Genomic DNA, 144,179 nt, shown 5'->3' on the forward strand with positions numbered 1-144,179 from the left:
GTTCTTGATACAGGAATCTTTTTCGCCTACAGCCCATCCTGTTACATACAGAGTACTTGTTCTTCGTTGCGATGGTTGTGCGTGTGAACAGCAACAAACGCGTTGTTATTAGAGCCAAAAGATGACGTCAGGGCCAGTAGCTAGCATGTGCATTTCCACATATGTACAGGCAGTGAAGATAGACTTTCAAGACTACTGAAAGGAGGAGGAATCTTCATTTGACAATAAATGGCTTACTAGGAAAAAAAAATTGAATATCAGATGTATTCATTGATACTTTTAGAAGGGTTAGAGAATTTTTACGTGAAAGTACACGGAAGATGTTGGACATCTGATTTAGTTGAACCATAATATCGAATGACATTTTAGAATTTACCCAAATTTTATCATTTTTTTTCCTTCACCATCCTGCAGGAAGCTAGAGATGTTGAAAAGATAAAGCAGAATGGGGACCTGATCCATTGACTTTTGTCTGGAAGAGTCTTGTCACTTAAGCAGAAGCAAATTTGTGGAAACAAAAGGGGAAAAAGGAAAGAAACATTTTCTCTAAGCTTACATAGTATCCCGATTAATTTCTTGCCATAGTTTGTTCCAATAAGGTGAGAGGTTTTTGTGTTTGTTTTTTTTTAACTCTCACATCTGAGAATAACTTGTCATACTATTTTAGCTGAATGAGAGGAAGGAAGGGCAGTTTAGTAATCATTTATTCACTGAAAATACTGAACTTATCTAAGTGCCTTACAGTCCTGAAAGTAATTCACGGGACTCCTTGCTATTTGGATTTTGAGAAGTGGTTAAAATTCTAGAAGGATGATGAAAGAGAGATGCTACAATGACAAAAGTAAATGGTTCCTGAAAGGAATGTAATTTTAATATTAGGCAGAAGGACATAGGAGTAGTAGAGATGATAAAACCTTCATTTAATTGTATTAATTACGAATATGTATTTTAATAAGTTGTGGCCCTTTATCACGAGTTTTATGTGCAAAGATATTTAGTAGAAAATTTCACAACCCTAGAGATACACTTCAGCTAAAGAAACAAAAGCTTTCCTTCATATGTTTCTGTGAGTTTACCGGTCAAAGGTCATTTTGATCTCTGGTTGTAATGTGGGTGTGTGTACTTTTTAAATTTGTAACCATTATGAATGGGAGAAGGGGATATCTTTATCTGGTAATAAATATCCTTTAAGCAAATGTGAATGGCTGTAATGATACCAATTTTATGAGATATCCAGAGCTTGTAATATGAATATGTAAGTTCATACACCTCATATTGAAATTGATCTATAACAAGGAAATTTCAGTGTGACAATTAAAAGGTCTTTGGGTCCTGAGGACTTAGGTTCAAATCTTGGTTCCACACTTTACAGTTTGTGTGACCTTGAGTACATTATTTAATTTGTCTTCTTATTTTCTTCATCTTTAACATGGAATAAAAATATGTACTTAGTTCACACAATTGTTGGAAATAGTAAATGTGCTCAGAAAAGGGGAACTATAATAACTAGACCCTAACTATGATGAAAAAATGATTCATTGAAATTCTGTAGAACTTTCCATTGTGGCTTTACACTTGGAGAGAAGTTAACTGTTTTTTGTTGTTGTTTAAACCACCATTAAAGTTTCTACAACATTTGAAATAGAAGAATAATGAGTTAAACTCTATTAGTGTGAGAGTATTTAGACATCACAGGTTCTTTCCAGCAAAGGACTAGAAATTCATTTCTTTTTTGCAGAAATGGAACCTAACTCATCAATCTACTGTAAGAAAGACAATGAAGAAGAAAGTTTGCTTGCAAATGTTGCTTCCTTAAGACATGAACTGAAGATAACAGAATGGAGTTTGCAGAGTTTAGGAGAAGAGTTATCCAGGTATTTAAGGAAAATCACAGAATTCAGAGTATGACTTTAATTTTTGAATGTAAAATTTATGAATTGTGTCTAATATGTCTCTAGAATAGGAAATAATGCTTATAATTTTGAATATAACTCAGTTTAGGAAAAAATAGAAATATTAGAGGATCATTTACATATTAAGAAAACACCTTATAGATATAAAAACTCAATATGAAATATATATTTTGGGCTTTATTTATCTGTTCGTGTGACTGCTTTTTTGAAACTTAAGTAGTTCTAGCATAGAAGCTCTAGAAATATGTAGATTGTTAGCTTAAAATTAATTATGGTTTATTTAAAGTTTAGTTGCAGCATTGCCCTAAATTCATAAGTGTTAATCTGATTTCCAGCAGCATTTCAGATGCTTTTTTTATTTCATGTATAGAAATTTGGATTGAATTCATAAACTAAGAACTAAAATGAATTTTTTCTTTTTTCTCTAGTGTTAGTCCAAGTGAAAATTCCGATTATGCCTCTAATCCCTCAAGGTCTGAAAGGCTGATTCTGGAAGATCTTTCTCAGCCTAGCCATCTTGGACTTTTGAATTACTCACCTTATAAAAAAGTTTGTAAAATACCCAGTAGCAGCACTGATTTTCAGAAACAACCAAGAGATAAGGTTATTGTTTTTAGACCTTTATACTTAAAAGTGATTTAGTTTTTGACCTACTTAAAATACTTTTTCTTTGAGTTTTTTTCTTTAAACGCCTTATACATGTTTTACATAGTCTTTTACTACAATGCTCAAGACTTGTGAATTTAAATTTAAATATAATGATTCTTGTTTCATCTTAAAAAGAAAGTAATTAATTTGGTGTATTATATTTTTGAACTTCTATATTTATTGCTTTTTGAAATTAAATGTCTTATTTTCTCAAATAAATTATAACCCCCTTGATTTTAGCACTATACCATGCACATAATAGGCAATCAGTTATTAAGTGGTTAAAATATACTTACTGTTTAACCTGGGTCAGGGTGTTATGTGATAGCATTGCATTTATTCTTCTTTTATTATACCTAAATTTTGTGGATGATCTTAGCTATATCTTCTCTGCTCTGGAACTTATGCTCTTTCTTCCTCTTTCTTACTTAATCATGTTACCTACCTCCCAGTGTTTACCCTTCTTTCTTACTCAACCCTTTTATCTCCCTTTCCACACTTTATACTGTTCTTTATTACCCCACTGTCAGCACAAATATATATGAATGACTGCATATGCACATCATGATCTTTTTTGATAAATATTTGCTCTTACCATTTCAGAAAGCCAATAAGTGAGAGGTTTTCTTTATGTAAGGAAGCTGCTTAATAAAATTATATGACTGAGCCTACATTTTGGAAAATAATTTCAAATTTCATGTCTACAAAGCTTATGTTATTCTGGGAAATTTGATCTCTATCCTAATTCAGATAGCTGATTATTTTTCCATCATATTTATGCCTTAGTTGAAATCATTTTGTTTTACCTAAGTAAAATCAAAAGACCAATGACAAATTGGAGGGGGAAAAAATTGGTAATGTCTATTAAAGACTAAGGGCCAACCTCTTTAATATGTAAAGAGCTCCTAAAAAGAAGAAAAGATCAACAACGCAATAGAAAAATAGGCAAAAGACATATATGGAAAAGGAAATTAGAACAATCTTCAAACAAATAAAAAGATGTTCAGTCTCCCTCATAATAAGAGAAATTCACAATGAAACACTACTTAGGTATCATTTCTTACCTAACAGATTGTTAAACATCCAGATGTTTGATATTGTTTTGTTGGTAGAATTTGAGAGAAATAGGTACTCTTATATAATACATTGCTGGTAGGAATGCAAAACCATACAATGAATATGGAGAGACATTTGTTAACATTTGCCAAAGTCACCAGTGTTTTATCCTTGGCTGGTAGATCCCATTCCTAGAAAATTACCCTACAGGTACATGTGCATAAGTACAAAATGAGGCATTGTTTCTCTGAACAGATTGGAAATAGCTCTCAAGTATTCAATAATGGGGAATCGGTTGAGTAAACATGCAATGGACACTGCAGCTAATGAAAAAAATAAAGAATCCCTGAGTTGATTTTGGAGAGATTGTTAGGATATATTGTTTAATCAAAAAGTGCTAAAGATAGAACGATATACAGTCATCCCTTGGAATCCTTGGGGGATTAGTTTCAGGATACTCTGCAGATACCAAAATCTGCAGGTGCTCATATAAAATGGTATAGCCTTTGCATATAACCTATGCACATCCATATAATTGAAATCATTTCTAGATTATTTATAATACCTAATACAATGTAAGTGCTGGGCAAACAATTGTATAGGAAAGGACAAAAAAATGTCTACATGTTCAATATAAACACAAACATTGTAGGCCTAACATAACTAACATAGTACATGTTAGCAAACAGGTAACGTTTTTTCCAAATATATGTATATATATTTAGTTTATATTTTTTTGATTATTGACTTATGCTATTACAGTTGTCCCAATATTTACCCCTTTGCCTCCCTCCACCCAGCTCCCCTGCCTTCCCTTAGGCAATCCCCATACCATTGTTCATGTCCATGGGTCATACGTATAAGTTCTTTGGCTATTCCATTTCCTATAATGTACTTTACATCCCCTTGGCTATTCTGTAACTACCTATTTGTACCTCTTAATCCCCTCACCTCTGCCCATTCTCCTTCACCAACTCCTGTCTGGCAACCATCAAAACGTTTTCCATGTCCATGATTCTATCTCTATTATTGTTTGCTTAGCTTGCTCTTTTGATTCAATTGCTGATAGATATGTACTTATTGCTATTTTATTGTTCATAGTTTTGATCTTTTTCTTAAATAAGTCTCTTTAACCTTTCATATAATAATGGTTTGGTGATGATGAACTCCTTCAGTTTTTTCTTGTCTGGGAAGCTCTTTATCTGCCCTTTGATTCTAAATGATATCTCTGCTGGGTAGAGCAACCTTGGCTGTAGGTCTCTGCTTTTCATGACTCTGAATATTTCTTGCCACCCTTTCTAGCCAACAGTTTCTTTCGAAAAATCAGCTGACAGTCTCATGGGAATCTCCTTTCTCAGTAACTAACTTCTTTTTTTCTTGCTGCTTTTAAGATTCTCTCTTTAACTTCTGGCATTTTAATCATGATGTGTCTTGGAGTAGGCCTCTTTGTATCCATCTTGTTTGGGCCTCTCTGAGCTTCCTGGACTTGCACGTCCATTTCCATCACCAAATTAGGCAAGTTTTCTTTCATTACTTTTTTTCAAATAGATTTCCAATTCCTTGCTCTTTTTCTTCTCCTTCTGGAACCCCTATGACATGAAGGTTGGATATCTTGAAGTTGTCCCAGAGGCTGCTTACACTATCCTCTTTTTTTTTTTTTGGATTCTCTTTTTTTCTTGTCCTTATTGATTGGTTTTTGTATGTTCCAAATTATTGATTTGATTCTTTGCTTCATCCACTCTACTATTGTTTCCCTTTACATTGTTCTTTATTTCAATTAATGAATCCTTCATTTATGACTGGATCTTTTTTATGCTGTTGAAGTCCTCCCGAGTTCCTTGAACATCCTTATAACCAGTATTTTGAGCTCTGTATCAGATAGATTGCTCATTTTTGTTTAGTTCTTTTTCTGGAGTTTTTATCTGTTCTTTCATTTGGGCCATGTTTCTTTTTCTCCTCATTTTGGCAGCCTCCCTGTGTTTGTTTCTATGTATTGGGTGGAGATGCTTTGACTCTGTATCTTGGTAGTGTGGCTTAATTTAGTAGGTGTCCTATAGGGTCCAGTGGCTCACACACTTCCCTACCACCCAAGCTGCATACTTGAAATGCATCATCTTTGTGGGCTGAGTACACACCCTCCTTTTATAGTTGAGCCTTGATTTCTGTTGGCAGGTCAATGTGAGGGCTTTTTCAAGCTAGTCAGCTACAAAGACTGGCTGTGACCACTGACCACCAATCTTTGCCATCTGTGGAGGATCAGCTGTGCAGGGGTAGGGTGGTAGTGCTCTGACATGGTCTGTAAGTGTCCACTGTCTGTATTTGCCCTGGGGTTTCCTGGGTGGTTGAGGCCAAGTTCTGCCCAGGGCTACCCTACATGACCTATTAAGCAATCTGAGATGGCCGCTACTTGTGCTGAGCTTGGAGATTCCCAGGAGAAGCTAAGCTGTGAACCTAGGCTGGCTGCTGCTACGGCTGGTCCTGGGGCCACTTAGAGGTAAGGGGTTCGGGGCTAGGAGGCTCACTGAGCCTGGATGTTGCTTGTTTGATAGGATTTGGGAAGTTGTGAAGTGTGAGCCAAGACCAGCCATTCATATGGAAAAGTCACGGTTAACACTTTGGGTGCGCTGGTTAATTAGGTGGGACAGAGTCTCAGGGGATCTCCAGGGCAGGGCAAACAGTGTTAGCCAGATGGTTGGAGTCTCAGATATGGCACTCGCCTACCAGGTCTGTGGCTCTGCTGGGGGTGGTGGTGGGGGTTGGTGGTAGTACAGAAAGGGGACAGTGGCCTCTTGTCTTTTTGTCTGAGAGAAAGCTGTCCTCCTGTTCTCCCCTTGCTGCCAGACACTTCAGCTCCTCCCTGTATGCCACTGGTGCCTTTCAAGCTGCTACCTCAGTGCAGGAACTCAGAGGGAGTGAGTCTGTTTAAGTCCGTGTGTGGGTTCTTTAAGAGGAGCTGCTTGTGACTAAAGAAGTTTATTCCCTCTACTCACTCTCTGCTTGATTTTGTAGGTAGGAGTTATGGGGACTTCTCTTCCTGGCATTGGAACCCTGGGTTGGGGTCCTGGCTAGGGGCTGAGACTTCTTACTCCTGAGATCTCTCTCCTGAGATCTCTCTCATGAATTTTTATCCACCACGCATGGGTGTGGCACCAGCCCATTCTTCATCTCTACCACTCCTACCAGTCTGGATGGATGTGGTTTCTTTAATCCGTAATTGTTAGACTTCCATTCAATTGGATTTTTGATGGTTCTGGGTGATGGTGGTTCTATATTTTAGTTGAAATTTTTATGTGTTTGTTTGAGGAGGTGAGCCATGTTTACCAAAGCTGCCATCTAGACCAAAAACCCTTTTCCAGTATTTTTGATTCATGGTTCATTGACTCCTGGGTATGGAAATGGTATATATGGAGGGCTGACTGTATATAGTGTGCTAGTTTTTGCATTAGGCAGTGAGGGCATGGTTAATTTGTATTGCTTGTTTGTGCATGTGGAAACACTAGAAGGCTAGATTTAATTAAGACTCTAATAATTCCTATATAAGGTGTTTCCTCCTTTTTGCTGTATGAGTGGTGGTAAAAATTTATAAATGAGAAACTTATAAGACTGGTTATGTAACTATTAAAGATGGGAATGAGACTTCTTTGTGTACTTTTTATTTTATATAGTTTTGACTTTGAACTGCATAAAAATACTGTTCAAAATAATTTAATCAAGTTTTGAAAACTTCAACCCTTATGAAAATTTAAAAAAATAATTGTAAAATATTTATATATTCAAGAGTGTAATATAAATATGTATACTGTTCAAAGAATATTTTATCTAATATTCATTTTATTGTTGGTGGACATTGGGGTCATTTCCATTCACTGTCTCTTATGGACAATGTAGCTATGAATATTTGTGTATCTTCAGGTGCAAAAATACAAGTTTCTGTCAGATTTTTACCAAGAAGTAAAATTGTTGAGTCTCAGCATGTTCAGCTTACTGGGTAACACTAAAAACTTTTCCAGAATTCCAAGTCATGCTTATTTATGTACATATCCACTAGCAGTGGCAGATAGAGTACTAAATTTTCCACATCTCCTCACCAACCCTCACTAAATATCTTAACTCATTTTTTGAGCTACTTAGATGATTGTTCATCATTTTCCATTAATTACATGTAATGCTTAATGAACCAATCAAAATTGATTGTTGTTTTGCATTTTTCAGATACCTTTTCCATCATCTACCCCCTTGGATCAGGAGATCAAAAGTCTTCGAGAGAAACTTAATAAGCTTAGGCAACAGAATGCCTGTTTGGTGTCACAGAATCATTCTCTAATGACTAAAATAGAATCTGTCCACTTTGAATTAACACAGTCAAAAGCAAAAGTATGTTTCTTGAAGTGGTGACTTTGCCAAGAGAAAATCATTATAATCGCATAAAGACTTATAATTGGAAAAATATTCCTTGCATTGCTTTGAAGTGTTATGTTTAATTTTTGTTATGATAATATAGTATCAATATGTTATGGGATCAATTTTGTATAAATTTAGTATCTGATAATGAGTCAGGGAAACATATCTGTGTATTTAGATAAGTCAGAACTTCTTAAAATCTTAAGATTATCAATTTATGTGTTTTTTTTATACAAAGGAAATAAAAATTTTTTATCTCTTTAAAATAATATTTGTTGAAAATTTCTTTTAAAAAAGAAAACTTTAAAAATAGAAAAAAGAACAGGCAGAAATATCAATTCCACCATATAGTCTCTCTTGTTTGTTTTAGTTATCTATGCTTGAATCTGCACAACAACAGGCAGCCAACGTGCCAATCTTAGAAGAACAGATTATAAATTTGGAAGCAGAAGTTTCAGCCCAAGATAAAGTTTTGAGGTAAATACAATTTTTATAGGTTTAAAATTTTTATTTTCTGCTTCTGCTTTTTGATGTATCTTGTTACATCTTGTTCTCTGCCCCAATAAATCTGTAGTGGGCTATTAGAATGTTTTCAATCTGTGTTTAGTCCGTCATAGCTCTTCTTGGCTACAGGAGGCATGCAGTGTATGGGGACTGAAAAAAGACTAAATCTAAACTTAGATGCTTATTTACATGTTTTTATTAAATATGAACTAGTTCATTTCCTGCCCTACATAGTACTATGTATCCAGCACTTCAGTGGGAGTTCAAGAAATAAAATGCAAGGAATCAGACAATTTATAGTTTATCCTCTTTTGCTTTGAAATGAGAAATATATATATATTAAATAGCATGTTACTCCATTTTAGCGACTCACAAAATGTGATTCTGAGACCAGCAGTGTTAGCATCATTTAAGAACTTGTTAGATATGCAAATTTCAGGTCCTGTCACATACTTACTGAATCACAAACTGTGAGAGGTGGGACCCAGAAATATTTTTTTAAAAAAGATTTTGTTTATTTATTTTTAGAGAGAGGGGAAGGGAGGGAGAAAGAGAGGGAAAGAAACATTGATGTGAGAAACATTGATTGGCTACCTTTCACACGGGCCCTCAAATGGGGAGGCGGGATGGGGACCGAATCTGCAACCTAAGTATGTGCCCTGCCCCGGAATAGAACTGGCAACCCTTTGCTCTATACCCAACCAGCTGAGCCACACTGGTCAGGGAAAAATCTTACGCTTTAAAAAGTCCTGCAGATGATTCAGATGTATACTAAAGTTGTCTTTCATGACCATCAGAATTTTGTGATTTTCTTTGTAATACATATTTTATGTTTAGTCCTAAGTATTGTATATTTTGGGTTGTGAGTTCTTGTTTTGTTCATTGGTAGTATATGGGAAGGCTACTGCTTTTCTGTAATATAATTGTTTTGTAGTTAAGACTATTTGTCATACTTTTTTACTGTCTAACAATTTTTAATTTGATTTTCTTGGATTTTCCAGGTAAAGAATTTTGTCTTTTTCATTTATTTATACTTATTATATTTTCATTCTTGCTTTTCTGCAACTGTCAGGAAAAAAATTGTTGGATGTAGTGGTGATAACAGTCATTCTTATCTAGTCCCTAAACTATATTGTAATGCTTTTTGTTTCTGACTATGAAATAGGATGTAAGCTATATATTTATAATTTGATGGAAGTATTCTTTTATTCCTTATTAAAACTCTTAAGCTGGTAAATGATAAGTATGCCTTTTTCTCTGTTTAAATATTCATTTCTCTTAACTCAGTGGTTTAACAGAATTCCTAATGTTGAACTATTTGTGCTTACTGGCATAATCTCTTTAATAATCTATAGAAAATATCCTTTATTTTATAGAGAGGCAGAAGATAAATTAGAGCAGAGTCAGAAAATGGTGATTGAAAAGGAACAAAGTTTGCAGAAGTCCCAAGAGGAATGTATAAAGTTGAAGGTGGACTTACTTGAACAAAGTAAACAAGGAAAGAGGTATGTGTTTTTAAAGGCATTTATTTTTTTTGTAAGGGAAAAAAGAATATATTACCTATTTAAAATTCTAGCTAAGTTTTGAAGTGAGAACTTTGAAGAAATTTAACAGTAAAATGACTTTATTTTCTTTTTCATCTATTTTAATTTTTTTTCTATTAAAATGTTAATGTGTGCATTTTATGTTATTGGCATTCTTGATTGAGATTAATTCCTATTAGCCTGATATAACAATGTAATGATATTTATTTCTGAAATTAAGTTGCATGACTTACATAAAATTCATGAGACAGTGTTTTTGGGGCTTCCAGCCTTCCTTAGGGAATATATATGTAATGTAAAAATATATATTTTATTTAAACCATATCTTTTTTATAGATACTTTCTGCTAGATATTTTAAAATTTTTTAAATTTATTATTTTAGTGTTCACATACAGTTGTCTCCATTTTCCCACCACCAGTTTCCCCTGCCCCACCCACCCCCTAAACCATATCTTAAGATAAAGTTTTTTAGGTGGGCAGACCCAGAAACTACTAACTATGATTGTCAATTAACTTTTAAACTAATATTTTAAATGTTTTAGTTTAAATTAATGAGACTTTACAGTATGATAATGTGATTATAAAAGCCTTTACATGGAGTAAAATCATAATCTGTATTATATTTTACAATAAAAATATTTTAAAAATTTATACTGTGATATATATATAAGGTTACAAAGAAAATAAATTTTGAAAAGTTGTCATAAATAGGTTAAATATTTGCATTTGCACTTAAACTTCTAAAAACTTCTTGCAACTCATCTGTAAGTCATTTTTCATTAAAATTGTTTTGGAAGAATATGCCATCAGTATTTGGTTAGTGTATTTTCAGTTACAATATTTATTTGTTAGGCAATATCACTTACTGGTAATGATTGGGATTTAGAGTCAAATAGCTAGATTTTACTTCTCAGTGGCTTTGTTACCATGGGCAAATGATCTCACCTTCCTGAATCTCATTTTGATTATCTATTGAATCAAGATGACTAGTAAACAACTTCTGGTCAAGATGGAGGTGTAGGTAGACATGATTTGCCTCCTTGCGCAACCACGAAACGAATTACAACTAAATCTCAGAACAAATAGCACCAAGAACTGTCAGAAGATTGAACTGTATGGAAGTTTGACAGCCAAGGATTTAAAGAAGCCACATTCATCCAGATGAGTAGGAGAGGCAGAGACGCGGAGACTGGGCAGAGAGGCAAGGAGATGCAGTGTGGCTCAGAGAGATGGTGGCGGCAGTGGAATGGGCACAGGTGGTCCCACGTTAATGTGTGGTGGATAAAAATCAGGAGGGATACCTTGGGAGTGAGTGATCCCAGCCCCAGGCCAGATCGCACAGCCCAGGGTTCCAACACCAGTAAGATAAATCCCCATAACTTCTGGCTGTAAATACCAGTGGGGTTGGGGAGGTGGGAGAAACTGCTGGATTTTCAGAAACCTTGCATAAAGGGCCTGCACAGCCTTAAAATGTACGCAAACCCACCCATTCTGGGACTGAACACCAGGGCAACAGCTGGAAGGGCGCCAGTGGAATCCAGGGAGTGGGTGAAATGACTGGAAACAGGGTGAGTGCCAGGCATACCTACAGAAGCCAGGCAGCGGCACAGGGCTCTCTCCAAGCCCTCCCCATGTACAGAACCATTAAGTGGTGAAGCAGGTTGATGCACCCTGGCAATTACCTTAGGCTCTGCCCCACACAATTTACTGGTGCCTTTTTGACAATAGGCCATGCTACTAAGGGAGTCAAAGCAGTTCTGCCTAATACACAGAAACAAGCACAGGGAGGTTGCCAAATTGAGACAAAGAAATATGGCCCAAATGAAAGAACAGAACAAAACCCCAGAAAAAGAACTAAATGAAATGGAGAGAGCCAGCCTATCAGATACAGAGTTCAAAACACTGGTGATCAAGAGGCTTACAGAACTCATTGAGTACGGAAAAATAAAGGAAGAAATGAATGTTACACTGAGTGAAGTAAAGAGAAATCTACAGAGAACTAACAGTGAAGGGAAGGAAGCTGGGATCGAAATCAACATTTCAGAACCTAAGGAAGAAATACACATTCAACCAGAACAGAAAAAAGAACCAAGAATTCAAAAAACAAGGGAAGCATCCTGGATTGCCTGGAAGTCTGTTTCCTTTACCAGATTGGGATAGTTCTCCTTCATTAAAATAAGTTTTCAATTTCTTGCTCTTCCTCCTCTTCTGGCACCCCTATGATTTGGATGCTGGAATGTTTAAAGTTGTCCTAGAGGTTCCTAAGCCCCTCCTCATTTTTTTGAATTCTTGTTTCTTCATTCTGTTCTGGTTAAATGTTGATCTCTTCCTTCTGCACCAAATCGTTAATTGGGTCCCAGTTTCCTTCCCTTCATTGTTGGTTCCCTGTATATTTTTCTTTTACTTTGCATAACCTTCACTTTTTCCTCCATTTTGTGACCATACTCAACTATTTTTATGAGCATCCTGATTACCAGTGTTTTGAACTGTGCATCTCATAGGTTGGCTAGCTCCACAGTGCTTAGTTCAACTTTTGGAGCTTTGATCTGATCTTTCATTTGGGCCATATTTGTCTCAGCGCTCCTGTTACATTGTAAGGGGCAGAGCCTTAGGTGTTCACCAGAGCGGGCAACCCAGGTAACTGCATTATGATGCTGTATGTGCAAGAGGAGTTCAAGAGGGAACAGTGATGCTTGTTTGGCTCTCAGCCTGCTTTCGGTCACTCCCACTGCTACCCGAAGCAAATTGGACCCTCCTGGTGTTGATTCGCAGGTGGGTGGGTTTGTGTATGTTCTAGGACCCTGTGGGTCTCTCCAATGAACTCTCCTGTGAGATTGGGTGTTTTACCCGCTGCCACACCCGCCACAGGTTTTTGCAGCCAAAGGTTTTTAGGCTTTCTTTTCCTGCACTGGAACCCCGGATTGTGTGGTCTGTCTCATTCTCCAGCTGTTCCTTCTGGTTTATCCACACAGAGGTGTGGGACCGTCCAGTCTGCCAGGTGCTTCCTTGCTGCGTGTCCTCTCTGCCCTGGCTGCCCATCTCCTACCCTCCTACCAATCTGGATGAATGTTTTTTCTTTAACCCCTTGGTTGTCGGACTTCCATACAGTTTGATTTTCTGGCAGTTCTGGTTATTTTTTTGTTTTTAAATTTGTTGTTTTCCTTCTTTTGGTTGTGCGAGGAGGCAGAATGTACCTACCTAAGCCTCCATCTTGGCCAGACGTCTGTTTAAGTAAAACTTAAGGAGGAAGCTATAAAATTCTAAACTTACATGTATCTAATAATCTAGTCCCAGTATACATAAAGAAAATAACAAAATTTAAGTAGAAATGAACAAATCTTATACAGGGAATTACACATTTTCTAGGGATTGTTAGAGTAAACAACAACAAAAAGTAAGAAGTTGAAGAATTGAATGACAATAATCTTGATTTAATGGATGTTTATATGTTTCAGATTAAGAAGGCTAAAGAAACATGATAGCTAAAAGCAGTGTGTAGTTCTGGATCAGAAGAAAAAAATTCTGTAAAAAACATTAATGGAATAATTGATGAAACTTACATGAAGTATAATTAGATAATAGTATATTAATTTTATTTTTAATTTATTTTAAAAAATCTTCACCCAAGGATATGTTTATTGATTTTAGAGAGACAGGAAGGAAGAGGGGGAGGGAGAGGAACATCAATGTGAGAGAGAAACATCGATTGGCTGCTTCTTGTATGTGCCCCAATTGGGGATTGACCTCACAACCTAGGTATTTGCCCCGACCGGGAATCAAACTCGCAGCCTTTAGGTGTATGGGACAATGCTCCAACCAACTGAGCCACCTGGCCAAGGCAGTATTATATCAATTTTAGATTTCTTGAATTTGAGAGTTGTGTTACGGTTGTATGAGGCAGTGTCCATGTTCTGAGGAGATAGGTGCTAAAGTTCTGTAGGGATTGAAGGTTAGTAATTATTTTAGAATGTAGTTCAGTGCAAAAAACAAACAAACAAAAAAACAAGGCTTAAGTGAGAGACAAAGCAGTTGTGGCAAAATGTTAAAAATTGGTGACTTTGTTCAGAGTATACTGCTTTGAACGTTTTAAAACAAAAAATTCAAAAAAATGATGCTGGAAGAATTGATTTTAAAAATTAAATTAGATCCCTGCCTTATACTATACCTGCACATTTAAAAATATTCCAGATGGATTAAAGACCCAGTTGTGAAAAGGAAAACTTGTAGAGAAAATATAGGGGGATAGTTTCCAGTATGTCTCATGGTAGAGAAGAATGTATTTAATGAAACTCAGACAGCATAAATATTATAGGAAAAGATTGGTAAATTTTAAGTCCATTAAATTAAAAACTTTCTGTCCTGCAAAACACATTATTTAAGAAGTGAAAAGGACAAGACAGGTACTTAGGGAAATACTGATAGATAATCTAATTCACAAAGATGAGTATCCAGGATTGATAAAGAACCTCTGACAAATCAATAAGAGAAAAGGGGGGAAATCCAGTAATAAAAGACAAAGGTAAAACAGGTAAAGGACAGGATACCCAATAAAACTTATAAAATTGCTCAACCTCACCATGATCAAAAATGCCCATCAAAACTTCATTGAGGTTGTAAAACTGTAATTATCTCACACTATTAGATTGGCAAAAGTTAGCATTTGCTATGTTTTACTAAGTGCTTTAAGAGTATAATTAATTTATTCCTCAAACAATCATATAACATCAATAATATCCTCATTTTACAGATGAGGAAACTGAATTAGAAGTAGAGATTACACAGGAGGTGGTAGAGATAGAATTTGAATTCAGAAACTGTGGCTGTAGGACCCCATTGGATTGAATGCCATGCCAGAGGTAGAAGTGCAAAGTATTAAGTAAAGAGATTGTGGAAAGAGGTTACACTCACTGTAATGTGTGAAATTTTGGGCAGGTTATTTAACTTCTTAGGGCCTTATTTTTGACACTTTATTATGAATTGTTGGGAGGCTTAAACGAGTTATTATTTTAGTTCTCTAAGCATAGGTGAGGGTATGGTACAAGAGCAATTCTCATATGTTTCTGGTTGGGAGTGTAATTGGTACAGCTGTTCTACTAATTTTTTAAAAGAGATTTAGTAAAATTGAAGGTGTACCTACATAGTACCTTCAGTTTTGAAATACCTTTTGGAAAATATCTAGCAATTGAGCCCCTAGTTATTTATCTTAAAGGTAACTCTCAGACATATTGCCAGGAAGCTATGCACTGTGATGTTCACTGCAGTATTGTTTGTATTACTGGAAAAAACATCAATGTCTATCAATTGACAAATGGATAAATAAATTACAGTATTTTATTTTATTTTTTATTTTTATTTTTTAATTAATTTATTTTTCCAAATACATTTGTCTCTGCCTTCCCCCCACCACTTTCTCCTGCCCCCTCCCCCTCTTCCTCCCTCAATCCTTCCCCACTTTGGTTTTGTCCATGAGTCCTTGCTATATGTTCCTTGACTTGCCCCTTCCCTTCCTTTTCCCCCCGCCTACCCCTCCCTCCTTCCCTCTTGTCTCTGTTGGTTTCTTTTCCTTTTAGTGTTGCTGGTCTTATTTTCCTTGCATCTTTGTTTTATTGGTTAGGTTCTGCTTAAAGGTGAAATCATATGGTATTTGTCTTTCGCCTCCTGGCTTATTTCGCTTAGCATAATGCTCTCTAGTTCCATCCATGCTGTTACAAAGTTTAGTAGTTCTTTTTTTCTTTTTGCTGCATAGTATTCCATTGTGTAAATGTACCATAATTTTTTAATCCAGTCATCTACTGATGGGTATTTAGGTTGCTTCCAACACTTGGGTATTGTAAATTGTGCTGCTACAAACATTGGGGTGCATAAATTACAGTATTTTAATACCATGGAATATTATATAATAGATTTTTAAAAAAGAATTATAGTCACATAAGTAAACATAGATAGGTCTTAAATGATACTGAACAAAGAAAATTGGCAGTAGGATACAGTGTACTACCGTTTATAGAAAGTACAAAAACATGAAAAAAGACTATGATATTTTATTAAATGCAAAATGACACAGATTTTAAGGTACAGTATTATTTTAGTAATCACTAAGAAAAAAAAATCACCATGAAACTGAGATACCATGAATTGTAAAAATACATATCAATTTTAGAGATGTTAAAAATGTAGAAACCATCTGCCTCTTAGAATAAATGAATTATGAGGTACTATTTATGGGTTTGGATTAACATATGCATATACAAAATATTTGGTAATTTTAAAAAAAGTGATACTGTTAGGGTTACCTTTGGGGAAGAAGTCAAGGGAATGGGATTTAAAAAAGATTCACAGGAACCTTAACTCTGTAATATCTATAATGTTTTATTTGCTTAAAATAAAAGTCTACATGAAGCAAAAATAGCAGGGTTAAGATTCATTAAAGTTGGGTTAAAAGTAACCAACTTTATATCCATTCTGTCCTGTGTGGTTGAAATATGCCATGATTTTTTTTTTTTAATTGGTGCTGAAGAGGAAAAGGTAAGTATAAAGTGAATAAGTCTGGCTTGAAAGGAAGGATTACAGAGGAAAGCACAATATCTGTGTGGGTTTTGTTTCTTTAAGTGAGAAATACAGGTATCCTTTGCTCTCTGAATTCTAGCTTTGCAAATTAAGAAATAGAATATGTTCTCTTAGATTTTCAGGTAAACCCCTTATCATTTAACTCTTTCTATTTTTTATCTGAAACTTTGGAACCAAATAGATATCTCCAATATCCACAGTTCCTAGCCAAATTTAAGAACCACATATTCAGGAAATAAGGGTTACTTTCACTTGAGTTTGTAAGCCAGTAGAGAAGATACACAGAAGATACAAATAGAGTAATTTCCTGAAAGGAAAGAGCTAAGATCCAGAGTATAGATAAAGGAATTTACCTTGGATGAGAGAAGAGTCACTAAACTTCCCTTACACTGGAAAGGATTTGATAATAATGAGTTTAAATATAGAAAACTTTTAGATGTGGATATGAAATTGATCGAGTTGTAGCCGATAACCTCAATTCAGTATGAGAAGTATAGGATGAAAGGTCAGGGTCAACTAAAAGGTGAGGCACCATGGTTGGGCTTAACACAGTACTTGGTAGTGGTTGGATTTTGTTCAGATTTTTATATCTTATGTTAATAGAAGTTACTGTTTTTTTGGAATACCTTTTTGAATATTTATGTGACCTTTGTAAAGGTCACAGGATTTACTGAGTATTTTTAATATAAAGGCTCCTTCCCTTATATGTCTTTTCAGGACTGAAGAAAAATATTGCCAACACGTAAGAATGTATGTGTGTTTTAAAATTTATGTTTATAAATATTTTGTTATGTTTTAGTTTTCGTATTGCTCTCTTACAGTGAGGAAATTATTGTAGTCTAATCTTCATTCTTTATTTTGCAATTTAAGGCTAAATTACTCTTTTTTTAGTACAGAGAAATCTGTTTCTTTTTAATATAGGCCCTAAAATTAAATATAGATTACTTTGGAACCTAACTATTCAAACACAGATCACTCTTTGCTTTTTAAATTTATCTGTTTTTAAATTTTAGAGCTGAACGACAGAGGAATGAAGCACTATATAATGCTGAAGAACTAAGTAAAGCTTTCCAACATTATAAAGAAAAAGTGGCTGAAAAGCTGGAAAAGGTAAGGGGCAATTGTACAAATTCAGTGTCTTGTATTACTGTCCATATTCTAAAAATGAAGATAGACATAAATAGAATATATTTATTTGTGATTAAAGCAGGGAGTAATTTTTATGATCTCATAATAAAATCATTGAAATAAAGAATTTATAAGTATTAGGATGTTCACAATCTTTTTATAATAAGCAGAAACTTTTTTATTCAAAGAGAGAAAAGAGTGGAGGCAAGAGAAGAAACAAATATGGAGGAAGATGGGGTGAGTGAGCAGAAGTTACAGCTATAGAAATAGAAGCAGGAAATTTGTTCCCATCACCTTAGTGAAAGTGAAGGCAGGGTAGATTATGTAGCCTTCAATTAATCTTCCTGGACCTACCACCCTGAGAGGGGCTCACTTTTGCCTCTCAAAGGGAAGATTCCCGAACAGATTCTTCATAATAATATAGTGGTTCTATTACATTCATTTACCATCTTCAGGTAATACCACATGAGAATAAAATCTGTTTGGAGGAAAGCCACATGTTGTATATTCAATTGAGCTCAGAAGAGTGGTTTGGTCAGCAGATATGGATATGAGAGACTTCCATCTTGAGATAATAATTGAAACAGAGGGAGTTAATGAGTCTGATTAAAGAAAGGTAGAAGTGTACAAGAAAGAAATGTTGTTATTAAAATTTAAGAAATCAAGATCCTATTTAATACCAAAATCTTAAGTGTTAATTAATCAGATTACTGTTTTGAAAGCCTAGGAGAAGTTCCCTGTAGGAATGAAATATAGAAGGGATTTTTAATAAGATAATCTGTAGGGGGAAGTAGAATAACTTGGGGGTATCCTTGAGGACAGGGAGGACTTGATAGAGGAATGAGAGGGAAATGTAAGAGATGATTTTATTTTTCATACCTCTCTTTAGGATTATCAATTTCAAACTGTTCAGCAGAGCCCTGTAGTTAGGTAGATGTAACAAAGGAAGTGAGGCAGATTTGCCTACTCTTCCACTCCCACCGTTCCATGCTAGGTGCTTGGCTTTTGTTTTATATTTTGGACTGTGATTTCAGTGGGAGCATTTTGTGGCTAAATTTTCAAAAACTACTTCTTTGGAACATTTGCACTAAAGTTAGTCTTTACTAACTCCATACAGAGCTCCTGAGTGAGTTGCTTGCTTTGTTCATGTGAGGCCAGACTTACTTGCTATTGCTGCTCTGTCACAGGCTCTTAACCATTTCTGAATAGGCAGTAGAATCCCACTCTGTTCAGGAAATTCACTTTGTTCCCTTTACTTTATGGTTGGGGACTTAAATGGGTGGAATACCTATTCCGCTCTCCTGCTAATTTCTAAAAGCATTTCTTTTTAGTTTGAAAAATCTAAAACCTATGACAATATTAGTATGCCCACTTAAATTATTGTTTTAGGTTCAAGCTGAAGAAGAAATATTAGAGAAAAATCTAATTAACTGTGAAAAAGAAAATAAAAGGCTACAGGAAAAGTGTGGTCTACATAAAAGTGACCTTGAAATTCTGAAAGAGAAATTAAGGTACAGTATCCTGTTGTAGAAAAAGGATTTTTGTGTGGAAATGAAGAAAAAACTGAAACATTTCCTAATAGAGCATTTTGTATATTATAATTGTGGCCTTAAATTATGTAGAAAGTTGGGGTTCATGACAATTTGTTTTCTAGGTATAATAAAGGATTTTAAATGAATAAAGTGTATGTTGATGTTAATATACTGGTAAATATAATCAACATTTGTCCTTCGCATATGTTTAGAGAAAATTAACACCAACATAATGTCCTTAGTGTGACAGCATTAGCTAGCTGGTAAAATATGTATGCTTCAAATCATGAAGAATCACTTAGTTCAACCTTCTTACTTAAGAGACCTTAAAAATGTGAAAAAGGGAACTGATGAAATACAAATAGCAGTTCTAAAGATTGGATTGTTCTAATGTTTGTCATGTTTTTATAGGTATATATATTTGAAAATATTAATGTCTAGTAATCTGTTAATGGCCTATTGAGTTGTGGCTGGTACTTCATGATTTTTCCTTATATGATCTAAAACTTTCTTAATGCTGCCAAATGTGTCAGGATTTTGGAGTTAGATCTCCTGTTTTACGCTTTTAAAAAAGGAACAGAAATGCTTCAAAGATAGTTAGATTATCCTTCCCTACTACTTACTGTGGGACACTGGGCAAGTTTCATAAGCTTTCTGTGCCTCAGCTTTCTTATCTGTAAATAGGGAGTTGCTAACTATCTAAAATTGTGAGTGCCTGGCATGCAGAAGGCAGGCACATGGCAAATATGAGCAGGTGTTATTATTTCAGAAATAAACTTTAAAATACTTTAGAAGTGAGATTAACTAAATGATTATTGCAAATGAATACATATTTTCACTTTTGTGCTTTTTTTCTTTATAGGCAGTTAAAAGAAGAAAATAACAATGGAAAAGAAAAATTAAGAATCATGGCAGTGAAAAATTCAGAAGTCATGGCACAACTTACTGAATCTAGACAAATTATTTTGAAGCTAGAGAGTGAGTTAGAGGACAAAGATAAAATACTTAGAGAAAAATTTTCTCTAATGAATGAAAATCGAGAATTAAAGGTCCGTATTGCAACACAGAATGAGCGAATGGATGTATGTCAGCAAGAAATAGAAAGTTCAAGGGTGGAACTGAGACGTTTGGATAAAATTATGTCCCAGTTACCAGTAAGTATGTGTAAAAAGAAAAATGTTCCTGAAGTACTTTATAAGAAACCATCATTTTGTAGTTGCTTTATTAGCTTCACTTTTTTTCTTACATGTCTGTCCTTTCAGACATCAATTTCTTTTCTATCTAAACCCTATTTTTTTTTGTACTTAACTTTCTGGTGTTTCAGCCTTTCTCAATTTCTCACATGCTGTGTATAAGAATGGCACGTAATTTTTTTTAAAAAACAGCTTTTTTGAAGTAACATTTATATACTGCAAAATTTACCCATTTTAAGTGTGCTGTTCAATGACTTTTTAGTAAATTTACAAGTTTTAGAACAGCGAACACCATCCAGTTTTCAAACATTTGTTTCATCCCCAGAAGATCCCTTGTGTCCATTTATAATTAGTTTCTGTACCCACCTTCACTATGAGGGAACCACTAATCTACTTTCTGCATCTAGAGATTTGTCTGTTTTTGGACATTTCACATAAATTAAATTTTACAATATATGGTCTTTTCCATCTTGTCTTTTGCATTCTTAGTGCTTTTGAAGGTTGTTCTTTGTGACGTATATCAGTATTTCATTTCTTTTTTTGTTGGCTATTATTCCATTGTGTGGATATACCACATTTTATTCACCAATAGATGGACATTTGAATTGTTTCTACTTTTGGACTACTATGAATAATGCTGCAGTTAACATTAGCATATAGCTCTTTGTGTGGATGTTTTCATTTCTCTTGAGTTGGAATAGAATTGCTGGGTCATATAGCAATTTTATGCGAAACTGCTTTTCAGTGTGTCTGCACCATTTTACATCCTTACCAGCAACACATGAGAGGTCCTATTTCTCCACATCCTTGCCAACATTTGTTATTTTTTGTCTTTTTTTGAATATTTTATTTATTTATTTTTAGAGAGAGAGGAAAGGAGGGAGAAAGAGAGGGAAAGAAACACTGATGTGTGAGAGAAACATTGAGCGGCTGCCTCTCACATGCCCCCACTTGGGGACCTGGCCCGCAACCCAGGCATGCACCTTGACTGGGAATCAAACTGGCAAATCCCTTGACAGGCTGGTGCTCGATCCACTGAGCCACAAAAGCCAGGGCTATTGTTTGTCTTTTTGATTCTATCCGTCTTGGTGTGTATGAAATGGTATCACATTGTGGTTTAAATTTGCATTTCCCAAATGACTAATAATGTCGAGCAACTTTTCATGTACTTACTGATGGTACAGAACATTAAAATCTTTTTAGATGTAGCCAGCCACTTTTTCTCTCTGGGTTATATATGTATATGATCATATTTATAAGTGAGATCAGGAAGAAGGTATACGTGTGTGAGAAATTTGTTTCTGCTAGGTGTAAAATAAAGGTGAGATCAGGAGAAAGCTACAGATAAATGTGTTGTGGTTGATAAATATGTATGGATTACCAATTTTAAATTTCATGGAATTATAAATCTGAGAGGGACCTTAGAAATCATTTGATTCAATACTGTCATTTTATTGGTGAAGAAATGTAGACCCAAGAAGTGAATAATTTGTAGCAGAATTTTAAATTGGTGATTCTTGGTTCCCAGCCCTTTGCTATTTCCACTTTCCAACGATGCTGATTACTGATTTTTAGTGCACAAGCTTGCTTTTGAAATCTGATAGTAATTACATGCAGATAGCATTCATTTTAAATTGATGTTTTCATTTTACTCAATGTCAAGTACTACTTGATATGTGATTCTGAAGGTGTGTGGTAATATATGATTGATCCTGTGTTTCATGCAGTGCTAAGAATAACATGGTTTGGAAATGTGAGGCTTTTTTCATTTCTAGAGAGTGTGATTTGGTTATAGTTTGAAGGCAGTGGTCATTAGTGCTTACCTTGCCCCTTTTTACAACTAATTTAAAAATTCTGTGTTATTCAAGCATTCAGAAAAGCACAAGAGATCAATGTAGCATAACACTTGCCTAAGTCCAGATAACATTTTCCAATATCAACTTCAGAATTTTTTCGCATAAAACCTTACAGGTAATGAGGCCTCTTTATATACCTATCAGATCCGGTTTTCTCTGTGTCTCCTCAGAGGTAGTCACTGTTTTGAAATTATGTGTACTCTTCTTATCCATATTTTAAATATTGCCACATACATATAGATCTAGAAAAAAATATAGTTTAGTGCATATATAAAAATAATACTTGTGCCACTGTTGTTTTTCACTCAGTTTTATGTTATGTGATGTCTCCATAATGATTTATGTAAATGCAGGTTTATTTAACTATTGTGTTTTACTCATTATCTTTCTGTTTCATAATATATACAGTTTCTTATTGATGTACATTAGGTTGTTTGTATTAAGGTCACACAATATTTCAGACTTGGAGTTCGGAATAAAAAATTACATCATAGGTAATATAAATTTATATGTTTGTTTTTAAACTTACAGTTAAAAAGAGAAATGTTTGGTTTTAAATCATCTCTTTTTAAGCACCAGATGAGTAATTTGCCAAACAAGGAAGACAATTACATTGGCTGTTGTGAGGCAAATAAAATGATGATTTCGGAATTAAGGTATGGTTTTCAGGTTCTGAAGTTGTAGCAAAAACGTCTTAAAAATATAGTAATTAAATTAAGGTCTTTATTTAAAATGTTGAAAAATATACAGAAAGTCCAGAGAGTATTATAACAAATAGCTGTGTTTTCACAACTAAGAATTGATTCTTAACATTTTGTAATATTTTTTTCAAGTCTTTTTCCTTAAATAGAAAATAAAACATTACAGAATGAATGATACATGTTGATTCTTACCACTAGTCCCGTTCTTCTCCTTAGTATCTACCACCATGAACTGGATACATATTCTTCAATCCATTTTGTATATGTTCATACTCACAAAAAGTACACTATATGTTTGTATTGTTTGTAAGTTTTCTTTTTTACTCAGCATCATTTTAAAATTCATGTTGAAGTAAGTAGAGTGATTGATTAATGCATAGATTAGTGTGGTTAGTTTAGTTTTTATAGCTGTGTAGGAGTCTATCCTATAACTGTGTCACAATTTATTTGTTTATTCCTTTATTGACATTTACCGGGTTTCTTGTTTCCATCTATTACAAACAGTGCTGTAAAGTACATACTTATACAAGCTAAATACAATATGGGTGAGTTTCTCTATAGTGTATATTCCTAAAAGTAAAAACCTGAGTTATAGAGTGGGTACATTTTCAATTTTACTAGGTATTACCAAGTTTGTAAAGTAGCTGAACCAGTGTACAGTCCAATCAGTTACATAAAAGAGTTTGCATATCCTGCCCAATAGTTGACCAATAATAGAGTTTTAAAATTTTTACTACTTTCTAATATTTTCTGACTTCTTTTCTCTGTGCTAGAATTAAGCTTGCAATAAAAGAGGCAGAAATTCAAAAGCTTCAGGCAAATCTGACTGCGAATCAGTTATCACAGAGTCTTATTTCTCGTAACGACGACAAAGAAAGTGGCAAAGTAAATAGTTTAGAAACAGAACCTGTAAAACTAAGAGGTAGTCAAGTAGGTGAGTATATTTTATTGAATTTTTTAAATAAATTATGGTCAAGAATTCTTTATGATAGTTTAAAAAAAATAACTGGATTACCAACTGGTTTCTGTTATTGAACATGTTAATTAGTAGTTATGGGTTGATGAGACAGCGAAAATTATTTCAAAATTCTTAAACTTTTCATCATTCCTTAAAAATGTACTTTATCGAAGTAAAATTTCCTTTCAATAAAATGCACCCAATAAAGAAACATTTGATACGTTTTGTCACATGTTTGTTTTTCATGTTTATGCCCTTTTACCATCACCACAATTAATGCTTTACACTTCCCAGTTTACTTTGCATTTAATTTTCTCTTTTTTTTTCAACTTATCTTAAAGTGAAAGCTTAGATTATTGATTTTAAACTACTAATATAAGCATTTAAGGATATACACTTCCTTTTAGGTAATATGTTAGCCGCATCCCACTAATTTTTATATATTATGATTGTTTTTATTTTTATTTTAGGTTCTGTTGATAATTATGAGTTTGTTGTCCTTTTACTGTTCATAGTTGTGATCTTCTTTTTCTTAGATAAGTTCCTTTATCATTTCATGTAATAAGGACTTGGTGATGATGAACACCTTTAACTTGACCTTAACTGGGAAGCACTTTATCTGCCTTTCCATTCTAAATGATAGCTTTGCTGTAGAGAGTAATCTTGGATGTAGGTCCTTGCTTTTCATGACTTTGAATACTTCTTTTCCTCCTCTTTTTGAATACAAAGGTTCTTTTGAGAAATCAGCTCATAGTCTTAGGGGAACTCCTTTGTAGGTAACTGTCTCTTATTTTCTTGCTGCTTTTAAAATTCTCTCCTTGTTTTCAATCTTTGGCAGTTTAATTATGATGTGTCTTGGTGTGTCCCTCCTTGGGTCCAACTTGTTTGGGACTTTCTGAGCTTCCTTGAGTTGTATGTTTGTTTCCTTCACCAGATTGGGGAAGTTTTCTTTCATTATTTTTTCAAGTAATTTTTCAATTTCTTTCTCTCCTCTTCTCCTTCTGGCACTCCTATGATTTGGATGTTGGAATGCTTAAAGTTGTCTTAGAGGATCCTAACCCTCTCCTCATGTTTTTGTATTCTTGTCTCTTCATTCTGTAACGGTTGAATATTTACTCCTTCCTTGTGTTCCAAATCATTGATTTGAGTCCTGGTTTCCTTCCCTTCCCTCTTGTTTCCCTGTATATTTTTCTTTATTTCACCTTACATGGCCTTCACTTCTTCCTTTATTTTGTGTCTGTACTGAGTCATTTCCGTGAGTGTCCTGATTACCAGTGTTTTGAACTCTGCATCTGATAGGTTGACTATCTCCTTGTCGCTTAGTTTTTTTCCTGGAGTTTTGATATGTTCTTTCATTTGGGCCATATTTCTTTGTCTTGCTGCACCTGTTATGTTGTAAGGGGCAGAGCTTTAGGTATTCGCCAGGGCAGGGCAACCCACTTGGCTGCATTGTGGTGCAATATGTCGGCGAGGGGTCAGAGAAGGAGCAATGCGGCTTACTTGACTCTCGCTAGCTTTCAGTCACTTCCCTTGCTTCCTACAAGTGAGTTGTGCCCTTCTGGTGCTGATTCCCCAGGTGGGTGGTCTTGTGTGCATTCTAGGACCCGTGAGCCCCTCCAATGGATTCTCCTGTGAGACTGGCAATTTCTCCCACCACCGCAACCTCCATAGGTTTTTACAGCCAGAAGTTTTGAAGCTTTCTTTCCCAGTGTTGGAACCCTGAGTTGCGCAGTCTGTCTTGTTCCCCAGTTGTTCCTCCCATTTTATCCACACATGAATGTGGGACCACCTGCTTCTCCAACTGCCGCCTCACCATGTGTCCTCTCCACCCTGGCTGTCTGTCTCCGCCACTCCTATGAGACTGGATGAATGTTTCATCTTTTACTCCTGGGTTGTCAGACTTCCATACAGCTCTATTTTCTGGCAGTTCTGGTTGTTTTCTGTTTTTAAATTGGTTGTTATCCTTTTGGTTATAGGAAGAACCAAAGTGTATCTACCTATGCTTCCATCTTGGTCGTAAGCTCCACTATATTTAAATATTCTTAATGATCTCAAGTTATACAAAACAAATTTTTTTGCCCTTACTGGAGGACATTATTTTTTTCATTGCTTCTATAGAGAAAGGAAGGGAGAGAGGGAGAGAGAGACAGACATGGATGTGATAAGGAAGCATCAGTTGCTTCCTGAACATGCCCAGGGATTGTACTCACCCGGACCAGGGATCAGGGATCAAGGATTGAACCCATAACCTAGGTATGTGCCCTGACTGGGAATCGAACCCGCAACTTTTTGGCTACGGGACAACGCTCCAACCAACTGAGCCATACCAGCCAGGGCTCCAAAATGAATTTTATAATTAATTTCATTTTAAGGAGACTGGACACGGTTTTTTGTTTTAACAATTTTTTAAAAATATTTTATTTATTTATTTTCAGAGAAAGGGAAAGGGCAGGAGAAAGAGAGGGAGAGAAACCTTGATGAGTGAGAGAAACATCAGTTAGTTGCCTCTCACATGCCCCCAGATGGGGACCTGGGCTATAACCGAGGCATGTGCCCAGACTGAGAATCACACCAGTGACCTTTTGTTTGCCAGCTGGTGCTGAATCCACTGAGCCACACCAGCCAGGCTGCATTTTTTATTTTTAACAATGATTTCTATCCAAGATATGGGATTTTTAAAGTTAGAGAAGGACTATTTCTGGTACAAAGGAATAGTTTTTCTAGTTTGAAGGAAGAGTCTAGAAAAGTGATTCAGAAGAACTTATTCCCACTTTGTACATTTAGTATAGAAAGTAACTTACTTTCCATGTTCCTTCATTATACTTAATGTATGTCTCATTCTCCATTCCCTTAACTATTCTTTAGATCAGAAACTAAACTTAATGATGAAACTTAACATTGTAATAGGATTTTTTCTTGAAGTTTATTCAGAACAATTTTCCTTTATTTTTACTAGCAGAAAGTATAAAAGAGCAAAGTCAACATACTGTTAACAAGCAATATGAAAGAGAAAGGCAAAAACTTGCTTCTGGAATAGAAGACCTACGTACTAAGTTGATGCAAATAGAAGCTGAGAATTCTGATTTGAAAGTTAACATGGCACACAGAACTAGTCAGTTTCAGCTGATTCAAGAAGAACTGCTAGAGAAAGCTGCAAACTCTAGCAAACTTGAAAGTGAAGTAAGCTTGAATTAATTTTATATTTACTACATTTTCATACAACAAAATAGATGTGTAGGGTTTTATTTAAAATGGTATGTTTAAGCCTGGTTTTACACATTAAAAATTTTTTTTAAACATTTTTTTTTTAGGTGGCGGGAAGGGAGGGAGAGAAGGAGAGAAACATTGATCAGTTGCCTCTAGTAGGTTCAGACCGGGAACCAAACCCACAGTACAGACATGTCCCCTGAACTGGAATTGAACCTGTGACATTTGGTCTGCAGAACAAAGCCGAACCAACGGAGCCACACTGGCTATGGCAATTATAAATTCTTTTAAATTTATATTTGGAAACCTTTGCATTTTAACCTCAGTTATATGTAGGAAAATACACTCTAGGCTGCTAAAAGATCTATTTTGTGGAACTTACACTGTGCTGTACTTTATTATTTCTTCAAATTTAATACAGGTTATACACATGTACAAGTAAAATTATTTGGATTATGCAATTGGAAGAATAGCAGTGGTAATAGAGGATTTCAAATTTTAGCAAACAGCAGAACCACCTGAGAAGCCTGTTAAACATGCACTATTCTCGATCTTACCCTAGTGATTTCGATTCAGCAGATACTGAGTATGCTATGTATTACATTATGAAAAGGGGATAATGTGTTTTGTGAATATCTGATCTTCATTGCCTCTGAAGACAGATCAAGGATGCCTCATTAGATAATTGTGGACCCAGATCACATGTGTATGTTATACTCAACCTTCAAACCAGAGGCTGCAGCTATCTAGAGGGATACTTTTTAAATGTCTGAATTCTCATCTTTTATGTATATTTCTTCATTGATTTTAGAGAGAGGGAAACGAAGAGAGAGATAGAAACACTGATCTTGCTGTTCCACTTATTTATGCCTTCATTGGTTGATTCTTGTATGTCCCCTGACCTGGACTGAACCCACAATGTTGGCTTATTGAGATGGTGCTCTAACCAGCTGAATTACCTGGCCAGGGCCTGAATTCACATCTTAAAGTTTATAGCCGAGCAAAAGACCTGTGGCATGGGAGCTTACTTAAATAATGGAAAAGGAGACATACCATATTTTGCTGTGTATAATGTGCTCTCCATGTTTAACGCACACTGATGTTTTTGTGTGCCTTATACACGGGATTATTATACCCATGGTATATAATCATTATACCCATGTAAAATGCACACCCTTATTTTTCCTTTAGAAATTTTGGCAAAAAAGTACACTATATATATGGCAAAATACTGTGGTCAGTCTGTAATTACAGCTTACATAGAAAATCGTCAAGTGCTGAAAATACCTTTTAAAAAAGTTACCAAGTTAGCCCTGACCAGAATGGCTCAGTTGTTGGGATGTTGTCCTGCATTTGATCTCTGTTCAGGGCACATGGGTAAGTTGCAAGTTTGGTCCTTGGTAAGGGGACCTATGAAAGTCAACCAATGAGTTTCTCTCCTCTTACAAAAAGGGGGGAATAAATAAGTAAATAAAAATTTTAAAATTACAAGGTGAGTACATACACTTTGTTGTAAATAGAGAAAGGGAAAATGAAGAAATAAATCACTGATAATTTTACTACTAGAAATAACTGTTGTTAACATTTTATTATACTAATTTCAGTTTTTAATCGCTACTTTTAAGAAATGTGTTAGGGTGTAATCTTTTTTTGGACATAGGAGTCAGAATTAAATTACTTATGTATTACATAGATGGAACAAGCTGTGTCATATCTCTGGCCTGTCCACCACTATTTGGTTGTCACTTTTTTAAAGTAATTTTTTAAAATAATTTTTCACTTATTTTGATTTGTTTTCAGATGACAAAGAAATGTTCTCAACTTTTAACTCTAGAGAAACAACTGGAGGAAAAAATAGTTGCTTATTCCTGTATTGCTGCAAAAAATGCAGAACTTGAACAGGAGCTTATGGTAAAAGCTACCCCCATCCCTCCCTTTTTTTGCTACAAATTCACCATGACTTTAAGGCTCTTAATTTGTGACAGCCTGTTTGTTTTAGTATCATTATTATAAAATGTACTGTATAGGAAAGTATAAATTCTATTAAACTCTTATTTCTTTTTTGTTGATGTGTATTTTTTAGGTTAATAGGCTTATATGTAACTGTTACCTACATTTTTCTCATTTTTATCCTAGTAGAGTTGAAGGAAATAGCAGTAGTTCTTTGATATTCTAAGTATTTTAAAGTAGTTTAATTTTCTTATTTTGATACAATTTTAAAAATAACCATTTTCTCTTTTTTATAAATAGTTAAATATTTTTGAAGTTTGACATATTAAGTACTATGAATTTTTTAAGGAATAGATTATCTCAAATTTAAGGCTTTACTAATGTACTTTTATGTAAAGCTAGCTCAGTTATATTCTTAAGTGTTTTTGTATTTCTAGGAAAAGAATGAAAAGATAAGAAGTCTAGAAACCAATATCAATACAGAGCATGAAAAAATTTGTTTGGCTTTTGAAAAGGCAAAGAAAATTCATCTTGAACAGCATAAAGAAATGGAAAAACAGATTGAAAGAGTAAGATAATATATTTACAAGTGGACATAATGTATATTTAGAATATGGATGGTCAAAATTATCTGAAATATTACCTAGCCCAGCTTTTTTTTTAAATATATGAGGAAATAAAGACATAGAAAAATTATTGCAAGTATTATAATTAGAATCCTATTACTTTGTATCATTTTATCATGCTTTCTTATATAGTGCTCCCACCATTTCAGTTTTAATCATTTTTTGACATTATCAAACCAAGAGTGGTTCTATACACTCTTTTCCAGTAGAGATACAAGTTGCTCCAAGATTCGTTGAGAGTAGAAGTGCTCTTAATCCTGAGTAAAAAGTAAATCGTCAAAACAAAAGTAAAGAAAAGGTGTGAGACCAAGAATTCAAGACTTAATAAAAAATACATCATGTGTATATGCTTAATAGCATAACGGAGCTAATGGAGAAAAAAAATATGAGCTTGAAATACAGAGCAATAGACATTATTCAGTCTGAGCAACAGAGAGAATAAAAGATTTGAAAGAAGGTGAACAGAGCCTCAGAGACATGTGGGACAATATCATAAGGTCTAACATTCATGTTCACAGAGACCCAGAGAAGAGAATAAAGTTGGTACAAAAAAATATTTGAAGGAATAAACACTGTAAACTTCATAATTTTATTGAAGGAAATAAATATACAAATTCAACATGCTCAATGGGTTGAAGTCAAAGAAAACAACATTCTAATATATGAAAGTTATTGCTGAAAACCAAAACAAAAATATCTTAAAAACAGCCAGAGATAAATAACACATTACATATAGAGGAACAAAGATTAAAAGTACTGTAGATTTCTCATCAAAAACTGTGAAGGTTAGTAGACAGAAAACTTTTATTTTTCTATTGCTGAAAGAGAAAATCCATCAACCTACAGCTCTATGTCCAGTAAAAATATTCTTTAGGAAATATAAAAGCATTCTTAGATGGAGGACATTTTAGAGAATTTGTCACCAGATGACTTGTTCTAAAATAAGATTCTTCAGGCAAAAAGAAATAATATCAGAAGGAAACTTGGAATCTCAGGAGTGAAGAGCAACAAAAACAGTAACTTTTTGGTTAGATACAGTGAACTATTTTCCTTCACTTAAGGTTGTATGACAGTTGAAAGAAAAAATTATAACATTATCTAGTGAGGTTTTTAATATATGTTGGTGTAGTACAGTGGACAATTATAGTATAAAAGAGGAAGGGTAAAGGGACCCGTGTTTTTATGAAGTTTCTATATTTCATTTCAAGTGGCAAATCTTAATTTTCAGTAAACTATGAAAAATTAAATAGGTATATGATAATCCCAAGAAAAACCACTAAGAATGATAGACATAATAAAGAGCCAGTAGATAAAATAGTATTCTGAAGATATTCATATATTTAAAAGAAGGCTAGAAAGGAGGAAGAGGAATGAAAATTCTAGGAGGAAGAGGAATGAAAAACGGGATAAAGAAAAAACTAATAATTAAATGGTATGTTTAAATCCAGTCATATCAAATACTACTTTAGATTTAAGTATTTTAAATATACCAGATAAAAGACTTCTGATTGTGAGGTTGGATTCAAAAAATTAAGACTTAAATATATGTGCTCTTCAAGAAATCCATTAAACATCAAGATGTAGATAGGTTAACTATAAATGGTTGGAAAAAGATATACCAGGCAAAGAAATGAAAGCTGGAGCGGCTATATAAAAATCAAAGTATACATCAGAAGAAATAAAATGACAATGAATAAAGAGGAATATTACACAATGATAAAGGCTCAATTTACCAAAAAGTTGTAACAGTCTTAAATGGGTAGGTATCTAACAATAGAAATTGGAAATACATGAAGCAAATGTGAAGAAGTCTGAAAGGAGAAAGAAATTAATCTATAATTATAGTTGGAGACATCAACACTACTTTTATGTAATCAATAGAATAAATAGACCAAAAAAATCAAGGATATAGAACTCATCTGAACAACAGTGTCAATCAACTAGGCAAATTAACATTAATAGAATATTCTGCTCAAAAACAATATGTTCAGAAGGTGTCCAACTTTGTAATACGAAACATAGAGACATTTATTGAAGAAGATAGAAGATATCAGAAACATTGTACATAGGACAATGACTCCTCAGTCCCCTTCGAAGTAGGCACCTTGGGACCTCATGTAGTTCTCCCAGTCACCACAGCTGCCCTGTCATATTTTCTTGGATATCATTCGCAGTCTGAAATCTCTTCCCTTTGAAAGGTGATTTTAGTTTTGGGAAAAGCCAGAAGTCACAGGGTGCCAAATCTGGGCTGTAGGGAGGCTAAGTCACCTGGGTGATCTGATGTTTCCCCAAAAATCTCTACACAAGATGTGATGCATGAGCAGGCGTTTTGTTGGGATTAAGCTGCCAGTCACCAGTTTCCCATAGCTGCAGCATTTTGAATCATCTGAATAGTTTCTGCAGAGGAATGGTCAAGGTTAACGCAAAATGTGATGCAGATTCATTGCTTTACTCTTTCAGTCATTTGAATGCGACAGCCACACAGTCCACATGCTCATTCAGTGGCGTCTGCCTCTCCCACTGGCTAATACAGTGAAGTCATCATTGTTCACGTATGTGCATTCTAGTCCACTCTCCTTGGCTGCCAGGTTACATTGATGTGACACAAACCATTCTTGTTAACTGTGGTTGGACTTTTTTCATAACAAACATACATTCTTCTTCAGTGCACCTGAAACATTCATCAAGGTATACTGTACACTAGGTCAAAATAAACTGTATAAAATGTAAAAATTAAAACCACACAGAGAATGTTCTCTGACCACAGTGGAATTAAACTAGAAACCGTGAAGATATCTGAAAAATCTCAAAATATTTGAAGCTAAATAACACACTTATAAATAATCCATGGATCAAAGAGTAAGTCTCAAGGGAAATTAAAACATTTTGAACTGAATGAAAATGAAAACACGACATAAAAATTTGTGGATACAGCTAGAGGAGTTCTGGGAAGCTTATAGCATTAAATGCACATATTACAAGCAAATGAAGAAGGTCAGTAATCTAAACTTTCACCTTCAGAAACTAGAAAAGGAAGAGCAAAATCAACTCAAAAGAAGCCGGAAGATGGAAATAATAAAAGGTGTATTTGAAGGAACAAATTAAAAAGAGAATGCCTGTAGAGAAAATCAATGAAAACCAAAGGTGGTTCTTTAATGAGATCAGCAAATTTGTAAACCTCTAGCCAGTCTGACCAAGAAAAAAGGAGAGAAAACACAAATTCCATATATCAGGAATGATAAGGGTATGTAATACTACAGACCCCAAAGATATTAAAGGTTAATAAAGGAATACTACAAACAGTTCTGTGCACACTAATTTGACAACTTATATTAAATAAACCAATTCTTCAAAAGTCTCTAGTCATACTCAGTAAGACATAGATTATCTGAATAGTTCTGCATATATTTAAAAAATTGGATTTGTAGTTTAAAAACTTTCAAAAAAAAAAAGTTGCAGACCTGTATGGTTTCACTGATAATAAATTCTTAATGAACATTTAAGGAACTAACAATTCTACACAGTCTCTTCCAGAATAAAGAGGAAGGATCACCTCCCAACTCATTTGATGAGGCTAGCATTACCATGATATCAAATTAAGGCATAGACAGTATCAGAAAAGAAAAGTAGACTAACATACCTTATGAACATTGAAGCAAAAATACTCAACAAAATTATATTACATATCATTCATGGGCCTACAAATGTAGTATTTAAAAGCACAGAACATGTAAGAATGAAACACACCACAGAATAATAAAGGTCAGTTTCAATATAGTATTGGTGAAGGAGTAAAGGGATAAAACATGTACATGATTTCATTTCTTCTCTAAAAGAAGGAAAACAAAAGTAAACTTGGCAAAATGCAATAACCTATGTAATTTCAGTAGTAATTCAACATGAGAGTATTATATTTCTTTTTGTATATTTAAATTTTAAAATTTAAAAAATTTGAGATAAAAATTAATAAATCTCATTTTTATATTTAGCTTGAATCTCAACTAGAGAAAAAGGAGGAACAATTTAAAGAGCAAGAAAAGACTATGTCCATTTTGCAGCAAGACATAATATGCAAACAACATCATCTTGAATCACTAGACAGACTCTTGACAGAAAGCAAAGGGGTAAACCATTTTTATAAAAATGCTGTTTAAAAGCTGACTGATATCCCTGGCTGGGTGGCTTGGTTGGTTGGAGCATTGTCCGTTACACCAAAAGGTTGTGGGTTTGATTCCTGATGGGGCCACATACCTAGGTTTCGGGTTTGATCCCCAGTCAGGGCAGGTGTGGGAGGCAGCTGAGTGTGTTTCCCTCTCGCATCACTGTTTCTCTCCCCACCTTCTCTCTCTAAAACCAGTAAAAGTATATCCTCAAGTGAGTATTTAAAAAAAAGAAAAAGCTGAGTAATACTTTATGTTTCTGTAACATACCTTTAATTCTATCAATTGTTTAACAGCACATTAGTAATACTGAAATATTATATGCATACTTATACTTTTGCTTACTGATATGTATGTTTTCAGGAAATGGAAAAGGAAAATATGAAAAAAGATGAAGCTTTGAAAGCATTACAGAACCAAGTATCTGAAGAAACAATCAAGGTTAGGATGCTAATACTTTAAAATTTTTTTCTTAATGGAGACATTCCTGTAGCTTTTTTGCTTTTCTCTATAAATTGTAAAAATTGTTTATATAAAAATAAATTAAGAGGTAAAGATATTACTTAGGTCAGTGGACTTAGTTTCTATATTTTCTTTAATGTGACCTTAATTATTTGAAAGTTAGTAATTTAGTTTGTATAATATCTAACCTCTCTTTTTTTCCCTTTGTATATTATCTAACTTCTGTTTTTTTAACATTTGCTACTTACTAACATTACTAGTAATGAATTAACAGAGAAAGTGAAGGAAGATGAAACTACAGCAGTTCACTTTTGTTTCTTTCAGGCTGTTCTAAGATTAACTAGGGGATAAATTCAGAATTTCCAAATAAAATACAGTTTTGTGGCTAATATATCTTTATGCTTAAAAGCATGGGATTTGGAGCTAACTTGACTTGGGTTTCAGTTTTTGCTTCAGAGTGTTTATTAACTGATTGTAAACTTGCCTGGGTTATTTATGCCCGCTGATCTTTAAGTTCTTTATCTGTAAAATAAGGATAATAATGGGAGAATTAAATTAATGAGGTGCATAAAATGTCTAGCATATACAAAGTTACTCAAAATTTAATAAGTATTTATATGTATTTAATATTTTCTCATTTGCATTTTTAGTGTTAAAATAGGTCCAAATATACTGCTACCTTTACTCTGTCATGTATAGTGTGAATATAAAGGATTTTTAAAAATCAGTGTTGTTCAGTACATTTTTTCTAGTACTCTGTTTTTTAATTTATTTTGTGACCTTGTACATATCCTTGTAAACACAGTTAAATGTTTATCCATAACTTTCCTATAGTATTTTCCAAAACTTTGAATATTTCATGCCATGAAATTTATTTCCTCATGTAAAATTAACCTCTAAGATCATTTATATTAAAAAAAATACTGTACAGAGGTTGTAGGCATGAAATAACTTTATTAAATATAATTTATATTGCCACTTAACCCCTGTTTTTCTTTAAACTACCCAACACATCTAGCCAGCCACTTAGTAAGTTATTTCTTCATGTTAATAACTAGGTATGAAACAGGAAGGAAATCAGTGAAAGGATAAATTATGATGTTGGATTTTATTCCCTTGGTACCTTTAACAGTTTTGCTGTTATTAGGGGTAAAGTCAAAATTAGAAACAAAATCCTTGTGACTGAAGCTATGCTAAATGATTCTTAATGTATAGGATATTTGTAGCAAATATCCTAGAAGTTTGAAATCTAGTTCTCTTTTCTTGATTATGTCATTACCACCCTTCCTGACTTCTGGCTATTTCCTTCTGCATGTTTAAATTTATTCTTTGCATAAAAAGTTTGAATTTTCTACCTGTAGGAGAATTATAAAGATCATTTTAAAGCTATATCACTTAGAAAAGTATGATGTAGCTTTCATCTTAATGAACGCTAGAAGATTTATGTAAATTTCAAACAGGTAGCAAGAAACCAGTAAACTAAAGCCATTATATTGCCTTCTATCAAACAGAAAATTGAGAAAGTGCTTATTAGATTTAGAGATTTTATTTATTTATTTTGTTTTGTTTTGTTTTGGTCTTATTTACTACTCTAGACTCTTTTTCTCCCCCAAAGAAAATTATAAGGGGAAAAACACAAACAAAAAAGAAGAGCTTAGGTGCTTTTGTTGAAGAAAGGGAAGCCTAGAACTCCCATCTGGTTGCCCCCACACTGAATCCCTAAGGAGTTTTTTGGTTCATCAGAGCAGTACAGATGCGTGTACACACACACACACACACACACACACACACGTATGTGTGTATATACACACACACATTTGTAAGTGGTTTGTATACAGTAATAGCATTTATATGAGATTCAGAGTAGTAGTTTGCTTTTTATTAATATTTATAAATTTTAATGGTTTATTAATTTTTAATTAAATTCCATCCTACCAAAATAGAAAGAATAGTATAGAGACTATCTTTGTACCCCTCTCCTAGATTCACTGTTTTTTAAACTCTAGCTGTATTCGTTTCATCTCTCCACACACATGCACATGCCCACTTGTGTTTGCACCCACCTAATCCCACCCTGCTCTCACACTTCCTTTTTGCCGGACCACCTGAGAGAAGGTTGCAGAAGTCATAACACTTCACACCTTTACTTAAACTTGTATCTCCTATAAACGGAAACTTTCTCCTACATGACCACACCACCTCTACCTACCAGAGAAAAGTAAACAATAATTCAATAACATCATTCAATACACAATCCATACTGAAATTTTTACAATTAAAAATGTTTTTTATAGCCTGTCGGTCAAAACATGCTCTACTGACTAGTAACATTAGTATCCCCTGGGAACTTGTCTGACTTGCAGAATATCTGCTCTGCCCCAGACTTAGTGAACAAAGGTGGGACTAAGGTGAAGCAAGTGAGAGACCTCTAGAGCAAAATTTGAGGAGATGCTTACTCTCAGAGTCGTACAAGTGGAAAGATCAGAACTTGGGTGACCCTGAGTGCCCTCTGAAATTTTGAGCCCTAGGTACCTTCCTTGCATCACACTAGTCCTGGCCTTGTTACTGAATCAGAATCTTTATTTCAGTGGGGTGTCCAGATAATATGTATGCCCAGTAAAACCTTGATTTACACTACTTTAGCTTTGTTCCTTTTCTTTTCCCACTCTAGGATTTAAATGTAATTCATGTGTTGTGTTTGGTTCTTTAGAGACCCCTAAACTCACTGTCTTCTATTCTTCATAACATCGAATCTTGAAAAGTCTAAGTAGAATACCACATGGGTTATACTGTGTTCCTCCCACTGCTTCACATCAGAAGACACATAATGTTGCATAACCCCATTATTGGCATTGCCAATTTTGACACTTTATTTAAGGTGGTTACTGCCAGATCTCAGCATTCCAAGGGCATGTTTTTTTCTTCATAATTAATAAAATGTGGGGCGATTTTTGAAGACCATGTGAATGCCTTGCTTCTCAACAACATTATATCCATCGATTTTAACATTAGTGATGAATTTTGCCTGTGAATGAGTTTTTATAGGCTTAATTATCAGGCAGTGGTATTCTAACAGTCATACATTTTATTTTTCTGTGTGTGGAAGGTGATACAAGCTTCTCATTCTCACGTGAAGGGGAGCTCCATCCCGTGGTGTCGCCCAGCATTGCAGATGAAATGAAAATGCCCAGCTCAAGATCTGCTTGAGGAGGAAAGGCTGGCTAATCTCTCAGAGGAGAAGAGCCCTGAGCACCTTTCTCCTTGGGCATTTATTGAGTTTAGCTTGTATAAGGATACATAGCATGTGCATAAAACTCATCAGTCAGTGTTAAACAGTAATGATTAAAGGAAGGAGATATGGTTTAAGGATAACAGTAAAGGGATTACTAGTCTTTGTGAGTCAGGGTCTTGGTAGACAGAGTGACACCCATTCAGCCCTAAAACCTGGGAAAATAAACTCATCCTATGTTCAGACCCCAAACACCAGTACTCATTAACTCAAGGGCATTCTTAGCAAAGCAGGTTTCATAGGATTTAATGCATTCCTTTTCCAGGCCTAATTTCCCCCTGGGACTGCCTGATCCAGTTTAGGGCTATACCTGTCTTTAGTTTGTCTCAAACCTGGGTCAGGCAGGTGGAACAGAGCACCCAAGAGATCAGGAGACTTCTTTCAGATAGAATGAGGACTCTGGCCATGACAAAGCCGAGGGGTGAGGGTCTTTTGCCCCTTCTCCATGTACCCCGAGTCCTTCCCTGATAGCCCTGATGCGACTGTTCCTATCTGAAGTTGCCCCAGCCATCGAGGTATCTTACCTGTTGTTGACTAACCAGCCATCCTCCGGGGCCAAGCAGGGTGATGAGATGGAGGCAGGGGCTGTGCCTCTGCCAGGGGATAGGTTTTGTCTCCTCAGTGGCCTGTTTCCCCAAGGCCTCCTTGCTCAGCTCCAGCCTTGGGGCCCTCTTGCCTGTTGGTGAGGCCACAGTCCCTGAAACCATGTGGGACAGTTCCCAACATTCATGCTTAACAAAGAAAACTTGCAAGTATTTACACCTTTCATAAGGCAAGTATTAATTAAAAATTATTACTAGGGCAATAGTTTATTAACAAAGATAATCATTCAAGCTTACAAACTTTTCCATGGCTGGTGTGGCTCAGTTGGTTGGAGCAGCATCCTGTAACCAAAAGGTTTAATATTTGATTGCTGGTCAGGGCACATACCTGAGTTGCGGGTTTAATCCTCGGTCTGAGTGCATGAAGGAGGTAGCCGATCATTGTTTTTCTCTCACATCAACGTGTGTCTCTTTCTCTCCCCTCCTCTCTAAAAGCAATGAAAAAACATCCTCAGGTGAGGATAAAAATATTAAAGAAAAACAAAATTACAAACTTTTTAGCTGTTAATGATTATATTCACAGGCTATAGGGACAATCTTTGATATCTATGTCAAGGTTTTCTTTTTAGAAATAAGAATTGTAAAGACAATTTCATGATTTAGAATAGTGTCTGGTAGAGGGAATATTTTTCTCTTTTTCTGCTTGTTGAGATTTCTTTTGCACTAGAATGCTATTAACATTAAGAGAGGGGAAAAAAACTCCCCAAGAAGCTCAAAATTATCAATACAATAAGGAAAAGAAAGGAGCAAGATATGATTCTTATTAGCAGAAGAGATGTGGAGCATGTATGCAAATTGGCCCTTCAACTAATTTTTTGAAAAATAAATTTGTTGATTTGGGTTGCTTGTTGCTCATTTGCTCTTTAATAGGTAGTGTAAAGCATATGCAGCTATTGGAACCCTTGAACCAAGTTACATTGCTGCCCTTCTGAAAATATTTTCACTGATTCAAAGCAGAAACAGCCTTCTAAATTTTTATTTTCCCTAGCTGACAAAAACATTTTTAACCCTGACTGGTGTGGCTAACTTGGTTGGCATCATCCTGCAAAGTGAAAGGTTGCCAGTTTGATTCCTGGTCAGAGCACTTGCCTAGGTTGCAGTTCCATCCCCAGTTGGGACGAGTATGAAAGGCAGGGGATCAGTGTTTCTCACATTGATATTTCTCTGCCTCTCTTTCTCTCTCCCTTCCCCTCTCTCTAAAAAGTAAGTAAATTAATTTTAAAAGCACATTTTCTTTTTTGAAGTATATTTTATTGATTATGCTATTACAGTTGTCCCATTTTTTCTCCCCTTTATCTTCCTCCACCCTGCACCCCCACTCCAGCATTCTCTCCTCTTAGATCATGTTCATGGGTTACACATACAAGTTCTTTGGCTTCTCCATTTCCTGTACTTTCCTTACCTCCCCCTGTCTATTTTGTACCTACCACTTATGTTTCTTGTTCCCTGTACCTTTTCCCACATTCTCCTCCTTCCTCTTCCCCACTGATAACCCTCCATGTGATCTCCATTCCTGTGATTCTGTTCCTGTTCTAGTTGTTTGCTTAGTGTGTTTTTGTTTTTATTTTGTTTTTTTTAGGTTCAGTTGTTGATAGTTGTGAATTTCTTGTCATTTTACTGTTTGTAGTTTTGATCTTCTTTTTCTTAGGTAAGTCCCTTTAACATTTCATGTAATAAGGACTTGGTGATGATAAACTCCTTTACCTTATCTGGGAAGCACTTTATCTGCCCTTCCATTCTAAATGATAGCTTTGCTGGATAGAGTAATCTAGTATCTATGAATTTACAGGTCCTTGCTGTTCATGACTTTGAATACTTCTTCCCAGTCCCTCCTTGCCTGTAAAGTTTCTTTTGAGAAATCAACTGATAGTCTTATGGGAACTCCTTTTTGGGTAACTCTTGTTTTCTTTTGCTGCTTTTAAGATTCTCTCCTTATCTTTAATCTTGACACATCATAATTACAATTATGATGTGATGTGTCATGGTGTTTTTCTTCTTGGATACAACTTCTTTGGGACTCTCTGAGCTTCTTGGACTTGCATGTCTATCTCCGTCACCATATTGGGAAAGTTTTCCCTCATTATTCTTTCAAATAAGTTTTCAGTTTCCTGCTCTTCCTCTTCGACTTCTGGCACCCCTACGGTTCGGATGTTGGAATGTTTAAAGTTGTCCCAGAAGTTCCTAAGCCTCTCCTCATTTTTTTGAATTCTTGTTTCTTCATTCTGTTCCAGTTGAATATTTATTTCTTCCTTGTGTTCTAGAACTTTGATTTGAACCTGATTTCCTTCCCTTCAGTTAAAAAAACACATTTTCATTTTTTTACTGACCAGCATATTGAGAATATTTTCACCATAGCATTGTTAACATGATATATCAGTTTGTACTCACTTTTTCATTTTTCTTGATCAAGGGGACTTAAAGAGTAGGCTTAAGTACTGCTTACCTGTGGCTTAAATACTGCTTACCTTTTTAGGTTAAAAAAAAGGGATTGCCTTACAGGTTCATGGTAGTTGGCCCACCTGTCTTCTCAAACTTATTGCCCAAATACCCATCTCCAACTAATTAATACTCTTGATATCCAGAGCTCTGCAAGCTTCTCACAATTCCCTTTTATAGTGACTTAAGTCTGAACACATTTCCTCTTCCTGGAATGCCCTTTTTCACTTGTTCAAATACTGTTTGTTTTTTCAGGACTGCAGTCTCTGGCTTCCTGGTTTTCAATAAAAAATGTTTTTAAATAAATCTCTTTTGTAATATAAGTTTGACTGTATAGTCACTGTTTGAAGCAGTGAGTTAACATTAGGACACAAATCTGTAAAATATTGAGCATATAATAAACATTATTAGTTGATTTTTCTTTTTTTCATGTTTCCTGCTTAGGTCAGACAGTTAGATTCAGCGTTGGAAATTTGTAAGGAAGAACTTGCCTTGCATTTGAATCAATTGGAAGGAAATAAGGAGAAGTTTGAAAAACAGCTAAAGAAGAAATCTGAAGAGGTAAATGAATATTTCTTTTTAAATTTTATTTATTTTTAGAGAGGGGGAGGGAGAGAGAAAGAGAAGGAGAGAAACATCAATGTGTGGTTGCCTTTTGCATGCCCCCTACCAGGGACCTGGCCTGCAACCCAGGCATGTGCCCTAGACTGGGAATCCAACTGGTGACCCTTTGGTTCTCAGTCTAACACTCAGTCCACTGACCCACACCAGCCAGGGCAATATTTTCTTTATATATAGAATATTTTTCAAGTGATTTCTTTTTGAGGTATTGTTTACTTTCAAGATGCTTTACAAGTACGTCTTTATTAGCTGATATAAAAAATCTTTTCAGTAAAGTGGAAATTTTAATTTTATATTCTTTTAAAAATAAACATTATTTCAGTGCAGCACAAAATATGACATCTTAAGATTCTGATACTTTTACATATTTTTAGGGAACCAGAAAATTAAATTATTACTAATAATCACAAAGTGATTCTAATATAGATGATTAATACTTAGAACATTGTTTTAGACTTTGAGGTATAAAATTCTTAAAATATCTTCCATGTTGCTTTTATTTCTTCTAGTTGACTGAAGGATTGAAAATTAGAAATTAACTTTATTGAGATGAGTTTCTCAGATACTAGAAGAAGATTTTTCTTAAGTTATCTTATTTGTATCCTCATTGTCTACTACTTTGCTTTCAACATAATAGGTACTTAGTAAACATTTGTTCAGAATAATCTTTGAGGAATTTCTATATTTCTTTGTTAGAATTTATAATACAAGATGGGCAAAAATAGGTTTACAGTTGTGAGTTTGTGAAACAGTGTAATGTTGTATTATATATTATTGTGTTATTTTCCATACAAAACAACTGTAAACCTACTTTGCCCACCCCTGTATATGTATTTAAACCTTAAAATTATGTTTAGAAATAGCCCCCAATAAGTCTTTGTTAAGTTGGCTTGAATGTAGCAAAAAAGTCCAACTAGAAAAACAGAAGCCCTTCCATATCTTTAAAATGTAGGGAATTTTTTTTATAGAGAAGTAGGTACATGCATAGGTGATGGAAGATGAGAAAAGCCAAACGGAGCATGCCAAGGTGACTCAGTATCATAAGCAGGAATCTACTTAACATCCTTACGGATAGAGGAACATCAGTAAGAGTCGATGTGACAGTAGTTTGGTAGCAGATCTGCTTGGTGGAGCTAGGGTCACGGAGAAAAAGTCTGTCTAGTAGAAACTGGGCTGTAGAGAACTGCTACTACTGGACCTTCTCGGTGGCCAAATCTTTGTTATCCAGAGGGCAGTTTCCTGCAACACACAGAGCAGAGCACGGAAGATCTAAGACCAAATATGTAGTTGACCAGCACTCTAGACTTAGATGCACCATATAATTATGTAACTTCAGAGGTTAAAAAAAAAAAAAAGGAACCGATATATATATATTTTTTATATGGTCCTATCTTCTTATAGCATCTTTGACAAATGGGCGTATATATGTTTCTTCACTCCAATATATGGAAATTAAATCATCTAAACTATGGATATCTTGAATTTTTAAAATAGGATGTCTTCCCTTCCCCCAACAATCTCCTTTAAAATATTATTTAGGCATTTATCTTGGAATCCTCAGCTACACTATAGCATAAAAGGACCGAGGAGAGATGGAATCTGGAGACAGTGTTTGTAATAAGATCATTCTTAGAAACAGCATCAAGAGACTAAGTAGATAATCAGCACTTACCCAAAATTAACTTACAGCTTTTTTTTCAAAATAGCTGAAACTGTAACCCTAGGTTCAAACTGAATTAGAAGCCCTGGCTGGTTACGTCAGTTGGTTAGAACGTCATCCCAGTACGCCAAGGTTGGGGGTTCCATCTCCAGTCAGGGGACATATAAGAAGCAACCAATGAATGCATAAATAAGTGGAACTACAAATCAGCATTTCTCTCTCCCCCCCTCTCTCTTCCTCCACTCCTCCCTCCCTCCTTCCCTCTCCTTCGCCCACTTCCTTTCTCTCTAAAATCATTAATAATTTTAAAAGAAAATTTACCCCTGATCAGTGTGGCTCAGTTGGTTGGTTTTTGTCCCACAAAGTGAGAGTTTTCCAGTTTGATTTCTGGTCAGGGCACATGTCTGGTTTGTGGGTTCAGTCCCTGGTCGGGGAGCATAAGATAGGCAACTGATCAATATTGTCTCTTTTACATTGGTGTTTCTCTCTCTTTCTCCTTTTCTTCCCCTTTTTCTAAGAAATAAATAAATAAAATCTTTAAAAATTTACTAACCAAATTAGAAATCACAGGTGGTAGTCAGGTATGTACAACCATACTAGAGAATAAGTAAGTAAGATAGATTTGCAAGCTCTTTTATTTGTATTGAATTATTAGCTTAAGTGCACTTGAATTGGCTTATTTAAAAGGCCATCTTTCTTCCTTTATGTATATTGATATGAAACATGGAGACAAATCCAATTACTATTTACTTTTTTTTAGACACCAACTCATACATTTACATACTTTTAACTTATTTGTCTTCAGAACCAATTATGTCTTACAGAGAAAACTAATGATGGTTAATATAATTTATATAACAGCAAAATTGTGAGGTTTTTCATCATATATAGCTAGGTTTTAGAAAATTTGAGTTGATTCTTAGTACATCTATTCTATTAATAATAGAGGATATTATAAGATGTTTTACTCTTTTAAATAAGTCGATATTTCCAAATCACCTACTAGCTGAATAATTAAGTGGCCCCAGAACATATTGGTAAAAAGCCAGTTATAAAAACCATATATTGATTATCCATGACGAAAAGCTCATAAATATTCCTCTGAGAGCATTACTCAAGCAAATATTCTTTTCCATATGTTGAAAATAAATAAATTTATGATTAAAGCAGTAGTGACTTTGGAGTACTGAATTATTTTGAAAATATTTTAATTCCATATTAAAATGCCTTAAAAGTGATAAAAATATGTGTTCATGCAAAATTACATTATCCCCATGATAGAAGAAAATAAACACTAAATAGATGTGGATAAGCCTAAACATTTTCTGTGTAAAGCATTTATTTATTAAAATTAATCATTTTAATGATAAGGATCTTTATTGAAATTCATGGACTTAAATTTTGAGAAGTTGGCATCATATAACTTTTTTGGGTTATATTTATGCTTTCTAGTTTATATTTATATTTATACAAATAAAAAATGTTATTTTTATTGTATTTTTTAAAAGATTTTATTTACTTATTTTTAGAGAGAGGGGAAGGGAGGAAGAAAGAGAGGGAGAGAAACATCAATGTGCAAGAGAAACATCAGTCAGTTGTCTCTCACATGCCCCTAGCTGGGGACCCGGCCTGCAATCCAGGCATGTGCCCTGACTGGGAATCGAAGTGGTGACCTTTTGGTTTACAGGCTGGTGCTTGATCCACTGAGCCACACTGGCCAGAGCTTCTTGTATTTTATTTAAGTATATAATTATGAAAGTGTCTTTTCTTTGGATTATACTTTAATACTAGATACATTTAATTGTAAAGTAGATTTTATAATGTAAATTTTTATTTTAATTATCAAATAATGACTCCTTTAGGCAGATCTTATTCTCTGAATATACTTACTTAGAAAATATAACATAAAAACTATTTGTCATATAGTATTTACTTTTAGAGTAATGTTGAATGGTAGTGCAATCCAGTGTTAATGTAAGTTTGACTGGTTAATTTTTTTGAATTATATTTGTGATACAACCAACATATTAGATACTTCAAAATTTTTAATTGAAATTATTTTGCCAGTGGTTTGATTACTGAAATAAATTTTTTATTGTTATTAAGGTTTTCTTAGTGTTTTGATTAGGCCTTATCTTTTTTTCCTGCTGTTTTGTGTATTTTCATATTTTATCTATTTAGTATAAAACAGTGTTCTGGTACAGAAAAGATAGTATTTAAACTTATCTTGAAGGCAAGTCAATTTTATGTAAACTAAACTGTCAACATGTGATTTGCAGTTTTCTCAGTAGATAGCAGAGGGAAAACAAAGAAAACAGGTGATACTGATACATATTTATGGTAAATTATTTTCCTACAGACAAAATTAAGTAAAAAGGGTTAGTGTAAGAAAGCACTATAATAATAGGATTAGAAAATGGTTATTTGCCTGTGATATCTAAAGTTCTTCAAGTTTACAATGTCATCATATAATGAAGTTTGAAATATAAGAGCTTCTCATTATGAGCAAAGAATATTTGGCCTCTAAGCCCTTCATGACACTGGTGAATGTTCAGCTGTTGGACAATTAGAAAAAAGAATCAAGTCAGTATTTTCTTCCACTATTTCTTACAAATTTAAAATTCCTTTTTTTTTTCTGAATGATAATTATTGGAAAGATTCTTTGTTTTAAAGGAATGGCTTTATTTTCTTTAATTTAAAATAGCTATTACATAAGCAACAGTAAGATTTTTTTTTAACTTTTATTAGCATTTATTTTTTGCTCCCAGTCTGTAAATTTTTTCTTTCTTTAGTTTATAATGGGATATTTTTTTTTTCTTTGCAACCTCCTCTTCTGGCTTAGGAATCATCTGCTCTTTTTCGTAAGGATCATGGCAGTGTGGCAGGGAGAGCTCATGCATGGATTAACCTGCCTATGAGTTCTGTACGTTCTTCATCTTGGGAGTTTTGTTTACCTGTATGTGCTTAATGACCAGAGAATGTACATCTAAACCCTTAACCTGAGCATTACTCTTTGCATTTTTAAGCACATGTAGCAAAAATTCAGCACTCATTTTGGGCCACTGATCCTGGGTCCAGCCCCATTTTTTGGCCTGAGCACAGCCACCAACTCCACCAACAGAACAACAGAATAGCACACATTGCTTCTGCAAAGTGACATCCTTCTGATGCTCCGTGACTTTTTGGATATGCATACCCTTGATGACTGGGCAGTTTCATGAGTGTTCTTAAAGTGAACATGAAAATTTGATTCTCTTAATTTGCAGGATTTTGTGGGGGGTTTTTGGATCAAGTGAATAGGGAACAATTTTCAGAGGTCACCTCCCTCAGGCTGCTTGTGGAGGAAGAGCAGTAAGAAATCTTTTAAAGAAGATTTACCTGCAGTCCACTCTCTAATACTTAAGTTTTCACTTTTCTATTTGTTAGCATATTTTCACAATTACATTAGTGAAATGTAATTGTTTCTTTCACTTAATTTCATTTTGTAAAATTTTATATCTGCTACTGTCTTTTAAATTGTGATTTTAAATTGGTTGCATCACTTTAAATCAGATTGATATGTCCTCATTTATTTAACCTCTTTTTGGGAGCAGGTGAACAATATTATAAAATATACATTAAATTACACCATATTATTTATACAATTTTAACAATAATTTCTTTTGGCAGATTTTTAGAATTTGGATTTCTAGGACAAAGGGCATTTTTCCCTCTCTTAATAGGTGCTTTCAGACAACTTCAAAGGTATCTTTTAAAGCAGTATTGAGGGAACACAGTTTTGAAGTTTTAAATATTTAGAATTAAAGTAATTTCTTAGTTTGTATTGTCATTCCTTTAGGTGTTTTTTTTTTTATCATGAATGTTGAAAAGTGCATTGCTAGTATATCATTTTACAAACAATGACAATAATAGCAACAATAATGTAATAAATAGCACATAACATGCAGTGCTTTCATGGCTATAATTTGTTATCAAGAAGGGGAAAAGACATTGATGGAAATATAGAGAAATTCATGGCTTCCTATGTTCTCTTGCTTGTTCTGGGAGGGGTCACATAGAACATGCATCATGCTGTAGCAGTGAAATATGGTAACATCTGCAGTATTTATGCCCAGGAAAGCCTGCTTATGACTCAGATCAAGATATTTTAAGGGGGCTGGTTACACAGGAGCAGCCATGAGTATTAAAATTCCAAACTCACGGAAGGAAACTATGGTGTAATGCCCTAGCCAGGCAAAATAATCTCATTTCTTAGGGAATGTCAAAAGTCCACATTCCCAGATACCAACCAAGAACCAACTCTATCAGCAGTCCCTTCTAACACATCTCCTCATCAGAAAAATGGGCCCTGCCCTGCCACATAATAACCTATAACCATAAATAAAATTGTCCCACATGAAAAGTGGGATCATTATCTAATGAGGCAGACAGCTTTGACATTATGTTGCTTTGTATGTGAAGCATGTCATTATAATGAGAAATGTATATGTTTGTTAGGTATATTGTTTACAGAAAGAGCTAAAGATAAAAAATCACAGTCTTCAAGAGACCTCTGAGCAAAATGTTATTCTACAGCATACTCTTCAGCAACAGCAGCAAATGTTACAACAAGAGACCATAAGAAATGGCGAGCTAGAAGACATTCAAACTAAACTTGAAAAACAGGTATATATTTTTGGTCACAATTATTTTACTTGTATGAAATAGAAATTTTTACAATTGATATTACATTTTTGTTATATAAATTGCTGTTTAACCTCAGAATTCATATTATAAGAAATATTCTATATTAACATTGTAAAGTGGATAAAGTTCTATTCCTGTATAATGTGACCATGTAATACCAAAGGCCCATTTTGTCATTCCATACAACTTAGTTATAATTTAGACTTCTTTTTCTATCTCTCCTTTCTTCTTGGACCTGAATATAATGCTGATATGAATCATCATACCTTCCAATTTCTTCTTTTTGGATCAGGACATGTATGATAATCCCTAAAGAAATTCCAAAGAAATGTACTAAGAGAAAAATCTTAAGGATACTACTTATTTCTAAAAATTAGTTATTATTCTAAAGAAAGAGTCCTAGGAAAATTTATACTAGTATCTAATCTTTGCTCTTTCATTTATTACCAAATTCACCTGAATTCTTCAGACAGATATTTCATATCTTTTATTCTTTTTCTCTTTTCAAACTTTACAGAAATGTATAAATTAGAAAATGATGTTCTGTGTAGTCTCACTATTACGTATTCTGAATTCACCCTCAACCTGTGCAGTGGAACTAAAGAATCTCCTCTCAATACATTCAAACATATCAGGCAGGTATTATGTATTTTCTTTTTTAGAGACATCTCCCCTATAACTCTCTGTCTCTTTCATTAAAGTCTAGATCTATTGCTTGATATGCCTCATGTACAACCTTATCCTGAAGCATTTCTTCATCTCATCTATGTGAGATTCCCGCTTCCTAGATTCTTTGTCATTGACTCTGGATTTTGCGGGATTGATTGTAATTCTTGTTCCTTCTAGAGTTGTTTTCATTTCTCTAATGTTCTTACGGTTTTCTTCTTGTTTTGTTTTTTTCCTCCTGAGTCTGCTAGTTTATTCGTATTTTTCATTTGGTGGTTTAATTTCTTCATGATCTTTATTTTAAAAGACTTTTGTGTTTTAATTTCTTTGAGGGTCTAAAGGAGTTTATATGTAAAAGTTTCTTCAGTATTTGGAGTAAGTTTTTTAGCAACTATTTTTCTAGCTTTCATTTCTGTTCCACTATACATAAGTTCTAAGGTATATTCTTTCAGATTATTAATCATCTTTAGATTTTTTCTGCTTATGAATGTGCTGTTTAATTAAGCAGAGTATAGGTAGATTTTTCATGGGTCTCTTCCCTTTTTACCCAAGTACTGTTTTAATTTCTTGTAACTTGAGTGGGGGGTGGGTATCAATGATTAGTAATCTGTATTTAGTTCCTCAGTGACAAGTTTTAGAAGACAGGGAGGATATTAAAGTCATTAGCCAGAGATTAACTTTGAGATCTCAGTCATGTAAATGTTTACTGAAAACACGGAGTGGCTGAAATTAACTAGGGGGAGAATAGAGAATGAGGGGTGAGAAGATTGACTTGGATACATATCTGAGGGATGTGATACATGGAAGCCAAAATAAGTATTTCATGAAGTAAGGGAATAGTTGGTGTCATGGGCTGCTGCAGTCAATGTCAAATAAATTGAGTGTTGAGAAATATCCATTGGAATTAGCAACATGGAAGTCATTGATGACATCATGCAGTTTCTGTAGATTGCTACAGGTTGAGGAATAAATGAGAAATGCAACAAGCATAGAAAACTCTGAGAAGTTGGGCTTTAGAGAGGAGGAAAGAAAGGGTGGTAGGTGGAGGGAGGGAGAGGTATGAGGGCATGAAGGAAAAGTTTTTATGATGGGAAGGTCTTGAACATGCCTTACATGCTGATATAAAGAAACCAGAAGAAAGAGAGATTGAAGGTACAACAGAGAGTAGAGCTAGTCAATAGTATGAGGTTCCTGAGGAACTGGATAAGAATTGAATCTAGAATACCTAGGACGTAATTTGACTTGTATAGGAGGAAGAATACGTCCTTCACTCTAACAGAACAGAAGGAAGAATGAATAGGAGTAGATGCAAGTTATGCTGGGAGAAAATGCAAGTTATAATGTTTGAGGGTAGATAGGACTCTAGGAATTCTTCTCTGAATTGAGCCAGTTTGTGAAGGAGAGGAACATGGTTTGACAGGAAAAGAAAAAACATTTCCAGTGGGAATTATGAATAGGAGAATATTTACCATTATTTTGTTCAATTCTTATAAATCTTTAAAAAAAATTTTTTTATTGTTGTTCAATTACAGTTGTCCCCATTTTGCCCCATTGCTCTCCCCTGCCCCGCCCACCCCCCACCTTCCACTTTCAATCCTCCCCACTCACTGTCTTTGTCCATGGGTCCTTTATCCATGTTCCTTGACTTGACCCTTCCCCTTTTTTCCCCCTTATCCCCCTACCCCCGCCCCTCTGGTCACTGTCAGTTTGTTGCTTATTTCATGTCTCTGGTTCTGTTTTGCCCATTTGTTTTGTTGATTAGGTTCCACTTATAGTTGAGATCATATGGTACTTGTCTTTACCACCTGGCTTATTCCACTTAGCATAATGCTCTCCATTTCCATCCATGCTGTCATGAAGGGTAGGAGTTCCTTCTTTCTTTCTGCTCCATAGTATTCCATTGTATAAATATACCACAGTTTTTGATCCACTCATTATAGGTTCTTTTGAATTGGTGATTCAGGATCCTTAGGATATAGTCCCAGCAGTGGGATCACTGGAATGAAAAGCAGTTCCATCTTTAGGTTTTTGAGGAGATTCCATACTCTTTCCACAGGGGCTGCACCAGTCAGCCTTCCCAACCAAAGTACAATAGGGTTCCCTTTTCTCCACAACCTCACCAGTACTTGTCATTTGTTGATTTGTTTATGATGGCCATTCTGACCAGTGTGAAGTGGCATCTCATTGTGGTTTTAATCTGCATCTCTCTGATGGCTAGTGATGCTGAGCATCCCTTCATATGTCTCTGGGCCCTCTGTATGTCCTCCTTGGAGAAGTGTCTGCTCAGATCATTTGCCCATTTTTTAATTGGATTGTTTATCTTCCTGGTGTGGAGTCATGTGAGTTCTTTACATATTTTGGAAATCAAACCCTTCAGGTTTCATTGGCAAATACATTTTCCCATATGGTTTGTTCCCTTTTCATTTTGCTGATATTTTCTTTGGTAATGCAGAAGCTTTTTAATTTGATGTAATCCCATTTGTTTATTCTTTCTTTTATATCCCTGGCTCTAGGGGACATATTTTAATGTTATGATATGGCCATTTCTATAAATATGTATATGAATGAAATATCTTTATTACTAAAAACTCTTTTGCTTTTATAAATTTCAAAACATTACAGTAAGTTCTCATTTAATGTTGTCAGTGAGTTTTGTGACTTTAAATAAAATGACAAATAACAAAATCAATTTTACCACAGACTAACTGTTATAAACAAGAGTTAGGTTCCTGTGTACCTCATTAATGTTATGATGAAACAATGTTGGATGAAATGACATTCAAAGACCTGCTGTAATTCCTTGTCTGTACTTTGATTTTTGTAATACATCTTGAAAAATGATAAGCTAAACAACAAATATATGTACTAGTAAATATTCCTGAAGAATGTTGAGCTGGGACTGAATTTTAAATACTTACTGAAAACTACTTTACAAGGTATCAAAATTGGAACAAGAGCTTCAAAAACAAAGGGAAAATTCAGCTGAAAAGTTGAGAAAAATGGAGGAAAAATGTGATGCAGCTACACGTGAAGCAGATTTGAAAAAGCAGAAAGTTATTGAGCTTACTGGTACTGCCAGGTAAAATGAATATGATAGTTTTTATTTATCTTCCTTTTTCAACATTGATTGTGTCTGAGTTTCAATATGAGATAATGTTCAGTGAAGCTTTTGCTTGAGGAATTAATTTCTCTATAGTCTGTGTTCCTGTAGCATTTTGTTTGTACCTCCCTCATAACCCTCCTACTATAAGTTCCTTAAGACCAAGATAATATCTGGTTTATTTTAAGGGTCCTCTCACAACAATTAGCATAATTCCTTATAACTCATAGGCACTCAGCAACTGCTCTAGTAAATTAAATGGTGGAAAACATTAAAAGTTGCAGGCAAAGATATCCTCTTGTGGAAATGTGGTCAAATTGTTTATGGGAGGGAGTAACTTAATAGAGTAAAGCAGTGGTTCTCCCCCTTGACTGAACATTAAATTCACCTGAGGAGCTATAAAAATACTGATGCCTAGGTCCCACCTCTAAAGATCCTGATTTAATTTGGCTGGGCTGGGCCTAGGCATCAGTCAAGAGAGGGCCGCATAAGCTGAAAGCTATACCCAGCCTCCCCAGACTTCTACTTTGTCAACAAGAGTTGACATAATTAGTAATACACTCATAATGTTCACTCCACTATTTGGCCGATAGAAGGCAAGAGCTAACTTATGCATTTGAACTAAAACCACATCTTGCCAGGCTTTCTCTCCCCTACTGACAGGAGTAAATGTAAAGTCTTTGTGCCTTGAGTAGCAACTTGCTTCCCCAGATGTCTTCAGCTCTCTCAGCAGGGTCAAAAGGGTGTCCTGTGTTTAAAACTAAGACCACAGTTCTTCAGATGGTCTTTCTTGTATTGACAGTTGTCTATCCACTAGTACAGTCTCACCACCAGTGTGCACCTTAATTCCTCAAAGATGAATCACATTATAACTTTATCCTCGCTTATGTAGAACACCACTAGAAGCTATAGATTTTCAGGTCACCCCTCATTTCCCATACTAACCTTTCCATGCATTCTCTTCCCTTCTCCCACCTCATTCCACCTTCTGAAAGACTTCCACTGTGTCCACTGGAATTCACAGTCTGTCCTGAGAGACATCCCCTATATTCTCTACTTCTTTTTTCTTGCTGTAATAGAAACGTGACTCTCCCTGAGGACATTACTTCTTTCCCTGCAGCTCTCTAAAGTAAAAACTTTTCCTTGAAGTTCTTGTACCACAGGGTTAAGATGTGGAATAGTATACTATAGTCCATGAACCTTGTGTCATCAAATCATATTATCCCTCACTGTTGCTGACACCTACAGGCCACCTGACTTGCTGTTGCTCTGTTGAAAACCACTACTGTCATTCTTGGAGATTTCAATGTATTGTATATCTATTTAGCTGATCCTTTGACACCCTAGCCTCCTTAAAATTCTTCTCCTCTAATGATCTTGATCTTTATCATACCTCAGACACTCACTCACATGATTTTGCCTCAATCTTGTCATTTATATGTCAACATAATCTGAATACTATGCATCTACCCCCATAATATTCTCATTCTCTTTTAATACTCCAGTTTCAACAATTCTTTGATCTTACCAGGACCTCTAATCTATCAGTTCTACCACTGCCTCATTCTCTAATGTCCTCTTTCCTTCCTTTACACAGCTTAAATTCTTAATAGTCATTAAAATCACTGATTTGCATATACCCACACTTCCTTTACTTTGCATATACCCGTAACTCCCTCTTTGTGGTAGCCTAAAAACCAACTCAAACTGCTCCATATTTGCATCTTTACAGAGGCTGGAGAAAAATTTAACCATGCTGACCAATCTTACTTGAAAATCATAACTTCAAACTTTAAGTGTTCCCTTAATGCTATCTAGCAATATTCCTATACACCTTTGCCTTTTCTTTCAAAGTTCCAACAATCCCTCCCCAGTCTTGCTTTCTGTCTCACTGATAGAATTAAAGTAGTGGTTTCTTTCTTTTCTCACCCCTGCAGTTTGACTCGAGACAAAAATTCTTTATGATTATAGCTATAGTTACATTTAGTAGCAAAAGCAAGTCCTAAATACTAGCAGGAAGATAGTTAAACTTTATAAGATGCACCCTAGTTCCAAGACATCTCTTCATGAAGCAGTGTTTTCTCTGTTTCTCTGTTCTCACTGTCACTTCAGGAACTACAGTTTATAAAACTGTTTTCCTCTGCCAGAAGGTATTAGAGTTAAAATATATCTGTTATGTATCTCCTCTGATCTGTTTTTAGCATTAACATATCTTCAGATAGAAAGAAAGGAAACTAATTTATTGAACACTTTCTGTGTTCTAGGCAGTGTATGAAGTAAACACATTAACTCAATCAAAACAACCTTATCATCCAGCCCCCTTCCCCCCAACAGCCGGAAGGTGAAGGGATTAACCAAAGAACATGTATTCATGACCCATGGACACAGACAACTGTGTGGGGACTGCCTGAGGGAGGGGGGCAGAGCTGAGTGGAGGGGGACAAAGGAGAAAAAGTGGGGACAACTGTAATAGCATAAACAATAAAATACAATTTAAAAAAAATGCAACCCTTTTCTCATGTACTGAATATTTATGGCTTCACATGTAATGAAACCTGTTATTTTAAAAGATTTTTAAAAACCCAGCTGTATCAGTTTTTGTTATCTCAATTTTTAGAATAAGGAAGCTGAAACTTAGTTAGGATATGAGATGCACAATTTAGATATGCTCTAAAACCACAAGTGTTTTTTTTTCTATTACACCACTACTAAAATGTTCTCCTGGTATTATATGTAAATGTCACTGCATATGAATGATCCTAACCCTGTTTTCCTAGTGCAGAGGCTCATATAGCACTCGTTAGATTTCTCAGACTGCTTCTGTAACCATTTGAAAACTTTTTTTTTTTTACATTTGTAGATGCCATATGTTCAGTTACTATGTTCTAAAAGTTTAGTATTATTTTTGCAAAATCCTTCCTTTGGCTCTGTTTCCAATCTCAGACTTGATTGCCCACAGTAACTCTGCAACTGTAAGATGATTTCTGGAAAAATGGCGGCTTTAAAGTCCTGTAAAATTTTGAAAGTTATGGGGAAATTTTTTGTATTGGATTATCTATATAATAGTTAAAATCTTAAACTGTTAAATATTTGTTATATTATAGTAATGCCTCATTTATGTACCATCAGGAAATGATTCATGGATGCTCATAAATAAAGAAATAAGAGTGGAGTTTATCTTTACCAAGTAGGGAAACTAAAACAAAACAAAAATCTTTTTGATAGAAATTTTCCAAAATATATTTTCTTGTTATTTTTACCTTCTTTGAGTGTATCAGGGTTATCATTACAGACATGAGTTATTATACCCTGGTAACCTAATGAAATCTTGAGGAGTATAGAGCTCTGTTTATTTTTTACTAAATAGCTAAAGACAGCTGTGCTTTTTGAGTATCTTTTAAAAATAATTTTCTCCCTACTTCTTTGCTGATGAGCTATCACCTCTCGGTACAGTAGCCAACCTCTTTGAATTATTCTTTTTAAATTATGTTTTATATTCAGTATAACATAAGAAAAGAATTAGTCAAGTTAAAAATCATTTGCATAGGATTTTAAACCTGAAAAAGAGTCATTCACACTTATCTAACCTAACAGTTCTTAACTGTGTTGGACCAAGGACATATTGGAGGATATGGATCATTTCCTATACATAGATATAACATATTCATACATAATTTTGCAAATTGTTTCAGGATGTTTGAAGTTTTCTTGAAGTTCACTTATGGACATTGAAAAAAAGTCTTGAAAAATGCAATTTCATCTAAGTTGCATTTATTAGAAAATAAATGCTTCCACTTTCAAACTCAGTTTATAAATGTCAAAGATCAAAACAACTACAACAACAAAAATGCTGATCCTAAGGAACATCAGCTCTGCCCACTATGGTGAATGACATTAACAATTGTTTGTTACTGAATATCATTTGGAATTACCAAGAAATGGACTTAAAACTTGGCAATAGGTAGTGGAACTTCCATAGTGGAATAAGCCCAGGGCAGCCTGAAAGTTAGTAAGCTTTCTCTATTAATAATTATTTGTATTATCCTAGACCATTGATTTTCAACCAGTGTGCCATGGCAAGACTTTTAAAACATGTAGTACCTGACTAGTCAGGGGGACTGACCTTTTTTCCCTTAGACTGTCAAATAGAAAAATGACAGCAGCCAACACAACAATGTGAATGAATAAAAATTATACCTATATATTTTTTGTCAGAGCAGGCAAAAATATATTTTGTGGGGTGCTGCAGAATTTTAGTAATTAGTAAATTACTAATTTTACCTAATTACTAACTTAGCAATTAGATTAAAAATGGTTGAAAATTGCTATCCTAGACAATTTACTTCATCTTCCAGTTTCATCATCTGTAAAGCAAGGAAGTTGCACTAGTCTAAGAATCTCTACTTCCTTTTAAAGCTAAAAAGATAACATTATTAAGAAATGTCTGAGGAGGGACTTCTGGCCTCGGTGGAGGCATAGGCAGATAAGCTTTGCTTCTTTGCACAACCAAAAGGAGAGCAACAACCAATTTAAAAACAAAAAAAACAACCAGAACTGCCAGAAAATCGAATGGTATGGAAGTCTGACAACCAAGGAGTTAAAGAATAAACATTCATGTAGACTGGTAAGATTAGCAGAGACGGGTAGCTAGGGCAGAGAGGATGCAGGGCAAGGTGGTGGCTGGTGGACTGGGCAGTTCCACATTAAAGTATGGATAAACCAAGTTGAACAACTGGTGAAGAGATAGTGTAAACCAGAGTTCCAGCACGGAGATATAAAACCTTAAAAGCTCATGTAAAAACCTGTGGGGGTTGCAATGGCAGGAGAAACTCCCAGTCTCACAGGAAAGTATGTTGGAGAGGTCCTAAAATGTACACAAGACACCCACCTGAGGAATCAGCACCGGAGGAACCCACTTCACTTGTGGGTAACAGGGGAAGTGACTGAAGGCAGGGGGAGAGCTGAGCAAGCAGCATTGTTCCCTCTAACCCCTCCCCTACATAGAGCACCACAACGCAGCAAAGTGGCTTGCCCTGCCCTGGCAAATACTAAGGCTCTGCCCCTTACAACATAACTTGTGTGCCAAATAAAGAAATAAGGCCCAAATGAAAAAACAGATCAAAACCTCCAGAAAAAGAACTAAGTGACGAGGAGATGGCCAACCTAACAGATGTAGAGTTAAAAACACTGGTAATCATGATGCTAACAGAAATGGTTGAGTATGGCTACAAAATAAAGGAAGAAATGAAGGCTGTACAAGGTGAATATACAAACAAAATAAAAGTATACAGGGAAACAACAGTTGAAGGAAGGAAATCAGGACTCAAAGATCTTGAACATAAGGAAGAAATAAACATTCAACTGGAACAGAATGAAGAGACAAGAATTAAAAAACATGAGGAGAGATTTAGGAACTTGTAGGACAACTTTAAACGTTTCACCATCCGAATCATAGGGGTACCAGAAGGAGAAGGAGAAGAGCAAGAAACTGAGAACTTACTTGAAAAGATAATGAGGGAAAACTTCCCCAATCTGGCAAAGGATATAAACATGCAAGTCCAGGAAGCTCAGAGAATCCCAAAGAAGTTGGACCCAAGGATGAACACACCAAAACACATCATAATTAAATTGCCAAAGATTAAAAACAAGATCTTAAAAGCAAGAGAAGAGGAGACAATTACCTACAAAGGAGTTCCCATAAGACTATCAATTGATTTCTCAAACCTTACAGTCAAGAGGAAGCTGGAAAGAAGTATTCAAAGTCATGAAAGGCTAGGACCTACAACCTAGATTGCTCTATTCAGCAAAGCTATCATTTAGAATGAAAGGGCAGATAAAATGCTTCCCAGATAAGGTAAGGTTAAAAGAGTTCATCATCACCCTTCACCATCACCCATATATCAAGCCCTTAATATATGAAATGTTAAAGGGACTGATCTAAGATAAAGAAGAAGATCAAAACTACGAACAGTAAAATGACAACAAATTCACAACTATCAACAACTGAACCTAAAAAAAAAAAACAAAAACACACTAAGCAAACAACTAGAACAGGAGCAGAATCTCAGAAATGGAGATCACATGGAGGGTCATCAGTGGGGAGAGAGAGATGGGGGAGAATGTGGGAAAAGGTACAGGGGATAAGTAACATAATTGGTAGGTAACAAAATGGACAGGAGGAGGTTAAGAATAATATAGGAAATGGAGAAGCCAGAGAACTTATGTTTGATCCATGGAGATGAACTAAGGGTAGAGGGGAATGCTGGATGGTGTGTTTGGGGCAGAGGGGGAGAACTGGGAGGAAAAAAATGGGACAACTGCAATAGCATAATCAATAAAATGTACTAAAAAAAAAAATGAAATGTAAAATGACTGATTTTGCTCTCCCATGAGTAGTATGGTCTTAGTGACGAATATTTTGATTGTTGGCCTCTTTATTTTCTGTGTTGCAGATAGTAGAAATTACAGATGAATGAGGCACCTTTCTGTAGATGCTCTCAATCCATGTAAAGCTTTATAAAAGTTAACTATAGTTAGATTGAAGAGAATGCTAGCCATGGCTGGTGTGGCTCAGTTGGTTGGAGTATCAATAAACCAAAGGATTGTGGGTTTGATTCCCAGTCAGTGCACATGCCTTGGTTACAAGTTTTGGTCTGCCTTTAGGGTGTGGTCAGGGTGCTTGAGAGAGGCTACCGATTCATGTTTCTTGCCCTATCTCCTTCCCTCCCTTTTCTCTGAAATCAAGGGGCATGTCCTCTGAGGATTTAAAAAAAAAAAAAAGAATGCTAACCTTGCTAAATATTACTCGGTAGTACAGTTATATTTAGTGGTATGTAATTGGTGCAGAATTACAACTTTTGAGTGTTTTTAACAATATAATAGGTGATTTAAGATTCTGACATTTTGCTGATATTTGTCCTTATGTAACTTGTAGTATTTGTTTAGTCAGAGACAAGTCAGTTGGTTTTTAAGTTTCCAAATTATCATTTGTTTTATTTTTTTGTTTTTAATTAGGCAAGTAAAACTTGAGCTGGATCAGTACAAAGAAGAGCTGTCTAAAATGGAAAAAGAAATAATGCACCTAAAACGAGATGGAGAAAATAAAGCAATGCATATCTCTCAGTTAGACATGATCTTAGAACAGACAAGGACAGAACTAGATAAGAAAACAAATGCTGGTAAGCAGCAGGTTAGCTGAGCTTAGCTGCCTGCATATTTATATTTAAAAAATTGGACTAAAGTAAGAATTTGGGATGGTGTAGTTGAAAGGGACAATGAGTAGTTAATATCTTGCCTCTGGTAGATGAGTAAAATTCAATATTCTTAATTATAATTATTTACAAATTTCTTCTTAATAAATGGTTTATATATAGTTCTAAAATTATTCTGTTAACAGTGAAAGAGTTAGAAAAGTTACAGCACCACACAGATACTGAACTTTCAGAAGCCTTGCAGAAACGAGAAGTACTAGAGACTGAGCTACAAAATGCTCATGGAGAATTAAAAAGTACTCTAAGACAACTCCAGGAATTGAGAGATGTACTACAGAAGGCTCAGGTATCATTAGAGGAAAAATACAGCACTATAAAGGATCTCACAGCTGAACTTAGGTGAGTTAAACACAAAGAAATGGTATCACAATTACAAGTATTTCACTTTATTATTCTGAATCCTTGGGTCATACAATAAAGTTTTTTGTTGAATTCTAGATGTCTAAACTTCTCAGTTGGTTCCCTGTGGCTCTTTCCAGTCAGCCTATCCTATGTTCCATCTAATAAATTCAGCAAGCTGTTAGTTGACATTTTATCTTTAGTCTTTGGAACATTTTACACTGGCCCCCTCCTGTATTCTATAGTGGTAAAAAATGATTGGGCCAGCATACAGCAGTGAGTAATAGTAAAATAATAATAATAATAATAATAATAATAATAATAATAATAATATTGTTCTTTGTATTAAACCCTTAGTTTGTGCCAGCACTACACCAGGGACTTCATATATGATCTTACTCATTTCTTTACAACAAACCTATCAGGTCCATATGTCACCTTTTTACACCTGAGAAAACTGAGGCTTTAGAAAATTAAGTAAAATACCCAAAGACACATAGACCATTCAGAGGACAGAATTAAACATAGATCTGTCCAACTCTAAAATCTAAGTTCTTAGATTGGCAGCTAAGTCCACCACATCTATGGTGAGTAGGGATGGAGAGCAAGACCAGAGCCAAAGGGTGGGAAATAGATTCTGAAAAGGAAAACAATTCCAATCCAGGATGTGAAATGTGGAATGAAAGAACAGGATAGAAAGCAGCAAGATGACCCCAAAACTTAAATGTGTCTCATGATTGATTGTAGGGCCCCTTTCTCTTTTCTACCCACAAACTCATTTTTAGTAAATTTCATGTAGCTTTAAATAATATGTGTCAGACTCTCAAACCCCTATCTCCATTAATAACCTATTACCCAAACTCCAGACTCAAATATCTAATGACTGGTTATCTCCATTTTGATATTTTTAAGAGGCTTCTTAAGCTTGGTCAAAACAGAACTCATTCTGCCGCCCCCCGCCCCCCGCCCTTCCTCTCTCAGTATCATACGATAGCTTTAACCAGAAATCTATGATGATTTTATTGCTTGTGCTCCCTTTTAAAAATTTTAATCTATTAGTCAGTCATGTCAACTCCATTTCCAAAATATATTCTGAAATCCATTGATTTCTTGGCCTCTTTTCTGTTACCACCTTAGGAGAAGACATCATCATCTCTCACCTGGTTTGTTGCTGCGACTTCCCAACTGGTTTCCCAATTTAAATTCTTGACCCTCCCCACAATCCATTCTCCTCAGAATAGATTTAAGTTTATGATTTGAAACATCAATCAGATCATATTACTCCCCTACTTAAACTTTCTGATGGTTTTCCAAAAGATTTGGAATAGAACCCTAGCTACTTGGGAAATATAAATCAAAACCACAATGAGGTACAACTTACACCATAAGGTGTGAATGACCATAATAAAAACAAACAATCACAAAGCAGAACAGAAAATAACAAGTATTAGCAAGTGGGTGTAGAAATTGGAATCCTCATACATTGCTGGTGGGACACTAAAATGGTATAGCTGCTGCACAAAACAGTTTGGCAGTTCCTCAATAAGTTAAACAGAATTATTATATAACTTAGTGATTTCACTTTAAATATGTACCTAAAAATAATTTAAAACAGGTGTTCAAACAAAAATTTTGCACAGATGTTCATAGCAGCTCTTCACAATAGACACTAAGTGGAAACAACCCAAATGTTCATCAGTAGTTGAGTGGATAAGCACAATGTGTTGTATCATACAAGGAATATTATTCAGATGTGACAACCAAGTACTGATACATGCTACAACATGGATGAACCTTGAAAACATTTTGCTGAATAAAATAAACCAGATACATATTGCACAATCCCATTTATGTGAAATATTAAGAATTAACAAAACTGTAGTGATAGAAGGCAGATGAGTGGTTGCCAGGAACAAGGGGGAGGGAGAATAGAAAATAACTACAAATGGGTATGGAATTTTCATTTGAAGTGGTAAAAAAGTATTAGAAATAGATAGTGTGATGGTAACACAATATTGTGAATGTACTTAATGTAACTGAATTGTTTAAAGTGGTTAAAATGGTAAATCTTGTATGTATTCTAACAAAATTTTTAAAAAATTCAAGCTCCTTATTCTGGAATACAAAACCCTACATGACAAGATTCCTGTCTACTTCTCTGGCCTCATTTCATACCTTTCTCCTTCCTGGCCTATTTGTTTATTTGTTTATTTACTTATATTATTATTATTATTATTATTTTTAATCCTTGCCTGAGGATATATTTGTTGATTCCGGGAGAGGTGGGTGGGAGGTGACAAAAAGAGAATGAGAGAAAGAGAGACAGACAGACAGACAGATAGATATTGATGTGAGAGAAACATTGGTGGGTTGCTTCCCACATGCACCCCGACCAGGGACTGAATCTGCAACCTAGGTATGTGCCTTGACCTGATATTGAACCTGTGACCTTTTGGTTTACGGGGCAGTGCTCCAACCAGCTGAGCCATGCTGGCCAGGGCAGTTACTTAAAACTCCCCAAGACTTTTCACCACCTTCCAACTTTACTGTAAATGCTTGTTTGGCCTGAAAGAATGGTTTTATGGCTAACTTCTTGCCTTTCACATTACTTCAGAGGGCCTTTCCCTGACCACCTACTCTAAAGTAGCCACCTGTCACTATTTTGTTACTATTTAATGTCCTAACATAGAGCTGTGTATTGTAATACTTTTCTTGTTGAGTTGTTAATTATTTGTTATTCTCAATGTGATGAAGGACATCTATCTTGTTGACTGTGAAGTCCACAGTACATAGAACCCTGACATATGGGAAGCGTCCAATAAGTATTTGCTATATAATTAAGTGAATGATTGAATGAAAGAATTAAAAATGAAATCTAAAATTCTAGCTAATAGCTAAATTTTAGAAACTCAATTACTTACATAGGCAGCTGTTAGAGTTATCTTTAGAATTCATTTGTATTACTTTTAGAATATTAGTTTAGCCTTATATTTATAACTTTTGACTTCTAGGAGAATAATAAACAGCTCATTAAAAAGTTCAGAATCTTTTTTAAAAAATCAGTAACTTTATTCAATATTGTTTCATATTTAAGATTGTAAAATCATTTGAAGATTTTCAAGATCAACACACCATTTTCAGGCTTTGTCATATCAGAACTTAGAGTTCAAATTAAAATTCTCTGATCATAGTCTTCAGAGTGGTAGAAGTCTTAAAATTGTGTTAGTACTAATAAGCATTTTTATAATGCAAAATTATATATAAGGGCTTTAGGAGGATGGGAATTTATAAAATGTATGTAAAATAAATTTATTATAAAATATATTTATTTCTATTTATAAAGATATTTCTATAGTAGACTTCATTACATCAATATATGTAAGGCATCATTTTAAGTAAAATTTCCATGAGAAACACAGCAGTAATTTACTGAGCTGTGGGCCTCAGGGATACCAACCATGAGATAAATGCCTCATTCAGTTGTAATAAACTCATAGCTATTATATAGAAAAGATTTTCAAACATTCCCTTGATCTGTAGATGCAAAAATATGGGAATATTTTAAATTATTATAATTCAGTCTTATTTTCTGGGAGTACTTTAACATTTAGCTTAAATAGTCTATAATAGTAGAGTTTAAGTTACCTTTTGCCTTTTTAGGACACTCTTTTGAACTAACTATATTGATAACCATTTTTCTTTTACATTATTACTTTAACTTGAGCCCTTTCAATCTGAAATAATTACACATATCCTATCACTTTTAACTTACAGGAAAGTTAACCCAATTGACTTACTTTTTAAAAACTATAATATTTCTACTATTTGCTTTGATCTTTTTTCTTTGATAAATTTCAGAGAATGCAAGATGGAGATTGAAGACAAAAAGCAAGAACTCCTTGAAATGGATCAGGCACTTAAGGAGAGAAATTGGGAGCTAAAGCAAAGAGCAGCTCAAGTTGGTTTTCTTAATTATATTCTAATGAAATTTTCTGTTAAAATAAAAGCATACTGTATTTCACAGGTCACGCTTTTTGGTAGGTGGACTTTTTATAACATTTGTAGGGGGGTTGCACATAAATACTTTTGAAAAATTAGAAATATGTCATCTTTATCTTGCTATTTTTACAGCAAGTAAAATTTTGAGAATGAAGTTTAGCTTAGTAGCTGAAACTTTTAATCTCTTATATTATGTATATAAGAAAATCTGGGATTAAAGGAATTACTTGCTCAGCTATTGTTTGTTAGAGGAGCAAAAATGTTCAGAAGTTATTATTTATCAGCATCTTTTTTGAAGACTTTATTTTTAAGAACAGTTTTAGAAAGACTCAGCAGAAGGTACAGACATTTGCCATGTACTGCTTACCCTCACAAATGCGCAACCATTCCCATTATATCAACATTCTCCACCAGAGGTGGTGCATTTGTTACAGTTGTGAACCTACATTGACGCATCATAATCTCCCAAAGACCAGAATTTACATTACCCTCGGTGTTGCACATTCTGTAGGAGGAATGCATGATAGGTGTCCGCTGTTACAGCATTTTCACTACACTACAAACCTCTGTGAACCACCTATTCATTCCTCCCTCTCTTCCCCTAACTCTGGCAATCACTGATCTTTTTATTTTTTCAATAGTTTTCCTATTCCAGAATATCATGATATATACATATCAAAGTATGTATATTGTTTGAATCATAGCATATAGCCTTTTCAGATTGGTTTCCTTCAGGTTAGTAATATGCATTTCAGGTTCCTCCATGTCATTTCTTACCTTGACGGTCCATTTCTTTTTAGCACTGAATAATGTTCCATATTCTCGATATACTGCAGCTAATTTATTTTATTTTTTCTCCTATTGAAGGCTGTCTTGGTTGCTTCTAAGTTTTGGCAGTTATAAATGAAGCTGCTATAAACATTCATATATAGCTTTTTGTGTGGACATAAGTTTTCATCTCCTTTGGGTAAATACCAAGGAGAGTGATTGCTGGATCATATAGTAGTGTATGTTTAATTTTGTAAGACACTCTCAAACTGCCTTCCAAAGTGGCTATACCATTTTGCATTCCCACCAGCAATGAATGAGAGTTGCTGTTGCTTCACATGCCGGCTAGGATTCTGTTACCAGTATACTAATATCTCGTTGTTTTAATTTGTATTTCCCTAATGACATGATATGGAGCACCATTTTCTATGCTTATTTGCCACCTGTTTATCTTCTTTGGTAAAGTGTCTTATTTTTTAATTGGGTTTTTTTTAGTTGTTGAGTTTTATGAGTTTTTTTAATATTTTGGATAGCAGTCCTTTATCAGATTTGTCTTTTGCAAATATTTTCTCCCAGTGTGCGGTTTTTCATCTCATTCTTTAGAAATTAACTTTCACAGAGTAGAAGTTTTTCATTTTAATAAAGTCCAGCTTATCAGTTATTTCTTTCATGGATTGTGCTTTGATGTTTTATCTGAAAAGATATAGCTGTATCCAAGGTCATCTAGGTTTTCTTCTATGTTATCTTTTAGAGTTTTATAGTTTTGCATTTTACATTTTGGTATATGATCCATTTTGTATTAATTTTTGTGACAGGTGTATTGTGTGTAATGTCTGTGTCTAGATTCTTTTCTTTTTTTTTTTTGCACATGGATGTCCACGTAATCCAGCCCCATTTGCTGAAAAGAGTATCTTTTTTCCATTGTATCGCCTTTGCTCCTTTGTCGAAGATCAATTGATTATATTTATGTAGGTTTGTTTCTGGGCTCTCTCTTCTGTTCTGTTGACCCATTCACCTGTCTTTTTCACCAGTACCACATTGTCCTGATTAGTGTAGCTTTATAGTGGTTAAGTCTTGAAGCCAGGTAATATCAGTCCTCCAACTTTGTTATTCTCTCAATATTATGTTAGCTATCCTTATTATTTTGTTTCTCCATATAAATATTAGAATTAGTTTCTTGGTAGACACAAAATAACTTGCTGGGATTTTTATTAAGATTTCCTTGAATTTAAGAATCAAATTGGGAAGAACTGACATCCTGGCAATACTGAGTCTTCCTACCCATAAACATTGACTCTTTCTCCATTTAATTCTTTGATTTCTTATATTGAATTTTTGTAGTTTTCCTTATATAGATTTTGTATATTTTGTTAGATTTATACCTAAGCATTTCTTTTGTGGGGTTGCTAATGTAATTTCAAATTCCTCGTGTTCATTGCTGGTATATAGGACAACAATTGGCTTTAGGGTAGTAACCTTGTACTTAAAACGCTGTTAAAATTGCTTATTCCAGAAACTTGATGTTAAATCTTTTGGATTTTTCTACCTAGATGGTTATGTTCTCTGCAAATAAAGACAGTTTGATGTCTTCCTTCCCAATACATATGCCTTTTATTTTATTTTCTTGCCTTACTGCATTAGCTAAAATTTCTAGTACAATGTTGAAAAGACTGGTCAGTGGGAATAATTTGCCTTGTATTTGATCTTAGTGGGAAAGCTTAAAGTTTTTCTGACCATTAAGTATAATGTTAGCTTTGGGTTTTTTGTATATTTTTTTTTATCAAGTTGAAGTTACCCTCTATTCTTAGTTTACAAAATTTTTTTTATCATGATTGGGTATTAGGTTTTGTCAAATACTTATTTAGCTTGTTGATGTCATAGATTACATTAAATGATTTTCAAATTTTGAACCAGCTTTTCATACATAGAATAAATCCCACTTGTTGTGGTATATAATTTTTCTTATACTTTCTTGGTTGTGATTTGGCAATATGTTGAGAATTTTACAATTATGTTCATGAAAGATGCTGTTCTGCTGTTTTCTTTTCTAATAATATCTTTGTCTTATTTGGTATTAGGGTAATGCCATCTTCACAGAATGAGTTAGGAAGTATTTCCGTTGCTTCTGTCTTCTGAACAAGATTGTAGAGAGTTATAAGCATTTCTTCCTCAAATGTATGATAGAATTCACCAGTGAACCCATCTGAGCCTGGTCCTTTGTTTTGGAAAATTATTAATCATTGATTCAATATCTTTAATAGATTGTTTCTTCCTTTGTGAATTTTGGCAGGTTGTGTCTTTCAAGTAATTGGTCTTTTTCACCTAGTTCTTAAACAAATTACATTTTATTAATTATACTTTTACAGTTGTCCTGATTTTTCTCCCTTTGCCTCTCTCCCCCAACTAACTCCTACCCTTCAGGCAATGTACCCACCATTGTTCATGCCCACAGTTCATACGTATAAGTTCTTTGGCTACTCTATTTCCTATACTGTACTTTATATCCCCATGGATATTCTGTAACTATACCTATTTGTACTTCTTAATCCCCTCACCTCTTTACCCATAATCACCCTCCCCCCTTCCATCTGTCAATCTTCCAGAAAGTAACCAACTTCTTTTCTCTTGCTGCTTTGAAGAATCTCTCTTTATCTTTAACCTTTGGCCTTTTAATAATGATGTATTGGAGTGGGCCTCTTTGCATCCATCATAATTGGGACTTTCTGCACATCCTGGATTTGCATGTCTATTTCCTTTACCAAATTAGAGAAGTTTTCTTTCACTATTTTTTCAGGTAGATTTCCCATTTCTTGCTTTTTCTCCTTTTGGCAATTCTATGATGCAAATGTTGGCACCCTCTTAAAGTTGTCCCAGAGGGTGTTTATACTATCCTTAATTTTTTGGATTCTGTTTTCTTCTTGTTCTGCGTGGTTGTTTTTTGCTTCCTTATGTTCCCAATCATTGATTTGGCTCTCAGCTTCACGCATTCTCCTGCTGTTTCTCTGTAAATTGTTCTTTATTTCAGTGAGTGTATCCTTTGTTTCTGACAGGGTCTTTTTTATGCTGCTGAGGTCCTCACTAAGTTCCTTGAGCATCCTTATAAACTGTTTTGAACTCAACATCTGGTAGATTGCTTATCTCCATTTTGTTTAGTTCTTTTTCTGGAGTCTTGATCTGTTCTTTCATTTGGGCTATGTTTCTTTCTCTCCTCTTTTTGGCAGACTCCCTGTTTGTTTCTATGTATTAGGTAGAGCTGCTTTGACTCTATGTCCTGGTAGTGTGGCCTAATGTAGTAGGAGTCCTGTAGGGCATAGTGACACAGCTTCCCCTATCACCCAAGGTGGGTACTCGAGGTGCGCCCCTTGTGTGGGGTGAGTACACCCTTCTGTCGTAGTTGAGCTTTGGTTGCTGTTGGCAAGTCAATGGGAGGGATTTACCCAGGCCAGTCAGCTGCAAGGACTGCCTGTGACCACTGAGCACCAACTTCCACCCTCCGTGGAGGATCAGCTGTGCAGGGGCAGAGTGGTGATGCTCTGAAGTGGTCTGTAGCTGTTAGTGGGTGCATTGGCCCTGGGGTTTCCCAGGTGGTGCAGGCCAAGGTCAGCCCCCACCTGTGTTTTGCCAGGAGCCACTCTTCCTGAGCTATAAAGCAATCTGAGGTGGCTGCTACTTGTGTTGGGCTTGGAGATTCCCAGGTGAAGCCAAGCTGTGACTCTAATCTGGCTGCTAGGGCTCACTGAGGCCAGCTTGTTTGCTTTTTATATAGGATTTAGTAGTGAAGACCAGCTATCTTATGGAAAAGCAGCTTGTGTGGACCTATATGTTGGGTTGGGTAGATCCTCTGTGGATCTCCAAGGTGGGTCACACAGTGTTAGCCAGGTTGATGAAGTCTTAGATATGGTACCAGCCTACCGACTCTGTGGCAGGAGGGCTGAACAAAGGGACAATGGCCTCTGCTTCCCCTGATGCCATATACTTTAGTCTGTCCCAGTATACTACTGGTGCACTTCAAGCTGCCACCCTGGTGCTGGACCTTGGAGGCAGTGAGTCTGAGTAGGTGAGTCTATGTGTGGGTTCCCCAAGAGGAACTGCTTAGAGCTCCAACAGCCGCCTCCACCAACTCAATCCCTGCTGGTGTTCACAGCTAGAAGTTGTGGGGAATTATCTTGCTGACATTAGAATCCTGGGCTGGGGTGCCTGGTGTGGGACTCCTCACTCCTGTGATATCCCTCCTGATTTTTTATCCACGTGGGTGAGCGCCCAGGCCTTCAGTGTCTGCTCCCCTCCTACCAGTCTGGATGGATGTGGTTTCTTCAGTTCTGTAGTTGTCAGACTTTCATTCAACTTGATTTCAGATGTTCCTGAGTGATGGTTATTCTATGTTTTTGTTGTGATTTTGATGTGGTTGTATGAGGAGGTGAGCCATGTCTGCCTATGCCACCATCTTCAAGGTTATTAATTTTTTTTTTACCTAGTTTCATTAAATTCATGGGCAGATAATTATTCCTAGTATTCCTTTGTTATTCTTTTAATGTCCATAAGATTTATAATAATGTCTCCATTTTTATTTCTCGTGTTATCAATTTATGCCCCCCCCTTTTTTTTAGTTAGCTTGGCTAGATACTTATCAATTTTATTGATCTTTTCAATTCACTGATTCCTCTCTAATTAATATTATTTCTTTCCTTCTGTTTACTTTGGATTTAATTTGCTCTTCTTTTTCTAGTTTCCCAAGATAGAAGTTTAGATGATTGATTTTAGATCTTTCTTTCTTTTCTAATATATGCATTTAGTGCTATAAATTTTCCTCCAAGCATTGCTTTTGCTGCATTTCACAATTTTTATGTTGTATTGGATTTAGCAGCTTTTTTTTTTTTTTTTTTTTTGGATTTAGCAGCTCTTATCTGGCATAAAATGAAGTCTGAATCATTTTTTCACTTATGAACATAGTAATATTTTTTCTTTAAGTTTCTATAATATATATGAGACCCAAGGTCCAGTATTAGTAAACAATAATTATATTTCTTGTTCTTTTTAATAATTTGAGATGAGCTTGTTTCAATTATACCCACTATAAATAATTCTAAAACACATTCAAAGCCCACAATTTTCCACATTAGAATAAAATTGAATGACAGTTTAATGTTACTTTTGTATTTAGGTTACACATTTGGATATGACTATTCGTGAGCACAGAGGAGAAATGGAACAGAAAATAATTAAATTAGAGGGTACCCTGGAAAAATCAGAATTGGAACTTAAAGAATGCAACAAACAGGTAAATTATAAAAATTACATATTTTAATTTGTTTTAAAAAATACTTCATGGTAGGCATCCATTCTTCATATTGATGAATAGAATAGATATAATAAAATATTTTAATTATCTTGTACATGCTACCTTAGGTTTCTGTTTCTCCTCTTAATATTTTTTCCCAGTTTTATTGAGGTATTACTGACATATAAAAATTACATATAATTTAACGTGTGGAACATGATGTTTGATATACATATACATTGTGAAATAATTACCACAATCAAGCTAATTAACATATCTTCACCTCACTTAGGTTTCTTTGTTTTTTTGTTTTTATTTTGGTGACAACACTTAAGTTGTATTCTCTTAGCAAATTTCAGGTATGCAATACTGTATTACTAACTATAGTCAAAACACTATATATTAGATCCAAACTTACTCATCCTGCGTAACTGAAATTTTGTACCCTATGGCCGACATTTCAACAATTCCCCCACTCCCTAGCCCTTGGTGACTGCCATCTTAATGTTATTTTGAATATCTATTTTCTTGGACTGTTGTGTCCACATATTTATAATGTGTGCATGTCTGAATATGTATAAAATATGTCTGAAAGAATTTGCAGGTAATTCTGTTAACTGGTTGTGGCTAAGGAAGGGACACAGTAGGAAGGGTACTTTTTCATTAACCATATTTTTTACCTCATGCACATATTACCTATAAACTTTTTTGTAAGGCCATGTAACATTTGCTGTTTTAATTTACCCTAATTTTCTTTTCTTATTCAAATATGATTGAGACCTTCATCTCTGTTAGCATAGTTAGGTATACATACAAGCATCTTATTTGGCGCAAGAATTCTGACGTTTATATCTAAGTTGCAGTTGTCTTAAAAACACATTTTTATATTTAGTTACATTAATATTGTTCTGTTTAAAATTCAGATAGAAAGTTTGAATGAAAAATTGCAAAATGCCAAAGAACAGCTCCGAGAAAAAGAATTTATAACACTACAAAATGAACAGGAGATCAGTCAACTGAAAAAGGAAGCTGAAAGAACACAACAAAAGATGAAAGAAATGGAAAGTGTAAGCAAATTATTTTCCTCCTAAAGAACATGTAATATGATCTGAAAAATGGTATAAATCTTTGTGTTTTAAACTGGTTGGTTTTAGTATACAGAAACTGTTATCAATATTTTTAGGCTAATTATTTGGTCCCAATACTTGTTAGTTTCTTTGATTTTATTAAATATTTTATTATGATGTTCTAATGAGTTACCAGATGAAGTATTATCAGTTTGCGTGTATATTGAGTCATTAACCTATTTCACACACTTTCTTTTAAAAAACTGAAATTCCTACCCTGACTGGTATAGCTCGGGTTGGGTATCGTCTCATGAACTGAAAGGTCTCTGGTTCGATTGCCTGTCAGGACACATTCCTTGATTGCGGGCCAGGTCCCAGGTTGGGGTATACAAGAAGCAGCTGATAGTTGTTTCTCTCTCACATTGATGTTTCTCTCCCTCTCCTCCCTCCTTTCCCTTCTTTCTAGAAATAAATAGATGGATCTTTCAAAAAAAAAAACACACACAAAAAACCCAAAACTGAAATTGCTCCTAAGAGCTCTCATGGATGTAGCTTTCTCTTGTTTTTAAATGCTATACTCCACTTTAAAACTTTATACAGGGTTCAGCAAAACTAATGCCATTGAGTGTGGTTGGTAGGGTACATGAATGTCTCCCATGAAATGGACAGAAATTTGAACATTTCACCTAAAATGTCATATGGTGTGCTTGAATGTGATATTGTTATGGTATAGAATTACATGCTTACAATTTTGTAATAAAATATTTTTATGTAATAAAAAAGGTGCATTATCTGTGCTGGACCCTGAATATTGCTCTTCATTGTGTTTGACTGATTATCTGTCTCTTACAGTAGATTATAAATTCCATAAGGGGGGCCACTTTGTCTCCTATGTTCACTTTTGTATCAACACCTAGAACAGTACATATCCCACAGTAAGCATGAATAAATAATAGTTGAATTACATACATAAATCAAGAAGGACTTCTGAGAACAAGTTTGAGCTCCTTTGGTGAAAGACATCGTTACTGGCTCAGTCCTTTAGTGTTCCCTGACAAGGCATTTATATTGACATACAGCAGAGTTGGACCCTGGGCCCCGATTCCAGACACCAGGGTCCTCCTAGTGATTTGTTCAGGTTTCTTTTCTTCTTACCAGCCTTAAAGTCAAGGGTCATTACCTCCCACCTCACCAAGCTGATTTAGAACTAACTTACTTTTCATTGATTGAAACAATCTAGGGACTTAACTGAGTAATGTAAAAAGTATTTCAGAGAGAATAACAGAGAATAGAGACACATTTTACCTCACAGGGAATAAGTTCATAACCTTAACTTGGCTGTTTGAATTAATGGTGAGTTTTGATTATTCATGCCGATATATTCTCTATATTTGACATAGATAACCAAATACTCACTTTTTTCTGTTTATATTATCATGTGTTCTGTCATGTTACATTCATAATGATAAAGGTTTATACAGCTTGTATATTAAAGTCATGCAAAATATACCAGTGATTCCCAGATTTATTACAGTATGTATATTTTCTTGTCATTAAAAAAGTAAAAAAACATTTTCTGAACATCAATTTCACAGTGTACAATATTCATTGTACTTTAAATTTTTTAGAGATTTAGTTGGGAGGGGTAAAGTCACTTATTAAAAAAATCAAAGTAAGATATTGGTCATTTGTACCATTTCATTTTGAAACTTAACAAGTGTCTTGTGTATTTTAGGTTATGAAAGAGCAGGAACAGTACATTGCAACTCAGTATAAGGAGGCCATAGATTTGGAGCAAGAATTGAGGCTAACCCGGGAGCAGTTGCAGAACTCTCATACAGAATTGGTTGAGGCTCATCGTCAACAAATCCAAGCACAGAGAGAAACAGAAAGGCTCTCAAGTGAACTGGAGGAAATGAAGCAACTCTTTAAAGAGAAGGTAATTCCTCTTTTAAATAATTTTACCTTATTGAAAATCTTAAAAATTTTGCCATTCATTTTTTTTAATTGTAGAATATGGCCCTTGTAAAAGTTAGCGTTGCACAACAATGTGAATGTACTTAATGCTACTAAAGTATACACTTAAAAAATGGTGAAAGTGGTAAATTTTATGTTATGTAAAAAGAAAATAAAATGGGTTATATTTAGCATAGCTATATAATGTAGTTAGAAAGTTCCTCTGAGTTTTGGCCAATGTAATTAGTTTTTAATAAATTGATTTATAAAGCACTTTTAGACTTTTTAAGTGAGTTTAAGCTATCATGTTGACAGAAAAAATAAAGCTAATCTTTTTTAGAGTGAGAGTTTTTACATTTGTAAGGACTTGTATAAATGAAGACTGGTGATTTAAATTTATGATGGTTATGAAACTTGCAGTCCAGAACACTTGGGGAAGTCTAGTGCTTTTAAAAAGCAAGAACACTAATATAAATATTATTTGCACAATATTTGGTAGAAAGTAAATAACTTGGCTTAAAAATATTTAGATTGGTACACTTGGATTGATTACTTAGACTTTAAGAAAAATATATTGGTGTTCTAGAAAAGTTCTTGTGGTGGGGTTTTTTTTTTGTTTTTTTTTGTTTTTGCTTTCTATTATGGTTACTAATTCAACAAAGTAATGGAGTTATTTTTATGTTTAATTTTGATTAACCTAAAGATATTTTATAATTTACATTTCTGGGTGGTTAGTCTAATAAAGAATATTTAGGGGATTTTTATTAAATTAATAAGACAATTGGGAGTCTACCAGGAGAAGGGAGGCTATCTATTTTTATCTCATTTCTGTCCTTATCAATGGTATCTAAGTATAGTATAGTTGATTTTATCTGATAAGCTCAATTAATCAAAAAAGCAAGTGAATGTGGGGTATTATTAAAAGTGACTATTTAAAATATTATATTTTAATCCCCAAATTCTAAATATAAATTTATATGTTAATCTTTTAATGTGGGACCAAATCTTAGTTTTTTGTGTATGGGTAGGGTTATTTGATTAGAATTCCACCTAATCTTTCTTGAACGAACTGTACTCATATCCCATCATCTACAGTTTTCAATTTTGGTTCCTTTAAAGTTGAAGAAGAGACAGAGAAAGACAAATACTATATGATTTCACTTATAGATGGACTCTAAAGAACAAAATAAATGGACAAAACAAAAACAGACTTACAGAGATCAAACTGATAGTTGTCAGATGGGAAGGGCGTTGGAGGGCTAGGTGAAAAGATAAAAGGATTAAGAAGTACATATTGGTAGTTACAAAACAGTCACATGAATAAAAAGTACAGCACAAGTAGTATAGTCAATAATATTGTAATAATTATGTATGGTGCTAGTTAGGTATTAGAATTATTGGAGGGCTCAACTTTGTAAATTGTCAATATTTAACTACTATGCTCTATAGCTGAAACTAACTAAAATAAGATTTAATGTCAACTGTAACTGAAAAATTAAAAAAAAAATGTCAAAAAAAATAAAAACCATAGTGAAAGAATTACAAAACATTTGAAAAATCAATCATAGTATATATCTTATTTTTGATGAGATTTTCTACAATATTTTCCAACTGTCTTCACTGCTTCTTTATGAGTTGCAAAAGTTTGTGGTTTATTTCTTGAGTGGTTTCAAAGCATATAACTTAGTTTGCATATAAACTTTCCTTTCACATGCATATTTTATCATTGTTCAGAATGTATAATAAAATTACATTATTGCAGTCACAAGCACAACTAGTATAAATAAATTTGGATAAATACACAATTGACTCTTGATAAGTAAATAGCACTTCTGGTAAACAAAATTGCATGGGCATACCTAAGAGTAAACTATTATCTGCCCAATTTCAGCATACTGTGGTTATTAGTTTTTTAACAGAAAGCATTGATTAATGAACTTACAATAATGAACAATATACTAATACATTCCCGTTAGTAGTTTCATAAATGTCTAGATTTTAAAGTGTACCATTTAAAAAGTTAACTTAGTATATGAATGTTTATAATATTGTAAAGATTAAAGTATCTTCATAAATAAAGTAGACTGACTTAGCTATAGTAACCAAATAAATAAATTATATAGCCTTTACTTAATATGTCATTTTTAAGGAAACTCATGGAAACCATTTAGTTGAAGAATTGGGGGCTTCTCAAGTACGTGAAGCTCATTTAGAAGCAAGAATGAAAGCAGAAATTAAGAAATTGTCAGCAGAAGTAGAATCTCTCAAAGAAGCTTATCATCTGGAGGTAAAGAAAATTTTAATTTGTACCGTTACTCCAGGGTGAAATGGGTTGAGTGTAAGTGTTCATAATAGAATAACACTGTAGTTTTTATTTCTGATAGCCTATACATACAACTTTTATTTCACATCCAGTGAACTATGTATTGTGGGGTTAAGAGCTTGAATTCTTGAGCCAGATAGCCTGGTTATGAATCTCAGCTCATCATTTAGCTCTTATGTGACTTTGGGCAATTAACATATCCTTTTAAAATGGTTATAATGATACCTAGCTCATAGAGGATTAAATTAATTTATATAAAGTTCTTACACCAAAGCGTGGTTCATCATCATCATTGACAATAAAATAGTGCTTGCCAAAACTAACTGGAGTATTTAAAATCCAATATAAGCAGTTCCATGTGATGTGTGGCATGAATCTATAGTGCTTTGTAATTTCCAACATTTGTTCTAGTATTAACTTAGAGAGAAAGGCAATACCAAAACCTGATACTTTGCTTCTTATCTGTTAGTATGTCTGAGCCTTTATAGAAATGGGCAGTATTATGAAGTATAATAGTATTTTTTGTGTTTTTAAAAACTGTATCTGAAGATGTTATCTAAAATTTATCTATAAGATCAGCTCTTGCTGGTGTGGATCAGTGAATTGAGTGCCAGCCTGCAAACTGAGGGGTCACTGGTTCAGTCCCCAGTCACAGCACATGCCCAGGTTGCGGGCCAGGTCCCTATTTGGGGGTGTGCAAGAGGCAACCCATCAATGTATCTCTTGTGCACTGGTGTTTCTCTCCCTCTCTTTCTCCCTTCCTTCCCTTCTCTCAAAAAATAAATATATAAAATCTTTTAAAAAAATATTTAAAAATTATGTATAAGATCTAAGTAAGTTATTTATGAAGTTCTAATAAAGCATTTTTCTATATGGCAAGGCTGGCAAATAAATTTCTATTAAACACCTTTTAAGGGAGTTTGGTGACATCTTTTGAAGGATCGGTTGGGTTTGTGGTCACCATGCCTTGCTTATATGCATTTAGATTCAGATCTCTGTAAAAACATTGTGTCTGCCAGACAAAACACATTTGCAAGCTGAATCTAAAAGATTACAGCCACTGGTATTTAGAGACAAGTGTGTGCTATTGAATTCATCATAATATTTTAATTGATATTAGCTGTTCAACTTAGTAACAATCAGTAATAATCAGTCCATCTCAAGTGTCTGCTAGTGACTATTCATTATACTTTTATTATATGGTCTCTATACTACTTTTACTTTTTTTTCCTACTTTTAATCCTTTTTTTACTTTTAGTTTTGTATGCAACCTGAAATTATTCATAAGCAGATAATATATAAGATGAATTATAAAAATTGGTTTTAGTATTGTGTAATATTTGGTACTAATTTTTATGTGTATGAAATAAAAATATGTAATATAGGCATGTGTGCAGGAGCCATTATGGGTGGTATCAAAGCCTGTCAAGGGTGAAGGTACTCAGTACAATACTCTTCTGGCCAAGGCCAGAATGCCTGACCTTGTAAAAACCTCATGGTGGAACAGCTGTTAGATCCATTCAGCAGAAGAATGAAAGCACTAAATAGGAACACTATGTAAATGAAGAGACCTCTCATAATGTAAACAGTATGGCACTCTAAACAGATACTAAAAACAGCTCTCACCTCAAAGAGCCCAGCACTTATATCACAGTATGAGAAGTAAGATCTGGACAGCAGCATTTGATGAACAAAGTCTTACAGTTGTACAGTGATCCCTTTGGACCCAGCACCTTGCATTTGCAGTTAGGTTGGATCACCTCACATTTAGAGAATCTCCAAGACTTTAAACACTTTTTCAGTGATCCTTAAAGAAAAACACTCTTTCTAGAGAAATACAGTTTTTATGTACAGTGCATTGGATCTCTTGGAAAGACCAGAATTATCAGTAAAGAATATATTAAATGGCTCAAGGGCTCCTGTGAAGCATTTTTCTATGGCTTAACAGTAAAACTCCTAGAACCAGTTCCTGTCCCTGCAACAAGGTGTTCCTTTAGAGTCAGTGATAACACAAAGAAACTATAAATTCAGGCAGGGCATATTCTGAACTTCAAGAAGACACCTAAAGATACCTTCTTTGTTATGGGAATAACAATGCTTGATCTTTACTCAAGAAACTCCTGGAATTTTGTCTTTGGATAGGCCTCTTTGACAGATGGTGTAGGATATTCAACTTTGCCAGGTCTGCCCATTTTTTATAGCTATAAAAAAGATTGGCTTAAAACAGATTTGAGGGTACATAACTTGCTGTCTTCTCAGATCACTAGCACCTGAATAAAGCAACTATAAAGACTCAATCCTTGTCTCTACTAATTGGCTCTGGTGGTGACACACAGCACAAATACTGAATTTTTGTTTCATAAATACTTGAATACAAAAAAAAAAGTAATATTTTTCTCCTCCTTGGCACTTGACAAAGATTTACTTTTAAAGTGTGTATATTGTTTGAAATTCCGGCCAAGGTGGAGGTGTAGGTAGATACACTTTGCCTCCTCACATAACCAAAAGGACAACAACAAATTTAAAAACAAAAAACAACTAGAACTGCCAGAAAATTGAACTGGATGGAAGTCTGACAATCAAGGAGTTAAAAAAGAAACATTCATCCAGACTGGTAGGAGGGACGTAGACAACAACTGGCAAATTGGGTGGTCCCACATTTGTGTGCAGATAAAGCAGGAGGAACAACTGGGGAGTGAGACAGACCACACAACCCAGGGTTCCAGTGTGGGAAAAGAAAGCCTCAAAATCTTTTGCTGTAAAAGCCTGTGGGGGTTATGGCAGCAAGATAAACTGCCAGCCTCACAGGAAAGTTCACTGGAGAAACCCACAGGGTCCCAGAACGTACACAAACTCACCCACCTGGGAATCAGCACCAGAAGTGCACAGTTTGCTTGTGGGCAAATGACTGAAAGCAGGGTGAGAGGCGAGCAAGTGGCATAGTTCCCTCTCTGACCTCTTCCCCACAACGCAGCAACATGGGTAGCCCTGCCCTGGTGAATACCTAAGGATGCACCTCTTACAACATAACAGGAGCACCAAGACAAAGAAAAGTGGCCCAAATGAAAGAACAGATCAAAACTCCAGAAAGAAATACAACTAAACGACAAAGAGAGAGCCAACCTATCAGATACGTAGTTCAAAACACTGGTAATCAGGATGTCCACAGAAATGGTGGAGTATGATCTCAAAAGAGGAAAAAGTGAAGGCTATGCAAAATGAAGTAAAGAAAAATATACAGGGAAACCAACAGTGAAGGGAAGGAAATGGGACACAAATTAATGATTTGGAGAGAAGGAAGAAATAAACATTCAACCAGAACAGAAAGAAGAAAAAAGAATTCCAAAAAATGAAGAGATGCTTAGGAACCTTCAGGACAACTATAAACATTCCAATATCTGAATCACAGTGGTTCCAAAAGAAGAGGAAGAGCAAGAAGTTGAAAACTTATTTGAAAAAATAATGAAGGAGAACTTCCCCAATCTGGCTAAGGAAATAGACTTCCAGGAAATCCAGGAAGCTCAGAGAATCCCAAAGAAGTTGGACCCAAAGAAGCACACAACAAGGCACCTCATAATTACACTACCCAAGATTAAAGAGAAGGAGATAAGGAGAGAATCTTCAAAGCAGCAAGAGGAAAGGAAACAGTTATCTACAAAGGAGTTCCCATAAGACTATCAATTGATTTCTCAAAAGAAACTTTGCAGGCAAGAAAGGGCTGGAAAGAAGTCATGAAAGGCAAGGACCTACAACCTAGATTGCTCTGTCCAGCAAAGCTATAATTTGAATGGATGGGCAGATAAAGTGCTTCCCAGATAAGGTAAGGTTAAAGGAGTTCATGATCACCAAGCTGTTATTATTTGAAATGTTAAAGGGACTTATTTAAGAAAAAGAAGAGCCAAAACTATGAACAGTAAAATGACAACAAACACAACTATTAACAACTGAACCTAAAAACAAAAACAAACTAAGCAAACAACTAGAACAGGAACAGAATCACAGAAATGGAGATCACATGGAAGGTTATCAGTGGGGAGAGGGTAGGGGGAGAATGGCGAAGAAGTACCGGGAATAAGAACTATAAATGGTAGGTAGAAAATAGACAGGAAGAGGTTAAAAATAATACAGGAAATGGAGAAGCCAAAGAACTTACGTGTATGAACCATGGACATGAACTAAAAGACGGGGGCGGGGTCCTGGTGGCGGGTGGTACAGGGCAGAGGCGGATAATGGGGAGGAAAATAATGGGACAACTGTAATAGCATAATCAATAAACTATACTTAAAAAAGTGTGTATATTGTTTGAATGTAAAAATGAGAATATGTCATTAAAGTATTAGAGAGTTAGAATTATCAATAAGTTTAAAAAACATTTTTCAAAGTAGGGATTTCAGAATTGTCAGAAAAGTCAATAATTGCAAAACTGATTTTTATGAAAAATTTTTAAAACTTTTTATTGTGGAAAATTTTAAACATATTCAAAAGTAGAGAGAATCGTGTGAATCCTCCAATCTTTATTATTCAATTTCAGCAATTTACAACTCTTGGCCAATTTGATTTTATCTACAAGGGGGAACCCCAAAAAACACAGAAGGGTAGGCTCCTTATAGTACAGGTGAGTGTTCTAGGAACCCATCAGTATCAGTGTTCCAGTGGGCGTTGTCCTGAGAGGCTGTGTTTGACTTAAGTGAATTTTTTTTTTTTTAATTTTTTTTTTTTTTATTAATTTATTTACTTTTTAAATACATTTGTCTCTGCCTCCCCCCCCTTTCCCTTGCCCCCTCCCACCTTCCCTCCCTCAGCTCTTCCCCTTTGGTTTTGTCCATGAGTCCTTGCTATATGTTCCTTGACTTTCCCCTTCCCTTCCCTTTCCCTGCCCCCCCCCTTCCCTCTTGTCTCTGTTGATTTCTTTTCCTTTCAGTGTTGCTGGCCATATTTGCCTTGCTTCTTTGCATTGTTGGTTAGGTTCCGCTTATAGGTGAGATCATATGGTATTTGTCTTTCGCCCCCTGGCTTATTTCGCTTAGCATGATGCTCTCCAGTTCCATCCATGCTGTTGCGAAGTTTAGTACTTCTTTTTTTCTTTCTGCTACGTAGTATTCCATTGTGTATATGTACCATAATTTTTTGATCCAATCATCTACTGATGGGCATTTAGGTTGCTTCCAACACTTGGCTATTGTAAATTGTGCTGCTATGAACATTGGGGTGCATAGGTTCTTTTGTATTGGCGTTTTGGTGTTCTCAGGGTATAGTCCCAGCAGGGGAATCGCTGGATCAAAAGGCAGTTCCATTTTCAGCTTTCTGAGGAAATTCCACACTGCTTTCCATAGTGGCTGCACCAGTCTGCATTCCCACCAACAGTGGACTAGGGTTCCCTTTTCTCCACAGCCTCGCCAGCACCTGTTGTTTGTGGATCTGTTTATGATGGCCATTCTGACCGGTGTGAGGTGGTACCTCATGGTGGTTTTGATCTGCATTTCTCTAATGGCTAGTGATGCAGAGCATCCTTTCAAATGCCTCTGGGCCCTCTGTATCTCCTCCTTAGAAAAGCATCTGCCCAGGTCCTTTGCCCATTTTTTGATTGGATCGTTTGTCTTCTTGGAGTAAAGTCGAGTGAGTTCTTTGTATATCTTGGAGATCAAACCTCTATCTGATGTATCATTAGCAAATATATTTTCCCAAATGGTTGGCTCCCTTTTCATTTTGCTGATGTTTTCTTTAGCCGTGCAGAAGCTTCTTATTTTGATGAGGTCCCACTTGTTTATTCTTTCCTTTATGTCCCTTGCTTTAGGAGACATATCAGTGAAAAAATTGCTGCGTGGGATATCTGAGAGTTTCCTGCCAATGTTCTCCTCTAGGACTTTGATGGTGTTGCGACTTATATTTAAGTCTTTTATCCATCTTGAGTTTATTTTTGTGTATGGTGTCAGCTGATGATCCAATTTCAATTTTTTGAATGTAGCCATCCAGCTCTCCCAACACCATTTGTTGAAGAGGCTGTTATTGCTCCATTTTATGCTTCTGCCCCCTTTGTCAAATATTAGATGTCCATAGAGACCTGGGCTTATTTCTGGGCTTTCTATTCTGTTCCACTGGTCTATGGGTCTGTTCTTGTGCCAGTACCAGATTGTTTTGAGTATAGTGGCTTTGTAGTAGAGTTTGATGTCCGGTATTGTGATCCCTCCTACTTTGTGTTTCTTTCTCAAAATTGCTGCAGCTATTCGAGGTCGTTTATGGTTCCATATAAATTTTTGAAATGTCTGTTCTATTTCTGTGAAATACGTCATTGGTATCTTAATAGGGATTGCGTTGAATCTATAAATTGCTTTTGGTAGTATGGACATTTTAAGGATATTAATTCTTCCAATCCATGAGCACGGTATATGCTTCCATTTATTTGTGTCTTCCTTAATTTCTTTTTTCAATGTTGTATAGTTTTCTGCATACAGGTCTTTTGTGTCTTTGGTTAAATTTATCCCTAGGTACTTTATCTTTTTTCGTGCTATATCGAATGGTATATTTTTCCTGATTTCTTCTTCTTCTATTGCATTGCTGGTGTACAAAAACGCCTTTGATTTCTGAATGTTGACTTTGTATCCTGCTGTTTTGCCAAATTCACTTATTAGGTTGAGGAGTTTTTTGGTAGAGTCTACAGGGTTCTCTATGTACACTATCATGTCATCTGCAAACAATGATAGTTTTACTTCCTCCTTTCCTATTTGGATGCCTTTTATCTCTTTCTCTTGTCTGACCGCTGTGGCTAGGACTTCCAATACGATGTTGAAAAGAAGCGGTGAGAGCGGACATCCTTGGCGTGTTCCCGATCTTAGTGGGAAAGCTTTCAGTTTTTGCCCGTTGAGTATGATATTGGCTGTAGGTTTTTCATATATGGCCTTTATTACGTTGAGGAATGCCCCATTGATTCCCATTTTGCTGAGTGTTTTGATCATAAATGGGTGCTGTACCTTGTCAAATGCTTTTTCTGCATCTATCGAGATGATCATGTGGTTTTTGTCTTTTCTTTGATTTATGTGGTGTATCACGTTTACTGATTTGCGTATATTGAACCACCCCTGCATCCCTGGGATGAATCCCACTTGATCGTGATGGATAATCTTTTGAATGTATTGCTGGATGCGGTTTGCCAATATTTTGTTGAGGATTTTAGCATCTATGTTCATCAGCGAAATTGGCCTGTAGTTTTCTTTCTTTGTAGGGTCTTTATCTGGTTTGGGGATCAGGGTAATGCTGGCCTCATAGAAGGAGTCTGGGAGTCTTCCCTCCTCTTGGATTTTTTGGAATAGTCTGAGAAGGACAGGGGTTAGCTCTTCCTTAAATGTTTTGTAAAATTCTCCTGGGAAACCGTCTGGCCCTGGACTTTTGTGTGCTGGGAGTTTCTTGATTACTGCTTCAATTTCCCCAACTGTTATCGGTCTGTTCAAGCTTTCTGTTTCTTCCTCCTTCAGTGTTGGAAGATTATACTTTTCTAAAAATTTGTCCATTTCATCCAGATTTTCAAATTTCTTGGCATATAATTGTTCATAATAGTTTCTAATGATCATTTGTATTTCTGTGGTATCCGTTGTTATTTCTCCTCTTTCATTTCTGATATTATTAATTTGGGTCCTCTCCCTTTTATTCTTGATGAGTCTGCTTAAAGGTTTGTCCACTTTATGAATCTTTTCAAAGAACCAGCTTCTGGATTGCTTGATCCTCTGAATTGTTCTTTTTGTCTCTATGTCATTCAGTTCTGCTCTAATCTTGACTATTTCCTTCCTTCGACTTGCTCTGGGATTTATTTGTTGTTGTTTCTCCAGTTCTTCAAGTTGTAGTGTTAGGTCTTTTATTTGAAATGTTTCTATCTTTTTAAGGTAAGCCTGTATTGCTATGAACTTCCCTCTCAGGACCGCCTTTGCTGTGTCCCATAGGTTTTGGACAGTTGTCTGTTCATTTTCATTTGTTTCCAGAAATTTTTTGATTTCTTCTCTTATCTCATTATTGACCCATTCATTGTTTAAAAGTGTACTGTTCAGTCTCCATGAGTTTCCAAGTTTTTGAAGTTTCTCTTTGAGTTTGATTTCGAGTTTCAAGGCCTTGTGGTCTGAGAAAAAGTTTGGTATTATTTCAATTTTCCTGAATTTACTGAGGCTTGCTTTGTGTCCTATCATGTGGTCTATCTTTGAAAAACTGCCATGAGCATTTGAAAAGAATGTGTATTTTTCTTCTTTGGGATGTAAGATTCTATATATGTCAGTTAAGTCTCTTTGATTCAGTGTTTCATTCAGCTCCACGATATGTTTATTAATGTTTTGTTTGGAAGATCTGTCCATTTTGGACAGTGGGGTGTTGAAATCCCCTACTATCAGTGTGTTGCTATCTATATCTTTTTTGAAGTCATCCAACAATTTCCTTATAAACTTGGGGGCTCCTATATTGGGAGCATATAAGTTTACAATATTGATGTCTTCTTGATAGATTCTTCCTTTAAGTATGATAAAGTGCCCCTCTGGGTCTCTCTTTATGGCCTTTGCTTTGAAATCGACTTTGTCTGATACAAGTATGGCAACGCCAGCCTTTTTCTCATGTCCATTTGCTTGGAATATTATTTTCCATCCCTTTACTTTCAATCTGTGTAGGTCTTTTGCTCTGAGGTGGGTCTCTTGTAGGCAGCATATGTGTGGGTCATGTTTTCTTATCCACTCAGCTACCCTGTGTCTTTTGATTGGGGCATTTAGTCCATTCACATTGAGAGATATTACTGATAGAAACTTACTCATCTTTTCTCTTTGTACTTGTGTTCCTCTCCGTCTCATTCTTTTCCTTCATCTGCTTAAACCAGTCCCCTTAGCATATCTTGGAGTGCTGGTTTGGTAGAGATGTATTCTTTTAGCTTTCTTTTGTCTGGGAAACTCCGTATTTCTCCTTCTATTTTAATGGAGAGCCTAGCTGGGTAGAGCAGCCTTGGCTGTAGGCCCTTGCTTTTCATGGCTTGGAATATTTGTTGCCATTCCCTTCTGGCTTGGAGTGTTTCTGTTGAGATGACTTCAGTGAATTTTTATTGAAGACTCTTTAAACACATTTGCCGATTTCATGATGATTGATTTATGAGCGCACTTGCCCACACCACACTGAGTATTCAGCAGTTTTTGACCAAAGACTGCATGAACCCTGTGCCCCACCCTCCCTATTCACCCGATCTCTCCCCAGGGGCCTTTTTGTTTCCCTGGATGAAAAAAAGTCCTCAAAGGGAAGTGTTTTGCTGATGTGGAACAGGTGAAACAAAAAATGGCAGAAGCACTAAAAGGCATCAAAATCAACGAGTTCAAAAACTGTTTGGAGCTGTGGAAAAAATGTTGATAGGTGTATTGCATCAAATGGAGAGTACTCTGAAGGTGACTAAAGTTTAAACATGTAAGAATAATACACAGTATTTTGTAAGTAAATTTCAGGTTCTTTTGCATAAGTATGTTGACCATTTCTTTTATCTGAAAAGGGACTTTTGAGAATGAAAGGGGATGCTGTAACTAACTAATGAGGATACCTAGGCATAAAACCCAGACAGTCATAGGCAAACTGGGAAGTATGGTGGTCACTATACCTTTAACCTTACTCATTTCCCTTTCCCCCTCCACATATCACATATTATTTGAAACAAGTCCCATATATCATTGTTCATCAGTAAACATTTTGATAACTGTCTCTAAAAGATAAGGGTTATAACAATGAGATATCACCTCACACCTGTCAGAATGGCTATCCTCAATAAATCCACGAAACAAGTTCTGGCAAGGGTGTGAAGAAAAAGGAACCCTTGTGCACTGTTGGTTGGAATGCAGGCTGGTGTAGCCACTAGAAAATAATACGGATTTTCCTTAAAAATAGAACTGCCTTTTGACCCAGTGATCCCACTTCTTGAAATATATCCAAGGAAACCTGAAACATTAATTCGAAAGAATACATGCACAGCTATAAGTACCATCAGGAGATGAGTGGATAAAAAAAGATGTGATATATTTACACAGTGAAATAATACTTGGCCATAAAAAAAAAAAGAAGGAAATCTTAACTTTTGCAACAGCATGGATGGGCCTGGAGATTATTATGCCAGGTGAAATAAGCCAGTCAGATAAAGACAAATACCATATGACCTCATTTATAGGTGGAATCTAATGAATAAAAGATAAGGATTCTTTTTAAAAATATATAACCACAATATTATCACACCTAAAAATAGATAGTAATTCCTTAATGTCCTCAACTATCCAGTTATTGTTCACATTTCCTCAATTGTTACAAAAATGTCTTTATGGTTGATTTGTTCCACTCAGGATCCAAAGATGGTCCACTGAATTTGGTTAAGTGTTCTTTTCTTTTAAGATTATTTGTTTATAAAGAGGGGAAAGGAGGGAGAAAAAGAAGGTGAGAAACATAAATATGCGAGAGAAATATCAATCAGTTGCCTCTCACACACCCCCAGTTGGGGACCTGGCCTGCAACCCAGGCATGTGCCCTGACACAGGAATTGAACCAGCGATCTTTCTGTCCACAGGTCATCACTCAGTCCACTGAGCCACACCAGCCAGGGCTGGCTAACTGTTCTTAAGTAAATTTAAGACTATAACTTACTCCTCTCCCTGTTTTTCTCTAGCATGTTATTTGTTGAGAAATCAGATGTTTGTACTTAAAAACAATTTACTTTCATTTAAGTAGAAGTTAAAAGTAGTCGACAGTTGTTCAGACCAACGCCACTATGTTTTCTTTTTCTTTTCCATTTAAATTATGGGGCTATCTAGGTGCTATCACATCAAGAGAACCATGCAAAGTGGAAGATTTCTGCTGATTCTCAAAAGACTTCTGTTCAGCAACTAAATGAACAGTTAGAGAAGGCAAAATTAGAATTAGAAGAAGCTCAGGACACTGTAAGCAGTTTGCATCAACAAGTCCAAGACAGGAATGAAGTAATTGAAGCTACAAATGAAGCATTACTCATTAAAGTAAGTAAATATATAAAAGTGTATAAAGCATATGTCAATGTAAGAACATCCAAACCTGTAGAAAATTTTTATGAGGTTTATTTGAGCTAAACAGCGGACATGACTGGAAGCAAAATGTCCACAGACTGAGAAAAATGCTTCTCAGAATGACACTTTGTGGTTTCTTTGATACATGTGGAATTAAGGAGGGAAAGTAAGGAAGATTACATGAATGTGAGAGAAAGCAAGGCAGGGAAATTTCTATGATGGCATTACAGGATAGTTAACAAGACTGTGTATTCTCTTGATGGCGATGATGCCTTCCAAGGGTCTAAAAAAGATTACTTGGAGGACCCAAGATAGTGGAAGAGTAAGTGGAAGCTACACTAACCTCCTCTAGAACCAGTCTGGAATTAAAATTAAATTGTAGAGAAATCATCATCAATAACCAACTAAACACTAGCTGGAGTGAAGCCTTATAACCACGGAGAGATGAAAGAAACCACTTAACTGCAAAGAGACTGGTAGAGAGTGCAGAGGTGGTGGGAGAAGGCTAACAGGGCTCCCATGGGTGGCACCTGGAGTTCCAGAGGGATATTTAAGTGGCTAGGAGTTCCCCATGAGTAGTGTGGGGTCTAAACCCCAATCTGGGCTCCCCAGCCTGCAGCACCAGAGCCTGAAAGGAACCCAGATAACATCCAGCTATGAAAAGCAGCAGCGTTTCTATTTGCAGGGAGAGACAACTGGAGATAGAGCGAGCCTCCTAAAGGGCCAACACACAAAATTTTGTTTGCAGCCACTTAACCCTGGGTTTAGGCAGAGGGAAGGCAGAGTGGACTAGAAACACTTGAGGAGAGCCTGGAGTTGGTGGCTCTGGGAAGAGAACTGCAGGAACAATCACCAGGATCCCTGTACTGAGTCATTCCCCATAGTGCAGAAGCCGTCTTTTTTAGACAGAGAGAGCACTCCCCTCTAAATGACATCAGCCTGAAGGGAAGCAAACCCCAACCTTCAGGAATTATTCTCCCCTATCCTCTGGAGCTTAAACTGGGTTGCTGATTACAGCCTGAGGATACACCACCAATTAGTTTAACAACTATGGTGGAAAATACAAAGCAGCCAAAATGGGAAGATAAAGAAACAGACCCCAGATGAAAGAACAAGAGAATTCTTCAGAACTGGATGAAATGGAGGCAAGCAATTTATCAGATAGAGAGTTTAGAGTAATGATTTTAAGGATACTCAACAACATGAAAAAATACATAGAAACCATAAAAAATGACCAGTCAAAAATAAAGAATGCAATTCCTGAAATAAATAATACACTGGAAAGAATAAACAGTAGGTTAAATGAAGCAGAGGATTGAATCAGTGATTTGGAAGAGAAGGTAGAAAAAAACAGGCCAATCAGCAAAAAGAAAAACGAATTTTTAAAAATGAAAGCTTAAGGAACATTTTGGACAACATGAAGCATAACAATGTCCATATCATGGAAATATCTGAAGGAGAAGAGTGAGCAAGGGATCGAGAACCTATTTGAAGGAATAATGACTGAAAACTTCCCTAATCTGGTGAAGGAAAAAGACACCCAAGTCCAGGAAGCAGAGAGTCCCAAATAAGTTGGACCCAAAGAGGACTACACTGAGGCGCATCATAATTATTGTATTATGCTCTGTATAATGTGCACACATGTTTTGGTGTGCATTATACCTGGGATTATTATTCCCATGATATGTAATCATTATACCCATGTATAATTGCGTCCTCATTTTTCCCTCAAAAATTTGGGCAAAAAAAGTATGCATTATAAATGGCAAAAAATGGAAAAATGACAGGGCTTAAAGACAAGGAGAGAATCCTAAAAGCTACAAGAGAAAAGGAGGTAATTACATTCAAGGGAGCACCAATTAAACTGTCTCTGATTTCTCAACAGAAACATTTAAGGCTAGAAGGGAGTGACATGAAATATTCAAGGTAGTGAAAAGCAAGGACCTACAGCCAAGGCTACTTTACCCAGCAAGGCTATCATTTAAAATCAAAGGAGAAATAAGGAGATTCTGAGACAAGAAAAAGCTAAAGGAGTTTGTTAACACCAAACCAGTACTGCAACAAATGTTAAAGGGCTTGCTTTAAGAAAAAGGAAGAGGGCGAGGGGGAGGAGCCTAACAATAAGATGGCACTAAATATGTATCTCTCAACAGTCACCTTAATGTAAATGGCTTAAATACTCCAATCAAAAGATATATAGTAGCTGAATGGATACAAAAAGAAGACCCATATATATGCTTCCTCCAAGAGACCCATCTCAGATCGAAAGATATATACAGACTAAAAGGTAAAAAGAGGGAAAAAGATATTTCATGCAAAGAGAAAAGAAAAAAAAGCTGATGTAGCAGTACTTATATCTGACAAAATAGACTTCAAAACCAAGGCTATAGTAAGAGATGAAGAAGGACACTACATAATGACAAAGGGAACAATCCAACAAGAGGCTATAACCCTAGTAAACATTTATGCACCCAACATAGGAGCACCTAAATATGTGAAGCAAATCCTGATGGACATAAAGGGAGAGATTGACAGAAATACAGTCATAGTTGGGGATTTAAGCATCCCATTGACCTAAACAGATCTTCCAGGCAGAAAATCAACAAGGAGACAGCGGCCTTAAATTAGATCAAATATATTTCATTGATATCTTCAGAGCATGTCACCCCAAAGCAACAGAATATACGTACTTTTAAAGTGCACATGGAACATTTTCTAGGATAGACCACATGTTAGGACACAAAACAAATCTCAATATATTTAATATGATTGAAATCATATCAAGCACCTTCTCTGACCACAGTGCTATGAAGCTAAAAATCAGTCACAAGAAGAACACTGAAAAACATGCAAAGATGTGGAGCATGTTATTACACAATGAATGGGTCAACAATGAGATCAAGGAAGAAATCAAGAGATACCTTGAAACAAGTGAAAATGAGGACAGAACAATCCAAAATCTGTGCAACACAGGTAAAGCATTTATAAGGGAAATTTATAGCTTTACAGGTCAATAGCAAACAAACAAACAAACAAACAAAAACCAAGAAAAAACTTTTAAAAACTTTCTAAATTTACCCTTAAAGGAACTTGAAAAAGAATAACAAAGCCCAAAGTGAGTAGTAGAAAGGAAGATCAGAACAAAAATAAAGGAAATTAAAGTCTAAAAAACTGATACAAAGGATCAATGAATCCAAGAGCTGGTTCTTTGAAAGATAACAAGATTGACAAACCTTTAATCAAACTCATCAAGAAAAAAAAGAGGACACAAATAAATACAGTCAGAAATGAAAGAGGAGAAATAACAGACACCAAGGAAATACAAAGGATTGTAAGAAAATATTATGAACAACTGCATGCCAACAAACTGGTCAAACTGGACCAAATGCATAAATTCCTAGAAACATACAATCTTCCAAAACTAAATCAGGAAGAATCAGAGAATCTGGATAGACAGATTACACCTAGTGAAATTGAAGTAGTAATAAAAATATTCCCAACAAAAACAACGACAACAACAACAAAAAAAAGGCCTGGACTGGATGGCTTCACAGATGAATTTTACCTAACATTGCAAGAAAAACTAGCACGTCTACTAATCAAACTATTTCAGAAAATTCGAGAGGAGAGAAGGCTTCCAAGCTCACTATATGAATCCAGAATGATCCTAATTCCAAAACCATGTAAAAAAAAAAAAAAACACTACAAAAAAAGAAAATCATAGACCATTATCCGTTATGAATATAGATGTTAAAATCCTCAGCAAAATATAAGCAAACTGAATACAACAATGCACCAAAAAGATCATACACTATGATCAATTGGGATTTATTCCAGGAATTCAAGATTGGTACAACATTCACAAATCAATAAATGTGATAGGCCACATAAACAAAATGAAGGATAAAAACCACATGATCATGTCAATAGGTGCAGAAAAAGCATTTGATAAAATCCAGCACCCATTTATGATAAAAACTCTCAACAAAGTGCAATTAGAGGTAACATACATGAACATAAGAAAGGCCATATAGGACAAACCCACTGCCAGCATCATACTCAATGGGCAAAAACTAAAAATGTTCCTCTTAAGATAGGGAACAAGACAGGAAAGTCTGCTTTCATCTCTCTTATTCAACAGGAAGTCCTAGTCACAGCAATCAGACAAGAAGAAGAAATAAGAGGCATCCAAACTGGGAAGAAGTAAAACAGTCTTTATTTGCAGATGACATGATAATGTACATAAAGAACACCAAAGATTTTACCAAGAAACTACTAGAACTGATAAATGAATTCAGCCAAGAAGGAGGATACAAAATTAATATCCAGAAATCAGTTGCATTTCTAAAAGAATAAAATACCTACAAATAAACCTAACCAGGGATGTGAAAGACTTGTATTCACAAAATTACAAAACACTGAAGAAAGAAATTGAAGAAGATACAAACAAACGGAAGTGCACACCATGTTCATGGATAGGAAGAATTAACATCATTAAAATATCCATACTACCCAAAGCAATCTTATAGATTCAGTGCCATTTCTATCAAAATTTCAATGACATATTTCACAGAAGTAGAACAGATATTTCAGAAACTTATATGGAACCACAAAGGGCCCCACATAGCAACAGCAATCCTGAGAAAGAACAACAAAGTTGGAGGAGTCATGCTACCTAATGTCAAATTATACTATAAGGCCACAGTAATCACAATATGACACTGGCATAAAACAGATACATAGATCAACGGAACGGAATAGAGAGTCCAGAGATAAACCCACACCTTTATAGTCAATTAATATTTGACAGAGGAAGCAAGCACATACAGTGGGCCAAGATAGTTTATTCAGTAGATGTTGTTGGGAATATTGGACAGATACGTGCAGAAATATAAAAAAAGACCACCTTGTTACACCACACACAAGAATAAAATCAAAATGTATCAGACCTAAATGTTAGACCCCCAAACCATAAAAATCATAGAAGAAAATATAGGCAGCAAAATCTCAGACATTGCTCATACCAATATTTTATTGGATATAGTTCCCCAGGAAAGGTAAACAAAAGAAAAAAATTAAAAAATGGGCCCGTATCAAATTATAGATATAGTTGGGGGGGGTGTGTGTGTATACCAACTATATATATATTTTTTATATATTTTGTTCTTTATGTACAGTATCATGTCTATATATATACCAACTATAAAAAGGTTTTGCACAGCAAAGGAAATCTTCAACAAAATAAAAAGACAACCTACAGAATAGGAGAACATATTCACCAATATATCTGATAATGTTAGTATTCAAAATTTATAAAGAACTTACATAACTCAACACCAAAAAAACAAGCAACCCAATTAAAAAGTGGGCAAAGGACCTGAATAGATACTTATCCAAAAAGGACATACAGATGGCCAATAGACATATGAGAAAATGCTCAATGTCACTAATAATCAGAAAAATGTAAATTAAAACCACAATGAGATACCACATAAGAACTTAAAAATCTATAAATATTACCTGAAAACCTAGTTTTTGCAGCCTATGTGCTAAATATCTGTGATCAGATTCAGCTGCTGCTTCACTTCTTCTTCCAGTGCAAAGAATTTTTCCTGAGGACTAAATTGTAGCTGTTTCTCTAGGTTTTCTAAGCTTTATTAATACTTTTTCAACATTACGCTTGTAAATTACATTTACTCCCTCCAAAGCAATCTTTCTTAAGTTGAAGTGGCAACTTGTTCTGAGCACCTCTTCTTTAGTCATCTGCCCCTGCTCACCCCTCCCACAGCCCACCAGGCTCCGCATCTGGCACTCAGGCCACCTAGTTGTCCACACTCCTGCACCTCCAGCCCAGAATTGCCTATCCCAGTATAGTTTTGATTTTCATTTCCTTGAACACCTTTCTGTGTTCCAGTTGGCTATTTGTATGTCTGTGGAAAAATGTGTATCTACGTATCTATTGAGTTCCTCTACCTGTTTTTAAATGGGATTGTTTGATTTTTGCTGAAGAGTTGTGTAAGTCTTTTATGTATTTTGGTAAGCAATCACTTATCAGTTATATGACTTACAAATATTTTCTCCCATTCTGTAGTTTACTTGTTCATTTTAAAATTTATTTTTTAATGAACAGCGGTTGGTTTTTAACATTTTTAAAGTTACTTATTTTAGAGAGAGGAAGGAAGAGAGAGAGAAAAACATCTATTTGTTGTTCCACTTACTTATATTCATTGGTTAATTTTTGTATGTGCCCTAACCAGGAATTGAATTTACAACCTTGGTGTATTGATTGGGATGATACTCTAACCAGTTGAGCTACCTGACGAACACAGTTTGCCTTTTCATTTTATTAATGGGTTTTGTTTTGTACAGAAGCTTTTCGAGTTTGATATATTCCCATTTGTTTATTTTTGCTTTTGTTGCCTTTGCTTTTGGTGTCAAATCCAAAATCATTGTCAAGCCCAATGTCAAGCAGCTTGCCCTCTTCTAGCTGCTTGTTTTCTTCTAGGAGTTTAATGGTATCAGGTCCTATATTAAAATCTTTAGCCTATATTGAGTTGATTTTTGTGTGTAGTGTAAGGTAGTGGTCAAGTTTCATTCTTTTATATGTGGCTGTCCAGTTGTCCCAAGATTATATATTGAAGAGACTATCCTTTCCCCACTGTTTATTCTTGGCTCTTTTGTCATTATTGGTTACATATGCATAGGTTTATTCCTGGGTTAACTATTCTGTTCCATTGATCTGTGTGTTTATTTCTATGTCAATGTTATGCTGTTTTTTGTGTTTTTTTTAAATTTTATTTTAATTTATTTTTTCAAATACATTTGTCTCTGCCTCCCCCCCACGACTTTCCCTTGCCCCCTCCCTCCTTCCCTCCCTCAGCTCTTCCCCTTTGGTTTTGTCCATGAGTCCTTGCTGTATGTTCCTTGACTGTAATATAGTTTGAAATCAGGACGTGGGATGCCTTCTTCTTTGTTTTTTCTCTACATTGCTTAAATTTTTTGGGTACTTTGTGCTTCCATATAAATTTTAGGGTTGTTGGTTTTATTTCTGTGGAAAATGCCATTGGAATTTTGATAGAGGTTGAATTGAATCTGTAGACTGCTGTAAGTAGTATGAACATTTTTACAATGTAATTTCTTCATATTTATGACCACATACTATGTTTCCATTTATTTGTGTCTTCATTACTTTCATCACTGTCTTATAGTTTCCATTGTACAGTTCTTTCTCCTCCTTGGTTTAATTTATTCATAGATATCTTATTCTTTTTGAAGTAATTATAGATGGGATTGTTTTCATAATTTCTTCTTCTTATAGTTTATTATTAATGTATAGAACTGCAACTGACATTTATATATTGATTTTGTATTCCTGCAACTTTACTGTATTTATTAGTTCTAAAAGTTTTTTGTTTGGTTCTTTACAGTTTTCTATATCATTTCTATTCCATATCATTTGAAAGCAGAGACCGTTTTACTTCTTTCTTTTCTATGTGAATACTTTTGTTTCTTCCTCTAGTTTAATTTTTCTGACTAGGACTTCAAATACTATGTTGAATAAAAGTTGCAAGGTCAACATGCTTATGGTTGTTCCTGATCTTAGAGGAAAAGCTTTCAGCTCTTCACTGTTGAGAATGATGTTAACTGTTGACTTGTCATATATGGCCCTTATTATGTTGAGATATTACTGTACCCACTTGTTGAGAGTTTTTATCATAAATGGATATTGAATCTTGTCAAATGCTCTTTCTTTATCGAGTGAAATGTTTATGTGATTTTTATCCTTCATTTTGTTAATGTGGTGTGTACCACATTGATTGTTTTGCAGATGTTGGACCAACTTTACATCCTTGGAATTAATCCCACTTGATCATGATATATGATTCTTTTAGTGTATTGTTGAAATTGATTGCTAATATTTTAAAAAGAATTTTTCATCTATGTTCACCAGTAGTTTTCTTTTCTGGTAGTATGATTGTCTGGTTTTGGTGTCAGTGTAATTCTGGCCTTGTAAAATGGATTTGAAAAAGTCCCCTTCTCTTCTGCTTTTTGGAAGTTTGTAAGAATAACTGGTATTCATTCTTCTTTAAATGTCCCTCTCTCTCGCCTTCCTTTCTCCTCTCTCTAAAATCAGTGAACATGTCCTCTGATGAAGATTAAAAAAAAATTCCCACATAACTCTATAGCTACTTTATTAATTATAATAATAAGAATGTGAATACAAGACTTACTACAAAAAAATGGCACTCAAGCCACTTACAAAGTTAATCTAGATAAAGTAGTATAAAGACATTAAAGAATTGAAATATATGATAAACTTTCATATTGTAATGTACACTGTGATTATGACAGTTATAAAGTGTTTTGAGAAAAATAGAAAGTATCAGATTAAAAGTAGGTGATTTAGAAATTTATCTCTTATGGATACTCATAAGAAAAGGAGAGTATATTTGAACAGGAGACTACTACACATATTATTTGATTTTTAAAATTAAAATGTCTTCACTTTCTTAGGCAGTATGATTTTTCAGTGTAGGCAGTTCTCATTTTTAGGATTCCCACATTGGGTCAGAAGACCCAAATGAAGGCCATAAAAAATAATAGAAATGAGTTTATTTAATAAGGATTGATTTAATATTATTATTCACTTTCTTCGAGGTTTTTCTTTGAAATATGTCTAGCATAATAAAGCTTCCTTGTAGTAAGGACATATAAAGCAGAGTAGTAGCTAATATACACTTACATCCTAATAGAAATTCTGAAGGGAGTTGGGTTTTGTGTGTGTGTGCGTGCGTGTGTGTATGTCTGTGTGTGTATACATTAGATGAACAAAAGTGTATCTTTACACTTTTGTAGAGAAATTTTTAGAGGTAAGATTTTAGTATTGACTAGAAAATGATAGTAACCATTGACATGAAGAAGAAAAAAAATCTTTAAGGGAAATCTAGTTTTCATGGAATTCCTTAGTATGGTTCAGACATATTTCAAGTGAAATTATGTAACTGTCCAAAATGAAGAGTTGAAACAGAGCTGGGAAAACCCTGATGAGTTGTTTTGAAAGGAATTCCTATATACTGGGATCGAGGTTGACTTAGACAAATGAGAAGTCTGTGATTTTCTAAGTAATTCACTTAAAGTGTATTGAGGACTTGTGTACTAATTTTTCTACAGGAATCAGAATTAACCAGATTACAAGCCAGAATTTCTGGACACGAAAAGGCAGACGACATCAAATTTCTACCAGCTCCATTTTCACCTCCAATAGCAATTATTCCTGGCATTCAAGATCCAAAATTTGCTAAATATGCTCACACAGCGTTTTTCAAGTCTAGAAAACTACGTCGCTCTATTAGTGCCAGTGACCTTAGTTTTAAAACTCGTGGTGATGAAGATCTTTCTGAAGAATTACTACAGGACTTAAAAAAAATGCAATTAGAACAACCTTCAGCATTAGAAGAAAGCCAAAAGGAACTGACTTACACCCAGTCAGACTCATTTAAACCTCTCACATACGACCTAGAAGATGACAGCTCTGAGAATAATGACTTCAGTACTCTTAGTGGAATGCTGAGATACATAAACAAAGAAGTGAGACTATTAAAAAAGTCTTCTATGCAAACAGGTGCTGGTTTAACTCAGGTATGTATTTCATACATTAGGAGTTATAACAATTTTTTTCTATTGAGTATCGTTTTATTACTTGTAGAAAATCCATGTATTTAAATGAAGCATGCCATTAGATGATGTACACAAATTTTGAAAGTATAAAAAAAATTCACTGTTAAGTTTGGAGTGCTTTTACAACAGACAAGTAGAGTTGAAAATTTAGCTTTGAAAAGTAACTTTTGTTATGATAGCCTACATCTTTGATTAAATATAGTCTCTATGTTTGATTAAAGAACTGATTCTTCCTAATGTTAGGAAAGTATTTTTAAATCTAGAATATTGAAAAATGTTTTTGGTGCTTGAAAATAAGTTTGTTTCTAGACTTCCTGCAAACCATTCTAGTAAAAATTAAAGCAACCTTTGTTTTGGTTGTAAACTTCCATAGTGGCTCAGAATATCTCATTCACATAGTTTGTCTGCTCCCATTATTCTTTGAGCATATCAGACTGTATGGACAACTTTATTCCTACTACACTCAACATTGTGTATAAGCATTTAATCTATAGTTTGCATATGGAAATAAAGAATCTCTTTTAGCCCTGGCTGGTGTGGCTCAGTGGACTGAGCACCGGCCTGTGAACCAAAGGGCTGCTGGTTCGATTCCCAGTCAGGGCACGTGTCTGGGTTGTGGGCCAGGTCCCTGGGGGGTGGGGCATGGGAGAGGCGACCACACATTGATGCTTCTCTCCCTTTCCTTCTCCCTCCCTTCCTCTCTCTAAAAAAGTTAAAAAAAAATCCCTTCTAGGTATGTTACCTTTTTTTTTAAGTGCTTATTTGCCTCCTTTTAAAACACATTAAAATAGGTTTGGTGGCCTAAACAATTTAAAAAGTATTTTCAGAATGGATCCAAGACAAAAACTGTTGGAGTTTCTTTTTTATTTCTTCATATTCCTTCCTTACATTAAAAAAGAGCTTAATTTACTATTCATAAGTAAAAAACTATATAAATATAATATTGTGAGTAAAACAAAATTATACATATAAAATTGTGATATAATGAGACAATCTTCTATAAAGCCTGATAAAATTTGTTTTCATCTAGCCTTTAAAATTACAATTGTGTTTATTGTATATCATTTATTTATTTTTTAAAAGGTTTTACTTATTTATTCTTTTACAGAGACGGGAAAGGAGGGAGAAAGAAAAGGAGAGAAACATTAATGTGTGGTTGCCTCTCGCATGCCCCCTTCTGGGGACCTGGCCCACAACCCAAGCGTGTGCCCTGACTGGGAATTGAACCGGCGACCCTTTGGTTCTCAGTCTGGCACTCAATCCGCTGAGCCACCCCAGCCAGGGATGTATATTATTTATTTAGTCATTCGATTACTTTATAATTTAATGAGTATCTACTCATATAGTCAAGCACTGGGATTATAGAAAAAAATAAAAATTACCGAGAACCTATCTAAACAGAACTTAGATTTTAGTGGGGAGACTACCAGTAAACAAGTAAAGAAACATATGTTCCGCTCTGTCTGGTGTGGCTCAGTGGATATGGTAACTCTATTCTTAATTTTTTGAGAAACCTCAATCCAGTTTTCCATAGTGGCTGTACCACTTTACATTCTCACCAGCAGTAAATATGAGGGTTCCTTTTTCTCCACAGCCTCTTCGTCACTTGTTATTACTTGTCTTGTTAACAGCTATTCTAATAGGTGTGAGGTGGTACCTCATTGTAGTTTTGATTGCATTATCCTAATAGCTAGTGAAGTTGAACATCTTTTCATGTATCTGTTGACCATTTGTGCGTCTTTTTGGGAGAAGTGTCTGTTCAGGTCCTCTGCCCAGTTTTTAAATGGATTTTTTGTTGTTGTTGTGTTGTATCAGTTCTTTATATATTTTGGATAACCCTTAATTGGAAGTGTTGTTTGCAAATATCTTCTCCCATTTGGTTGATTACCTTTTCGTTTTGTTGATGGTTTCTTTTGCTGTGCTGAAGCTTCTTAGATTGATATAGTCCCATTCATTTATTTTTGCTTTTACTTTCCTTGCCTTTGAGGTCAAATTCATAAAATCCTCTCTTAAGATCAAATTTCATAAGTTTAGTACCTGTTTTCTTCTATGTAATTTATTGTTTCAGGTCTTGTATTTAGCTCTTTGATCCATTTTGAGTTAATTTTTATATATGGTGACAAATAGCAGTCTAGGTTTATTCTTTTGCCATGTGGCTTTCCAATTCTCCCAGCACTATTTATTGAAGAAGCTTTCTTTCCTGCTCTGTATGTTTTAGCATCCTTTGTCAAAAATTGTTTGCCCATACACCTGTGGGGTCTCAATTCTGTTCCATTGTTCCGTGTCTGTTTTGTACCAGTACCAAGCTGTTTTGATTACTGTTGTTACAGTATAATTTGAAGTCAGAGAGAGTGATTCCTCCGGCTTTGTTCTATTTTTTAGGATTACTTTGGCTGTTCAGGATATTTTGTGGTTCCATACAAATCTGAGGATTTTTTTTCTATTTCTTTTAAAAATGCCATTATGATTTTGATGGGGATTGCATTAAATCTGTATATTGCTTTGGTAGTATGACCATTTTAGCTATGTTGATTCTTACAGTCCATGAACACAAAATACCTTTCCATTTCTTTGTACCTTCTTCACTTTCTTTTAATAATGCCTTGAATTTTCAATATATAGATCCCCACATCCTTTGTTAAGTTTATTCCTAGGTATTTTATTTTTTGTTGCAATTGCAAAAAAAATTTTTTTTCATTTCCCTTTCTGAAATTTTATTGTTAGTATATAGGAATGCAGTAGATTTTTGTACATTTATTTTGTATCCTGCCACTTTATTGTATTTGTTTATTGTTTTTAATAGTTTTTTGATGGAGTCTTTAGGGTTTTCTCTATGAAGAATCATGTCACCTGGAAAAAGTGATAATTTTACTTGTTGATTCCCAATTTGGATGCATATTATTTCTTTCGCTTGCCTGATTGCTCTGGTTAGGATTTTCAGGACTATGTTAAATAATAGGGGTGAGAGTGAGCATTCTTGTTTTGTTCCTGATCTTAGTAGAGGAAAAGTTTTCCATTTTTCACCATTGCTTAGGATATTAGCTGAGAGTTTGTCATATATGGCCTTTATTATGTTGAGGTACTGTTCTTCTATAACCATTTTATCAAGTATTTTAATTATAAATGGATGCTGTATCTTGTCAAATGCTTTTTCTGCATCTATTGATATGATCATATGATTTTATCTTTTATTTTGTTAATGTAGTATATCTCACTGATTGATTTGCACATATTGAACTATCCTGTGCCCCTGGAATGAATCCAACTTGATTGTGATAATCTTTTTAATGAATTGTTATATTTGATTTGCTAGTATTTTGTTTAGGATTTTTGCATCTGTATTCATAAGAGATATTGGTGTGTAGTTTTCTGTGTGTTATCCTTGCCAATATTGGGTTCAGGGTAATGTTTGCCTCATAAAATGTGTTAGTAGGTATTGTCTCTTGAATTTTTTGAAAGAGTTTGAGAAGGATACATATTTAATCTTGACTGTCTGGTAGAATTTACTAGTGAAGCCATCTGGTCCTGGGCTTTTACTTTTGGGGATATTTTTGATGATTGTTTCAATTTTCTTTTTTTTTACTTTAAAATTTTTACTTATTTATTTTTAGAAAGAGAGGAAGAGAAACGATGTACAAGAGAAACAACATTGGTTACCTCTCTCATACTCCCAACTAGGGGCTTGGCCCGCAACCTAGACATGTGCCCTGACTGGGAATCGGACTCGCAACCATTTGGTCTGCAGACCAGCACTCATTCCACTGAGCCACACCAGCCAGGGCTGTTTCAATTTTCTTACTGTTGGTTGGTCTATTTAAATGTTCTAGTTCTTTGTGATTCAGTCTAGGAAGGTTATATGTTTCTAAGAACTTGTCCATTTCTTCTAGGTTATTGAATTAGGTGGCATATAGTCTTCTGTAGCATTCACATATGATCCTTTGTATTTCTGTAGTGTCTATCGTAACTTCTCTTTCATTTCTGATTTTGTTTAAGTCTTTTTTCTTTAGTGAGTCTAGCCAGAGGTTTGTCAGTTTTACTAATCTTTTCAAAGAACTAGCTATCTGTTGCATTAATTTTTTGTATTGTGTTTGTTCTCTATTTCATTTAATTAATTCTGCTCTAAAATATTTTGTTTCTGCTGATTTGGGCTGCATTTGTTGTTTTTTTAGTTTTTTAAGATGTCTTGTTAGGTTTTTTATTTAGGATTTTTCTTGTTTCTTGAGATAGGCCTGTAATGATATAAACTTTCCTCTTATTACCACGTTTGCTGCATTGCAAAAGTTCTGATATGTTATGATATTGTCATTCTCATTTGTCTCTATGTATCTTTTGATCTCTTCTTTATATTTCTTGTTTGACCTAGTACCATGTTTTCTTATCAGCATTTTTTTTCATTGCCACATATTGGTGGTTTTTCCTGTTTCTTTTTGCAATTGATTTTCAATTTTAAAGAATTGTGGTCACAGAATATGTGATATGTTTTTAATCTTCTTAAATTTGTTCAGGTTAGTTTTTTTCCCAACATACTGTCTGTTCCTTGAGAATGTCCATGTGTACTAGAGAAGAATGTATAATCTGATATTCTGGGATGAAAAGCTTTGTAAATGTCAGTTATGTCCATTTGGTCTAATGTATCATTTAAACCCAATATTTTCTTATTGATTTTCTGATTGGATGATTTATCTGTAGCTGTCAATGGATATTTAAGTCCCTTAATATAGTTGTGTTTTTGTCAGTTTCTCCCTTTAGTTCCGTTAGTAATTGCTTTATGTATTTTTGTGTTCCCTAATTTGATATTTATATGTCGATAAGTGATAGATCTTCTTAATGTATTATCCCCTTTATCATTATAAAATGTCCATTTTTGTCTCTTGTTTCCTTTTTAAATTTTGAAATCTATTTTGTCAGGTATAAGTATGGCTACATCTACTTTTCTTTATTTTCTTTAAAAAATTTTATTCTTCAATTACAGTTTACATTAATATTACATTACTATCTGTTTTCTGTATGCCATTTGCTTGGAGAATAATTTTTCACCTTTTTACTTTGAGTCTGTATTTGTCCTTGCAGCTGAGATATGTCTTCTGAAGCCTGCATATGGTAGGGTTTTTTTTTTTGATGCAATCTTTTACTCTGTGCCTTTTAATTGGTTAGTTCAGTCCATTTACTTTTATGGTGATTATTGATGTATGAGGATTTCCTATAGTCATTTTATCTTTTGTTTTCAGGTAACTCTCTGTCTCCATTATTTCTTTTCCCTTGTGTTTCTGTCTGTAATTTTGTTTGGTGATATTCTATCATTTTTTCCTCTGTTTCCTCTTTTTTATGTTACGTGCCTCAGTTCCAGATTTTTTTTTGTTTGTGGTTACAATTAGGTATTAGGTTTATGCAAAAAAAGTTTTACACTTACAATAGTTACTTTTCTTTTGAATGCATCTTATCTCCTTTCCCTTTTGCAAATTCAGACGTTTACTCCCTCCCTTTTTATGTTTTTGTCATAAATTATCCCTATTTATGCTGTGAGTTCATTTCCAAATTGCAGTAGCTATTTTCTTCTCTTTTTTAAATGTTTTTACCCCCTTTAACCTTTATGTTATGTTTAAGTGTATAATGCCCTATTCTGAATAAGGGTTGTAATTTCCTGCTTCTGTCTGTCTGTAAGTTATCTTACTCATAGTTTTGTGTCCTTTTGTCTTTGTTTTGGTAGAGTAACCCTCTTTAGTATTTCCTACAATATAGGTCTTGTGGTGGTAAATTCCCTCAGCTTCTCTCTGTCTGGGAAAGTCTTTATTTCTCCCTCATATCTAAAGGATCTTGCTGGATATATTATTCTTGGCTTATAATTTCTCTTTTTCAGTGGTTTAAATATTTGATTCCTCTCCTAGCTTGTAGAGTTTCTGCTTAAAAATCCAGTGATAATCTAATGAGATTTCCTTTATTAGATTACTGTCCTTTTCTCCTTGGCTGCCTTGAGAATTCTTTTTTTGTCCTTAACTTTTGACATTTTTGAGGTAATGTGCCTTGGAGAAGGCCTTTTTGGATTGAGATGATTTTGTGTTCTACTTGCTTTCTGGATTTGAGCCTCCAGCTCTTTTCGTAGGTTTGGGACGGTCTCGTCAGCTATTTGTTCTCTGTGCCCTTCTCCCTCTCTTCTCCTTCTGCTATAGCCATTATTCTTATATTGCTGTTTCTGATGGAGTTAGTTCTCATAGAGTTCTTTCATTATTTTTCTCTCTCGTCTCTCTCTTCTTCTATCTATGTCATTTCTAGATTTTTATCTTCAGCATCACTAATTCTTTCCTCCATCTGGTCAGCTGTATATTCCTAAGCTCACTAACTCATTCTTAATCTCTTTTATTGAGATCTTTAGCTCCAGAATTTCTATTTGGTTCTTTTTTTAAAGTTTCAGTCTCTTTGGTAAAGTACTCCTTGTGTTCATTTGTTTTATTTCTGAATTTATTAAATTGCCTGTCTGTTTTCTTGTTATCTTGTTGAGTTTTTTTGGAACTGCAGTCTTGAATTCTCTTTCACTTAAATCATATATTTCCATGTCTTTAAGTTTATCTTCCTAGAGATTTTACAATTTTTCTTTCTGAGCTATCTTGTTACCGTGGTTATGCATGGTGTTTGATGGATTCCTTCTCTGTCTAGGCATCTTTGAGAATAAAATATGCTTTTTTCAAAAAAAAAAAAAAAGAGTGGCACTTCTATATTTAGTAGGTTGATAAGAAGTCCTTCTCTTGTTTTCTAGTAGATGGCCCTGAAGCACATGTTTTTTAGATTCTTTTGCACTGTTCTGGCTTCTTGGATCTCTGTGGGGGCATTGGAAAATGCCCTGTACTCCCTGAAGAGGCCTCCTCTGTAACCATGTTGCCTCCATCTCATGGCACCACCCCCATGGGGAAATGTGGTCAGTGATGGGGTTCTGAGCTCATGAAATCACAGTGCTATCAGCTGCAAACAGATGCTGCTGGCAGTGTTGCACTGCTGGGTATCCCAAATGTCTTCACTGTACTCAGCCTTGATGGGTGGGGGTTAGGTGAGCTGGGAGAGGCTGATTGGTGCATTCATGGCTTTGTTCTCTTCCCAGTAATAGCAACTGCCAGACCTCAGCTGACTCACCTCTGTATCTCCACCCCTGTCACTGGGATTAACTGCAGCGTGTGCTTGCCACTCAGAGAAAAATGCTTCTGCCTCTCCAGTTCTCAGGGCTACAGATAATGTGCTCTGTAGCTCCACACTCACTGCCACAGCTTCTTCTGGGGCCTGCTGCTTACTCTGGAGGTGAGGGGAGATGACCAAGCTCATGGCTTTGTTTCTCTGCTGTCAGTGATGGCCACCAGACAACCATGGTTGCATCTCTGTGCTTGGTTTTAGCTCTGGTCACTGGGTTAAGCTGCAGCACATACCAACCACTCAGGCAGGAATGCTCATTGTATCTCTCTGCTCCTTGGGGTTGCAGGAGGTGCAGGTGGCAATTAGATTCTTCTCCTCTCCCGACACCCACAGTGAGCTCGGAGCTGCTTCTGTGGCACCCACCTTCAGATGTTTTAATGTGGAGATCTCTCAGCCATGTTTGTGTGTTGAGTAGGGAATCCTTTGGTGAATTATAGCTGTTGAACTTGTAACTTGAAGGGGAGAGACCAAGGGAACGTCTCATACCACGATTCTTTTGATGTCACCTGGTTGTATTTTGAAGTCTTAAATTTAGATAACATCAGCATATAGATGGTAGTTAACACCATAATGCTGGATTAAATCAAGGGAATTAGTGGAGGTAGAAAAGAGCCCAAAACAAAGTCTAATTTATAAAGCTAAATTGCTTTTAGCATTCAAGAAGGTTAGGATCCAATAAAGCTAACTGAGAAGTAAAGTGAGATAGGAGAATATAATATCCCATAAGTCACGTAAAGAACATACTTTTAAGTAGAAAGATGAGATCAGCAGTACCAGATGTCACTAAATAAAGTGGAGACTCATAGTGGTTATCGTATTTGGTATTATGAAAGCTGTTGATGCCTTTATATAGGGGTGGCTTCAGAGTAATAGTGGGAATAAAAGCTAAAGCAGAGTGCAATCAGCAGGGAATGGGAGAAGAAATGAAAATACCAAGAATAAACAACTCTTTCAATATAGAGTAAAGCAGAGAGATAAGGGGAATGTGTTGTCAAGGGAAAGTTTTTGTTTTGTTTTTTAGAGTAAGAGATAAAACAGCATTTTATATATTAGTGGAAATGATCCAGTAGACGGAAAACTCATAACTCAAGACAGAGAGTGGAAGGAATAAAATTCTTAAGGTAGGCTGAAGGAGAAAGGATCCAGCAGAGAAGCACAGCTGGCCTTGAATAAAAGGCCAGTCCACTGCAGTGGGAAAGAAGGCAGACTGTATGGGTCCAGAAACACATGGAGTAGAAGATTTGGTGGGAGGAGAGGAATTTCTTTATTGATTGCTTTTATTTTCTTAATGAAATAAGAAACATTATCATCTACAGCAGGGTGAAGTATTGGAGGTTTAAGAACAGGGAATAGAGATGAAATAGTTATCTTGAAGAGTGGGAAAATATAAATGGACTAGGGAAGTCTAGTAAGATTGCCTGGCAGGTAGTTTTGTTGTGCTATGGAATGGCCTTCAGAATACAAGACTTCTGTACAAAAATATACAATTTATTGTATATAGGATAAAATTTGATAAACACAATGACAGATTGTGATCATAATAATACATGGCATTTACTATATCCTGGGCATTATTGTAAATGCTCTACATAAATTAACTCCTTTAATATTTATCAACAACCCTGCAATATGTACTGTTATCCTAATAGTACCAAATAGTTCTTCTGTTGCAGTGGGTACTGTTATTGTCCCCATTATATAGATGAGAAAACTGAGTCTCTGTTTTTAACCATTGTTGATATGCTGTTTATATAATTGCATTTATTCTCTTCAGTACTGTCTAATTAAATAGCTTGATCTTGTAATTTTTTAGTCAGTTAGGGATTAAGAGGGTAGGACTTAGGAGTTACTATACAACTGATAGAATGATTTTTCATCGTATAGGCTATTGGGATAGATGCGTTTGAATATTTCAAGTTATTTTTCCTATTCTATTATCACAGAAGCTCAATCCCAAATTAAAATATGCAAATACTGTAGCCAGTTCTTAAGAAAATCCAGCCAAAGTTACATTCTATACATGTATGGTTTTATTGCTAGTGGTACTCTACTAAGTTTTAAATTTGCATTAACCACAGTTATTAATTATAGCCTTAAGCTCACATGGGACTCGCGTAGCTCATGAGCCTCGAATGCATTACCTGTGTTGACTTAATTTTTGTCTTGGATAAAAGGGACTTGCTCTTTGGGTTGCTCAGAACTCAATTTATTTCTCCTTTGGGACCCATGTCGGGATTTATGCTTGACAAATGCTTATCTGTGGCTTTTATTTAATTCTCTGGTGGTCATTACTTGTATATTATACCCTAATTTTAAGGGAAAAGTAATGGAAGACATCTCATTACATTTTCTGTATGCCCACCTTTTTTTCCTTTTCTAGTTTCACTCTTGTTTTTGTTCTTTTTCTTTACATCCTAATGGAAGATATGCCTGTTGATTTTTTTTTTTTTTTAGAGAGAGAGGAAGGGGAAGAGAGAGAAACATTGATGTGAGAAAAGAAACACCCATCAGTTGCCTCCTGTGTGTGCCCTGACCAGGGATAGAACCTGAAACCTTTTGGTGTATACGGTGATGCTCCAACCAACTGAGCCACCTGGCCAGGGCCACTGTTGGGTTTTTTCTTAAATGGAAGTTGAGAAAATTCAGAGCGAGGACTGCTACTATTAAAACTTTGACTTGCTATGGTTTTATTGTTCATGGACATTTACATGTACATTGCATTAATAAACATGTGATCCTCTGTAAAAGTTTACATGAGATACTTTATATTGGGATGTAAAACCATGATCTGTAGCAGGGGTGTCCAACTTTTTGGTGTCTCTGGGCCAGCTGGAAGAAGAAGAGTTGTGTTGGGCCACACATTAAGTACATTGTGACACGTAATCACAAAAAAATACCCCATAATGTTTTAAGTAAATTTATGATCGTGCATTGGGCCGCCTTCATAGCCATCCTGGGCTACATATGGTCCGTGGGCCACAGGTTGGACACAGGCTAGTTTTGGTCCTCAGCTTATTCACCCACTACTAATCTGTAACATTGTATTGTTCTCTGGTTTACAAGAAGAGTTTTTAAACTGTTAAGCCCAGGAAACTGTTGTTTAAATGAAATGTTATGAAGAAATCCACTGTCAGTCAGATGCAAAAGTAATTTATTTGATTGAGGGAGGGTGCTGTCTGATCTCTGATCTTTACCCAGATATTTGCTACCCGCCCCCCCCCCCAACCCTGCCCTGTTTCATGGCTGCGGAGGCAGAATCCAGGCAGCCCTGGATTATTATTCTTTAAGGAAAAAAAGCACAAGCTTAGGGCCCCAAAGGAAGCGGAGCACAACAGAGTTTTTTGCCCTTGCTGTCATGCCTTTAACTCTTTCACTGCTGCACCTAACTGGAGTAGAATTTTTTGTAATTACCTTTATCTGCCATGTTCCAATTTAATTTGCTCTGTTAAAAATTCTTTTTCTTTGGTATGGTGAGTGTAAAGTTTAAAAGCTTGGTTTGAGGTGTCTTCAGATACTACATTTATTTCTGACTCAGTATGAGTTTCACTTCTGTAGAGAGTAAAACCAGCTGGCTGAGCTGGATAGCATTTAACTCATCCACTGATTTGTGTAAAGGACCCTTAAACTCCTCATTGTAAGAAAGGGTAGGACCAGGAGCCATTGTTGGGCTGTTCTTAGGGCACCAATTAGACTTAATTGAGTCCTGCTCCAGAGACTGCAGTCTTAATAATCCATTGGTATAGAACACAGAAATTGGTATATGTAAAGTGCTTAATAAGTGTTTACTTCCCTTTTTTCGGTTGCAGCCCAAATACTAAATTTCCTAACAATTAACTGTGTTGGCAGTTTCATTCACAATAAAGCCTCTAACACAGCTGTATTCTGCTTTCAGGCTTTGAAAAAACTTCAGAACTCACAAAATTTTACACATACGCAAAATTTTTAACTATTTCAAGACATTCACAGCCTTCAAGTTTTAGAGCAGAGCAGTGATTTTCAACCTTTCTCATCTTATGGGACACATAAACTAATTACTGAAATTCTGCAGCACACCAAAAAAAAAATTTTTTTGCCAGTCTGACAAAATAATAGTTATAATTTCCATTCATTCACATTGGATGGCTATTGTGTTGGCTGTTGTCATTTTTTAAATTGATGATAAGGGAAGAGGAGGTCAGTCAGTGCCCCTGACTAAATGGTCAGGTATTGCGTGGTGTTTTTTTTTTTTTTTATGATAAAAATCTAACGTTTCATTTATTTATTTATTTATTTATTTTCAGGTTTTTAAAAATTTATTTATATTTTCAAATACATTTGTCTCTGCCTACCCCCCACTACTTTCCCTTGCCCCCTCCCTCCCTCCCTCCCTCAGCTCTTCCCCTTTGGTTTTGTCCATGAGTCCTTGCTGTATGTTCCTTGACTTTCCCCTTCCCTTCCTTTTCCCCGCCCTCCCTCCCTCCTTCCCTCTTGTCTCTGTTGGTTTCTTTTCCTTTCAGTGTTGTGTGTTTTAAAACATCTCAGCACACCAGTGTGCGTGCTGCAACACACTGGTTGAAAGTTGCTGGATTAGAGCAGTGGAAGTGTTGTGAATATTGATTGATTAGTCAATTCACAGTTAACTAGGACTTTGTAAGAAGTAGTATTTACATTCATCTTATTTCTGAAAAGGCAAATTAATTTACAAAATACAGTTTATGTATACCATGCAATAAAAAGAAAAATAAGAATTGAGAAAAATCAGCTCTAGGGAAAGAAAGATGGAAAAAAAACAAGGTGAAGCAGGAATGCAGGTAATAACGTTTTTAAGTTTTTGGCCCAAGAACCAAGGTATGACAAGAGTATTTGATCTGCATTTTTAGAGTCTCCTGAGCTTTTCCCCTGTATTTTTCTACTTCTTTATGTTGTGCTACTTCTTTGTGCAAACTTTTTTCTTGTCTTTTTCCTTTCCTGCTCTATTTATCATCTTTCTTTTCCATTGACTTCTTTTTATGTAGCCTTACGTCTATCTTTCTTGTGCCCTCGTTTGAACTAGGTGACACCAGTGACGAAATATCTTATGTTTATTATGTCCCCATTTTTGTTTTTAAAACCAATTTAATTATGCATTCCTTCCCCACCCCCAACCAGAATTATTTGCTTTTTACGTTCATGTGGTCTATTATTGACTTTTTCCAAATCATATATTTCAGTTAACTTAGTATTCCCCACTCTTACCTTAAATTATGCTCCTGATTGTTATAATGGATTTTTAATTCTCAATGTAAGAATATTTTAAGTATTAACTTATTATTTTTGCATTATTCCAGGGAGAAAATTTATAATTAAAAGAAGATGTTGATGTGATGAAAAATGGGATTTATGGTACCGTACTGTGTTTTCTCCTTATAGGTAGCTCATACTTCGTAGAAGCTGTTATTTTATTGCTTTTGAATAAATTTATATTTCAGTATTTTTAAAGAAAGTTCTTTCTTCTAAAGCTTATGTACACTTTTTGTGAAAATTCATTCATTCATTATTTTTGGTTTAAATTTGCTGCTTTATTTGTCTTTGCTTTTTTAAGTACATTGAGTCATTTGTCATTTATATTTTTAATCAGACTACGATAGTATATTTATTTTTCTAGTAATACTCTATTTTTAAAATAAACAGTATGAGTTTAGAATTCATTCTGCCACAGGTTCATAATTGTACTAATAATGGCAGCCTTCTGTTAAGTGTTTACTATCTATCAGGCACTATTCTGGGCACTTTATATTGTTAACTCACTTAATCCACATAGCGATCATGTGAAGTAAATACTATCATTATTCCTGTTTTACTGGTGAAATTGTGTAACATAATGACACATGTATGTGTTACAAAGAAATTGATTTATTGGAAGCATCAAGATATGGACTTCAGGTTAGTGACTCCATTTACACATGGTTAGCTTTATGGTAGAATAAAAATAATGCAGCAAAATTAAGGTGACATTTAGACATTTAAATTTACAGATCTCTCAAAAATTCAGACTTACTGTCTTTAAACCACATATTTAATTTACAAGTGAATATAAATGATCCTTAAAGAATAATACAGAGTTAATCTTTTCTACAGTAATAGTTAATCATTAAAACCATTAATGTGGTAACCCAGTGATATTACATCTGGGAATATATCTGAAGAAACCCAAAACACTGATTCAGAAGAATGTGTACAACCCTGTGTTCATTGCAGTGTTATTTACAATAGCCAAGATTTGGAAGCAGCCCAAGTGCCCACCAGTAGATGAGTGGATAAAAAAGCTGAGGTACATTTATACAATAGAATACGACTCAGCCATAAAAAAGAATGAAGGCTTACCTTTTGTAACACTATGGATGGATCTGGACAATGTTATGCTAAGTGAAATAAGCCATTCAGAGGAAGACAAGTACCATATGATTTCACTTAAATGTGGAATCGAATGAGCAAAATAAACTAACAAAATTAAAAAACAAAAAGCTTAAAACTATAAAGATTCTAGAAAAAACATAGGAGAATCAGTTTATGACCTTGAAGTAGGTAGAGATTTCTTATCCAGAAAGCACTAAGTATAAAAGAAAAAGTTAATAGTCTAGCCTTAATCAAAATGTAAAACTTCTCTCAAAACTCATCGTTAAGAAAATGAAAGACACTCCACAGAACAAGAGCTATAAATATATAGGACAGAAAACTTAACTGATTGGAAATAAAAAGTAAAAAGGCAAACATCTCAACTTAAAAGTAGGTAAAAGACAGAGACTTAACAGAATAGTAGATTTGATTGGTTATGTGCTCATTTAAAAGTGTTGAACATTTTTAGTCATCAGGAAAATTAAAAGCCAACACATGATACCCTTTGGAATAGCTAATATTAAAATGAATGACAACACTAAATTATGCAGAGCATCTGGAATCATTTTGGAAAATTGGCAGTTCCTTTTAATATTGTACATACATTTACTCTATGATTCAGCAGTGCCACTCCTATGCATTTAGTCAAAAGAAATTAAAATACATGTCCACCGAAAGACTTTACATTAATTTCCATGTTACTTTTTTTCATTTATAGCCCAAAACTAAAAAAACTCAAATGTCCATCAGTAGAAGAATGAATAATCAACTTGACATGTTCATATATTTATATACCACAAAAAGAATAAACTGTTATACCCAATAACATGGATAAGTCTCAAAAATACACTGAATGAAAAAAGCTATACACAAAAGTAAATACTATGTAATTCCATTTATATGAATTATAAGAACAGACATATAACCAAAATATAATAATACAAATCAGAACAATGGTTGTCTCTTGTGGGTGGAGAATGGAATGGAAAGGAACATGGGCAAAGTTTCTGTGATAATAGAAATGTTCTATCTTAAGTTTGCTACATGGGTATGTACATTTGTCAGAACTTACTGAGTTACATGCTTATAATAGGTTAATTTCATTATTCAAAAATCTGTCAATAGTAAAAATTTATATATTTAAAAATAATAAATGGGCTTTGAGATCACACAGATCTGGGTTTGATCCTGGTTTTTCTACTTTTATAAGAACATGTCCTTTTGCTACTTACTGAACAACCGAACTCCAGTCCCCTTAAATGTAAAATAGAACAATAACTACCTCAGAAATTTATGGTGAGGATAAAGTTAAGTAATGCATATGAAATATTAGTATATACTATTATTATATTATACTATATATCTGAATGGAATAAGGACTCAATAGATAATAACTGCTCTCATTGAGGCAGTATAATGGCAGGGTCAAGAATGTGGGCACTGGAACCAGATTACTTCTGGACCTGTTCAGAGCCTGGCTTTGCCATCAATTTACCGTGTCATTTTGGTCATGTTACTTAATCTCTCTGCCTTTGTTTCCTCAATTATAAAAATAGAATAATGTCACCTACCTAAAATAGTTTTTATGAGTATTAAACAAGTCAATACACTTAGAGCACTTAGAATAATACATGGCATACAGTAGGTGATCAGTAAATACTATTCCTTTTTTTTTTTAAGATTTATTTATTTATTTTTAGAGAGGGGAAGAGAGGGAGAGAAACATCAATGTGTGGTTGCATTTCATGTGCCCCTTGCTGGGGAGCCGGCCTGCAACCCAGGCGTGTGCCCTACACTGGGAAAAGAACCAGCAACCCTTTGGTTTGCAGGCCGGTGCTCAATCCACTGAGCCACACCAGCCAGGGCATTATTCCTTTTCTTATTCAGCCTAGATATTATGAAGGCCTATCACTTCAAATCACTTTTGTCTTTGCCATTATCCTAAAATTTTTACTTCTCTAGTTATAGGGAAAAACTGTACTGAACTCATTAAATGTCCTTTTTTCTCCCTGTATTTAAATTGTATATTGTTAGAGAAAAGACACAACTGTGCTGTGGTGAAGACTACTAATTTTTCACCAAAATCAGTTTTTCTCCTTTTTATATAATTACAGAGTTTTAGCTGGGCGCATGGCCAGACGCTGTATTTCCTGGCCTCTGCAGTGACTAAGGTCTCCCCAGAAGAGTACAAGCGGAAACGATGTTTACGACTTCAGGCTTGGGCATTAAAATATCACAGATGTGCTCCTCCAAGGCCTTTCCCTTTCCCTAGAGCTGGACCTGCCTGCAACCCAACTTCAACCATGCAGATGAGGAAACACCACAGGGGATGGCAGAAAAACAGAGTAGAAGGAACTTGGGTGCTTGAGTGGTCTGGAGCGTTCTCCTTGAACTATTATGAGAGAAATAAACGTCTGTCTTTTTAAGCCACTGGATTTTCAGGATCCCTTTGTAAAATAGCATAACCTAACCCTAACGTACCCATTTGTGATTCTACACCATTGCCTAAAAATCCTTCTTGGAATTCAACTTTATCTCCATCTGGGTCAAAACTTGGCTACTTCTCCTAAGTTGGTTATGACATCCACACACAGATGCGCACACACTTAGCAGGTGAGTTCACCTGCTTCAAAGAGAGAATGGCAACCACCAGAAGAGAGTTCCTATAATGCACTGCCCTTAAATTCACAAACCTAATCTGCACTCAGTTTATTGTTTTGCCATCTCAGTGAAGGCTAGGTTTCCCTCTCAGTGATCGTCATGCCTGTATTTTGGATCCCTTTCTGTCTCCTCAGGAACTTCCCTCCATCAGTTATTTTCTCTCATCTATATCGTCAATCTTTTCCTGTGTTTCAGCTTTTTCATGTCCATATTAAACATATTCCTGGTGCAGCCACTATGGAAAACAGTAAGGAGGTTTCTCAAAGTATTAAAAATAGAACTACCATACAGTTCAGCAGTTCTATTTCAGGGCATTTATCCAAAGAAAATGAAATGTGTTAATTTGAAGAGATACATGCATCCCAATGTTTATTGCAGCAGTATTTACAATAGGCAAGCTATCGAAGCAAACAAAGTGTCCATCGACAGATGAATAGATAAAGATCTGTGTGTGTGTATACACACATATACATATATACATGGTGGAATATTACTCAGATACATTTAAAAAAAGAATGGAATCTTGCCATTTCTGACAATATGGATGGACCCTAAGAGGGTATTATGGTAAGTGAAGTAAGTGAGACAAATACTGTGTGATTTCACTTATATATGTGATCTAAAAAAAACCAACAAATGAACAGAATAAAACAGACTTGTAGATAGAGGAAACAACCAGTAGTTAACAGAGGCAGGATGGTTTGGGAGGCAGGTGGAATAAGTAAAGGGGATTAAACAATACAAACTTCCAGTGATAAATAAATCATGGGGATATAATGTATAGTATAGGGAACATAGTCAAAAACTATATGGTGACAGATGGTAACTAGTTTTGTTATCCTGATCATGGCATAATGTATATAAATTGTGAATCATGATGTACACCTGAAACAATAAGATATTGTGTGCCAATTACACTTCAATTAAAAAACAAAACAAACACACACACAACATTAAACATATCCAAGTCTTTCCTAACCTAAAAAAGAAAGGTCTTTTTCTCAATTTCATATCCTCAGTCAGCTACCTATCTTGTCATGCACTTACTTATATGACCCAGATTCTTGAAAGAGTTCACTGAATTAGCTGTTTCTATTTCATTTCCCCTCCCTTCTCATGTGCCTGTAACAAGTCCAGTTTGGGGGTAGTTATCTTTCTCATGCATATCCCAGAATAGTTCAGGAATAGTTTATGTCCTATAAATCCACCCTGGTTGTCAGTTGTCACTTTAGTCTGAGAGGCAAATCTGACAGAAATATCTGAACTGGTCATTCTAAACATTGATTTATAAGAGATGCATTCATGATAGATGAGACCATATTATTTTACAGTATTCCACTTTATTCTGATTCTGTGGTTAACATGTAACCTTGTAATTGTACACTTGTTTCCCACACAACTTTTTATTAGTAAAATGAGAATGTGATAATGGGCTAGTATGATAATGGGCTAATACACTTTTGTTTATAACAACATTTGAGTAAATATCAATCTTTTGTGAATGGTTGCCATGAATCAATTTTTCTGAATGATTCATGACTTTATTATCTACAAAACTGAGCAGCAAATCATTGGCCACAGTAGCTTTATGAGGCAATTTCATGGCATGGCTCTCTTTTGACGGGCCAGTCTGCTGTCTGATGATAAAGTCCTACAGGTTGATAGACACATAAAGTTTTTTTTTTAAAGTGCACAGTAACAGGCAGAGTGAACACAATGTAACCTTACTCAGAATAAATAAAATAACTTTTTACTGGCAAAAGAAAGGGTATTGCTCTTGAGTCTCTTCATCTCTCATGGGAAGAATAGATTTTTAAGATCTTGGAGGGTCCAGATACATTTTGTACTTACAGGGTTGGCAGAAAAAAAATAAAATACAGAATAAAAGCAAAGTATAATTTAAAGGGGGAAGGAGTACTGAAAAATCGTAAAATTAATGCAATGTAAACTAGGCTGAGCTATCATCAGAAAGAGTTGGGATAATAATGTCAAACCCTATTACCAGTAGCTCTGGTTACTTAACCAAGTAATGAAAACCAACATGGGCCCATAAACCCAAGTCTAAAACAAGCTAAGTCCAGCTTGAAAGAGGACAAACTGAAGCTATAAGGGAGAGGTTTAATCAAAGTGAAAAATATACAGTAATGAAAATAATCAAATTCCATTTTACTCTCTGTCTCATAAAATACACCATTGCCTCTATCAAGGCTTGACATTTACTTGGTGATTAATAAACGTTTCTTTTATTTATTTATTTATTTATTTATTCAAATACATTTGTCTCTGCCTACCCCCCACCACTTTCCCTTGCCCCCTCGCTCCCTCCCTCCCTCAGCTCTCCCCCTTTGGTTAATAAACGTTTCTTAAGCAAGCAGAATGGTGATGGGCTTACTGCAAGAACCATGTAATTCAACAAATACCTGGTTTTCTTCTGCGTGCCTGACGTGGGGCTGGAGAAAAGTGACAGAGTTGGGTAGAAGGCATTCTGACAGCATCAGGTTCTGGGGTCCTATTTTTGCTACTTATGGATAAACTTCCAAGGAAATTTTGGAACTTTTTCAGTTCCAAACAGTACTAAGAAGTTTCACTGAGGCTTGGTGAAATATGATTCATTTATGAAATACAGCAGTGGATGCTTATTGAATACATTGTTCAAGAATAGTTGTACAAAAATAAAGTAGCTTAAGAAGTCATACTACTGCATGAAACCTGAGAGAAGTGTGATGGCACACACTTCAGTGAAGATTAAAGAGTAGAAAAATGGTTTAGCTGTAGGAGACGCTATAGGTCATACCAACTACCCATGGGCAATCTTTTTTCTTTCTTTCTTTTCTTTCTTTTTTTTTTTTTTGACAATTCTTAATACTGATCAGGAAATTTGGTGACAAAGAGGCATGGTACAGTAGCAATGGATGATTTCAACTCTCCTCACAGCCTCTGGACATTATATTCTGCCAAAACCTGAGCAATTGATTAAAAAGCAGAATGACTGCTAGGCTAATGGTATAAAAATTTAGAGAGCTGCTACTTTGGATTTTATTCTAACTGACAATTAATGGATGTGAAAATCATAGAAGAAGTGAGCATGTTAGCTTGGAATTAGTAACAGCTGGGCCTGCTGGGCCTCGTCAAAAATGTGCCTTGAGTTTCACACAAAAAATAAAATTTTATATGTGTGTGTGTGTATTTGTGTATACATATAATTTTACAAAATAAAAATAATTTTTATTACATATATATGCACACACATATTTGTGGAAAAACCTGGCATGATTCCATAAACAGTCATTCCACAATACAGTATAACCTGAGAGACATGGAAAGATGTCAAAATTATGAAGACAGAATGTTCTGAGACTGGATCCCAACTTTTAAAAAAAAATTGTGCATAAACTTGGGAGTCAAACCTTCCTAAGGCTGTGGGATACAGGATCTGCACTGCCATTGTTACTAGAGACCCAAAATGCCATCACTAGTCCCTCAGCTAAAGTAGGGGCTTATAAAGGCCAGGGATAAATGGAGCCCAAGCATGTCCAAAGATACACAAATCCACCTGGTGGTCATTTCTCAGGCCTCTGTGTACATAAATGGGATACATATACTTGTAGCAGTTGGTCAACAATTATCAAGGTAAGAAAGTTCAAATAGAAGTTGCTGTACCTGTCCCCTGTCTCAGCCAATAGAGTGAGTCAGAAACAATATGGCAACCTAGGTGGAATTGCAGAGATCAGTGCCAAAATGAACAGCTTAAATGGTGTATTGAGTTATTATTGGCTGCAGTCATGGAATTCCATATGGATTGTTGCAAATGATTTTTGACTGAAGTTAATCAAATGGCTGCTATGCTGGATGTAGTATCTTAACTTGAATACATCAGCATAGCCTGGCACTTGATACACACTTGATCTAAAAAAGTATTCTTTCAATTCTCATTAAGCAAAAAGGATCAAAAGCAGGTTGCTTTTATTTTTTAATCTTTTTTTTTTAACATCCCCATGACTATTTTGTAACTGCCAATTTGTACTTCTTAATTTGTTTACCTTTTCACCCATCCCCTCAACCACCCTCCTAACTGGCAAACATCAGTTTGTTCTGTGTATCTGAGTATGTTTCTGTTTTGTTTGTTCACTTATTTTGTTTTTTTACATTCTACGTGTATGTGAACCTGGTGGTATTTGTCTTTCTCCGTCTTACTTCACTTAGCACAACACCCTCTAAGTCTACCCATGGTGCAAATGATTGGATTTCATTCTTTTTATGGCTGAAGAAATATTCCATTGTATATATGTACCACATCATCTTTATCCATTCATCTTTTGATTGGAGCATTTAAGTCATTTACATTTAAAGTGATTCTAGGTATGTATTTATTCCCATTTTATTAATTGTTTTCTGATTATTTTGTAGTTCTTTTCTGTTCCTTACTCTCTTGCTCTCTTCTATGTTGATGATTTTCTGTACTATTGTGTTTGGATTCCTTTCTCTTTATTCCTTACATATCTTTTCTAGAGTCTTAGTTTGTGGTTACCATGGGCTTCATAAGTACCAAGCTGTGTTTTATACTGGTCTTTTTTGAGTTGATAGTAACTTAAGTTCAAACACATTCTTTTAAAAAAAAATATTGTATTGATTATGCTATTACAGTTGTCCCAACTTTTCCCCCTTTACTCCCCTCCACTTTGTATCCCCCATTCCCTCCAACAAAAGTTCCCCCTTAGTTCATGTCCATGGGCCATGCAGGTAAGTTCTTTATCTACTCCATTTCCTATCCTGTTCTTACCCTGTCAATTGTGTACCTACCAATTTGTACTTCTAAATCCCTTCACGTTTTCCCCCATTCTCTCCTGTCCTCCTCCCAACTGATAACCCTCCATATGATCTCCATTTCTGTGATTCTGTTCCTGTTATGCTTGTTTGCTTAGTTTGTTTTTTAGATTCAATTTTTGATAGTTGGCCAATTACTGCCATTTTAATGTTCATCGTTTTGGTTGTCTTCTTAAATAAGTCCCTTTAACATTTCATATAATAATGGCTTGGTGATGATGTGCTCCTTTAGCTTTACCTTATCTGGAAAACACTTCGTCTACCCTTCCAGTCTAAATGATAGCTTTGCTGGATAGAGTAATCTAGGTTGTAGGTTCTTGCTTTTCATCACTTTGAATACTTCTTCCTAGTCCCTTCTTGCCTGCAGTTTCTTTTGAGAAATCAGCTGACAGTCTTATGGGAACTCCCCTGTAGGTAACTATCTACTTTTCTCTTGCTGCTTTTAAGATTCCCTCTTTATCTTTAACCTTTGGCATTTTAATTGTGATGTTTCTTGGTGTGTTCCTCTTCCTGTCCATCTTATTTGGGACTCTGTGCTTCCTAGACTTGTATGTCTATTACCTTCACCAAATTAGGGAAGTTTTCTTTCACCATTTTTTCAAATAAGTTTTCAATTTCTTGCTCTTTCTCTTCTCCTCCGGCACCCCTATGATTAAAATGTTGGTACTTTTGAAGTTGTCCCAGAGGCTCCTTAACCTATCCTTGTTTTTTTGGATTCTTTTTCTTCGTGCTGTTCTGATTGAATGTTTTTTCTTCCTTATGTTCCAAATCATTGATTTCGTTCTCAGCTTCTTCCACTCCACTGTTGGTTCCCTATAAATTTTTCTTTATTTCACTTAGTGTAACCTTAATTTCTGCCTGGGTCTTTTTTATGTTGGTGAAGTACCTAATGAGTTCCTTGAGCTTCATAATAACCAGTGTTTTGAATGCTGCATCAGATAGATTGTTTATCTTCATTTTGTTTAGTTCTTTGTTTGGAGTTTTACTGTTCTTTCATTTAGGCCATATTTCTTGTCTCCTCATTTTGGCAGCCTCCCTGTGTTTGTGTCTATGTATTAGGTAGAGCTGCTTTGACTCCCTGTCTTAGTAGTGTACCCTGTGGTAGAAAAGCACCATGTAAGTTGGAAGGGGCAGAGCCTTAGGTAATCACCAGGACAGGGCAACTTGTGTGAACCACAAGTAATGGGGTGTCAGATATGGTGTTGCCGCTCTATGGCTCTGTGTCAAGGATGGCTCAGAAAGAGGACAATGGCCACTGCCTGGCTCCTGGAATTTTGTCCAGGAGGAAGATGTCCCCTGGCATTTGCCCTAATGCCAAACACTTCAGTTTCTCCCCATGTGCCAGTGGTGTCCTTTCAGCTACTGCCCCAGTGCTGGAGTGCAGAAGGAGTGAGTCTGCATAAGTCCTAAGTCCATTGCAAGCCCTTTAAGAAGAGACACCTTAGAATTCTGCAATTTCTTATGCCTCCCCAACCTCCACTGGTTTTCACAGCCAGAAGTTATGTGGACCTACCTTCCTGGGACTGGAATCCTTGGCTGGACGACCTGGTGTGGGGCTAGGATTCCTCACTCCCAAGCTGTCCTTCCTGATTTTTATTCACCACACGTGGGTATGGGACCACCTGTTGCACATTCTGTGTCTTCACGTGTCTCTTCATCTCCTTGCATCTCCACATCTCTGCCTCTCCTACCCATCTGGATTCATCTGGATGAATGTAACTTCTTTAAATCTTTGGTTGTAGGACTTCCATACAGCTTGATTTTCTGATGATTCTGGGTGATAGTTGTTTTGTAGTTTAGTTGTAATTTCTATTGTGGTTATGCAAGGAGGTGATCTGTGTTTACCTATGCCTCCATGTTGACCAGAAGTACTTCCAAGTTCAGACAGATTCTAAAGTCACTACAATTTTTACTCATGTTCATGTTTTTGTCATTTTTTTACTTCTTTTTTGTGCATGTTATATACCTTAATTTACTGTTGTAATTACACATAATTTTACTTTTGCCTTTTAACCTTTGTACTAGCTTTTTTTTGGTTGATCCACTGCTTTTGTTATGTGTTTGCCTTTGTCAGTGAGTATTTTTTTCTCTGTAATTTTTCTTATTTATATTTTTAAATTTTTCCTATTCTCCCTAAGGAATTTCTTTTAACATTTCTTGTAATACTGGTTTGGTGGTGATGAACTCCAGCTTTTTCTTGTCTGGGAAACCATTGATCTCTCTTTCAATTCTAAATGATAGCCTTGCTGGGTAGAGTAATCTTGATTGTAGGTCCTATTTTTTCATCACTTTTAATATTCTGTGCCAGTCACTCTAGCTGCAAAGTGTATGTTTAGAAATCAACTGGCAGAAACAATTATGGGAGTCTTATGGAAGTTCCCTTATAGGTAAGTGCTTTTCTCTTGCTGCTTTTAAATTTCACTCTTTGTCTTTAACTTTTGGCATTTTAATTATGATTTATCTTGGTGTGGTCCTCTGTGAGTTCATCTTGTTTGTAACTCTCTGCACTTTCTAGACTTGTAGGTTTATTTCCTTTGCCAGGTAAGGAAAGTTTTCAGTCATTATTTCTCTAAATAGGTTTTTAATCCCTTCTTCACTCTCTTTTCCTTCTAGTACTCCTATGATGCAAATGTTGTTATACTTGATGTTGTCCCAGAGGTCCCTTAAACTATCCTCATTTTTTAAATTCTCTTTTCTTTTTTCTGTTCCAATTGGGTGATTTTCACTACCTTGTTCTTCAAATCACTGATTCAGTCCTCTACTTCATCTAATCTGTTGATTCCATCTGGTTATTCACAACCGCCAAAAGATGAAAGCAAAGTGTCAATTGACGGATGAATCAAGAAAAAAAAATATTGTATGTACCTAAAATGGAATATTATTTACCCTCAATAAGGAAGGAAAGTCTGATTTATGCTCATCTTGGATGAACCTAGAAATTATTATGCTAAATGAAATAAGCCAGATGCAAAAGTACAAATATTCTATGATTCTACTAATATAAGTTACCTAGTTTAGGCAAATTTGTGGAGACAGAAAGTAGACTTGGTGGTGCCATGGGCTCGAAGAAGAGGGGAATGGAAAATTATTGTTTAGTAGGTACGGTTTCAGTTTGGGATGATGAAAAAGTTCTGGAGATGAATGGTGGTGATTGTTGCACAACAATGTGAATGTACTTAATGATACTGAACTGGTTTTCCTTGATGTGTGGTGGGGAAGAGGAAGCCCAACTTACCTTTGGTGACTTGCTCCATCCATCATTCCAGTTTGAGATGTTGAATGGATGTGTAATCCAAGGCATTCCTTCCATACTAAATGTAGGCCGTAGTCCACAGACTCAGTAGTCTGACTGGTTACATATTTCCACATAGGTGGCAGCCCAAGACAGGACAACGTAACCTGTAACAGGTAGAAATTGAAACGAGAAAATTAGAGATTAGAAAACAAACCTTGGATCTCAAACAAAGGGTGTTCTTCATCTAGGCGATGGCTAGTTGGGTTTTCAGACGTCTTTCTCTGGATAATCTTATAGTCTGAGATGGGCTTGTGTTAATACTGGGGTGCTTGCGCAGCAATTTTGGTGGTATTGCTGCTCAGGTGGGAGATTGCAAGTCTGGAGCAGGCTTAACTGGAGAGTAGTGAATCCAGGGTTTGACTCCTGGTTTAACAGAAGAAGGAGTGGTTAATAAAATATGATAAAGTCCCACCCACTTAGGGTTAAGTTGGTCATCAGCATGTTTATTTTTCCAGGATTTTAAAAGTACCCTCTCTGGGATTGAAATGGTGTAACAGGACATCTGTAGGGCACTTCATCCTATTAGGAACAGATTTACAAATAGCAGTTAAATTTACTTCCAAGGGTTATATATACATTATCATGTCTAATTCTTTAATCTTTAGATGTTCAGTGTTTCTAAGACTTTTATCTAAAACATAGGAAAGACCTCCCATACAGCATTTTATAGGACTCAAATCCTACTTCTGGGATTAGGTAATAGGCAATGCCTCCATTTCATGTTAGTCTCTTGGCAAAGTTTATCAATGGTTTTCTTTAAAGTGTGGTTGATCTTCTCAGTTTTTTCCAGTAGACCGTGGCCTCCAAGAAGTGTGAAGTTTCCATTGTGTTCCTAATAATTGGGAAACTTCCTGGGTCTCCCTGGCAATAAAGGCTCTCCCATTGTCACTTTGAATAGAGGAGAGCAGTCCAAGCCTGGGAATCTTTTCTTTCAATAAGGCTTTTACTACTGCTTAAGTCTTCTCTTACCTGCAAGGGAATGCTTTGACCCATCCTGTGAAAGTATCCACAAAGACTAGCAGGTATCAATAATTTCCAGTTGTTCTGGTCATCACAGTGCAATCAATTTGCCAACGTTCTGCAGCGCCTAATCCTTGGCTCTGGACCCTCCTGTCTCTGGGTAAGGTCCTGTTTCAGGATTATTTCTGGCACAGGTAACTCATTTCTTAATTATATTTTGAAGAGTTCTTTGCTTGTCTAGCCCAGTAGTATATTTCTGCATTTGGAATGTCTCATCCCATCCATAAAGGGTGCTCTGGTGAATAGAAGTCGACTATTTCATTCATCAGGTGTTTTGAGATCAGAATGATCCCATTTATTGCTAATCCACCTGCCTTTCTCGTGAGTCAATACCCCCATTCTTTTGCTCTTTCTAAGCCTTCTGAGGAATATTCAGGCTGGAATAGCTTTAATTCAATGTCAGGAACAAGGGGTGCTACCAAGGATGCTGGGATTTTACTTTGGGCCACCAGCTTGGCAACTTGATCTGGTTTATTATTTCCCTGGGATATTAAGCCATTGGTCTTCTGATGACCTGGGCAGTGGATGATGGCAACCTCCTTAGGTTCCATAGCTGCTTTTAGGAAACCTAATATCTTCTGAGCATTTCTTTTCCTCCTGAAATTAAAAGTCCTTTCTTTCCAAATAGCTCCATGGGCATGTACTACCATAAATGCATATTTGGTACCCATGTAGATGTTGACTTTCATACCTTAACTTTTACCTAATGGGTCAGGGCCAATAGTTCGGCCTTCTGGACTGAAGTACCTGTTGGTAGGCCTCAGTTTCCAAGGTTTCCTGGAGAGACATTATGCATATCCTGCTTCCTGGTTTCCCATGTCCACGAAGCTGCTTCCATTGGTGAATATCTTGAGATCAGGATTCTTTAGCACAAATCAGTTAGACCTGGTTGGCTAGAAGACACTTGTTCATTTATTTGAATACAGTCATGTTTGGGTCCCTCTGGAATAGCGTGGAAGCAATATGACTGGGTTTAGAGTAGAGATAGTCTTGAGAGTGACATTAGGATTGTCTAAAAGGGTAACCTTTGTATTTTCCCTGTTGACCAGAGATCAGTCAGTTTGTTCTGGTATGAGCAACACAGTGTGGAGTACGTACTGTGGCAGGTGGTCCCAGGGTGAACTCAGATTCCTGTTGAAGGTCACAGGTAGCAGCTGTGGTCCTCAGGCAAACTGACCATCTCTGAGCCACCATGCCCAACTGTTTTGAGAAGTAGGCCACTGGCCTTTTAGTATTTCCTAGATTTTGGGTCAAGATTCCCCATCCTGTTCCTTGTCACTCATGTACAAACAAGTCAAATGGCTTTCTTAAGTCTGGGAGACCTAGGGCTGGGGCTGTCAGTAGCCTCTCCTTAATAGCCTAGAAGGCCTTTGGCATTCCCCAGTCCAAATCAAAGGCTCTTGAACTGTTCCTTTCAGTGCCTCATGTAATGGTTTTGCAATGAAACCAAAGTTTGGAATCTAGATCCCACAAAAACCAGCCATTCCTAGGAATCCCCTCAGCTGTTGTCAGGTGGTGAGCATTGCCGCCTTGGCTAACGCTTCTCTTCCTTCTGGGAGCAAGTTTCTTTGTCCTTGAAATGATTCCAAATACTTCACAGAGAGTTTGGATATTTGGGCTTTCTTTTGGGAAACTTTATGTCCCTGCTCAGCCAGGAATTTTGAGGTTACAATGGTATTTTTGTCAGAAACTTCCTTGCTGAGTCTGGCAGTGAGAATGTCATCAATATATTGGGTCAGTACCCCCAATATCCAGCTGAAGTTTCCCTAAATCTGTGTCTAAACTCTCTGAAAGCAGGGTAGGGGAGTTTTTGAATCTCTGTGGAAAAACAGTCCAGCAGTTCTGTGTGTGTATGTGTGTGAAAGAGAGAGAGAGAGAGAGAGAGAGAGAGAGAGAGAGAAACTAGAGAAATTTGTCATTCTGTAACTAAGCAAACCAGAGCTCAGTCACGTACACTCTACATGAGTTGACAATTTGTGCTGAAGGAAACAGGTTTTTATTAACAGGGTTCCAATCTTGGGGGTGTTGAGAGCATTCCTGCTCTGAGCCCTCCTCTCCTATGGGACCCAGAGCTTCCCTTGCTCCCCAAAAGGCTACAGGCCAAAACCATGCCCAGAATTTCCCTATTTCCTTATCTGTCCTTTAGCTGGCCACACAAACAGATCTCCATCCTCTCTGGAAGGTGCACTTGTAGATTTCAGAGTCACCATTCTCTTGCAGTAGCTCTCTCCTCAGGATCTGGGATGCGCCCTTCTCAGCCTCCATGTAGTTCAGGAAACCATGTGCCATGTTACACTGTCTGAGCACAGGACCCCAACTCCAGGATTGGGCTCCCATCCTCTGCTGGATTCTAAGCCCTTGGTGGGCCCTGCATCTCCTGGTCCCATGAGAGCTTCCATCCATGTAGGGAACAGGGCCAGAAGCCTAGAACATCCAAATGCCAAAAACCCAGAAGGAGATCAAACACCAAGCTCTAAAGACCCATAACAAGAGTGATTTCTCCATACATCCTTCAGAGAAGCAGAAGTCTGCAGCTCAGCATTTCCAGCCACAGTTCAGCTTCAAGCATCTCTCACGAGTCTGGGTGGCTAGGCAGGTCCCCACAGCTCTATCAGCTCTGCCGCTGTCTTCTCCAGGCACACAGACCTCGTGGCCAACTCCTCTGCAGACTTGCTCTGACCTCGTGGCTCTCCCTACCTTCTGACCTTCAGCCCATCCTAATTTAAATGCTCGGCTTGGAACTTCCTATGTTACCTTATATCCGGCCCTTCCTATCGGACGTTAGTGTCTACCACTTTTGTCAGCCCCCCAGTGTCTATGACTCCTTTCAGCTGCCATCTTTTGGCAGGGCAAGAGTTCTCAGGGACTCACAGCATTGGGGTGGGCATCTACCCCTCAGGCTATGTCACGGGTCACTGCACATTCTTACGCATACAATTCATCCTGGGTGGCAACTTTCCTTCAGGAAGGCACAACTGTGAACTTAATCCTTGTTATGTAATTTATCTTAAATACTGTACCATCAGCTCTCCCTGTCGAAGGTTATTTTGACATTCAGCCTAGTTAATAAGTCCTGTCCTAAAAGCGACACTGGGCATTTTAGGTATACATAAGAAGCTGTGCTTAAGGCGGGTTTCTCCTACTTGGCAGTCTAATGGCTAGAGGAACAGCTGTAGTAACTCCCCTGACACTCCAGTCACAAACATTTTTTCCAGAGGAGAGCTTAGTCGGTCTAGTATTTAGTACAGAATATGTAGCTCCAGTGTTGATGAAGAAGTCAATCTCTTTCCTGCTGTTGGAGTGACCTGGGGTTTCCTGTGGGTGATGAGGAAGGAGCCACCTGGGTTGAACAAAGCCCTTGGGCTCTATCGCTCATGGTCACTCTTGGAGGGTTGGGGCATCTGGAATGCCCTTTGCCTGCTCCCATCCTGTCCCTGATTCAGGTTTAGACATTCTCTTTCCCAGTAGGCATGCTATATGGAGCCTGCCTTCAGTGCCTTTAGGTTCTGATCCCTTGTCCCCTGGGGGCCTTACCTTGTTTGTTGTCTCCTTAGGCCCCCCAGAGGTCAGCACAGCAGCCTGTAGGCTGACCTGTTGCTTCTTTTTCCTTTGTTCCCGTTCCTCTGAGGCCTGATCTACGCTATTGAAGATCTTAAAAGCAATTTCGACTAGCTGTGACACAGGCATTCCAAAGGCACCCTCAACCTTCTGAAGCTTTTTCTGAATGTCTGGGCACTTTGTGCAATGAAGGAAATGTTCACAACTTTCAAATTCTCAGTATATTGGTGATAGGTCTCAAAGCTCCATTCCAAGAATTCTGAAGGATTCTCATCTGGTGGCAGCTTTAGCTGCCAGACTTCATTGAAACTCCTCTATTTGGGCACTCCCTCCTTAATTGCACTAGGATACATTCCTGGCAATGCTTGGATTTGGCCAGATTCCCAAGATAGACTTTCACGGATCAACAGTGAGGATGGCAATTGAACTAGGTTCTGTTCAACTGTACTAAGTTCTGGGGTGGGGTATCTTTTTGTGAACGCATTGTGAAGGTAATGGCCTTAACTAAGACAACCGATCAATGGAGACATTAATTGAGAACAATCAATGTTATACCATGTGGGAGATAGCCAACATACTCAGAATATCCAAGTCAATAAAGTTATTGGTGAAAATGAAAAATGTGTCTTTTACAGAAAAAAACCACAAGAACTTTTTGGCCAACACAATAATTTAAATTGCAGGATGGTAGTGTAATTTAAGGACCCCTTTTCTGTCCAGTGTTTGCCTGATCCTAAATTATACTGTGGCCATGCCACATTGCAAAGCAAGGGCATTCCATTTCTCTTCATGTTCATAGTTAAATATAACCCAGTTTTGTCCGATGTATCCAGGAAGTTGGATTGAGGGACTGAGTTAGACAATCAGGTTTTCCATCCCACTATCTTTTCTCAAAATTACTTCCCACAGACCTTCTACCACTTCCTTGGTCCTTCTTAGTTTTATCCTTTTCTGTCTGTTCTAATTTATTACCAACCTTTTTAAAGACAGAACTACTATCCTTGATTCCTTCAAAACTGTATTTTCTGTCCAGAGGCAAGTTAGACACAAGAGATGAGGCAGTAGTCCAGACCTAGTGACCATTAGTCAGGTCCTGGCTGTTGTCTTCTGCTGCCTCAGGGGTTGCTGATTATCTGATTATCCAGGGAAAGGCTAGCTCTAAGAGGGGCATCGTATAAGTGCGCGCACGTGTGCATGTGCACACACACGTGTGTGTGTGTGTGTGTGTGTGTGTGTGTGTGTGTGTTTAAAGAAAGAGAGACACGATTTCTAGAACTAGGACTTAAAGCTAAATTTAATTGAAGTCATAAGGACCCTCAGTTTCAGCAGGACCCTATTTTAAGATCCTACATGGGGAAAAATTTTCATGTTTATTTGATTTTTGAATTAGTTTTCTATTGCCACAAATTATCACAAATCTGTTATAGAGGACTAAAACAACACCCATTTATTATATCACATTTCTTTAGCTCAGAAGTCTGACATGAAGCGGCAAGATTCTCTGTTCAGGGTTTTATGATGCCAAAATCCAAGTGTTGGTGGGGCTATGATCTTCTCAGGAGGCTTTGGGGAGAAATTTACTTCCAGGCTCATTCAGCTTGTGCAAATTCTCTAGAGTTGGAGGAATATATTGGCAAATGGGCAGGAGAAACCTGCCCTCAAAGGACTCATTGCTATCATGTTTTTCACTGCTGTTTTATTTTGTCAAAGATAATTTATTTTTAATAACTTAATTGTGTTACAGAGAAATATTTTCCCAATTTTAAAATTTAGCTTTGCTGCCAGAGCACACTAAAAAAAACTTCAGGGCATTCAAACATGGTGTGTGTTTTTTGTTTTGTTTTGCTTTGTTTTGTTTTTCCTAGAACTTTAGGGTTTTTTTCCTAAAGGTGTTGCCTCCTCAGAAATGCATGTTTAGGGTCCACATACATGGAATCTAAATAGCCACCAGAGAGCGCCAGCCACTTACAAAATGACTAAGTAATAGTTGCCCCCCTGCCCCCCCACCCCACATGCCTCCCTTTCTCCTGAACTATTTCTAATCAGAAAAACCACGTGTTCTTGGTGAAAATCTTAATGAATATGTTTATATTTTCTCTCCTTGGTGATCTGAAGTGATATATGAACATGAAACCAGAGCTATCTATGGTCACACATATTTCTCCCTAGCATAAAAATTGCTTGTGTGATCATACAGGGCAGAAAGACCAGTTTAGAGTTACAGTCTTCCTCAGCTTGCTGCTCTTCTGCCATGGTTCTGTTTTGTATTGCCTTTTGTAGCTGTGAAATTTATCATCTTTTTTTATTGTTCAATAGAATGACTGTAATTACATTAGTGGATTTTAGAGTGATTAGATTTCTTTTCTTTAAGATTTATTTCTAGAGAGAGAGAGAGAAAGAGAGGGAGAAAGAAAGGGAAAGAAACATCATTTATCAGTTGCCTCTTTCGCACCCCCAACTGGGGACCTGGCCCACAACCCAGCTATGTGTCCTGACTGGGAATCGAACCAGTGGCCTTTTGGTTCACAGGTCAGTGCTCAACCCACTGAGCCACACCAGCCAGGGCTGATTAACTTTCCCTTTCCCCCTTTTTATCTGTTTCTCATTTTCTACCTTCCCCCTCTTTCCTTCCCTCATATATTCCCAAGCATATTTTCCTCTTTGTATTACTATTTCGAAATGTTTTACTCCTGAAAGCAATGTTACAAGAAATGGAGAGGCTATGCTATTCAAAACTCTAACATTAAGAAAACCCTAACATAGGAGCCAGAATCTGCCTGCTTAGCATAATGCTCCTTTGGGGCTGGTCTTCCACAGCAGGCACAAGGGCATGTGGTACTTCACCAACTGGACAGAAAAGAAATCTCTCCTAGTCATTTTAGAGGAGGAGAGTAAACAAAACGGGTGGTTCTGAGACATTTGGGAATATAGTTGACAATGCACAGTGTTACTTGAACAAGACAAAATTTATTACTGTTATAGAAAAAGATCTAAGAGTCTGTAAACTCAGGCAAAAGAGTTGCCACATTAAGTATACCAAAAATCCATTTAGATCATTTTTCATTCTTGAAAAAATACTTCAAAGAAAGTTTTGTGTACTTACATGTCAGGAAAGACACCATGATCACGAAGGTGGTTTTCCTAGGGCGAGGCTTATCCATTGCACTCCGGATGTGCTGACCCCTGTGATTTCCCCAAATGTGGGAAACCTGAGTGGGGGACTGTTTGCACTCAAAGAAGGAAGGAAGGAAGGGGGCGGGGGAGGGAGGGAGGGAGGAAGAGAAGAAAGTTTTTTTGACTCCCTCAGAATGTCCGTAGACATACTTTTAGCTTTATAATCCACTATAGTTTTTCATCCTTGAAGTATTTAAATCCCCTTGGGATTAAAGTTCTTCATGTTTATAGTCATTTATTTATTTTTTTAAAAAAGCATTATTGTGCACATACTTTGTGCCAGCACTGTTTTATGTACCTCCTGAGAATATAAAGATGAAAGGACAAAATCCCCTCACCCTTAAGAAGATTAGCAGAGTGGGAACATTGACCTCATAAAGTGTAAAGTAGTCATCTTGTCCTAAATTACCTTTTGTAAGGATGCCTTCTTCCTCTAGTATTCTAGAATTTAGTGAATAAATTCAAACAGACTCTATACCATTTGTAACTCAAAGTACTCTGCAAATATATTACTCTTGTTATGCCGATGTAAATTTTTAAAAACATGTTTATTGATTTTAGAAAGAGAAAGAGAGAGGGAGAGGGAGAGAAACATCAATGTGAGAAACGTCGAATGGGCAACCTAGGCACGTGCCCTGACCAGAGGTGGAAGCCGCACCCTTTTGGTGTGGGGGACTGTGCTCCAACCAACTGAGCCATGTGGCCAGGGCATGAAGATGTAAGTTTTTGCGTATCACAGTTCTTCCTTTATTTTCTGACTTTTACCTTCAGTCACTCCTCAAACATTTTTTCAATGCCTATGATGTGCCAGGCGCTATGCTAGGTAGGATGCAAAAATGAATAAGACATTGTCTCTAACCCTTCAAGTTATTTCACATCTCCTTTCTCCTTAAACCTACAACACTTCATCTTCCCTTGTTTTCAAGTGGTGATCTCATGCTTCCCTGAAGGACCAGAAACCATAAGGCAATGGCGACCTCATTTTCTCACCCGGTCTACTAGCCTACCTAACTGCACGCCTGCTGTCCCTCCTCTTACTATACAGGATCACGCCCTCTTCTCTCTAGGGCTCTGGGTGTCAAGGCTGCCTACCTGAGGATTTCACTCCTGCCATTATCTGCCCCCTTTTCTGCATCATACTTTAGTTTTGCTCTGAAGTAAGCTCTCCCTGTAGTCCATATCCTTGCCAGCTTCTACCCTGTAGCTCGGCATCCTTTCCAGGTGAGACTGATCAACGTTGCCTGTACTTGCTCTCTTTACTTCCTTACTTCTTATTCTCTGGTCAGTTCACTCCAGTCATGTGTTCAGTACATTTGCTGAAATGACCTTCATCAAATTTGTCACCAATGACTTCACCTTGCCAAATACAATGGTAATTCTCAGGCCTCTCTGATTTGACCTCTTTACAGGCAGAGATGAATATTTCCTCCTATTTAAAACATATTCTATTGTTGGCTTCTGTGACCATGTGCTCTCAGTTTCCCCCCTATGTCACTGGAATTTCTTCTGGGTCATTTTCCCCCTTACTCCATTTCTAAATATTAAAGTGCCCCAGGTCTCTCGGCCATCTTTTCTTCTGCATTTAAGTTTACTCCATAGGTAATTATATCCAGTTTCATTGCTTTAAATACAAACTACATGCTGATAAATTACAAAATTGTGTGTTCAGCTCTGATCTCTCCCCAGATCTCCACACTTGAATGTTTAACTGCCTTCTTACATCTCCGCTTGTATCTCTTTGTGCATCTCAGAAGTAACAAGACTAAAACAGAATTAGTGGTTCCCCTTCAGAATTTTTTCCTATCCCAGTGTTCTTGATCTTGGATAAGGCATCCCCACGCACCCAGAGCTTTCTCTCACACCCCATCCTAGCCGTCAGCAAGTCTTGATAGCCCTGACTGCAAAGCGGAGCCTCAACCTAACCTCTTCTCAACCCTACGACTGCTACCGCCTTGGTCCAAGCCACCCTCATCCCTTGCCTGGATGACTGCAATGGCCATCTGACTTTTCCCTCAGTTTATCTTCTTGTGTACCACTCAAGAAGCCAGAGGTACTTTTTAAAGGAAAATTACAACCCTCTCATAATTTCCCATTTCCACAGAATAAAACTGAAGCACCTTTGCAAGCCCTCTGAGACCTGCATTGCTCTCTGGACTTACCTAACACTCTCACTTCGTTCACTGCATTATGACCACATGGGAGAGCCCTCATTTAATGACAAATGCATTTCCGCCTCAGGGCTTTGCTCTTCCTGTTCCCCATGCCGCCTGGAACTCTCTTCTCACAGATCTCTTCTCGTGACTCCTTCTCAGTCATTATACAGCCCAGAGCTGTCAGTGAAACGTCCTCAGAGCCTCTCTCCGATCTATCCAAAAACTACCCTGCCCACCCCTGAAGTCATTCTGTACCCCATTATCCTGTTTTATTTTCATAAGATTACCATCACCCTAAAGTGTTTATTTGTCCAAATATTTAGTTTCATCCATCACTAGAATGTAAGGTAAAGGGCAGGGCTCTCATGTGTTTTACTCACCCCTGCATCCCCAATATCTGGCATATAGAGATGTTTATTAAACACTTACTGATATTAAATGAATGAAAAATTGAATGAATGAATGAATTAATTAATTAATGAGAAGACATGAAAACTAGCATATAACAAACCTCAGTGATATGTACTGTGACAGAGATAATCAGACAAGGAAATGGACCATAAACATAAGCAGACATCTAATTCCTGGATAGTTTTTATATACCTTGAAAATGTAAGATTACATTTTTATCATTCAGATCTTGTATATTTAAAGATAGTTAAACTAAATAACTTTCATACAAGATATCTCACATTTCACCCTTTCCCACTTTTAAGCTCCATGTGATTCTTCCAAATTATAGCCCATATCTCATTTCTCACCTCCTTTTCAGACTTGTACAGCACGTACTTCACAAAAGCAATAGCAAATGAGTAGTTACGGTTATCTGTATCTTTGAGAAGCTATAGTTAAATGATGTTTTAAACTTTGTTAATAAAGGAAATTGCTTTCATGAATTCTGTGAAATACTCTAATAGCCACCTCAAAATTAACAGATTTTTTTAAGTAAATCACCAAAGAGTTTCATATGTCATGACCTTTAGGTCTTCCTTTATTTTCTGTCAGGTTTATTGAGGAATAATTTATATACAGTAAAATTTATCCCCTTATAAACAGTTTTATGAATTTTGACAAAAGTATACAGTCATGGAACCACCACCACTTGAAGATGCAGAACATTTCCATCAGCCCAAATTTTCCTCTTGCCTCTTTGTAATCAATCCCCTTCCTCCATCCCCTGTTTACTACTGATTTGTTTTCTGTTCCTATAGTTTTTGTTTTTCCAGAATAGAATCACATATTCTTTAAATTTTTTTGATGCTTTTGAGGTTCATTCCTGTTTCATGCATGCATGTCCCTTTTTATTGCTAAGTAGTATTCCATTATATGACTGTACTATAATTTGTTTATCCATTTATATCTTTTTGTGATAACTGCATTTTGAGGTATTATATTCAGAAATATGGTTTTCTAGGAGAAATTCTGAGTTTACTATATAAACCTTTATTGAGCCTCTGCTATCTGCCTATTGATTCAAAACCACACTCCTAAATCAGCACCTGATCAGTAGGGCCTCTGGTCTTCTGCTCCGTAGGTGGAGGGAGGGGTCTTCCATGTTTTGTTTTACCTCCACTATGTTTTATCCCTACTGGCATCATGAACTCTGTGAGTCTTGTTAAGTACTGGGTCATTTTCACTACTATTTTTAGTTCATTCAGCATTTACCAGAATGCCATAGCCTGTTATCATAACCTTTGGGGGCCTTCAGTATGACGTTTATCTCTTTCAAACTAGACATGATGCATTTAACCTTAACTGTCTGTCGTTTTGGGGTTTCTTAGATTCCTTTGTTGCAAATGTTTTCTCCAGGCTCTTATTGCTCTGTTACTTCTCTTTTGAATGATAACATAACATTTTGTCAATGAAACTGGGTTAATTTTTTTCATTTTGTTTAATCTTTGGGTACTTCTCTTTTTGTAGCTTAAGTTTGTTGGGAACAGATCTGCTGAACTATTATCCTGCCTATGACACTGCAATGGACTGAATGTTTGTGTCCCCGCCAAATCTCAGTGTTGAAATGCTAACCTCCAAAGTGATGGTATTCAGAGGAGGGGGCTGTGGGAGGTGACTAGGTCATGAGGGCAGAGACCTCGTGAATAGGATCGGTGCCCTTATAAGAAATAACCACTTACCCCTCCCTCCATGTAAAGTTACAGTGAAAAGACACCAAATCTTCCAGTGCATTGATTTTGGACTTCCCAGCCACCAGAACTGTGAGAAATAAATTTATATTGTTTATAAGTTGCCCAGTTTATAGTATTTTGTTATAGCAGTGCAAATGAACCAAGACATATACCTATTTAAACTCTAGGACACAACTTATTAGTGATTTGTGAAATCAGTTTGGTGTGTTGTGACCAGCATTTTTAAACAGAAAATAGAATAGAAAATATGAGGGTGCACTACATATATTAAGGATTAATACAGTGTTGTGAAACTTTTATTTCAATTGTGCATGTATGTGTTGCAACATAAAATGTATTTCTTACTATGAGTGATGGTCCAAAAGGTTTGAGAATGGCTATCCTGAAAGATTCTCCTCTCTGGAATGTACTAAGTTTTATCCTAAGGGAAGATCATTTTATCTAAAGAATCAACGAATAGCCTATAAATATCCTAGATCTAGGTCAATTTATGATATTAAAAGGAATTTCATCTCAGAAAATTATTGACCGGCTTCCATAAAGTGCTTAGAACATTTCTTACCCCAAATGATAGTGCATTCAGTTTGTGTCCTTTCCATGAAGATTTTCCCACCACCTGCCCCACATCTCTGGGAGAGGGAATCTGATGAGCCTAGTTCAGAGCAGCTGTTAACCTGGGGCTGCTCAGTCGTGGCAGAGGTGAGGTGAGAGGTAAGGGGTTGGGTGATCTAGTGCCAATAAGCAGGAGCTAAGCGTAGAGTGGGCATTTAAAAATCTGCCTCCTAAATTTGACATCTGAGTTACTACTTCTTTTTTTCAATGTGTGTTGAGAATACTCTGATGATGTGTCAAAATTTGTTCATTGGTTCTGCTCTTAGGACCATTCCAATAAAGAAACTTCTGAGGCTAAAAGGAATCATCCTATACTTGATTCAACCCACTATCTAGAGCTTGAGTGATTGGGGCTTATGCAACTGTTTTGGCCCCACCTAGTCCCACAGGGGCAGGCCTGAGCATCTCTAAATAAAGGGACTAGAGACTAAGCAGCAGGACCATTGGAAACTAACCTCGGAGCTCCAAGGCCTCAATAGTGATTTACTCTTCTGGGCCCTGACCTCTGCCCATAAATCTCATAAACCAAGGCTCATCCCAACTTCCCACTGATTATGACTTAAATCCTTCTAAAAAGATGTCTCAGCCTTATCTTACCCACCTGACAAGTTCTTAGCCATTTTGTCTCTTCTGTTCCTTTTGCATACCTACCATGTGCCAGGCATTGAGCTAGTTACTAAGGATATATTAGTGGATGAAACAGATGTAGTCCCTTTCCTGAGAGAGTTTTCTCTTCCTTTTTTGACAAGGACTTGTATGATAGTTTCACTTACTCCACATTCTTGCTAAGACATCTTAATGGGGCAGGCCTGGCCTCCCTTCTGCTTCACCAGCTTGTCTCCTCAGTCCCCTACATCCCCTGTGAACTACTGAACTAAAGGGTTATATAACTTGAAAAGGAATTATGGCATCCAGTCTTAAAATAGTCATTCTGGTGGGTCTGTAGTGGTATTTCATGGCAGTTTTAATTTGAGGTTTTCTGATTATGTTAAGCACATTTTTGTAAGTTTCTTGGCCATTTGAATATCTTGTTTATGACATAATGGTTTACATTTTTTTGCATATATTTATAGATTTGTTGGTGACTTACAGGACTCTGAATGTGAATCCTTTGTCAGATATAGGTACTGTGAATATTTTCTCCCAGTTTGTAGTTTGCCTTTTTACTTTATTTTTAATTTATTTCTTTTCTTTTCTTTTCTTTTTTTAGGGAGAGGGTAAGGGAGGGAGAAAAACATTGATGTGCAAGAGAAACATTGATTGGTTGCCTCTCATATGAACCCCAATCCGTGTCCTGGCTGACAACCTAGGCATGTGCTCTGGCTGAGAAATGAACCAGCAGTCTTTCTGGTTTGTGGGACAACGCCCAGCACACTGAGCAACACGGGTCAGGGTGCCTTTTTACTTTCTTAATGACATATTTTGGTAAGCTGAGATTTTAAATTTTGATGAAGTAAAATTTATCAGATTTTTTATTTGTGGTTAATTCCTTTTGTCCTAAGAACACCAAGCTTTGGCTATGCCAAAGCAGTGTAGTTTTGCCCCTGTGTTTTCTCTTAGAACACTTACAGTTTTTCTTTTTACATTGAGCTGTACAATGCTGGTTCTAACACCATCATCAGTCACTTGGATTAATGTAGTTGTCTCTTAATTTGTCTCCTTGCGTCATCTTTATTCTCCCTACTGTCCTTTCTCAGCCTAGATGGGAGAGTGACCCTTTAAAGACAAAATTCAGATATCATTCCTCTGATCAAAATTCTGGTGACTCCTCATTTCATTCACATAAAAACCAAATTCCTTGCAGGGGCCTCTTATTACTTTCCTGATTAGCTTACTGCCCCCTTCTGGTTCACTCTACTTCACTCAGATTAGCCTCTTTGCTCTTCATAGATGTGTATGCACTAGATACACCTCTGCTTTCGCACTAATTTCCTCTGTCTCAAATGCTCTTTCCAGATAAATGTGTGAAAAATTCCCTCATATCCTTCAAGTCTTTAACTGTCTCCTGCTCAATGATGCTGACCTTAACTACAATGTTGAAAATCGTACTTGCTTTCCATCTTTGTACTCCCAAACTTCCAAATCCTGCTCTCTATTTTCAATAGCACTTAGATCCTCTTACACACAGTATGTGTTCTTTATTTTCTTTTCTATTTATTGTTTGTCTTTCTCCACTACAGTGTGATTTTGATCTATTCTATTTGCTGATATTCACAAGCCCATAAAACAGAACCTAGAATGTAAAAGGCAATTAATAAATGTTGGGTATATTTGTTAAACTTTTTATTATTAGTAGGCATTTCAAATATGAGAAAAGCAGAGAAGACAGTATAATAAACCAACAATGATCAGTCATTTCAATTTAACAATTATTAGTATTTTGCCATGTTTATTTTTCTACATTTTTTGCTAGAGCATTTCAAGTAAATTATAGAGATCATGATGGATAATTCCTATACTTCAGTATACATCTCTTAAAAGTAAGGATGTCTTGCCCTGACCCCTGTGGCTCAGTGGGTTGGGTGTTATCCTGCAAAGCAAAAGGTTACCAGTTTGATCCCCTCTCAGAGTACCTGCCTGGGTTGCCAGCAAGATCCTGGGTTGGGGCTCATGCGAAAGGCAACTGATCAATGTTTCTCTTGCACATGACTGGGTTGCAGTTTGGTCTCTGGTCAGGGAGTGAGCAAGAGGTAACCAATTGCTGTTTCTCTCTCGCATCCTCACATCAATATTTCTCTCTCTCTCTTTCTCCCGCCCTTCCCCTCTCTCTAAAAATAAATAAATAAAATCTTTAAAGAAAAATAAGGATCTACATGTAATAAAATTAATGATAATCCTCTCTCCCTTACTTTTCACAACTAATTGGAAGCCAAATCTTTCTCCCTTTTTTGTATCTTATTCCCATCAGTACTAGTCCTGTCTTCATTATCACTGCAATTATAATAATAATTATTGTGATTCATTATATTAATAATGATACCTTATTGTGTATCAGGGCTGCTTGGAATTCTTTAGTAAGTCATTTAATCCTAACCGGTCTTCTTGGCTGCTGGGATATGCCCAGAGTCCAATTTGCAGGTCATGCCTTGTGGTATGCATATTATATCTTAACCAAACATCCTTGCTCCCAACATCTTCAGCTTTATCCTACTTTTTTTCTGTATTTTCCCTGTCCATCTATTACATTATGGTCTCTAGTGAACTATATCTCCCAGTGTTCACACACATGTATAATCCCTTTCCCTTAAATTTGGACTAAGCCTGTGACTTGCTTCAACCAATAGCATATAGCAAAAGTGACACTGTGCTGGTTCCAAGCCTCAACTTTAAGGAGGCCTAGCAGCTTCCATTTTGTGCTATTGGGAGTCTTAAACTCCCATGTAAGAAGTCTGGCTACCCTGCTGCAGATTCTACATGGAAAGAATCCATGGAGAGAGAAAAAGGCCCTGGAACTACCAGGAGAGAGAGAGAAACCCAGCTCAGCTGTCCCAGCGCCCCAGACGAGCCCAGCAGACTATGTGGTCATAAACAAATCAATGAGTTAACTAATTAGGTAAAGAAAAAATACCAAATGTCTTCTGAAACACCCTAGCAAAGACCTCCCTACTTTAGGTAGTGTTTCTCAAAATCTGACCTGAAGATGGGCTGTACCAGAATAACCTGAAGTGTTTATTTGAAAGGGAAATTTTTAATCCCACCCCAGAATCTCTTAGGCAAGGTAGAGGGGAATCAAGATCTTTAATGAGACTTCCCCAGTTGATTCATAGGCATGATAAAGTTTAATAATGTACTTAAGGCCTCTCTTCTACCCACTTTCCACACTTTTTCTTCCTTTCCCACTCCTTTTTCTTCTCTCAGGGGTTTGATCCTGCTGGTTGCTCAAATGCTGGACCAGCATTCCAGATCAAATAAATTCTCATGGTTGGTATTTTTCCTCTCGCCTACCCAGCTCTGTTCTACCTGGTTCATTCATTCTGGATCCACTTTGCTTTCAGGATCTCTCCTGGTTTTGAGGTGCTTCTCATATTAGAGTTGAAGAATCTCATGCCTTTGAAGACTGGAAGTCCCTGCTGTGCAGACTAGCTCTGATCCCCTACCTTATTTCTCAAGCTAGCCACGTCGGCTCTTTTCATCCTTAAAAAAATCATGATGAGAGCTTTTAAAACTGGATATAGTTCAACTTAAGGAGAGCAAAATGTAGGATGGCTTTGTCAATTAGGAGTTGACATTGGTGAACTCAGTGAGATCAATTTCAGGAGTATGATAAAGGCAAAAAAACAGATTTTGCAGTAGAAGAATGCATGGGAGCTGAAGGTTAAAGAAGGTTTTTATCAAGATGTGAAAGACTAAGCATACTTACAGGTGGAAGAGAAAGAACCAGTAAGGAAGGAAAAGTTGCTAACAAAATAATGTGTGTTGTGAGAAGGTAGGATGATCCAGAAGGGATGGGAATTGATTATAAGGTCCCAGAGAAAGAGGAAAGGGGTACAATTTTCTATTGCTGCATAACAAATTATCTCAAACTTGAAATTTTTTTTGTTTTATCTCATGATTTTGGGGTCAGAGATTTGGCCAGGGGTTAGCTGAGCAAGTCTTCTGTCCCATGTGTTATCATATGAGGTTACTTGCCAGATCGGTTGGCGAATTGGTTAGTTTGGAAGGTCCAAGATTGCTCCATTCATATGTCTGATGCCTTGGAAGAAGTGACTAGAAGGTAGGGCTCAGCTGAGAATGTCAACCAGAGCACCTACAGGTGACCTGTCCCAGGGAAGTCTCTGGGTGAATGGCTTTCTTACCTGATGGCTCAGGTTTCCAAAGAGAATATTCTAACTGTTCGGAACAGAAACTGCAAGATTTTTTATGACCTAGTCTCTTAGGTCCCAGAATGTCACTTCTGATGAATTCTATTGATTAAACAATAACTGGCCTTAGTGGTTCAGCCCAGGTGGAAGGGAAGGGGATATGGACTCCACCTCTTCGTGAGAAGAGTGTCAAAAATTTATAGCCATGTTTAATCTGTTACAAAATGGGTGGGTTGGATAAAATCAGAGAACACATAAAAGATTGGCCTTGGACATGAAGAGACACCATCTTCATGGACTTCTAAATGTTAGAGTATCCAGAACTGTGTCCTCAGCTCTCTCTGTATATACTGCCTCCCTAGGTGATCTTGTCTAGTCCTGTTGCTCCAAAGACCTTGATATACTGATGATTTTCAAGTTTATATCTCTAGACTTAAAGCTCTCTCCTGAGCTCCAGATGTGTATATCCAAGTCCCTACTCAACATATCCAATAAGATGTCTAGTAAGTGTCACAATTCTCACATGGCCAAAACAAAGCTATTGATCTCTGTATTACCCTAAATCTGCTTTCTCCAGCCTTCCTGATGCTAGTAAATAACACAAATGTATACCATGTTTCTTAGGTTACTACGTAGGAACGCTCCTTGGCTCTTCTTTTTTCCTCACACAGCATATTTAGTCCATCAGTACATATCTACTTTAAAATCAAATTCATTTTGGCTCCAACTTCTAAAATATATCCTGAACCCAATGCTTCTCTTCATCTCCACTCTTCTCATCTGAGTCAATGCCAACATCACCCCTCACCTCTCACTGACCTTCCTGCTGTGCTCTTGACCCCTCATTGCCCTTCCTCCGTTCACATACCAGTCGGAGTAACCTCTATAAAGTGTAAATCGAGCGATATCAATTCCCTGCTTAAAACCATCTAACAACTCCTTGCAATCAGAACAACCTACATGCCTTGTCAGCATCTGTGAAGCCCACCTGATCTTGCCCCACCTGCCTCCTGGCTGTCATCTTCCTCCATTCTTCCCCGGGGCCACTGAGCTCCAACCACTCTGTCTTTCTTTCAGTCCCGTGAACACACTAAGCTTATCTCAGGCCATCCCACCTATTGCTCATTCTGCTCGGAGTGCCTCTCCGGATCTTCATGTGGTTCTCCTTTTTATCACTTAGGTGGTAAAATATGACCCAAACATCACTTTTGCAGAGAGTCCTTCCCAACCACAGCAGCTGAAGTTGCACCACATCTCCCCCAGTCACCTACGTTGCAATATCCTGTTATAGCTTCTTTATAACATTTATCAGTACCCAGAGTTCTTACTCATTTCCTTTTTATATGTTTACTGCCTGTCTTCCCTCACTGGAACATAAACTCCTTGGGGGCACTGTTACTGCCTGTCTTATTGACACTTGATTTTCTAGTAATTAGCACATTGTAGGCCTCAAAATAGATACACAATAAAAGTTCATTTAAACTGGCTATTTTCTTATTCTACAAGTTAGGTTGAGAGAAGGTAGGGGGAGGAATGAAAACCCTCTGCTTTTCGATATGGGACATAAAGTGTCTGGCTTATAGAAACAGGTAGGGATTTCAGAAGGGTAATGAATCATTCCAGACTCTCTTCAAATGTTTTCTTTTCTTTTTTTTTTTTTTTAAAAAGAAATCAATAGTTGAAAGTTTCGTTGTTTCAATTATAATTGACATTTCTTAAAAAGTAATTTTATGGGACAAAGAATTTGATTTTTTTACCCATTTAGATAGCATTGGCTTTAAAATGTCACATTTGTTATACTTCTGGACTAGAATTGATTTCCTTTAATCCATTGTTTTTGTTTTCTTCCATTTCTTTAGAGGATCTGCTAAATCTGGCCCTGACAACACAGGACCAATTTAGGGAAGGACAAATGTCAATGCTTTCTGTCATCATGTCCTTTCATTCTAGCCTTAAGTGAGTCCTTTTCATGCCCCTTGTCCACACTTCTGTTTCCCATCATAAAATCTTGGTCTTTTGTAAGAATTTAATTCATGTTTTGACATCCATGCTTCTATCTCTTTTCAATTGGCAAAGTCTATGTCTTTTGCAAGAATTAAATAGGCATACTTTTCTTGTATGTATTTTTTATTTTCTACATTTAAACAAAAGGTTGTATTCAAGGAATATCTTGCGTGAAAAATTTATTTTCTGATTCAACTTTTTAATGTTTTCTTAAAATGACTTTATAACACTTTTTCATTAGTTTATTTTTATTGGCTCACATATACTACTTCTCCAGAATATTGCTGTAAACTAGATGTGAATTTAGAAAGGTGATGAAAAGACTAATTAAACAATTAATTACCTTTTATCTACAGTACAATTAAACAAAGTTGCTTAATTGTTTTTCCTTAGAAACTGTTAATTATTTTTCCTTAAAGACCTGCACATATATACACTGCAACACAGACTTTGGAAGCCAAACAAGACTGCTGGACATGCTGAACTAGTTCTTGTCCATTCCAAAAATGGAAAGCAACATGTGTGATTCATTCCTGAGACATTTTAGAAAGCCAAACGAGTTTCCATGTGCTGTGGCATGTCAGTAACTTCATGAGGGCTTTTGACTTGCCTTTTTGGGACAATCTATATGCTGTTTACAAGTGTAACTAAAGAACCAGAATGGACATCCACATGCAATAGTAACTGGTCAGTGGCCAGGTACACACAGGTAGGGCCCTTGCACCTGGCCTAACCAAGGGCTTTTAAGACCAAGAGCTCTAAGAAATTAAACATTGATGCCCTGTCTAGTGTAGCCCAGTGGACTGAGCTCTGGCCTACAAACCAAAAGGTCACTGGTTCAATTCCTAGTCAGGGCACATGCCTGGGTTGCAGGGCCAGGTCCCTGGTTGGGGATGTGCGAGAGGCAACCAATTGATAATATCTCTCACACTGATATTGCCCTCTCTTTCTTCCTCCCTTCCACTCTCTCTAAAACTAAATAAACAAAATCTTTAAAAAGAAAGAAGAAATTAAACATTGCTGAAACTTCTTTGAGCCTGCACCTGATCTGAAATCTTGATTAAGGAGGCTATTTTTAGAGTTGCCCACATTTGGTCAACCACATGTGAGAAAGGAAAGAACACAATACCACTCTGAATGTGTGGCCATGATTGTTCTCTTGAGCAGCAGTTGAGGGCTGGGAGTTTCCCTGATCTGTTTTCTCCCATTCAAGCAGATATAGATTTAAACTATTTCTAGGCTAAATATTGATTTAATTAATTCTTGTAAATCTCCAAAGAAGATTCCACAGCTTGCTTTAAGATGCAACAATTCTCACTCCATCCCGTCAAATGTCACCTTCATTTTCTCAGGCCATACTTTGGGGCTTTTGAGCATGTGGATGACAAGATCAGTGATATTTGGTTCTAAGTTCCCATTATGTTTTTCTTATAAGGACACCTGACTTCCTAAGTTTCTCTCACTTGCATGTGCCCCAAGTGGTCTCATGGGCCCTTGGAACTTTTTTCTTGCCACCGTAGGATCAGCCTCCTGCCGGGGCTCGAGCTAGGACTGCATCCCTCTCTCCTAGCCCCACCGGACTCCGGACTCCGCTTGAAGTTGGTGGGGCTCCTTCCCCTTCCTTCTCGTGATGAATACAGCACTTTAGCTGTAAACTAGCCTTCAGGGTAATACAATTTAAGCCTTTTTTCCCTCAGCTGCACTAGTCTTTTTGTTAAGGACTTTAAAACAAGTTTCTTCAGAGAGGAAGCCAGAGGCACTTTCATCCATGTCATAGTAATTCCTCACAGGCCACATCTTTTGTATTTCTGCTACCTTAAGATGAATTTCCTGCCCTCCCTGGCAGCCTCATCTTTCCCCCTGCCCCGCACCCCACAAATTGTTAGAAAAAGTCTTTTCTTATTCAGTTTAGGAAATATAATCACGGTATTCCAGCAGATTGACCAGTCCCAAATTCTTGTGTTATTTTTTCCTTCATGCAAATACTGTCCTTTTGCTCTGATGTCTTACACTTTCCAAAGCAAACTTGTATCTTACACATCTTTCTTTCCCCCGTTTGAGCAAGATAGGCCTATACATCGTCTTTAACACTTTCCCAAGCTTGATGGAATTCCCAGGGAGCTGCAGTTATGTCTCTGCCTTGCTCCACACAATGGTGTGGCCTCAGCCTCTTCTTTCCACTGAGTCTCAATTTCCTACAGTCTTTCCGCCCTCAACCAACTCCTACACATACACACACACAGTTTTGGGCCCTTAGATATAAATTATTTAACAAAGATGGAAAAATATGTGCTTTGGAGGCAAAATAGGCAACATTTTCAAGTCAGTATTTAGAACTACTTTCTTGTTACCAATTAATTGCAAACAAAACAGGATTTTAGAGTTTGCCACCACCATAATCCAAGATCCCGTCATCTCTTGCTTAGATACCTAAAACTATGTCCCTTTGTCTACTCTTCCTTACCTCTAACATTGTCTACACAACATCCATTGTTCTTTTAAAATCGTATCATGTCACTTCCTTGTTTAAATTCTTTAGAGGGCTGTCCATCTGACATAAAGCAGAATCCAAACTTCATACTCTGACTTCCATGGTCCTGACTGGCCCACCTCTTCAAACTAGTCTCATGCACTTTTCCCTAGCCGACTCTGCCAGAGTGATACCAGTCCTCTGTCAGTTGCTAGGACCTAAAAAGCTACTTCCTGAATTAGGACTTTTGTACTTGCTATTCTACTGCCTGGAAGCGCTGTTCTCCTGGTTCAGTTAGAAGCTGGCACCTTCTCATTCTTCAGGATTCATATTACATATCACCTTCTCAGATGGACCTTTTCTGACTACTCTATCGTAATAATGATAATTATTATATCACTACTACTATTATAGTAATACTAATAGTACTATAACTAATAATAACAGCTAAGAAGAATAGTAGGTCACCCCTATTACTCTCTATCATTGAACTTATTTCCTTCAAAACTTAGTTGTATTCTATTTGTTTGTTTATTATCTGCTTCCTCATCTTGTATATTAGTTTCTCAACTACTAGTATCAGCATTGTTTGTCTTGTTCACTGTTGGGTCTCTGTATCCTGGTATAGTTTCTGGCATATATACTAGGCAATTAAGAAATATTTACTGAAGAAATAAAGTTTTATGATTAGAAAGTGATTTAGGTGTCAGCCGATCTAGTCCCTTACCCGAATCCATGGCTTCATTTTCAGCCCTTTCTAATGCAGAGGTTATTTAAATAGTGGTGTTTGTGCTGGTGAACCAAAAAAAAAAAAAAAAAGAAAGGGAAGGAGCTGTTCCCTTTTCCTAATTGTTTTTGCCTTATTTCTTCTGACATCAGCATTGCTTCTTACCACAAAGACAAATAGTCATATGAGTCATCTATTCTTAGATGAGCAGTTAATCATGTGGCCACTCCTTTGTTGGAAGAGAGAGGAGGATGCATTATAATTGAGTGGATTCTAGATTAATGTTCATCTAGTTGTTCATGGAATCCTAAAGATTTTGTCTATTAGCACCTCTAATTAGCCCTAATGAAGTATTTTCCAAACCATGGGATTTATTTCATTAGTGAGTAATGAAATATATTTATTATATCACAATCAGCACTTCAAAAAAATAAATGAGAAAATGTGAGTGCATTTCACATTGTAAAGATAAGTACCATCTAGTGAAACTTTTGTTTCAGTCATCTGTCACCGTGTATAAGTGTGTGTACTGTCTCTCTATGTTGAATATATTTCTCACTGTGGAAAGTGAACAACAAAAAGTCCGAAAGCCACTGCCTAAATGAACATTGAGTGTCTGATAGCAGAACGGAAGCTATCTGACAGTCCTAGGATAGCGTTTGGGTTGATTCCTGGAACCTCTTTAGCCAGAGCTCTGAGGCTGTTCAGGATTGAGGTGAATGAGGGTAATAATTCTGCCATACTTAAAAAAAAAAAAAAAAAATTCTCACCAGAGGATGTGTTTACTGATTTCAGAGAGAGGGAAACATCAATGTAAGAGAGAAACATCAATTGACCACCTATTGTACACATCCTGACTAGAGATTGAACCTGCAACACAGGTATGTGCCCTGACCGGGGACTGAACCCACAACTGTCTTTGTCTATGGGACAATGCTCCAACCAGCTAAGGCACCTGGCCAGGACTCTGCCATACTTCTTAATGAACACACTATCCACCTCGTTGCCTACAAACACTGTAGAAAAATTTCTTAGAAGCATGGGGAGCACATTAGCTATTTGAAATAAGCTACAAATATGTCATTATTTTCATTATTATTTCTCCATTACTTTTCTTCTCTGTTCCTGTATCAGAATAACTTTGGCCCAGCAGATTAGAGCCGAAAGGGCCAGGAGTCTGGTAAGAGTTGGGGTGGAGGGGAAATGAGTGAAGAGGTCCAAGAATCAGGCCCCAGGAGAACAATGTGGGTTTTCCTTTTTTGCCAATTTTCTTCTCATGGCTTCTCCTTTTACAATGAAATAGAAAGTGAGATCATCCACTGCAAATGAGGGTGGGAGGAGGTTTTGGGGGTTTGAGGAGAGGAGACGGCATGGAAATAGTGGGACCATGAATGGACTAAGAAAATGCAGTATGACTGTGGGCAGTCAAGACATGTGTATTTAAAGTGGGTCAGCTGGAGGATGCAGGCATGAAGTAGTCAGAGAGTTAATTTTACCACAGAGGAAAGTTAAGTTCTGCTAGGGAGGGTAAACAGCATAAACAATTATTGAGTACTTAGAATTACATGATATGTAAATATACCTTAAAAATCTTTTAGAAATCAGAAGCAGTTCATTTGGCTCCAATATTTACCCAGAAAGCTGAGAAAGAGTCTGGCACTCTCCTCTTGGAAGTGAAATGTGTAAACACACCACACTGAAATGAAGAGGCTTAATGTCTGCTGCTCCCCCACGTCTTCTTACTCTAGGGTACAGAATCCTTTCCATGAGAGCCATTTAGGTGTGTCTGACTTATCCTCCTTTGCTCATGTATCACAATATCAGGAGGACCTTTTATAATAACAATGACAGAAATAGCTGAAAATAGGTTGAGTCCCCATTATGGAGTGAGAATTATGAGCAGTTCACTAGATAATTTCAGCAAAATTCCAGAACATGTTAACAAACCATAATTACTATTCAGTGGAGGTATTTATATTTCTTCTCAATGAGTAGCCAGTAAAGCTAGGGACTTATCTCTGGTCTAGCCTAATAT

The 144,179-nt window shown here is 36.1% G+C and overlaps 1 protein-coding gene and 2 pseudogenes across 1 annotated transcript; all 3 read left to right on the forward strand.

Moving 5' to 3' along the window:
- Positions 1 to 1,717: 1,717 nt before the first annotated feature.
- Positions 1,718 to 102,088, forward strand: CCDC18 (coiled-coil domain containing 18). Its single transcript, XM_054592183.1, has 28 exons — positions 1,718 to 1,874; positions 2,342 to 2,516; positions 7,830 to 7,991; positions 8,389 to 8,495; positions 9,899 to 10,027; positions 17,648 to 17,744; positions 19,152 to 19,273; positions 20,157 to 20,448; positions 22,875 to 22,999; positions 23,818 to 23,978; positions 26,959 to 27,182; positions 29,010 to 29,120; positions 29,597 to 29,728; positions 33,775 to 33,909; positions 34,309 to 34,386; positions 41,179 to 41,295; positions 47,513 to 47,680; positions 51,304 to 51,446; positions 58,482 to 58,645; positions 58,864 to 59,077; positions 62,936 to 63,035; positions 69,006 to 69,122; positions 70,046 to 70,189; positions 71,925 to 72,128; positions 74,295 to 74,432; positions 85,265 to 85,465; positions 94,664 to 95,131; positions 101,951 to 102,088. The coding sequence occupies exons 1-28, from the start codon at positions 1,741 to 1,743 to the stop codon at positions 102,086 to 102,088; spliced, it is 4,500 nt and encodes a 1,499-aa protein (XP_054448158.1). The 5' UTR covers positions 1,718 to 1,740.
- Positions 76,048 to 76,742, forward strand: LOC129085738 (archaemetzincin-2-like; annotated as a pseudogene).
- Positions 102,089 to 127,153: 25,065 nt separating the features above from the next.
- On the forward strand, positions 127,154 to 127,289 carry LOC129085796 (uncharacterized; annotated as a pseudogene).
- Positions 127,290 to 144,179: the final 16,890 nt, after the last annotated feature.

Source organism: Pteronotus mesoamericanus, unplaced genomic scaffold, assembly GCF_021234165.1.
Source record: "Pteronotus mesoamericanus isolate MK-2021 breed Mesoamerican mustached bat unplaced genomic scaffold, CSHL_Meso_final scaffold_31, whole genome shotgun sequence".
Taxonomy (NCBI): Eukaryota; Metazoa; Chordata; class Mammalia; order Chiroptera; family Mormoopidae; genus Pteronotus; species Pteronotus mesoamericanus.

Excerpts from the sequence above, each read along its gene's own strand:
- CCDC18 (XM_054592183.1), top strand. The coding sequence starts at position 1,741 with ATGGAACCTAACTCATCAATCTACTGTAAGAAAGACAATGAAGAAGAA. Across the intron at positions 1,875-2,341 it reads TTAGGAGAAGAGTTATCCAG|TGTTAGTCCAAGTGAAAATT; the intron begins GTATTTAAGGAA and ends TTTTTTCTCTAG. Across the intron at positions 85,466-94,663 it reads ATGAAGCATTACTCATTAAA|GAATCAGAATTAACCAGATT; the intron begins GTAAGTAAATAT and ends ATTTTTCTACAG.